Source organism: Podarcis melisellensis (assembly GCF_964234715.1).
Source record: "Podarcis melisellensis genome assembly, chromosome: Z".
In the NCBI taxonomy this organism is placed as follows: Eukaryota; Metazoa; Chordata; class Lepidosauria; order Squamata; family Lacertidae; genus Podarcis; species Podarcis melisellensis.
In genome coordinates, this window is record NC_138547.1 from 19,070,818 (window position 1) to 19,203,142 (window position 132,325).

A 132,325-nucleotide genomic window follows, 5' to 3' on the forward strand; every position below is an offset into this window, starting at 1 on the left:
GAGCACTTAGGGGGGAAGACTGATGAAGGGCTGTAGCTCAGGAGTAGTGCTCCTGTGTACATCCAAAGGGCAGAGCTGAACTAAGTTCTCTGAAGCTTTTTAATTAATTTTTAATTAATTTTTATAATGAAATATTTTTAGAATGTGTGATTATTTGACTGTTTGATTATTTGATTGTTGTTAGCCGCCCTGAGCCCGGCTTCGGCTGGGGAGGGCGGGATATAAATAAAATTTATTATTATTATTATTTAAGCTGGTTTTATTTCATCTAAGTAGAAAATAAAGCAGTTTGAAGCCTGGAATGTGTTTCTCTCCCCCTTTCTCTGTATCTATATTTATACGCTCATACTTTGATGTGCAGGTCGTGCCAGTCGACAACAATGGCCAGCCGGGCGACCCTTATGCCAACTGTGAATATGCCTTGGACATCTTTATGTACATGCGGGAACGTGAGGTAGTGTGGGGATGAGCTCTAGGGTGCTGGGTGTGCTTTCCTTATTCCACAGCTCAGCCCCTGGAGCAAAGGAAGCTGACCAGGGGGTGCGTGAGTTGAAACTGCCAATATTGGGGGGTTATACTGTCGAAGGCAGTGTGCCTCTGTGTAATTCCAGTTTCCGCGAATCCAAAGAGAAGCCATAGTCTGTGCAAATTCTGGCCCCACCCATGTGCCAGTTGCTTTGACCTTTTGCTTGGTCCTAGAACAAGGGCTGTTCACCCGTAGTCCTCTTCCCTGTGGAAGTTTTGGGTGGCTGCTGGGGGGGTGGGCAGGGGCACCTTGCTGGCACAGCTCCTTCTCACCTATTCCCTCCTTTGCAGGAGAGGTACTTGCTCACAGACTACATGAAGGATCAGCCTGACATCACCACAGAAATGCGGGCCATCTTGGTGGACTGGATGGTGGAAGTGCAGGTGGGTGTCAGAATGGTAGAGTTGGAAGGGTTCTCCAAGAGCCCTCTAGTCATCGTTTAGGGAAGTTTTTAATATTTAATGCCGTATTGTTTTTAACACTCGATTGGGAGCCGCCCAGAATAGCTGGGGAAACTGAGCCAGAAGGGCGGGGTGTAAATAACAAATTATTAGTCCAACCCCCTGCAATGCTGCCTATGTAGGTGGCATCCATCCGCCCATCCAAGCGACACAGTTCATGTCCCCCTGCTTGTGACTGAGCCTAGTTGGGCAAGGAAGAAAGGACATAGCAAAAGGTCTGTTTGGGACTCAGTGATTCATTTTCCATGGAGGGAGTTGTCTGCAGCTGCAGTGTAGGATGGGAGCTAGTCCATCCTTTGGCACTCTTCCTGCAACATTGTCCGTTGACCCTGAAGTTCTTGGTCAATGGACTGGAGCACTGCAATGTGGAACAGAAGGTGGGAGCAAGTTCAAATCCTGTTCCTGGTGGGAAATACTATACAGGGGGTGGCAGCTCAGGGGCAGAGCTGCTGCTGCTGCTACAGCATACAGGGGGCCCAAACTGAAAAAAACCTTTTTCTGCCCAAGAGCCATGCTGGGTATAGACCAGCTGCCTGCTTTTGTTTTTTGCCTCTTAACATCCTGGCAGGACCAGCTTGCCTTTAAAAATAACACAGCCCTGAAGTTTCTATCCTTTAGGACTTTAGTTAGGGCTAGGAAGTCTTTGAGCAATGTGTAACCTGGCTTATTTTGCCTCCCTCTTCAGGAGAACTTCGAGCTCAATCATGAGACACTTTACTTGGCGGTCAAGCTGTTGGACCACTTTTTGGCGAAAGAGACCACCATGCGTGACAGACTGCAGCTCATTGGCTCCACAGCCATCCTCATTGCCTCCAAGTTTGAGGTTAGCCCAAGCAGCAAGCCACCATGATGCATGCCTTAGTCACCTCCCTTCTGAACTACTGTAGCATGCCCACTGTAGGGCTGCCTTTGAAAAGTGCTTGGAAACATCAGCTAGCCCATGTTGGGGATGCGGGATGGGGCCTTCTTGGTGGTGGCTCCTCTTAGACAACTTAGAAACTCTCCCTGGAGAAGCCAGACTGGCTCCTTCCTTGCTGTCCTTCCACAGGCAGGTGAAGACCTTCTTGTTCCAACAAGCTTTGGGGAACTGGCTGCTTTTAAGGAAAGGACTGGCACTGTGTTGGTTTTTTGTAGAGTTTTAATAGTTTTGTATTCCCCACCCAATCCTTCCCCTCTCTCCCTGCAGGAGCGCTGCCCACCCTGCGTGGATGACTTTCTGTACATCTGTGATGATGCATACGATAGAAAGGTGCTCCTCTGCACTGAAAAGAGTATCCTGATAACGCTCAAGTATGACATCAACATCCCCATCGCTTACCGCTTCCTCCGGCAATATGCCAAGGTCAGTAGCAACCCTCGGGTTTGGCCCCGTGTTTGTGAAACATTACCTGGGCCTTTTCTTGTCGGCTAGGCCATCATCAGAAGATCCTAGGTTCAATCCCCAGTGGCATCATACCCCTGGTAGGGGTATGAATGTCCCCTGCCTGAAGCCCAGGAGAGCTGCTGCCATTCAGTGCAGGTAGTACTGAGCTAGATAGACCGATGGTCTGGCTCGTAAGGCAGCTTCCTATATGAGGCTCATAACAGCGACTGACACAAAAGGCGTATTTGCTGTTAGGATCCCATTTGGATTTGAATGATCTGAGTCCTCCTTTGAGATAGATAGATAGATAGATAGATAGATAGATAGATAGATAGATGATAGATAGTTTTCTCAGTGTATTTTTATTTAAAGAATTATTGGTTACAAAAGTATGAGCAGTGTCTTTCATTTGTTGAGACATTAGTGTTACATTAGGAAGAAAAGAGAAAGAGGTGGAGGGGGGAAAGGAGAGTTGGGGTGGGGTCGGGTGGCGATGTTTCTATTTTACTTAATGTATGTGTGTGGGTTTGTGTCAGCTTCGCTTGTGCAGGTTCTCTGCTATTCGCTTGTGTTCCTTTGGTTGTGAGAGAAGTTGGGGTTGGCCTAGGGAGCAGTTGTTCATTTGTGATTGGCTGTGGTGATCTTCATTTTCATATGTGAGTGGGTGGGTGTTTTGGATCGGGTTAGCCATATTGATTTGTATGCTGTTGGTGGATTTTTGTCATTGTCTTGTTGGGCTGTGTATGTGATAAAGCGGAGTCATACCGGGGTGAAGGCGTCGTCTTCTATTTGTCCCCGTGTCAGTTTCAGTTTATTGCTTAATTTTTCTAATAGGGCTGTTTCCCATACTATTTGGTACCATTGGTCCATGCTTACTCCTGACAGGTCTCTCCAGTGTCTGGTTATGGTGTTTTTGGCTGCTGAAAGTAGGTGGGTTATGAGTTTTTTGTGGTGTAAATGGGCATTATTGTCTTGGAAGATGTTTAGTAGGGCCAATTCTGGGGTGATTTCTAATACTTGCTTAGCTATCTTACATATGTCTCATATGGCTGTTGTCCAGAATAGTTGAATTTGGGGGCATTCCCACCACATGTAGAGGTATGTGCCTGTGGAGGTGCACCCTCTCCAGCACTTAGGTGATGTTCTTGGGCATATTAGCACTAGTTTTCTTGGTGTTAGGCACCATCTGTAGGTGAGTTTCAGAGTGAGTTCTTTCCTTTTTGTTGATATGGATTTAAAGGGGGGGTTAGACCACATTCTACTCCACTGAGTGGGGTTAATTTCATAGCCTATGTCGTCCTCCCATTGTTTTTTAATTGTGTCTGAGGATTCATGGGATTTTGGAGTGGTATTTTGTATATTGCAGATACCATCCCTTTGCCGTGTCCCTTTGTTGTTAGGGGAGGAGGTTTCCGAAGGTTGTCAGGGGCCTAGTTGCTGCTGATTTTACTACTGGATTGTTTAAGAGGGCATGTACGGTAATTGGTGGTGTGTTAGCCAGTGCATCTGGGTGTCTTCAAGTTTGTCTTGTATTTCTGGTGTTGACAAAGGTTTGTTATTTTTATAGAAGTTTATTAAGTGATCTAAGCCTTTGATTTGCCAGGTTTTTATCTGGAGGTTTTGTCCTGCGTGGTCGAATAATGGGTGGTGTGCAAGGGGAATTAGTTAAGATGGGGTTGGGGATAGTTTGCCTATTTCTTCTTTCCATGCTTTGAGCATGATCTGTGTGCACCTGTTGAATGTTGTGGGAACTTCCCTTAGTTTATTTGGGAGGAGTGGGTATGCTGTGGTGCAGGTATTTTCAACTGTGTCCCTCTCTAGGTGTATCCATTGTTTTGTGTCATCTTCTTGTATATATGGGATTATATAGCGTACTTGGTTCAGAGTGTAATATGCTTCTATGTTGGGGATTCTCCATCCTTCTGAGGAGGGGAGGTGCAGGTACTTGGGGCTTATTCTTGGTTTTTTATGTGATAATATAAATGAGTGTCATTTTTGTCTGCCATTTGCAGAGTTGGGTTGGGGGGATCCAGATTGGGAGGGTTTGGAATAGGTAGGTTAGTTTTGGGAGGGTGATCATTTTGATCATGGCTATTTTGTCTGAGAGAGTGAAGTTGATATTGTTCCATCTCTTTAGCTCTTTGTTAATTGTCGCCACAGGGGCTTGTAGTGGTGGAGGTATATTTATTGAGGTTTCAGGTTATTTGTACCCCAAGGTACAAACTTGGAGTAGTTTTATCTTGGTGGCGTTGGTGAGTTCTTTTTGGGTTCTGAGGAGGGGTATTGAAGCACATAGCTTCTGACTTTGCAAAATTTACCTGTAGGCTAGCCCAATACTGTTGCAAATGTGTTGAGTTCCTGATTAGGGATGTTGCTGTGCTTATGGCGTCTGGTGTTATGACCATTAGGTCATCTGCGAAGAGCCCTAATTTATAGATTCTGCCTTTTATTTCCACTCCCTTGATGTCTGCGGCTGCTCAGATTCGGATTACTAAAGGTTCCAGGGCCAGGATAAATAAGAAGGGAGACCATGGGCATCCTTGTTTTGTGCCTTTTTGGATTGCTATACAGTGGTACCTCGGGTTACATACACTTCAGGTTACATATGCTTCAGGTTACAGACTCCGCTAACCCAGAAATACTACCTCGGGTTAAGAACTTTGCTTCAGGGTGAGAACAGAAATTGTGTGGTGGCGGCGCGGTGACAGCAGGAGGCCCCATTAACTAAAGTGGTGCTTCAGGTTAAGAACAGTTTCAGGTTAAGAACAGACCTCCGGAACAAATTAAGTACTTAACCCGAGATACCACTGTAGTATTATAGTCCATATTGTAGTCCTGCATTTTGCTGAGGCTTGGGAGTATATCTGTTTGAGGATTTGTAGGAAGTTGGGGCCAAACTTCATGTTAGTTAAGTTAGGTAAGCCTAAGCAACCAAAAGCTTTGAGGATGTCAAGGGACATAACTGTCAGTGGGAGTTTAGTTGCTTTGCTGTGTTCAATCAGGTTCAGTAATTTCTTGATGGGGTCTGTTATATTGCAACCAGGGACAAAGCCAGTCTGGTCTGGGGCTATTAACTTGTGTAGGAAGATTTTTAGGCGGTTGGCCAAGATTGATGTGAATATCTTGTAGTCTTAGTTTATTAATGAGATTGGGCGATATAATTCTACTTTGAGGCTGTCTTTCAGAGGTTTTGGGATGGAGGCTATTTTGGATTATGTCCAGGTTTAAAAACTAAAAGGGACGAAAAAAATCTGTACCCCTTTCTTTTCAAAAAATAGAAATGAGGGTAGAAAATAGAAAATGAGATAAAAATAAAAACGAAATGCAGAAAATAGGGAAAAATAAATTAGAGGGGCAGATTGGGTTGGAGTGGCAATCCCACTCCAACCTGCAGTGGATCAAGGCTCTTTTCTGGGCACCACCATTTTTATTTTTAAAGGAAGGGTTTGAGGTAGAAATAAAAATAAAGATAAAGTTGTTTTTTTAAATAAATGTAAAAATAAAAATTGAGGGGTGGAAAAAGTGGGGAAGAAAAAGGGAGTTGTCTTTAAAAGGAGAGAGAGAGAGAATACTAGGGGGGAATTAAAAATATTTCAAAATAGATTAAAAATAGTGATGATAGTATTTTTTTAAGAAAGGGTATTTTTTTCCTTTCTCAGTGGGAGGGTGGTGACCATGCAGCACTCTCTTTGTGTGGTTTCCCTCTGGCTCCCTGCCTGTTCTCAGTGCGCCAGCCGCCTGGGAGGTAGGCTTCAGTCGGGCCTGGGTTCAGCTGCGTGTTCCTTCATGGCCTCCCTTGCCTTCCTGGCTCTCTCCTCCCTCTCCTGTTCTTCTTCCGTGGTGGCGGTAGTGGTAGCGAGGTCGGGGCTCCTCTCTCTTTCTCCTTTTTTCCTCCCTTTGTCGCTTTGGTTCCGAGGTCCCTCCGGCCTTGGAGCTCCGCTGGGTTGTTGGGGAGGAGGGAGGCTGTGGCTCCCTCAGTAGGCGTGCCCTCGGCTTCCACACTTATGTCGGTGGAGGCAGAAGTGGTGGGGCCTGGGCTCCTTTCTCTCCTTCCCCTCCTGTTTCCGCGCTGGCTCCAAGGTCCATGTGACCTTGGAGCTCCAGATGGCCAGGTACTCTTGGTCCTGGCTCAGTCAAGGTTGCTGGGGGGGTGGGCTGCAGTTTTCTCTGGGTACCCCCAGTTCCTCTCTGGTATCGGCACTGACAGCGCTGGCAGCGGCAGTTCCAGCAGCCCAGGAGCCAGCCAGGTAGTGTTGTAGGTTCTGGCTGGCTTCAGGAGCTGCCTGCTGCCATGGCGTCTGCCATGCTGCCTTCTGAGTCCTCCTTTGGTGAATCACCCCTCCTTCCATGGGTGGGATGTTTTAGTCCCTCCTTTTAAAGAATATTAGTGGGTTTTAGGTTTTGTTGGCTTCACGCTGGTTTTAAGGTAAGTCACTTTTAGTTACTTTTCTTTAAAAAGTAAAAATAAAGTGACAAGTTTAAATAATAATAATGGCCTTAGTTTGTCTTGGGTGGTTTCTTTCTGTCTTTGATCAGGGTGCTAGAATCTGCAAGGGAAAGGAATTGGGCTTCTGTGGCTGCTAGAGCTGGCAGGTCTTGTTCCTCCGATGCACAGGCTGGAGAGATCCACCTCAGGCAGCCTCCTAGTTGGGGGCACATGAAGGGTTGGCTAAGCCCCACAGGTTGCTGTGAATCTAGGCTATACAGGCCATAGCTCAGTGGTGGAGTGTCTGCTTTGCATGCAGAGGTTCCCAGGTTCAATCCCCGCTAGCATCTGGTAGGGTAAGTGTAAGCAGTACTGTGTTAGATTGACTGAGGGTCGGCATAAGGCAGTTTCCTGTTCCATGGCTCATAACAGTGACAGCTACCAAAGGCACATTTGACAGTCCCTTCTGACCGCTGCAGACTCTGCGTCAGACCTCTTCTCACAATGGCTTCCTCCTTCTCACTCTCCATCTCTGCAGTGCGCACAGGTCAATATGGAGACTCTGACGCTGGCTCGCTACATCTGCGAACTCACCCTACAGGATTACGACTTCGTACAGGAAAGCGCCTCTCAGCTGGCTTCTGCCTGCCTCTTTTTGGCACTCAGGATGAAAGAGCTCGGGGGCTGGGTGAGTGGGTGGCCTTGGAGCAGTGGCAGGGAGGGCGGGGCCTTGCAGCTGGTGGCTCCTGAACCTGGCAAAGAGGCTGAGGCCCTCGAAGCAGGGCTCCCTTTGGGTGGGACAGCCAGAACCAAGTCAGAAAGCTGCTAGAGGAGCCTCCGGCAGATCAGGGTAGGGCAAAGAGGCCCCTTACTCACTCACTCTCTCCCAACAGGGTCCCACACTAGAACGTTACAGTGGCTACAAAGATAAAGAGCTTTATCCTCTGGTGAAGAAACTCAACTTCATGCTGACCTACAAGCACGATGAACGACTCAATACTGTGCACAGCAAGTACTCCCACCGGTAGGGCTTTTTCTTTCTGTCCCCTGAGCTGCAAAAAAAAATCTGTGCTTAAGCAGAATCCTTACTTGGCTACTCTCAGTGCTGGCAACCAGGGCCATTATCCCACTTTTGCCTTGTCTCCAAGGAAGGAGAACTGTTGGAGGAAGGAGGATGGGCTTGGAAAAGGCAGGTTGTAGAAATATTGTTATTGTACATGTCACCTTTTATGATAGGGCCTCAAGGCAGCTTACAGATTTTTTAAAAAAGCTAAAAACATGGAGGTGTGTTTGGGGGCAGTTGTTAGAAAACAACTAAACAATAATAGGATTAAAACTATATAGATGTATAAAATATGCACACCCTTTCCTTAAAAGCAGTGAGTTCCCCAAAGCCTGTTGGAACAAAGAAGTCTTCACCTGCCAGTGGAAGGAGAGCAAGGAGGGAACCAGTCTGGCTTCTCTAGGGAGGGAGTGTCACAAAACTGTGGTGACTTTGTTCTTTTAAAATTTGGAGAGACAAGTGATATTCCGTGTTCTATAGGACTTTCAGTAAGACACGTTGGAGACCAGGTCTGGGTTTACACACCTTTCATGTAACATTTATTTCATATAATCAAGCATACATGAATATCTTGGTACCAAGAGGGGGTACCTTCATGTAGGTTGTAGGTTTTGGGTTGTAGCAATTGTCCCAGCAACACTGAGGGCATTTAAATGGGTCTTTTTTATAGTCTTCTTTCCCATTGCCGTCCATGGGTTGTCTGCAGAAGGGCTGTCTCCACCGTTCTTCTCCTGTTCTCCTCCTGGACTATCATCAAAAAAACCCTTCTCAGTCATACTTCAGAGCAGGCAGGCAGTATGTTCCGGACCTTTATCTCATGTCTGTGGCCCACTGCCAGTTCCTCCCTGTTTTTGTTTGAGGCTTTTTGCTTTCAGTAAACAACACCACTGTCATACATTCTTCTTTGATAAAACTAGTTTCTCGCTTCGCTTGCCGGCATATCATGCTCTGCGAATTCTCCATTTTATTTGGGGCCTAACATTCATACTACATACTCATGACAGGAGACAGCTCCCTGAGGTGTCTGGGAGCAGCCACCACCAAGAAGGCCCTCTCCCACACCAAGCGTGCCTGAGCGGGTTGTGGGATGGAGAGAAGGGCCTCTCCCGAATATCTCAAAGCCCAGGCAGGTTCATATGAGGGAATACAGTCTTTCAAATAGCCTGTGAGCTAAGCTGTGGAGTTGGCTCAGTAACATACTCAAAAATGTGGCTGTAAAAAAAAAAGACTTGGAAGGTGAAGTTCCTTCTCAATTCTAAAGCTGAAACTTCCAAGTTTTGAGTGTTGAAACTGGTGCTGTGAGGTGGAGCCTCCTAACAGTTCTCTCTCTCTCTCTCTCTCTCTCTCTCTCTCTCTCTCTCTCTCTCCCTCTCTCCCTCTCTCCCTCTCTCCCTCCCTCCCTCCCTCCCTCCCTCCCTCCCTCCCTCCCTTACAGAGTCTTCTTTGAGGTGGCCAAGATACCCCCCATCAACATGCGGAAGCTGGAGGAAGCCTTGCAGAGCTAGCTCTTCCTTGGCAGGACCCAAGGAGGTGCCTTGGACGTTCTTGTGCTGAGGTGCTGCAATGCTGTTTCACTGTAGATGACCTGTAAATAGACATGTACTATTAGCCCTAGAGAACCCCTCCTCTTTTTGTAACATAAATTGCAATTTAAAAAAATATATTTAAAAAATGTATGGTGGGTAGTGGGGGAAAATAAAACATATCACTTTTGCTAAAGATCGGATTTTGTAGGAAAAGACAGAAGTTAATAAAGTGTATTCAAGTGCACCTTGTTAGCAGCCTTCTTGGGCTTGTGGCACCCCTTTTCTCAGCAGAGACCAATGGGTGGTCCCATATTTGGGGTGAGGGTACACGCATGCAGAGTGTCAGTTGAATGGGACCAGGTCCTGGAAAATAGATTTTCTCCCTTCTCTTCTGGCCAGGCCGCTTGGACCTGTAGAGAGTTGGGAGTCTAAAGGGCTACAGGTTTCCCGATGAGTCTCTCAGCACAAGACACTTCCTGCTATTTTGCCTGTCTGCCTTCTGGGCTACTGTGCAGCTCCATCAACAAGAGCCTGTGGCCTGTCCTGCTTCTCCCTGCAAGTGATGGGGCCTGGCTTCACCTGCCCACCCAGGGCAGCATGTCCCTCATCACCTGCATAGCCTGGTGGGATTGCAGAGAGACTATTGACTGGGGATCTTGCTGTCTTCTAGCTGCTGTGAAACTGCAGCCCCCTTCAGCCTCAGTAGCCATGCTCTCACACATCTCCAGTCAAACACTGCAATGTTTTGAGGCCTGGGACAATTTAGCAACAGAGCCAATTATTTGGAAGCAGGCTGGTCTCTCCTTGACTACAGGTATCCAAGTACAGGCTAGGCCAGGGGTAGGCAACCTAAGACCCAGAGGCTGGATGCGGCCCAATCACCTTCTAAATCTGGCCCACGGACGGTCCGGGAATCAGCTTGTTTTTACATGAGTAGAATGTGTGCTTTTATTTAAAATGCATCTCTGGGTTATTGGTGGGGCATAGAAATTCGTTCATTTTTCCCCCTTCAAAATATAGTCCAGCCCACCATATGGTCTGAGGGACAGTGGACCGGCCCACAGCTGAAAAGATTGCTGGCAGTCAATTGTCGGGGCTGTTCCAGCGCCTTCCTTTCCCAATGTCAGCAGCCAGGGGTGGAGATTTGCCATCTCTCACAGAGCCCTTTTTTAGTTCTCCTTACACGTCACCAGAGAGTTTCAACCTTTTGGAGTCCACGGCTCCCTTGGACAACTATATTCTTTCCGCAGCACAGCTGTGAGGCTCAGCAGCCATTATGTCACCCCTTGCCTGCAGACCCGGCGGCCCCTCATCCACCCTTGTGGAGTGTTCCCTCGGCCTCCTCTCCTTGGGAGTCCTCTGGGCAGCCGCAGCTGCTGCCCCTGGTCTCTGAGCTGTGCCCCCTACCCCAAAGAGAGGTGCCTCCCCACAGGGACCTGGGAAGCACCCCTGGCCAGCCCCAGAGGCACCATTCTCCTGGGGAGCGTGTAGCCAGGGCTGCTGCAACAAAACAGCTGTGCAAGCCTTTGGGAGGTAGAGACATGGAAATAGGGACAGAGACCAGTGTTGCCTGCGGCACCCCTGACCATCATTCAAGGTACCCCATGGTGCCATGGCACACTGGCTGAAAACCACTGGCATAGGTCATCACCCTTGCCAGGAAGCTGATCTGGTATGATTAAATTTTAGCACTTGATGGACCCAGGGATTAAAGAAGGTCTGGCACCCACAAACTAGGCTCATGTTACATTCCAGGGGCAAAAAAAGCCAGCAAGCCTGCCTGGATCACCATCTCTGTTGTAGTCTAGGGAAATATGCTTCTGCAAGTTACCCAGCTCCTCTTAAGAACTGATGACTGGTGCCATCTAGTGGACATTTGAGAGCTTTTGCAATCCTTAGCTGACAGGGCTCGTGATGTGCTGAAGGCCTTTCTCTTTACCCAGGGAGTCCAGCAGTTGTTGTGGAGAGCAAGGAAGCATTTGCAACCCTGCCCCTCCAGGGCCTGGGTGTTGGTACTGACCTTTAAAGCCCTAAATGGCCTCTACCCAGTATACCTGCAGGAACCTCTCCACCTCCATCGTTCAGCCCAGACACTGAGGTCCTCTGAGGGTCTCCTGCTGGTTCACTCAGCATGAGAAGCAAAATTACAGGAAACCAGGCATAGGGCCTTCTCAGTAGTGGCCTTCTTCCCTGTGTAACTCCCTCCCTTCAGATGTCAAGGAGATAAAGAATTACATCTGAAGGCAGTCCTGTATTGGGAGGTTTTTAATGCTTGATGCTTTTATTATGTTTTTTTATTATGTGTTTAGATATGCTGTAAGCTGCCTAGAATGGTTGAAGAAACCTAGCCAGATGGGTGGGGTATAAATAATAAAATTCTTCTGCTTATTATTATTGTTGTTGTTGTTGTTGGCTGAGGGGGATACAGAATTATGGGGCAGCATTTGCTGGATGAATCCTTTTAAGAAGGGCCTCTGCAGCTCAGTGGCAGAGTCCCTTCTTGGCATGCAAAAGGTCCTGGGTTCAAACTCCCATGGCATCTCCAGTTTAAAAGATCTCAGATGGTGAGAGAGCACCTGCAGAGATCTAACATAAAACATGCAGCAAGGAAAAACATGGAAATACAGCATGTCCCCTTTTAAAAGCTCTTTCCAGCCTTTTCTACTACTCTAGCAGACAAGAGGCCACACATTTGGCAAGTCATAAAATGGTTTACTTTGCCAAGAGTCAGATGCAGGTGCTTTTCCATACAGTAGTCAGAAAAAGCTGCACAGGCAGTTAAAATGTTGCTTAGTTACAAAATGGTAAAAGTTCCTGAACTATTGATATAGTAGAGAAAAAACTCCATTGTGGACTGAAACAAAAGAGGCTGGTTAAAGCCATGAATTGCAGGACATTGGACTAGATTATTCTTAGAGCTCACTTCCAACCCTACAGTCCTTTGACTCTATGTCCTTGGGAGGTTGTGGACTCCCTTTCGTTGCAGGTTTTTAAGCAGAGGTTGGATGGCCCTAGGTCAGATATTTTTTTCACTGTGATTCCTCCAGTGCAGGGGGTTGGATTGGATGACCCTTGGGGACCCTTCCAACTCTACAGTTTCTATGAATTCTAGGGGGAGGGCCAAATGTCTTGATACTTTACATGTGCTTTAGAATTTGTTTCCTTAAAAGAAATCATGTGGGTACCAGGATAAAGTGTTAAATGTTTTCGTGGTTGTGATTTGTGAAGGATTGACTTAGTCAAAAATCAGGCACCACTGCAATCTCAACCCATGTGTCTCAGTCCTGCTCTCTAGACAACAAAGAAACATGTCCACACACATGGTTATTTATTTATTTATTTATTTATTTATTTATTTATTTATTTATTTATGTGTTTATTTTAATTTCACAAAATTTATACACTGCTTGATTGTTTAAAAAAAACAAACAAAGAGAACAAATAGTTGCAATGGGTAAACCGGGAACCTCCATCCTTCAAGTGCAGTCTGAGGGCTTGGCCACACTTTCACTTGACCTGCATTCTGATTGTAGAATCATAGGCTCGGAGAATTGTGGAGCTAAAAGGGACCTCCAGGAGTCATCTACTCCAAAGCCATGCAATGTAGGAATCCTTTAATTGTGTAAAAGTTAATTATGGATCTGAGAGATTTTCTAGTTAGTTGCCTTTGCAAAAACCCAATTGTCACTGAATTAAGCAAAGCCTCTCTTCAGCTTGTCTACAGAAGATCTGGTTCAGCAGGTCAGCTTGGGGTTTTGAAAGGCCCAGAATGATGTAAAAAGCTCTTGGATCTGAGAGAATAAACTGGTACATGATATCATCAGAAGAATATCAGAAGAGCCTGCTAGATCAGGCCAATGGCCGACCTAGTCCACTATCCTGTCCTCACAGTGGCCAACCAGATTCCCCAATGGGAAAGCAGCAGGCAGGATCCAAGCACAAGAGCCCTGTGGTTTCCAGCAACTGGTATTCAGAACCATATCTGCTTCCGGCTGTGGAGGCAGAGCATAGTCGTCATGGCTAGTAGCTATCAACAGCCATATTCTCCCCCAATGAATTTGTTCAATCCTCTTTTGAAGCCATCCCAGTTAGTGGCTATCGCTGCCTTCTGTGGAAGAGAGTTCCACAGGTTAACTATGCCCTGCATAAAGAAGGATTTCAAGTACACGACATGATCAAAATGCAGGTCAAGCGAAAGTGTGGATGAGCAGCAAGACTGAGGACTCAGTGCCACAGCAGTTTGGGGTTTTTGTTTTGAAAGGTGAGAGCAGCAAGCTCAGCAAAAACTACCACATCACAAATGCAAATACATACTCTAGAGAGAAAACATGTTTCTGCGGGGATGGTGGGGAAGACACGTGGGAAGGCTGTCTAAGGTTTCTTGCACTGGTCTGGTGGGTCGTGCCCTTAGCTCTCTTTGTCTTCTTCTTCCTTCTCTTCCTCGTCATCCTTCTCCCCTTTGAGCTTTTGGCGAGCAAATTCCTCGATCACAATATCTTCCTCACTGGAAGAAATGAGAGAATGAAGCAATGTAGGAAGAGCCTTCCTGAATAATCAGGCCAATGACCCATCTTAGTCCACTCAACCTGTTCTCAAAGTAGCCAACCAGATAACTCTTTGGTGGAATCCACCAAGCAGGATCTCAGCACACACACACACACACACACACACACACACACACACACACGCCACACCCCCCCCCCCCCGTGGCTTCCAGCAACTGAGATGCAGAAGCATTGCTGCCTCCAGAAAAAGGTGAAGCTTCCAATGGGAGCAGAGGTTGGGGCCCTTGTCTCCCCCCCCCATTGCCTTTGAGGATATAGAATTGTAGCTTGGAAGGTACCTCCAAGGGCCATCTAGTCCACCCCACCCCCTGCAATTGTGGTGATCTGTTATTCCAACTATGGTCCTCAGCCCCCATCTAATGTTCCCCAGAGGCTCTCTCAATCAGCTTCCTGGATGCTATTGTTGTTATTAATTTATATTACTTTATTATATATTATTAATAATATATTATTGTATTTAGTAATATAAATAAAATAGTATTGTTAAGAATATCAATTAATATTGATAATAAATGATAGATATTAATATTTTTATTTTATTGCCCATCCTTTACCCTAAGATCCTAAAATCAAACACATCATCGAAAAGTGTTTAAAGCAACTTCCAATAACAATATAAGGAGTGTCCTAAAAATATGCAGCTTGAGTGTCAAGAGCTAAGGCAAAGAGGTGCATCTCTAGCATCCTCTGGAAACTGTGCAATGAAGATGCCAGATGCGCCTCTCCAGGGAGGGAGTTCCTCACTTAGGGGCCGCCACAGAGAAGGCCCTCCACCTGACAGGCCACTCCCCCATCTCTGATGGAGGAGGGGACTATCAAGAAGGCCCCCTCTGCTGATTTCAGCACCCAAGAGGGACTTTAGGGAAGAAGGTGACATTTCAGGTGGATCTGTCTTTAAGTGACCCCACAAAGAAGTAAAGAAGAACAGCTAGTTACCTCCTTGGAAGAGCAGAACACGTAAGTGCAGATATCCAGGATGAGCCATTTGCAGGGTAGAAGAGGGAGGGGAAAGAAGGAAAAGGCAAACCGTCAGTTTTCAGATCCTCCACATGCAAAGCCTAAGAAAGTGTCTTGGGGTATCTTCAGAGGCATCAAATTTACAGTGAACAGTCCAGTGGCAGTGAAATGCAGTTTGTGCAATCAGTTGAGGTTCAATGCATGCAGAAGGACAGCAACTATTCACGCCAGTGGTAGAATCATAGAATCATGGCATTGGAAGGGCCCCCCAAGGATCATCTATTCCAACCCACTGCAATGCAGAAATCACAGCCAAAATACATTGAGCAGTAGTCAAGAACTGCAGGCGCACATATATGAGAACTCGTGGATATTTCATATCTCTTGAACAGGCACTCCCTGGAATGTTTAATTTTTCCTTACCTTGGTGTAGCTGTTGACGATTTGCACATCAGAGGGAGGGAAGAAAAAAAGAGAGGGGTACACTGATTAGTCACATTGATAATTATTATTATTGTTCCTAAAGAACCTGAAATAGAAATGGGTGCAAAATGTGTGGCTGTGCATACACTTGCATATACTCAGCAACCAGTGTGCTGGGCTGGGAATCATAGAATCATAGAACTGTAGAGTTGGAAGGGACCCCAAATGTTCACACGCACCAGTAGCCATCCAGTGGTTTCATAAAAAATAATGCATTTTAATGCAGTTGCCTCCAAAGCCACCTTCAATCTGGATTAAGAAAAAGGACAACCCAGCTGTGTTTCGAGATAGTCATGTGTACACAGCCTGCCCAAGAGAATTCTAGGGAGAAGGAGGAAGGTCAGGGAATAGGTCCTTAGTGCTTCCATTCAGAAAGACTCTTAGAGAAGTATTTCTGAATGGTGACAAAGCCTTTTACTCACAATCATCAGGTTTGGGATGCATCAGGACCACAGGCATCTCCACACCAACATCGCTGAAAAAGAGAGGAGGACAGAGGACTGAATGGGAGACGCCTGAGAGAGCAAACAGAAGCTTAGAAGCAGAGAATTCTAGGGGCATCCAAGGACATTCAGTGCAATGCCCGGCAGTGCAGGAATCACAGCTATTTGTTCACACTGTGATTATTTCAAATTGTTCATAATACGTTTCCCTCCCTTAAATCGTTATAATTATTGTTGTTCGTTTTGTATGCTGTGAGACGCTTTGAGCACAGTGCGGAAAAGTGGCACACAGATGAGGTGATGCCGATGGTCAATAAATTGGGGCTTACCTTGATGTGAGATCTCCCAGGATGCTGCAAAGAGAAGAGGAGATTCAAGGTGGAGGACTGCACAAAGGTGGAAACATTCATTGGGAAGGCTATCCCTCCCGTCCCAGTGTGAGGGCACCCAGGCCAATTCAGAGGGTCTGTTGGGAGCCCCTTGGGCTTCCAGTTTTCCACCACTTAGGGCTTCATGTGAACTCACAGGCCAAAGGCAGAGCCTGGACCTATCGTTTGGACCTATATAGACTTCAAGAGACACAGAAGAGCATCCTCTTCTCACAGTGGTCAACCAGATGCCCAAATGAGCAACCTGCAAACAGGATCTGAACACAAGGGCCTTCTTTCCTCCTGTGGTTTCCAGCAACTCTCATTCAGAAGCATTGCTGCAGAGGCAGATTTAAGGGAATGTGACTGGTTAGGTTGCACTGGGCGCAGAGCCTCAGGAGTCCTGCACCTATTATTTATAATGGAGTGTGAAAAGGGGAGGGGTACTGAATTTTGGCGTTGTACAGGGTGCTGCTGAAATTTGAGACCCCAAGATCTGCCACTGCATTGCTGTTTCCAGCTGTGAAGCAAGAGCATAGCCATTATGACCAGTAGCCATCAATAGCCCTTTTCTTCTGCCATGAATTTGTCTAATCCTATTTTAAAGCCATCCAAGTTGGTGGCCAGAATTGCCTCCTATGGGAGTTTAGCTAAGAAGAACTTTATTTTGTCTGTCCTGAATCTTGCAGCATTTGGCTTCACTGGATGTCCACAAGTTCTGGTGCTTTGAGAGCAGGATAAAAACCTTTCTCTCTCTGCTTTCTCCATGCCAGACATATTTCTGTAAACTTACATCATATTGCCTCTCACTCACATTATCTATAAACTAGTAAGCCCCCAATGCCGCAGCCTTTCCTTACAGGGTTGAGCCAATAAAATGTGTCCTTTATAGGGTGCATCCTCATATCTCTTCAAAAATGCAACATTCTCAAAGGAAGAGAGGAAATCAAATAATTTTTTTAAAAAATTCACCCTGAAAAGGCTAGGCCAAGACTGAGCAGGACAGAATAACAAGGCAACATAACCCAGAAATGATAGTTCCTCCCATAGAAAACATCCTCACCCTCCTCTGGATACCATCAGGTTGACTTTCACTGTGTAGGAAACCAGGATCCCGAGAACCTCCTTGTCCATCCCAGGTCTCAGACTAAGGGAGAAAAAACAGGAGACATTCAAACAAGAGTCACCATAGACAAGAATATCAGAACATAAGAAGAGCCTGGAGGATCAGGCCAGTGGCCCATCTAATCCAGCATTGTCTTCTCACAGTGGGGAACAGATGTCCACTATGGGAAACCCACAAGCAGGATCCGGGCACAAGAGCAATTCTCCCCTCCTGTGGCTTCCCACAACTCGAATCCAGGAAAAGTTCTTCCTCCAACTATAGAGGTAGAACATAGCCATTGTGGCTAGTAACATCAGTAGCCCTTTCCCCATGAATTTGTACACTCCTCTTTTGAAGCCGCCCAGGTTAGTGGTCGTCAAGAGCATGGTTTGTCAATGTGGCACCCACGGGTGCATCTGCAGAGGCCTTTCAAGGTGCTCTCAGGGCCCTGCCACTCTGCTAAAATGTGGCTTGGAAGAAGCCTTTTTTGACCAATATTTTGTATTTATTTATTTATCTGTTGCATTTCTATTCTTCCTTTTTCTCTAAGGAACTCAAGGTGGCAACCATAGTTCTCCCCGTTTTCATTTACTTCCCCCTCCAACGACCCTGTGAGGGAAGCTAGGTTTAGAGGCAGTGACTGCCCCTCCCTAAGGATGCACAGTGAGCTGCATGGCCAAGTGAGGATTTGAACTCTGGTCTCCCAGGCCCTTGTCAGGCACTCTAACCACCACACAAGTGTTTCTCTGGGCCCCAAAAGGTTGGTGACAGCCTCACACTGCAGAGACTGGGCAACACAGAAAAGGAATCAGTTTCTCTCTCAGTTCCCTGCCCCTCTCTGGCTTCCAGTATGCTCCTCAGGGTCCAGACTTACACGGTGGTGGAGGCCAGGTTGGTGTCCTCATGCTTGAGCTTCCCATCCAGGGCCAGACCCCGCTTCTCCCGGTTGTTGTTCAAGCTGGGGGTGATGCTGTATTTTTTGGAGAAGGTGGAGTTGGCAGCCACGTTCTCCCTGCAGAAGGACAGCAATAGAGGAGGTTAAAGGAGCCTACCTTTCCTCAATTTAAAACCACACACCAAACCTCAAAAATCTTAGAATCATGGAATCATAGAACTGTATGGTTGGAAAGGATCCCTAAGGCTCATCTAGTCCAATGGAGGAATCACATCTAAGGAATTTTTGTTGTTACGGTGGTTTACAAACTTAATCCTTTCCAGAAGTCCGTTCTTAATCTGAATCCATTCTTAAACAGAGGCGCGCTTTCCCTAATGAGGCCTCCCACCGCCAGCGCCCTTCCACCATTCGGATTCCATTCTTAGACCGAGGTAAAGTTCGCAAACCGCTACGCTACTTTCGGTTTTGCGGAGTTCGTAAACTGAATACGGTAGTTCGTAAACAGGACTGTTCTTAAACTGAGGTACCACTGTATTTAAATACAGAAAGTCAGATTTCAGATTGGAAAAGATGAGAGTTGGGGAAAATTGAAATTGGTGTGTCCTTCCATCCCACATTCTGAACAATGAGACCCATTCCCAAGAAGTTGTAGAATAATTTTTCTCTCCCCCCACCCACCCCACAGAAATAATAAGAATTAGGGTGGAGAATTTCAAGAGCTCATTTTGCAAACAGCTCTAGTACAACCCTCTTGCAAGGTAGGCTCATCTGTCTTTCCAAACCCCCCCCCCCTCTCTCCAGCAAAAAGGAATGTCCTTATGTGGAGTGAAGTGTTAAACTCATATCCATGTGTAAGTACACAAATTAAACACAGGAAAAGTTGTATTCCTCAGACATTTCTGAGAGAAGTTAGCATTTTCACAATGGGTGTGAAAATGGTCCTGGGACAGAATTAAAACAAAAGAAGAGACTGACTTCCTCTGTGCCTCATCATCAATTCTTTTTTTTGGGGGGGCACTGATCCAGATTTTTCTCACGAAGACCCAAGACCTTGCACAGGTTGAAGACATCTGTGCAAAGACACACTGGTCTGGTTAGAGATCTGTGTGCTTACACAAACTCCTCTGAACAGACAGCCTTGGTGTATTTGTCCAGCGAATATAGAACCACATCTGTGACTTGCTCAACTAAACGGAGAGAGAGAGAAAGAAATTATTGAGGTGATAACAGAATCATAGAATTGTAGAGTTGGAATATGACCCTTCCAACCCCCTGCAAAGCAGGGTTCTATTGGTGCCCTTACCTGTTATTTTGATCTTCTTCACAATCTTGTTGGTGGTGTTGTTGATGTTGACATTAACGCCAATTGGATCTCCATGGTAATAAATCTGAAACGACAGGGGGTTGTGGCTGAAGATAGAGGGGGGAAAGGGAAGGAAATCCCAATCTTCTCCTGGACCCACAACTATTTCCACAACTATCTCCTGTGTCATTTTGTGTATTACATCTTGCGATGACTGGATTATTGCTAAAGTCATTGCGGAATGATGCAATACAATTGCTTATGAGAGCAAGACCTTGTCGGAATATAACCCCTGTGCTCAGAGATCTGCACTGGCTGCTCATTTGCTATGGGGCCATGTTCAAGGTGTTGCTATTAATGTGCAAAACCCTTAACAGCATGGAACCAGTTTACCTGCAATATCACTTTACCTCATGCATCCCCAACCTGTGGCCCTCCAGATGTTTTGGCCTACAACTCCCATGATCCGTAGCTAACAGGACCAGTGGTCCGGGATTATGGGAACTGTAGTCCAAAACATCTGCAGGGCCAAAGGTTGGGAATGCCTACTTTACCTCATGTATATGGCCACTCAACTGCTTCTGTCTGCATAATTGGCACTGTTAGAGTTGCCACCTAATCCCTGTTCTTCATTTGTAAGACATTGGTCTTTTAGTGTGGCAGCACTTTAACTCTGAAACTTCCTGCCTATTGACACCATGAAAGCACCTTCACTGTACCCTTTTCAGCACCTGCTAAAAACCGTTTTGCTTAGGCAAGCCTGTCCACATGTTTAGAATGTTGATGTCTGCTTTAATCTGTTTTTTACTTAATTGCTGGTTTTATCTTCTGAATGTTTTATAGAGTTGCTTTTACTGATTAAAATTTATTGTTTTATCTTTTTCATGAACTGCTCTGAAGGGTGTGCTGTTGTTGTTTTTTAAAAAAAAACATCCCAGAGGTGTATAATTTTTTTTGAAATAAATAAATAAATGACGAAATTGAGCAGAAAGGCCACACATTTGGCCAAATTAACTGACTGCAAATCAAGGTGTGGTTAAGCAACGGACTTGTAGAAGTGGAAGGTACTATGACTTCCCTTGGTTTAGACTTCTGTTGATGCAGCTTAGAACTGCATTAGGTTTTGTTTTTGTTTTGTTTTTGCAGCTGCTTCACATTTTTGGCTCACTTAAAGGGTCAATAATGTCTCACTAAGCGTGGGGCCCCCCCGAAGCAGAGAGACTTGGTGGAGGGGAGAGAATGCCTCAAAAGACCAACACGCAACACACACCTCCTTATCCAGAGAGGCCTCCAGGTGCAAAGGCTTATCCGACATCATGAACTGCCTGGTCGTCTCCGACTTTGGGGCTGGGCCTGTCTGGGCAGGTGCAAACTGGACCTTCCGAATCACAAGCCTCACCGAATTTCTGCACAGAGAAGACGTGTGTTATTTGAGAGAGGCATTTACCTCTTCCATAGAACTGCAGAGCTGGAAGAGACTCCAAGGGTCATCTAAGCCAACTCTCTGCAATGCAGAAATTGCATCCAGCTCTTCCAAGAAGCAGCTAGTGGGAGGCAGGTGCTTTCATCAATTCCAGAAATCCTCCCTCCAAGTTCAGTAGAAATTAAGAAGAGGCCAAAGATCAGGCCAAAAGGGGCCCAGTATCCTGTCATCACAGGGGTTGACCAGATGCCCCTGTGGGAAACCTACAAACAGGATCCAAGCACAAGAGCAATTCTCCCTTCCTGTGGCTTCCAGCAAGGGTTCCTAACATATGTAAAAGGTAAAGGGACCCCTGACCATTAGGTCCAGTCGTGACCGACTCTGGGGTTGCGGCGCTCATCTCGCTTTATTGGCCAAGAGAGCCAGCGTACAGCTTCCAGGTCATGTGGCAAGCTTCCAGGTCATGTGGCAAGCATGACTAAGCCGCTTCTGGTGAACCAGAGCAGCGCACGGAAACGCCTTTTACCTTCCCGCCAGAGTGGTACCTATTTATCTACTTGCACTTTGACTTGCTTTTGAACTGCTAGGCTGGCAGGAGCAGGGACCGAACAACGGGAGCTCACCCCGTTGCGGGGATTCGAACCGCCGACCTTCTGATCAGCAAGTCCTAGGCTCTGCGGTTTAACCCACAGCTTCACCCGCGTCCCTGCCCATAAAACATATAAATATATATAATCTATATTGCTAGAGAATCAGTGTGGTGGAGTGGTTAGTGTGTTGGATAAGGACCTGGGAGAGCCTGGTTCAAATTCCCCACCACTTGGCCAGGAAGCTCACTGGGTGACCTTGGGAGTCAGCCACTGTCTTTCAGCTTCATCTACCTCATAGGGCTGTTGTGAGCAAAAAAATGGGGAGGAGAGGGATGGGGAGGAGAACTATGGACACAACCTTGAGCTCCCTGGATAAAAAGTTGGGATATAAATGCAGTGAATAATAATAATAGATTACAATAATAGATTGCAAACTGTCTTATTTTCCTTGTTGGTTTTACATAAGTGGATCTCAGAGCCTTTTCCTAGAATCATAGAACTGCAATGTTGGAAGGGACACCAAGGGTCCTCTGATCCAGCCCCCTGCAATGCAGGAACCCCCAGCTAAATGGCCCTCCAGCCAGTCATTCTGTTCTTTGCATCATTTATTTTCAGCTGAAGAGCAAACTAAAAATGCTTTGAATAAATGAGTAACTGTTGAAACTTATGCTGGGGTTACCTCTTGTGAATTTTCTCCTCCAGGTTTTCAGCACAGAATCCTTTGACCTCAAAGTCGACCCCACAAGACTGAGGAAAATGCAGAAGAAAGTTGGTTAGAGATTAAGGGTGGGTCATTCCTCTGGACTACTAATTGCAATTCTTGATACAAACACAACCAAGTCCTGAAGTGCCTTAAAAGGCTCATGGTTTTGAGGACAGAAAGCCATCCCATCGGGGCTCATAGAAAAGGGTTCGTAGAACCATAGGATCGTACAGTTGGAAGGGATCCCTGAGGGTCATCTAGTCCAACCCCCTGAAGTGCAGGTATCACAGCTAAATTGAGATATGCTTTAATTTCCATTTGCTTTCCAGGTTTCTTGGATGCTTTCACACACAGCTCACCTTTCCAGCATCATCTGGTCCTGGCTGGAGGGTGACAGAACAGGGGAGGTTGGTTGCCATCTAGAGAGAAAATAAATAATATTTTATTCCCTTTTAATGTCTACACTTTTCTAAAAAGCAGTTTTTCTTCTGGAGCTGCTTGTCCCAAATGACATGTTGGGCTGGCTGGGGTAGGAGGCAGTACGAGGATTACCGTCCACATTTGGAATATTCCACATTTGGAATATATTGTGTACAACCCTGGTTGCCTCTCCTCAAAAAGGAGGCCGTAGAGTTGGAAAAAGTGCAAAAGAGGGTACCTCAGCTGATCAAGGGGGTGGAGCGACTCCCCTATGAGGGAAGGTTGCAGTGTTTGGGACCTTTCAGTTTGGAGAAAAGGCAAGTAAGAGGGGACATAATTGAAGTTTATAAACTGGTACATGACATGGAGAAAGTGGATAGAGAAAAGTTCTTCTCCCTCTCTCATAACGCTAGAAATCGTGAGCATCCAATGAAGCTGAATGTTGGAAGTTTCAGGACAGATTAAAGGAAGGAATTTCCTCCTGCAGGTGACAGCAATGGCCACCAACCTGGATTGGACAAATTCATGGAGCGCTACTGATGGCAATTAGCCACGATGGCTATGCTCTGCCACCACAGTTGGAGGCAGCAATGCTTCTGAATGCCAGTTGCTGGAAACCCTCGGAGGGGAGAGGGCTCTTGTGCTCAAATCCTGCTTGAGGTATTCCCTTTGGGGCACCTGGTTGGCCACTGTGAGAAGAGGAGGCTGGAGTCTAGGTGGGCCCCTGGCCTGACCCAGCAGGGCTTTTCCCACATTCACCTTTCCTCCCAAGGAACCCATGTTGGCATATATGGTTCTCCGCCATTCTCACAACAACCCTGTGAGGTGAAGTTTGTTAGCCTAAGAGGCAGTGCTGGTTTCCCAAAAGAGGCCAATGTGACAACAGGTTGATAGACCAGGTGGGCCCCTTTTGGCCTGATCCAGCAGTGCTCTTCTTATGTATTTATGTATACATATAATCATGTTTTTAGGATATAAAAACAATGACTCCATTGAGGGGGGGAAAGATGGGGGTCTTGCACAGGGAAGAGGAAGATGCATCAAAGGTGTACCTCAAAGGTGAAGGGGTAAGCATGTTCCCCCAGCTTTTTCATCAGCTTTTCCTGCAAAGGAGTAAGTGTCTTGGGGGCCTGGTCAGGCACAGGTGGGTACATCTGGGCAGTGAGGACATAGATGTCCTTCCGGAAGGTGAGCCCAATAACATCCAGGTCGTCGCGGCCATAGCGGAATGCACAGGTCAGTGTCACGTACACTGTGGGGGAGGGGCAGCAGGATGGGGAGAGGAAAAGAGAAGGAAGACATGGGGAGATGGGAGTTGAGAAAGGACAGCAGGGGCAGGAGGAAGAGAGATGATGGTCAGTTTGGAGAACGTTTCTGAATTCAGATTGTAAATTAAATCTAGAACAGGATTCGTAAGGAGCAGGTCTAATGTGCTATGTGCGTGTGCGTGTTTTCGTTTGAAGATTAACCATCCATTCTAAGAGAGGAAGAACCACAGAATTGTAGAGTTGGAAGGAACCCCGAGAGTCATCTAGTCCAACCTCATGCAATGCGGGAATCAGAGCTACAAGAATCCCTGGCATCCAATGGGCATCCAACCTCAGTTTAAAACCTCCAATGAAGGGAGAGTCCACCACCATACAGGGGAGTCTGTTCCACTGTCAAATGGCTCTTATTGTCAGAAAGCTTTTCCTGATGTTTAGTTGGAATCTCCTTTCCTGGCACTTGAAGCTATTGATTTGGGTCCTTCCTACTGGAGCAGCAGACAAGCCTGATATTTGTATCATTTTGCCCACTTTAAGCTTCTAAATAGCAGCAGAGGCAATAAGCGTGGGAGGGAGGAAGAGGTGGTTTCATGGCTGAGCAGAGTTGCCTTGAACTAAGCCAGCGATTTCTGGAATAAAGTCTTTCCCAAATATTCATTTGTTTGCAATGAAAATTATTACATATTTTTTGTCTCCATCCCCAAAAAATAAAACTGGAAAAACAAGACAATGAGAAAATTACCTTTCCGGTCTTTCAGGTACTCTGGGTCCACCAAGACAATTCCATCTGCAAATACATGTAAAAGAGAATCGGATCAACAAGGAGGGAGAGGTAGATTGTAGACATAGAATCATAGAATTGTAGAGTTGGAAGGGACCCCAGGGGTTGTCTAGCCCAACCTTGTAAAGGTAAAGGGCCCCCTGACCATTAGGTCCAGTCATGGCCAACTCTGGGGTTGCAGCGCTCATCTTGCTTTATTGGCCAAGGGAGCCGCTTCTGGAGAACCAGAGCAGCACACGGAAACGCCGTTTACCTTCCCGCCGGACCGGTACCTATTTATCTACTTGCACTTTGACGTGCTTTCTTTTTTTTCCCAAGTGAATTTTTATTGTTTTCCTTGCATATTCTTTTCCAACAAATTGTAATAACACCATACATTCCCTTTGACTCTGCCGAGTCACGACCCCCCTCCCTCCCCACAACTGGTATATTTATCCTCTTTCACTTTGACGTGCTTTCGAACTGCTAGATTGGCAGGAGCAGGGACCAAGCAATGGGAGCTCACCCCGTCGTGGGGATTTGAACCGTCGACCTTCTGATCGACAAGTCCTAGGCTCTGTGGTTTAACCCACAGCGCCACCCGCGTCCCTTAGCCCAACCTTGTACAAGGCAAGAAATCTATGATCTACAGGCAATAGAATTGTAGATTGGGAAGGGAACCAAGGGCCATGTACATGCCTGCAATGCAGGAATCACAGCTAAAAAAGCCCTGACAGATGGGTACTCAAGTTGGAGCTTAATGCCCCCCCCCCAGTCATCAGGTAGACAGGCAATGTCATCAACCCCCACCATCTTTCCAGTTGAAATCCAGATGACTCAAGGGGATAGAAAGAAAACCACTCACCGACAGGTTCCACAGAATCCACATGGTCCACAAAATCTCTTTTCCCCAGGTAGATGGATAGCTAGATGGGCAGGAGGAGGGGGGAAAGTGTTTGATCTGCTAGCAAATTTAGTCTTATGGCATCTTACAGCCATCAAAATAAGGCAGGTCCTAGAAACATACACGCCAACGGCAAAGAAGTGTGTCTTTAGCATCCTCCAGAAGCTGTGCAATGAAGATGCCTGATGTACCCTTGGGGGGAGTGGGACTCAGGGGCCACACAGGGAAGCCCCCCCCCAGCCTCTGAGAGTGGAGATGCTACCAAGAGGGCCCCTACCAAGACTTCCAAAGCTCAAATATTTGTTTATGACACATTGATTTCAGAATCAGTGAATCAGAGAGTTGGAAGCATAGGAGCCAACTCCTAGGGGCCATTCGGGTGTCAGCCCCCACTATAAAATATTTGAGAGGGCCAGGCTCCCGCAAAGTTCCCATTCAAATGGTGTGTGGGCACTGTGTCATGTGATTGATTATCACCTGGGTGGGGTGGGGCTCACCTGGGCCCCCATAATATTTTATTCAAGTTGGCACCCCTGGTTGGAAGAGACCCAACCCCCTGCAATGCAAGAATAAAATAATACATATTTTCATGGTGGTCTTACCTTTCCATTGGGGCAGGTCTTCTTGTACACTCTGCCAACAAAAGTATAGGGAAGGGAATGAACTCAAACCATTTTTAAAAAATAAAGTATTCCATTAAGTACTGTGCTGCATATATTTCTCTAATCAAGATATTCGGGCTAAGGCTAATGAACAGAAAGGAGACAGCAGAAGACCAACTTCCTTGGTAGAACAACAGTTCTAGAAGTCCTAGAAGTATAGAGTTCGAAGGGGTCATCTAGCTCAACCCCCCCACCCCTGCAACACCATTTTTGTCTGCCTGATTTTAAATGAAACCTAGCAAACAGAGGTTGGACTAGATGGCCCTCTGGAGTCCTTGCAACCCTAAGGTTCTGTGGCCAGAAGAATGTGAGCAAGTGCAATAGGGTGCTTTTGTTTGGAGGCTGCCGAAATACATACTCTGAGTGTGTATGCGTGTGTATGTTTGCATGGGATTTCTTGAGAAATGTCTGCTCAAGATGAATAGCATAAATTAATTAATGGTTGTTGTTGTTTTTTGTTTGGAAAAAGAACATAGGGCGCTGCCTTACACCATTGGTCCATCTAGCTCACTATTGTCTACACTGACCGGCAGCTCCTCTCCAGGGTTTCAGGCAGGGCTCTATTCCAACCCTCCCTGGAGATGCCTTCAGGGATTGAACCTCAGGCCTTCTGCATGCAAGGGCCCCTGGGAAGCCGGCTTATAGTGATTCAGACTATTGCTCCACCCGGTTCAGTATTGTCTGCACTGACTGGCAGCAGTGGCTCTCCAAAGTTTCAGGCCAAGGATTTTCCTAGGCCTGCCTGGGGTTTCTCTTTCCCACTGAGCGACAGTCCTCTCCTTCAAAGTGTCATAGGATTCCAGGCCTTGTGGCTCTGTGTAAAAGGCCTGACTGAAAGAGCAACATCAGAAGCTGCTTTCTTTCTGTGAGTAACACCCATCACTACATGTACCTTAGTGTTGTCTACGTTGACTGGCAGGAGCAATTCAGGGCTTCAGGGGGGGTAGTCCCACCTGGAAATGCCTAGCCCCACCTGGAAATGCCGGTAGGGACTGAGCCTGGGATCTTCTCCTGAGTGAAAAGCTAAACATAGGTGAGATCCAAGTTGGGGCACCCCCTCCACCATCCTACTGGGTCCAAGGTGAGTCTGATGGGGTGAAAATGAGCCCAAATGAGCTTGGTCTTTTCACATCTAGCAGGCAAAAGTTGACTTACTTTGACCCATCAGCCATATCCAATTAGTGTAGCAGAAGCAGCAGAAGCAGAACTGTGGAAGAAATTGAAAGGCTAAGTTAGCTGTATGGCAAAGGAAGGATTGCCCTTAGCCTTTTTAGTGCCACAGGACAAAAAATGGGATTTGCCTCCTCCACTTGCATCCTGCTTCCCTGTCCGCAAAGTCCTATGTTATAGAATCATAGAAATGTAGAGTTGGAAGGGACCCCAAGGGTCATCTAGTTCAACCCACTGCAATGCAGGAATCACAGCTCAATAATCCCTTAGAGATGGCCATCCAACCTCTGCTTTAAAATCTCCAGTGAAGAAGAGTCCGCCACCTTCAGAGGTTGTTCATTCCACTGTTGAAAAGTTCTTACCACCAGAAAGTTCTTCCTAAGTTTTAGCCGGAATCACTTTTCTTGTCCTTCGAAGCCATTGGTTTGGGTCCTTCCCTCTGGACCAAAAGGAAACAAGCTTGCTCCATCTTCCATGTGAAATCCCTTCAGATATTTGAAGGTGAGTATCATATCTCCTCTCCGTCTTCTCTTCTCCAGGCCAAACATACTCAATTCCCTCCACCGTTCCTCACAAGGTTTGGTTTCCAGACCCTTGATCATCTTGGTCACCCTCCTTTGCACACCCTCTAGCTGGCCAATATCCTTCTTAAATTGTGGTGCCCAAAACTGGACACAGGTCTTCATTTGAGGTCTGACCAAGGCAAAGCAGGTCTATTACTTCCCTTGATTTGGACACTCAACTTTTCTTGATGCTGCCTAGAATGGCATTAGCTTTTTATGCTGCTGCACTGCACTGTTGCCTCAAGCTAAGCTTGCTGCCTACTCAGACCCCTAGATCCTTTACTCATTTCTTCCTATGGGGTGCCCCTTAACATTTGGCTGCGCATTTGGTTATTCCTGCCAAAGTGTAGAATGTTCTGCTGATGTAGCCTTGAACTGCATTAGCACGGTTACATCACATGGTTGGCTCATGCTAAGTTTGTAGTCTGATAAGACCCTGAGATCCTTTTCACATGGACTGTTGTGTCTGTATTTGAGGTGCCCAACTTTAACCTGGGAATTAAAGAGTAAGTATATATCTTTAATCAGTAGAGTTTCTGCAAGATTAACAGGGATGAGCCCAGCTCTTTAAGCAGGTCAATCCTAACAAGCTGGGAGCCTACTAGCAGGTGTCACAACGAGGGGCCCATTTATGCAGCTACAACAAAGACATCCCTCAACACTGGCAAAGCAGCTGTGCATTGCCATTGACCATTTCAATGTAGTCTGCGCTGAAATTCCGAACTCTGAAAAAACGAATAGCTTACAGTGCGGTTATTGATGGTATAGTGAGCATTATTTTATAGAAGGCAGTCCTACCCTCTCACAAGGGGCTTGGATACTATCAACCTTAAAACTCTAAAGTAATAATGATTAAAAAAAATATTTCTAACTTTAATATAGACCAAAGTATGTCAGCGACTTGGAGGTGCAAATGAACTTTCATTTTCTTTTCACAAAGAAACTTTCATAAGCCTTTGTCTGGCTGTCTGGCTGGCTGTCGGTCTGTCGGTCTGCCAATCAATCCTCTGTCAGTCTATCTATCTATCATCTATCTATCTATCATCTATCATCTATCTATCATCTATCTATCTATCTATCTATCTATCTATCTATCTATCTATCTCTATCTATCTATCTATCTATCTATCTATCTATCTATCTATCTATCATCTATCATCTATCTATCTATATCTATCATCTATCTATCTATCTATCTATCTATCTATCTATCTATCATCTATCTATCATCTATCATCTATCTATCTATCATCTATCTCTCTCTCTCTATCTATCTATCTATCATTTATCTATCTATCATCTATCTATCTATCATCTATCATCTATCTATCTATCATCTATCTATCATCTATCTACATCTATCTATCATCTATCATCTTCCTCTATCTATCATCTATTTATCTATCATCTATCTATCTATCTATCTATCTATCTATCTATCTATCTATCTGTCAAGGAATCAATCAATCACCTTCTGGTGCCTATATGCCTGAAAAGCGAGATGAGCACCGCACCCCATGGTCGCCTTTGACTGGACTTAACTGTCCAGGGGTCTTTTACCTTTCTCAACTTTTACCATTTAATATTTTATTTGTCATCTATCATTACAATTATTCTCTCTGTTTATAGACATTTTAAAATGAAACAATCAAATTAAAAAAAAAATCTGGTGCCAGATATATTCATCTAGTTTAGCTTTTAGAACTCAGAGAGAGGCACCCCCTAAATTCCTCTGAGCGCTGCTGGTCACTGGAGTAAAAGAAAAAGAAGGTCCATCCAAGATGCCTTACCTGAAATCAGGAGAGTCTCTCGAGGTCCACACACCTCTTTGCACCAATCCTGGAAGGCTTCTGACTATTGCACCGGGGCTTTTTATAACCACATTGTGGTCCCTCCTCCATTCATTGGGGGTGTAAAGTGTGTGCTTATTTTTGAGGCCAGAATCCTATTAGACTATTAGTTAAGGGGACTCTGATTGAGTAACAGAGTGGGCTATAAATACGTTTTCTTTGGGAAGACGATTACAGGGATTGAGGAAGCAGGCTCAAGCACCAAGATTAGCCAGGCACAACGGTGCCTGAGATCAAGCCATCGATGTGGGTGTTCTTACTATACAGATGGCATCACCCTTCTTTGAAAATGTCCAAAATGTTCTCTTCTATATCACTTAATTGCCAGAGGGGATGCAATAAACTTGGTGGGTATTCTAATTTATGGTGGGGACGTACACGTGTGCAAGATTTTGGGGATTTAATATTGATGGGAATGATAAATATTCCTGAACTATAGTTGTCCAAAATTAATGTAACCGAATATTAGTTATGGTGCCTGTGTCAAAAGAACAGGTCTTATCTGACGTCTGGGTACCTCAAAGAGCCATTGCAACAATGGGGAATATTACACTGGACACTTGGTACCAATTGCTCTAGAACAGAGCTGTGGTGGGGGAAAATGACACATAATTTGAGATTTCAGTGAGGACTAAAACCTCCAGACACTTTTCATATGATTTGGCATTCCTTTTTGGCATATAATGCAGCCGAACATCATTTTCAAGACAACCCTTGTTACAAACCTGGCAAATCTGGAATAATCAGATAATGCTGATCATATTTGCTTGGATTTTGTTGCTTCCTCTCATATGTAACTGTACAGTGCAGCAAAGTGGTTAGAATGTCAAAACAGGGTTTGGATCCCCATTTGGACACAAAGTTCATTGGGTGTGACAATGGGGGCCAGTCATTGCCTTTCAGCCTAGGGTTATTGTGGAGATTAAATGTGAAGGGGGAGAACAATGGACTTGTCACTTTGAGCTCCTTGGAGGGAAAGGTGGAATATAAAAGCATCACAATTAATAATAATTAATATTAATAAACTGTATTCATTCTATGTGCCTATTTTATAGTTTTGTATTTCATCTTTTCGCTTTCACCTGTTGTATAAGGTCTACCAGACTTGCGTGTTGAGCCCCCTGGTTTAGGGAACTGGGTTATGGGCAGCTTACAACTGCCAGGAGCAATGCCTCAACTCCTTCCACATGTGCTACGTCAGGAACATTTTGGGCATCACATGGCAGGAGGAAGAAGAAGAAGAGTTTGGATTAGATATCCTGCTTTATCACTACCCAAAGGCATCTCAAAGAGGCTAACATTCTCCTTTCCCTTCCTCCCCCACAACAAAGACTCTGTGAGGTGAGTGGGGCTGAGAGACTTCAAAGAAGTGTGACTGGCCCAAGGTCACCCAGCAGCTGCATGTCGAGGAGTGGAGATGCGAACCCTGTTCACCAGATTACGAGTCTACCACTCTTAACCGCTTCACCACACTGGACAGAGTTTGAAAAAATTATTTGCCCTTCCAAGCCCACATTCCTAGCATGTTCGCACTCTTGTCTCAGTGACATCTACACTGGCTTGGTCTACGTCCACAGAATGGAAGATGGCAGGATCCCCAAGGGCTCCTGCAAATGTGACACAAAGGCTGGCAACATCAACTCTGCCATGTGGGAATTCCTTGTAGACAACCACAAGTCCTGGAGACAGACAGTTGGGTCCTGTATCCACAGCATTGACCAAAGAAGGAAATACCACTGGGAGGAGTGCAGAGAGAAGAAACATCATGGTGCATCTCTAACAGTGAAACCAGACACCTTCATCTGCCCCAGACATAGCTGTCAACGTTTCCCCTTTTTAAAGGGAAATTCCCTTATTCCAAATAGGGAAAAGAAAAGGGAAAAGTTATGGCCCCAGATGCAACAAAATATGTCTCTCCCGTATCGGCCTCTACAGCCACATAAGGCCATAACCTTCCAACAGTTTGACTTCACTCCCAAAGATGCATTCCTCCTTTGTCTCCTGAGACAGATGGATGCCAACAACAGTAAGTTATAATGTTTCTTTCTTTTTTGTATACATTTTTTCAAGAGAGTTCTGTGTGGATTTCCAAATTGCTGTGGTTTTGAGAAACTCAATGCAGAAACTTTTTCTAGTGGGTTAAATGGTCTTTGTCATTAAGAATATAAGAAGAGCCTTGTGGGATCAGGCCAATGGCCCATCCAGTCTATCATCTTGTTCTCAAAGTGGCCAACCAGATGCCCCTTGTGGGAAACAGGATTCAAGGGCAAAAGCTTTCTATGGTTTCCAGCAACTGGCATTCAGAAACATTGCTGCCTCCAACTGGGGCTGCCCCAGATCTCTCCAGTCATTGTAAAGGGAGGGAGAGCGAATGCAGTACCTGCCAGCACCAGCAGCATGTGTTTGGAGAGATTTGAGGTGGCAGATTGGGGGCATCCTAAAAACTATGACCCATGTTGAGCCCACTCCAGCAGGAATGTCCCCAAATGTCTAGGTGCGTTGGGCAATGTGTTCAACCACAGGAATTCCCTGTGACACAGAAGCTTTTTTTCTTCTACTCCAGAGAGGAGGATTCAAATTACAAGGAGATTCTGACAAAACATTAGGAAGAACTTTCTGATGGCAAGAGTATTTAAAGAGTAGAACAGATTCCCCCAGAAGGTGGTGGACTATCCTTCATTGGAGATTTTAAGTCAGGGGTAGTCAACCTTTTTATACCTACCGCCCACTAATGCATCTTTCTTGATGGTAAAATTTCCCTACCGCCCACCAGTGCTCGATGAGAGGAGGATTCAGCTTGTGCCATAGAACCCCCTACTGCCCACCTAGAATCCTGAAACTCCCACTAGTGGGTGGTAGGGACCAGGTTGACAATATCTGTTTTAAGCAGAGGTTGGATGACCACCTGTCAGGGACTCCTAAGCAGTGGCGTAGCGTGGGGGGTGCCAGGGGTGCCGGCCGCCCCGGGCGCAACATGGGCGGGGGGCGCACTCGCACTAGCAGCTCTCTGCCCCTACTAAAATCCACGGGTTAGGGAGCCCGCGCTCGTTTGGCTTGGCGAGGAGGTCGCGGAAGGGGGAGAGTGAAGCCTTCTGCCGCGGGCAAAAAAAGGAGAGGAAGCCGGGCAGGCTGGCTGGCGGGGGTCTGGCTGCGCCTGCTGCTGCCGTTGCCGCTGCTGCTGGGCTTTGACAGCTTGGCGAAGCGGAGGGAGAGGAGCTTTATGGTAATTGCGGCTCTCTCTCCACTGGCCACCTGGGTAGTGAGCCGAGCTGAGCAGGGAGTCTGGCGTGGGGCGGGAAGAGACTTCCCCCCCTTTTTTCCACCTCGCCTGGTCAAAAAGGAGAGCGGAGTCTCCTCAGGGCGCCCTCAGGCAGGGCAGGGCAAGGCAAGCAGAGCGAGGAGGAGAGAGAGGGGAAGGGGGGGGGAGCAGCCAGGAAACGCCGCGGTGTGGAGGGGGAATCAATTAAGGAGAGAAAGCGAAAAGCCTTGGAGAAAGGGAAAAAAGGAAAGAAAGGAGGCAGCTCCGGGAGAGCGCGGGGGAAAGAGAAGCCTCGCTGCTGCTGCTTGGGAGAGTAAATTACTGTACTTGCCTTGCCCTGGGTTAGGGGGCGCAAATTACTTGCCTTGCCCCGGGTTAGGGGGCGCAAATTACTTGCCTTGCCCCGGGTGCTGATAACCCACGCTACGCCGCTGCTCCTAAGCTGTGATTCCTGCATTGCAGGGATTGGACAAGATGACCCTTGGGATCCCTGCGAATCCAATGATTCCTCCACTCTGTTATTCTATCCTGCTCTTCCTCCCAAAGGGCATCAAACAACAAGCAATAAACCATAAAAACACATATGGAAAACTGCTCAGATGCCTTCACGTTTTGCCAACGTTTTTGAAATGAGGGGAGAGTGAAAATGGGTTCCTTGAAAAGTATCTGCTCTAGCTTCTAGTAATAATACCCACTCTGCTGAGGATATATCCTGCCAAGTCTCTTATCTCTGTGTTTTGTGTCCCTCATGCCTCTGCGGGATTATCTCTGAGGCCACGGCGCAGCTGAGCATCAATGTGCAGTGTGTCAATGGGGTCAGCCTGCTTCCATCCATAATGAGACTGATCCCAGGCATCTCCATCTTCTGTGTGTGTGTGGGAGGGGGTCCTGTCCTTCACCCTGGCTTGTCTTCTTGAAGAATTTCTGCCCTTACCTTCTGCATTTGGTACTTTGAGTTAGGTGGACCAAGATGGCAAGTAGGCTCTATCTGCAAGTGTCATTCTGCAGTCAGAGTGTCAGACGAGGACATGCAAGATATCATGGTTTGAATCCCCACACAACTGTGAAGCTCACTTGGGTGACCTTGGAGGCTAGTCACTGTCTCTCAGCCCAACCTACGTTGCATACTTGATGAAATGTGGAGAGAACTATTTACGCCATTTCAAGCTCCTTGAAGAAAAAAGGCAGCGTAGAAATGGAATAAACAAATGCAGGAGTGGTATCTATTTCTTCATTCTGTTTATTTTATTTTTATTTCAAATGTATAAATTTTAACAAGGGGTGAATTTTTGCATACAAGCAAGAAAGCAACAACAAAACAACAAAAATGCACTAAAATCATATGGAATGTAGCATCTGGTGGGAGAAGACAAAATGACTGCAATGTTTTCCATGCAAAAATGCATTTCCTTAAAATAATCATGCAGAATCACACAATGCTCTTACACACAATAATAAGACTTTGCCTGAAGCCTTGTGCCAACGTACTTAGTGGTATGTCCGAGGCCAGATTTAGATTTGATGAGGCCCTAAGCTACTCAAGGTAATGGGGCCCTTTATATGTCCAGCTGTCCTTTGTCAACAACAAATTGTCCCTGTTGTTTTTATGTTGCTGAATATATTCTATATGCTAATTTATGAACCTAATAGGTATCTAAAGCCATTTGCACATAACAAAATATGTGTGTTATCAAAGTAATTGTTGAACTGAAATACAATTAAGAAGAAGTATATTCATAGTGAAATATTTTTTGTTGGGGGGCAAGCAAGTGTGTTTAACTTATACACTTATACACAAATCCGGCACTGGGTATGTCCCATTAAGCTCAATTGGATTTACTTCTGAGTAGACATAAAGAGGATCAGGCTATTAGGCTGCAGTCCTATGACACTTACTTGGGAGGAAGCATCAATGAATTCAGCAGGGTTGATTTAGAAGTAAATATAAGTAGGATCTGGGTAGGCTTATCTAAACAAGAGTGTTTTCAGCATGTGTCCATATCAGTAGGCAAGGAATTCTGAGGTGTAGGTGCTGCCACATTAATGATCGAGTTCTTACAAATGCAGAAGGTAGAAATGTAAACTGCAGTTCATCAGCCAAATGAATGAATGAATGAACAGGGAGTTAACACAACTGTTTTCCTTGCTTTCCAATTACTAGCAGTCCAGCAGAAATATGAAGAACATATAGAATCATAGAACTGCAGAGTTGGAAGGCACACCCAAGGGTCATCAAGTCCAACCCCCTGCAATGTGAATTACAATGCTGTTTTGGAGAAACATGGAGATCTCTGGAGGACGGACTCAGTTGGTCTGGGACACTTGCCTCTGCCTAAGCCACCATTATTCAGAGAGTTTCCTTGGCCAGCCCTCCCAGTGTGAGCCCATCATTGATGTGAAGAACTTCGTAAGCTGAACCGCTGGGCCCTTGAGCACGTTGCCCAGAGGTAGGACTCCTGATCCCATAATTGTTCACTCCAGAGCAGCTTAAGGTTGGCAGATTAGCCGCAGCTATTTCTGTCAAGGTTAAGGGATGCAACGAACTTGCTTGTTTCAAGAAACACGCTCACTCCAACCAGCCTTCAGTTAAACAGAAAGTTTGCTGTTCAGTTTTCTGCAAACTGCTCTGAAAGCCTTTTCTCAATAAAGGAATTCAGTTGTATTAATGACAACTGCAGCCGGCTAAAGAAAGAGCTTTGATTAAAGCAATTAAACAGAAGCTATGGATTAAATGAAAGGTAAGGAGAGCCATAGGTACTAAGATTTCTCGGAAGAAAAATGAGTGGTGGTTGCAAAAATGAGCCACCAGCAACTATGAAGTCTTCCTCTCTAAGAAATCATAGAATTGCAGAATTGGAAGGGACTCCAATTCAAGATGACCCTTGAGTCATCTAGTCCAATTCATGCAATGCAGAAAACACAACTAAAGAATCCCTTGCAAACAGCTATCCAACTTCTGTTTTAAACCCCCCAACAAAGGAGAGTCCACCACTTTTTGAGGGCATCCTCTTCACTGTCTAATGGCTGTTCTTCTGTCAGAAACTTCTTCCTAATGTTTAGTTGGAATCCTATTTCTTATCATTTCAATCCATTGGTTTGGGTCCTCCCCCCTGGAGCAGCAGAAAACAAGCTGGCTCTGTCTTCTCTATAACAGCCCTTCAGGAATTTGAAGATGGCTCTCATGTCACCTCTTGGTCTCCTCTTCTCAAAGCTGAACATCACAGACTCCCTAAACAATGTCTCTTGGTTTCTCAGTTGCACTCCAGGTGGGGCTTGACCAAGGCAGAATAATAGTGGCACTATTCTGTCCCTCGATCTGGGCACTTGATTTGGATGTAGCCTAGAATAGCATTTGCTTTATTTGCTGCTGCATCACACTGTTGCCTCAGTGTGAGCTTGGGGTCTTCTTAGAGCCCTGGATCCTTTTCATATCTCCTGCTGTTTGCAGAGCTTCTCTTTGGGGCATCTGGTTGGCCACTGTGAGAAGAGGATGCTGGGATAGATGGGCCACAGGCAGGTTCTTCTTACAGGGCCCTGTGTACAGAACGCCCCCTCCACTGGGTGAGAGAAGCCAAGGCGGGGTAGATTGTGGGATGTTGCAGCTTTGGTAAATTGTGCGCAGGACGTGGGTGGCGCTGTGGGTTAAACCACAGAGCCTAGGGCTTGCCAATCAGAAGGTCGGTGGTTCAAATCCCTGCGATGGGGTGGGCCAACCTCGCAGTTCGAAAGCACGTCAAAGTGCAAGTAGATAAATAGGTACCACTCCAGCGGGAAGGTAAACGGCGTTTCTGTGCGCTGCTCTGGTTTGCCAGAAGCGGCTTAGTCATGCTGGCCAAATGACCCAGAAGCTGTACACCGCCTCCCTTGGCCAATAAAGAGAGATGAGCGCCGCAACCCCAGAGTTGGTCACGACTGGACCTAATGGTCAGGGGTCCCTTTACTTTTTACATAGGAAGCTGCCTTATACCAAGTCAAACCCTCACTCTGTCTAGCTCAGTACTGCCAACACCGAATGGCAACAATCCCTTCCAGCTCTACGATTCTATGATTCAAAGCCTATTGTTAGTTTAAAACATTTGGATTTTTTTTTTAAGACTTTCCAGATAATGAATCATATTATTTTCGTTTCGACGGGTAGGGGGTGATTTTTGTTTATTTACTTTGGTTTTAATGTGGAGTCCGTTCAGGCAGGTCCCAACCTGGCTGCCCTTCCAATCTCCTGTGGTGACAGATGGTGGTCACTGCTCATCTGTAATTAATTGAACTCTCTTGACTGCAGTCTTCCTAATGCAGCTTGAATTATCTCCTGGGCAGGCCGGCTGCAAAGGCCTCGCCCCATCCAGCCCTTACATAAGGATTTCCCAACACCAGCTTAGTTCCACAGCTGATCTTTGTGTACCACTCGTCAACCTGGGAAGGAAGCCCATCTAGGAGAAGGAAAGCGCTAATCCTAAACCTTCGCTGCCTTGCGGGATATCTTCAGGTGAAGAAAAGGCTAAGGAGTAAACCCTACACAAGTCCAGAGTGGAGTCCCTAAACTGGCTGGATGACCCCTTGTATGCCTCCTTCCAGCAACTCGTGCAGCCAAGGTGGTGGCAAACATATAGTTCTGCTTTTCTTTGGACTACATCAGCGCAGCCAAGAGGGGAGGTCTTGTTGTTTCAGCAGCCTAGGACTGTTAATAGTGTTTTATAGACAGGAATTATTTTATTCATGATTTGTTGATTATATGATTGATGCTTACTTGTCATGTTCTGTTGGAGGCTTCCTCAAACTCGGCCCTCTAGATGTTTTGAGACTACAATTCCCATCATCCCTGACCACTGGTCCTGCTAGCTAGGGATCGTGGGAGTTGTAGGCCAAAAACATCTGGAATGCCGAGTTTGAGGAAGCCTGTTCTGTTCTGTTCCCATTATTGGTTGGTTGCAAAGCTGCTTTGGGATTCATAAAATAAAATCAATCAAAGCAAATCACTGAAATTTGGACATACATAATTTGGAAGAGCTTCCTCCCTTGAAGATGCTGTCAATAAGTGGCAGGGAGGGGGAAAGCTATTTGCATCCACCTGTCTCGAGAGACATTGGAGTGTGCCTCCCAGGGGTGAAGTTAAACCACTGCATTAGCAGCATTGAAGCCTGGGGCACAAGCCTGGACAGTGTGAATGGAGGTTCTGGGCTACCCAGATGACAAGAAATCTTCCGACAGTTTGACTTCACCCTCAAAGGTGCACTTTTCCATTGTCTCTCAAGACAGACAGATGCCAACCAACCTACCGAAAAGGAGGCAGGGATGACCACCAACTTGGATGGTTTTTAAAGAGGATTGGACAAATCCTGGGGAGGGTTATGCTCTGCCCCCCCCCCCCCAGTCAGAAACAGCAATGCCTCTGAATACCAGTTGCTGGAAACTGCAGCAGGGGAGAGGGTTCTTGAGGGTGGATGAGCATCCTTCAATTCCTTCATCCAAGTTGTTTATAAAGACATTGAACTACTACGGGCCCAGGACAGATCCCTGTGGTGGCACCCCACTTGTCCCTTTCTTCCAGGTGATGAGGAACCATTAGTGAGCACTCTTTGGCCTCAGTCAGTCAACCAGCTACAAATCCACCTAAAAGTTACCTCATCTAGCCCACGTTTTGCCAGTGTCTCTGCAAGAATATCTTGGGGGACTTTGTCAAAAGTCTTACTGAAATAAAAATGCACTACATCCACAGCATTCCCGATACACCAAGCTTGTAAACGTAAAGGTACCTCTGACCGTTGTGTCCTGACATGGATGACTCTGAGGTTGCGGCTCTCATCTTGCTTTACTGGCTGAGAGCCGGCATTTGTCCACACAGCTTCCGGGTCATGTGGCCAGCATGACTAAGCCGCTTCTGGCGAACCAGAGCAGCGCACGGAAATGCCGTTTACTGTCCCACCAGAGCAGTAGCTATTTATCTACTTGCACTTGATGTGCTTTCAAACTGGTAGGTGGGCAGGAGCTCACACCCATCGCAGGGATTCAAACCGACCTTCTGATCGGCAACCCCTAGGCTCTGTGGTTTAGACCACAACGCCACCCATGCCCACACCAAGCTTGTAACTCTTATCGAAACAAGAAATGAGATTTGTCTGCCATGACTTGTTTCTGAAAAACCCATGCTGGGTCTTAGGAATCACAGCATCCTTTTCACAAACTGATTGTTTTAATTATCTGTTCTAGAACCTTTCCTGGTATCAATGTCAAGCTCACCAGTCAGTAGTTACTTGGTCCTTCTCCCCACCCCCCTTTTTGAAGGGGTCATTTGCCCACCTCCAGTCTGTAGGGACCTCACCTGTTCTCCAAGAATTCTCGAAGGTTATAGACAGAGGCTCTGCGATTACATCTGCAAGCTCCTTTAGTACCCCCTAACTCATCAGGCCCTGGAGATTTGAATACATTTAATGTGTTTAGGTGTTTCCTTATCACCTCTATCCCCATCTTGGGCTATAGCTCCCTCCTTACATCATTTATTCTGTTATCACCAGGTTGGGCATTGCTTGCCTTTTGGAGAAAGGCAGAGGCAACGTAGGGGTTGAGCAATTCCACCTTCTCTGTCATCCGGTAGCATTTCTCCACCTTCTCCACACAGATGACCTACTACTTGCTTGTTCTTCCTCGTTTCAAACATAACCAAAGAAACTTTTATTATTTTTAACCTCTCTTGTAAGCCTGAGTTCATCCTGGGCTTTGCCCTGCCTGACTCTCTCCCTGAAACTACTCTTCATGAGTTCCCCATTCTTCAATTTCTTATATATGCCCTTCCTAAATCTCAGTGCATCTGTAATCTCCTTATGCAGCCACACCAGTCTCCTTAGATGCCTCCCACTTTTCTTTCTTGTTGGAATTGTCTGCCTTTGGGCCTCCAATATTTCGCCTTTAGGAAACTTCTCTGCATCTTGGACTCACTTCTCTTTGAGTATTTCTGACCATGGGATCTCACCCAGTAGCTCCTTAAGCTTAAACTCACCTGATCCTGCAGGTTCTTCTAATATTGTCATGTTCTTATCAAACACCAGAGGGATGGAGCTTTCTGACTAAACAACAGCTGTATGCCCAAAGCTCAATTAGGTTTCATGGAGATCGGGAACAATTAATCTGAATCCTCCTTCCAGCAACCAGGCAAGAGAACTGTGTGAACTTCAACACTCTTTAACTGGTTACAGAGTCAAATGGTAGTTATCCCCAAAAGCCAGCTAGTCCAACCTCCTGCAATTAAGTCTCTCCTATATATATATACCATTCTGCTCTTTTGCCTTTCTCTTATTTTTATTGTATCTGTTTGTTTGTTTGTTTGTTTGATTCACTTCAAGAACCTCCCCCCCTGCTTAAGTGAAAAACTGAGGAAGGCATTTCATGTTACTTTATTTAAATACAGAAAGAATAAGTTACAGCAACTACGAGTTAACTCCATAAGGCTTATCCACTCAGCTTGCTGAGGACTCCTTTAGGAAACAGGGATAACCAACTTCTCCATAGGGATCGTCCATCTGGGGGAAGATGCTTTCACTACTTCCAGATTCCTGGCCAGGGGAACCTGACACAAGCCCCCCCAACAAAAAAACCCTTCTCTTTTTGAAAACCTTCTCCTCTGGAGAGAGAGGGGTCCGCAGGGTGGGGGGCTCAATCCTCTGGTTCTTGTGGAGGGCGCTCGGGTCACAGGCTCCTCCTCTCGAGGAGGCACTTGGTCAGCCCATGTTCTTGCGGTTGCCGTAGCCCCTGGGGTGAAGTTCCTTCCACTCATCCCACTCCCGGGCTTTGCGCAAAGCTTCATCGTCATCCTTCTCCTCCGCTTCCTTCTCTTCTTCCTGCTGCTTTTCTGCAGCTGCTGCAGAACCGAAAAAGGGAAAAGCCAGACTGAGAGCACAGTAGGGAGGAAAACTCTGAATGCACTATGATTCCTGTATTGCAGGGTGTTGGGCTATATTACCCTTCTGGGTTCTTTTCAACCCAACAGTTCTGTGATTCCATGAACAACCACAATAGTTCTCTTACACTGTAGGATTTTAAACAGAGGGTGGGTGTGCAGGGATTCTTTCCTGCATCGCAGGGGGTTGGACTAGAGGACCCCATGGAGTTCCTTCCAATTCTACTATTCTAAATCCTCAGCCTACTGTTATCTGCTGCTGCTGGAAGGCAGCAGGGAGACATTGTGGGGGAGACATTGATCAGGGCTTTGGCTAATTAATGTTCTTCAGCCTTTTAAATGTGTTTGTGGGAAGGGGGGGCATTATTTTGTTGTTTCTGTTGTAACTATCTATATGTGCTTTTATCTTATATTTTTATCAAATCAAATCAATCAATAAACAAATGAAACAAAGCTATTCAGAGTGGGGGATTCCCAGTCTATGCTGCTCATAGACACAACTTATTTATCACAATTCTGTCCCACTTCTGTTCTTCCAGGATCTCAAGGTGGCATACACAGTTCTCTCTCCATCTGCATTTCATCCCTACAACAACCCTGCGAGGAAGGTGATACTGAGAGGCAGTGACTGGTCCCCATGGTCACACCCAGGGAGCTTCACAGCCAAGTGGGGATTTGAACCCTGTCTCTCCCGGGCCCTAGTCTCTCACCATTACAAGAGACATCCATCCCCAACACCCCTGACCCAGATAAATACCTGAGGCCGCTTGTGATATGCCCTGATCAGGAAGGGCTCCTTGCTTTCGATGCTGCTCATACCAGTCATCCACTGTCATTGTCGCCAGGCTTGGGTAGCCAGCGCCAAACACCCTATAAGAAAGGAATGAACATTTTTATCATTTAACCATTCAGCACAGTGGTGGAGCAGAGCTGTGCTCTAGTCCTAGCAAGATGGGAGTCTCTTTGGCTGCAGGGTTCCCATGTTCGGGAGACAGGTCTAGGATGGTACTCTGAAGGAACAAGTGTAGAGCTACAGGGTACTCCTGGATACATATTTGTCACTTACAGAATCACAGAACTGTAGAGCTGGAAGGTGTCCCTGAGAGTCAATGCATGAATCACAGTTCAAGAATACATGAAAGGCAGTCATCCAAGTTTCACTTAAAAATATTCAGTGAAGGAAGATTGTGGTTGTTTTTGTTATTGCCAACATCATCACCATTATTCATAGAATCAGTTGTTTATTATTATGTTTATTATTATTAAAATTTGTATACCGCCCTTCATCTGTAGAGTGCAGAGTGTTCACAACACAAACATACATAAAATTACAATATACACAAACACAAAGTACATAATTAAAACAATAACAAAAGCAAACCAATCCCCCCACCACAACAACACATTTAAAAGGGCATTGGATGTCACCTAGCACTTAAAGGTGTATAATGAAGACACCAGGCGAACCTCCACAAACGGGGAGCCACTGTAGAAAAGGCCTGTTTTCATGTTGCCACGTGAGGCACACAAGGAAGGGCCTCAGATGGTTACTGGAGGGTGCAAGTAGGTTCCTATGGAGAGAGATGGTCCTTGAAGTACTGTGGTCCCAAGGCATTTGAGGCTTTATAAGTCAAAACCAGCACTTTGAATTGGGCCCGGACGCTAATGGGCAGCCAGTGCAATCAGGCCAGGATCGGTGCATTATGCTCAAATCATCTTGCCCTGGGGCGTTAACAATGTTTTTGGATGGCATGCATACTTATGGTACGACAAGGTTAAAGCACATAAAGCATTTAAAAACCATATTGTCAGGAAAGCATTGTTTAATGTTTGGATAAGATATAAAGATTTATTGGAAAATAAAACCCCAAGGTGGTTGTCACCAATGGAAGCAAAAGCTCAGAAAAAGCTCAATATGGAGGCCAAATGGCCAAAATATTGGGAAATTTTGGAACAAGAAGGAGACAGATTGAAATTGCAGAGTTTTGAGAAATTAAAAAACAAAGTGCGAGATTATTATTATTCATTATTATCAGATAATGGAGGCATACAATTTGGACAAGAAAATTGGCTTCCAGGTGGAAAGATCAAAGTTAGAAACAGAGTTGTTAGAACCTAAAACTAAGATTTTGTCAAGGATGTATAACTTGCTGTTAAAGTGGAACACTCAGGATGAAACGGTGAAATCTGCTATGATTAAATGGGCACAAGATGTTGGACATAACATTATGTTTGCTGACTGGGAACAGTCATGGACCACAGGTATGAAGTTTACGGCATGTAATGCCTTAAGAGAATATTATGAAAATGATTTACAGGTGGTACATGACCCCAGTCAAGCTTGCAAAAATGTATCATTTGCCCGATAATAAATGTTGGAAATGTAAAGAAAATGAAGGTACATTCTTTCACCTTTGGTGGATGTGCCCAAGGATTAAGGCTTTCTGGGAAATGATATATAATGAAATGAAAAAGGTATTTAAATATACCTTCCTGAAGAAACCAGAGGCCTTTCTCCTGGGCATGGTCAGCCAATTGGTGTCAAAGAAGGATAGAACTTTCTTTATGTATGCTACAACAGCAGCAAGAATACTTATTGGGAAGTACTGGAAGACACAGGAACTACCCACTCTGGAAGAATGGCAGATGAAGGTGATAGACTATATGGGACTGGCAGAAATGACCGGCAGAATCCGAGACCAGGGAGAAGAGTCAGCGGAAGAAGATTGGAAGAAATTTAAAGACTATCTACAGAAATATTATAAAATTAATGAATGTTAGAATGATGTCGGATAGAAATTAAGTGGTTTTCAGCTGTAATGTTTTAAGAGAATACGGAAAAAAGGTTTAGAAGTAGATTAAAAATATATTGATAAGGATTTGCTGAACTAACAATTGAACTGGAATACAAAAAAGGGAGGTATGAGGAGGTCTGGGAAATAAGTTAATGAAAAATAAGTTATTGAAATTTTGTGTGTTTTTAAGTATTTTCTGTTTTGTATTTTTGTTATATTTTTCTTTTTTCTTTCTGATTTTCTTTTTATTGTATTAATATTGAAAACTTTAATAAATATCTTATTAAAAAACAACAAATCATCTTGCCCTGGTGAGCAACCTGGCTGCCAAGTTCTGCACCAGCTGAAGTTTCTGAACTGTCTTCAGAGGCAGCCCTATGTAGAACGCATTGCATCAATCCCCCAGAGCCATCTGGAAACCCATTGGGTCCATCAGCCTCTGAGAACAGACCATCCTCATAGGTTCCCCACCTCTGCAGAATCGTAGAGCTGGAGGGGGCCCCCAAGTGTCATCCAGTCCAACCCCCTGCGATGCAGGAATCGTAAGCAGCATCACACACCTGGAAGGAGCCAGCCCCCCCCAATGCCCCCCCTGAAAAGAGCAGAGCACCCATACTTTGCCTGGGCAGTATCCCGGGTCAGGATGAAGGGCTTCAACGGAGGCCCAAGAGGCCGTGGAGGCTGCGTCCCTGTACCCTAGAGAAGATAAAAAACACATTTCAGTGCACAATCCAAAAGACACATTCTACCCTCCACAGCCAGCTGACGGATTCTGCTGCTCACAGGTCACCTCAGATTCTCCCAAGTGGGGCAGGACCATAGGTCAGTGGTGGAGAATTTGCCTTGCAAGCAAAAGGTCCTGGGTTCAGTCCCATCGCCATCTGCAGGTAGGGCTGGAAGCCACTGCTGCCAGTCAGTGTTGGTGGTATTGAGTTGAACGGAGCAAGGGTCTGACTCAGTATAAGACAGCTTCCTATGTTCCTACATACAATTTACCAAAGCTGCAACATTCAACTATCTGCCCTGCCCTGCCTCTGACCGGATCTGGAAGAGGGGGCTGTTCTGTACACAGGGCCCTGTAAGAGGAGTTGGCCATCTCACCCAGCCAACCAGGTGCCAAAGGAAAGCCGGCAAGCAGGACACAAACATTACAGAACTCTCCCCTCCTGCAGCTTCCAGCAACTGGTATTCAGCGCAAAGTTAAACTGTGGAACTCGCTTCCATAGGAGGCAGTGATGGCCACCAATCTTTAGAACAGGATTAGGGAAATTCACGGAGGAGAGGGCTGTCGATGGCTAAGAGCCACAATGGCTCTGCCCTGCCTGCACATTCAGAGGCTGCAATGCTACTCTTGTGCTCTGAGTCTGTTTGCATGGGTTCCCTTTGGGGCACCTAGTTGGCCCCTGTGAGGAGGCTGGACTAGATGGACCATTGGCCTGATCCAGAAGGTTCTTCTTATCTTCTCTTGTGTGTGGGTCCTGCTTGCAGGCTTCCCGTAGCAGACATCTGGGTGGCCGCTGTGATGGGATGCCGGGCAAGATGGGCCCCTGGCCTGATCCAGCAGGGCTCTTCTTATGTCTTCATGGGTGTGGTCAAAGGACATCTGGGGAGCCCAGGCTGCTCCAGGGCCTCTGTAGCACCTCTGTGGGGTGGGGAGTGGCATTCTGATAGAGGGCTCCCCTGTTTTTCTCATGTAAGGGGTCACATCGCTACCACCACAACTACAGGGGACTACTCAGATGCTATCTCCCCATTGTAGAACCATATAATTGAAGAGCAGGAACAGATCCCAAGGGGCATCTAGTCCAACCCACTGCAATGCCTGAAGTGCTTTCAGGCCCCACAAAGGCAGAGAGGGCGGTCCCCTCCCCATGTCCCACCACCCTACCTGCTTCAAGGCATCCCGCCGAATGAGGATAGCAACTTCCTGATCAATGCTCTCAATTTCCTCCAGGCTTGTGCTAATCCACTTCTTGATCTGGAGCAAGTAGAACTCCCGGATCTGCTCCTCCTCTGCCTGGCCACCGTCGATGAAGGGCTTCAGTGTGGCCAGCTGGTTCTCGAGCTCCTTCTTCTGCTTATATCTGTTTGGGGAAAGGACATGGAGGGGTTGGCCTAGATGACTCTCAGGGGTCCCTTCTAACTCTAAAGATAGGTTGGATAGGCATTTGTCAAGGATTCCTGCTTTGCTGGGGGCTGGACTGGATGATCCCTGAGGTGTCTTCCAGGATTCAAGGGCTAAGGCTTTGAAAAACATTTATGTTCCTGTCTATTTTAAATTTGAGCACTTTGCTTTCCCTGTTTTACAAAACAGCTTCTTTGAGCCTGTTTTCTAAACTGCTGTCTTAAGTTTAGGTATTCAACCCACTGCATTATTTTATAATTATGGTTTTTCCAATGAAATTATTGTTTTATTTCTGGCTTAATTTAATTATTGTTTATTCTGAAACATACCAGAATTTAAATATTACCAAAAAGGTATCATAGTAACTGAAAATATTTAAAATCAAAATGACTTGAAACTGACATTTGCCACCCATTATCCAGGAAGCCCTCCCCACTCACCTTTCGATCTTCGCCTGCCTGTTGGATGCCATGGCAAGGATAGCCGTTTGCTGATCAGTCCCCAGAACGGAGTTGATGTTGCTACCGGAGGACTCACTTTCATCCCCGCTCTCCACCTCCACCTCCCGTGGGAGTTGGAAGCGCCCAATCCCATAGTCTTTGCAGACCTTCAGGAAGTCCATGAAGCCAGCACGGGCCCTCTGTACATGCTCCAGACGCTTGCTGGGGTTGACCTGCTTCAAGACGAGGGCTGCCAACAGAGCAGGGACCAGCATGAACTTCAGATCGGCTGAGGAGATCTCCTCCAGCTCTTCGTTGTGGCTGAAAGGAGAGAACAGAGTAAAAATCATAGAGTTGGAAGAGATGCCCCAAGGGCCATCTAGTTCAGCCCCGCTGCAATGCTGGAATTAGAGCTAGAGAATCTGGCCAAGCTCTGCAGAAAAAAACCTCCAATGGAGGGGAGTCCACCACCAGTTTCCCTCCCTCTCTCATAATAATAATAATAACAATAATAATAATAATAATAATAATAATAATTTATTTATACCCCACCCATCTGACTGAGTTTCCCCAGCCACTCTGGGCGGCTCCCAATCAAGTGTTAAAAACAGTACAGCATTAAATATTAAAAACTTCCCTAAACAGGGCTGCCCTCTGATGTATTTTAAAGATAGGATAGCTGCTTATTTCCTTCACATCTGAAAGGAGGGTGTTCCACAGGGTGGGCGCCACTACCGAGAAGGCCCTCTCTCTGGTTCCCTGTAACCTCACTTCTCTCATAATACTAGAATGCATGGACAATTTTTTCAAAGTCCTTCTTCACACAGCACATAGCTAATTCGTGGAGTTCCCTACCACAGCGGAACACAGATGGCTTTACAAGAGGACAGGTTCATGGAAGAGGAGAGGGCTATGAATGGCTACTTGTCACAATGGCTTAGGTAGCCCTCAGTGAAGCCTACACAGGGTGGCCATTGAGGCTCCCAGCCTCTGTGTGTGTGTACACAAATGCATGTGGAGGTGCCAAACTGGGTCTTTGACCTGGGCAAAATAAATCCTAGTTTTGCCCCTGTGGGCCACTGTGAGAACAAGATGCAGAACTAGATGGGCGATTGGCCTGATCCAGCAGCCAGGCTCTTAGAATTATATAACTGTAGAGTTGGAAGGGACCATGAGGGTCAACTTGTCCAACCCAGGGCAACATAGGAGTCTTTTGCCCAATGCTAAGAATCTCATGCACTAGAAGAACCAAATCAAACAGCTTTTATTCCATAAATTGGGAAAAACTGCCTATGAAATGTCAGGATCTGAGCAGAGAATGCATGGTGGGAGTGGACACCTCCCTCTTCTATTGTGAAGGGGTGAGATCCAGCCCAGGCAAAAGCTTGTGGCGGCGAGGAGCTGAAGGTGCCTCTGGGCAGATGCAGAGTGCCTCTGGAGCCACAAGCTGAAGATCGGACTGCAGCACTGCCGGTTTCTAAAGGTCATCGGGCAGGCGCTGCCATCCCGAGGTAGACTGTGAGCCATAGACAGCCCCCCCCATGGGGTGTACATGTGGCGCCCTCTGCACATGCTCTACGGCACCTGAAGAGCTGGAGCTCGGCGACGGCGCTGGCGGCGCGTTCCAGGAGGCCGATCCCGCGCTGCACCTTCCGCTGCACTGTGGGCGCCCCCGACGAAGGTTCCGCGGCGCTGCCATCCTCCACCTCCTCCAGCAGTCGCCAGCCGGACTCCAGCAGCTCCGACAGCCGAAGCGGCTCCTCCGTAGTTGTGCTCGCCGCCATCATGGGAGAGGCGGATGTGGAGGGAAAGGAGCGGACGGAAGTGGTACCGTCTTGCGGCTGAAGGAGGTGCCGCCATCTTTAACGAGGGCCTGCAGAGTGGGCGCCGTGACGCCCACGGGTTCCACCGGCGGAAGGAGGAAGAGAGGGTTCGGGCGGAAGCGGCGACACCGTACCGCTGAAGACGGCGGCGCCATGCTGAAAGAGGGCAGCAGAAGTGACAGCCGGCGCCATCTTGGTTTGGGGCTATTTCCCCGCCCCCTGGAGCGGCGCCGCCTCCTCGCTTTGCAGGCCCCGCCTTCCCCTCAGCAAACGGAGGAGCCAATGGCGGGGTGGGAGAGGGTAGGGACTACCCTGCAGGGCTGTTGTGTCAGCTGATAGGAGGGTTCCAGAGAAAGGGGGGCTGGGGGCGGGGTCTTGGCACTTGTTCCGCTCCCGGTTCATCATTACTTATCATTATTGATGACGATGTTATGGGGGAAATTGGGGTTACGCTTTTACTGCCCTCCATCAAGGCAATGATAACACAATGAGACAACAAAAGAAAGCAAGGCCAGCGTTTGATCTTTATTGACCTGTTGCAACAGAGACACCCCGCCCCCCGCGCAGCCCTTGCAAGAAGGTGAGGGAATCCAGAACAGAAGCATGTTACAATTTTTTAACCCTTGGGTGGTACCTTCCTCTGTCACAGAAAGACCACTCCAAAAACGCCACAGATGCATCGCAAAACGGGTTGTCCATGTAAATCCGATCATGCTCAGGGTTCATGTTTCTCCAACATATTTGCAAGTCTGCCAATCAAGATGACCAACAATACCTGATAATTGCCCTTCCTGGTCTGTCTGAGAGATCCTTTTGAAATGGGGAATACTGCACCTTGACTCCAGAATCTGTTATCAATGACCTGTTTCATTCATGCAGATAGATATCTGCTCCTTTGACAAGTCTGCTTGGACAGTTATCAATACTTGTTAAACCAGTTTCACAGAGGGGAGGCTCAGGAAGAATTTCCTGCTATGTGACTGGAGGAGTCTTGAGGTTGGCTTGGGGTTAAGCATGGCTCCTGTATTGCCCTCCGTTCTTTTTCAGCTCAGGTTTTACTGTTAAAAGTGATATCTCATTAATTTTTCTATAACAATAATGATGGACATTATTACGGTATTAATCACTGTGCTTGTTCACAGTGCTGTTGTTCATTTTTATTATTCATTGTTGCTGGTATTAATCATTTTTTATTATTTTTATATTTTATTGGATTTTAGGAGTTTAGAAAGATAGAAATGAAAATATTAAGTTGCTGGTGTTCTTGGCTGCATCTGCATCCCCACCACAATCTCAATTAACCCTCACAGCAACCCTGTGATGTAGGACATATTGAGAGGCAGCAATTGGCCAAAGGTCACCCAGTAGGCTCCATGGCCAAGTGGGAATTTAACGTCTATTTGCCCACATGGTATTTAGGCTTTAATATACCCCCAAATCTAAAACAAATCGAGCCAATTTTATATCCCTTAAAAAGTTGTTGTTGTTTTTAAGAAAAATGTATTAAAACTGCCCAAAACCTAACATATCAAACTTGGAGAAAACAGCAGAAGTTAAAATGCATTCTTTCTTGAAAATGATGCATTTTTTCCAGGTGCCAGCTGTGCCCTCTGCCAGTTGATGAGGATGCACCTTCATCTAAGCCAAGGGAGTTGGACTTGATGACCCTTGGGGGTCCCTTCCAACTCTACAGTTCTGGAATTCTGAAAGATGTGGAAAAACTCATAAGCCATTTTTTAAAAATCAGTTTTCTGATTGAAAGATACATTTGACAAATCGCACCAGTGAAATCTCCTAAACCAGTAAGCTGATTGACAAGAGAGAAGGTCAGTCTGGTGAGATTTTAGCCTTGGCAAACCCAGTCTGCTTCAGCTAATTGTTTGTAAGAAGCTTGCAGATGATAAATGAGTCAGATCTGATCAAGAACCTCCTCTTGACTGCCCAAATTCAGAGAATTGTAGAGTTGGAAGGGACACCAATGGTCACCTAGTCCAACTCTCCCCCTGAAGTGCGGAAATGGCAGCAAAAGGAATCCCTGACTGACTGACAGCCGACCTCTGTTGAAAAGCCTCTGAAAATTCATCGCATTGTAGGGTGGGAAGGGACTCCAAGGGCCATCTAGTCCAACCGCCTGCAACGCAGAGGGCTGTTAACAGTGGTAATAAAGGCCATTTTTTAAAAAGATAAATTATTATTTATTGTTTGCTTTGCTTGCTCCTGCACTTTTGGGTTGTTTAAAATTGTAATAAATGGCTAGATATTTGTTCATCTGGAGTTCTCTGCATTACTCCAGAAGAGCAAATAAAGATTTTGAAACAGGCTTAAATGGACAGAAGATTTGTCACGCTGGTATTGTTAATATTATGAGCTCACAAGACAAGATGAAAAACATAGTGAAAATATTTTTGGAGCATCAAAGCTGTTATATTGGGGGTCACAAGCTTGACCTAAAGTCAATTGTTTTGTTTTCAAACTTATCAGAATCTCATTGTTTGATAAATGCTGATACTTCATTACTTAAAAGAGTGATGAGCCACAGCATTCTTAAAATTAGATATTATTTCTGTAAAAACTGTAATAATTTTGGTATATATACTTTGACACAACTTTGATAATATAATCAGAAACATTTATCTGAGTGTTGGTTGTAGTTCTACTTTTATTTTTATGTAATTGTCACGTGTCATATGCTGTAATAAGGTATATCTCAATGCCACCATGTTAAACAGTTGAAAAATGAAAATGAATTTTAAAAAATTATGAAAAGAAATAAAATTAGATGCTATTGCTGAAAAAAGTAAATGAAATACTGCCATTTATAAAAAGTTGCGGTAACTGTGTTTTTAAATCTAAAAGAAATTTGAAAAATAAAATAAAATTAAATTACTATTTTTAAAATATATATAATTATATATAAAATTATATATATAAATATATCTGTTTCTCTCTCTGTATATGAACCCTCTCGGTGGAAAGGGGTATAGCTTAACTCGGGGGCCCAGCCTCTGGTCACTTGCAGACGTGTTTTTCAACCACCTGCTGGCACTTCTTGCAGGTCACGTAGCAGCACCAATGGTACCTGCAGCGGCACTTCTCCTCCACCCTCTCTACATATGTGTTGTAGCCCCGGCCGCAGCAGAGGAGGCGGCACCCGCCACTGCCCGCTGAAGTCTTGTTGCAAGGCCTGTTGGGGGGTGAGAGAACATAAGAATCTGAGAAGAGAGCCTGGCTGCCGGATCAGGCCAAAAGGGACTAATCCCACCCAACATTCTCTTTTCACAGTAGCCAAACACCCCTAAGACCCTAGGAATCTAGGCAGACTGCCTCTGGGCCCGTTGGTTCCATAAGAACATGAGAAAAGCCCTGTCAGATTTGGACGACAGCCCAACAAAAACAAAGCAAAATCAAAGAATCGTAGAGATGAAAGGGATCTCCAACTAATCCAATCTCCTGCGCTGGCAGTGGGATGACAGAGGTTCTGGGTTCGGGAATCAAGGCTTCTGTATCTATCATGCAAGGATTTACTCACCTATCCTGAGTCCCCAAGGAGCCCAGCTTGGGGTTCTTCAGACAATAAGTGGGGGAATGTACAAGGTAGGCCAGTTCATCTGCCTTCAGGGGCCGGATTCTGCCTCCTCTGGGTGCCAGCTGCCTTCTGCTGCCCACAAGCCAAGGCATCACCTGCGTGGCCTCCAGGTACTTGGATTTGAGCTCTGAGCCAATAGTGGCTAAATCCCGCAAGCCTTTCCAGCAGGTCTTGACAGTGCAAGATCCAGACACCCCATGGCACTTGCACGTAGTCTCTAGGGAGTCTGACAGGACCTGGGAGGGGAGGAGGAGGAAAGATAAGGAGAAGGACTGTCAGGCACCCGAGTGGGGAGAATTGAACCTCCTGCACCCACAATTCTCTCACCTGGATTCTCCAGTACCAGATAATAAAATCAGGGACCCACAGTGCAGGAATGACCCTACTCACCTGCCGGCCCACTGCATTGTTATGGAGGTTTAGGACCCTGGAGATCTGCGTCCCCGCCTTGCTGAACTTCATGGGGCCGTCAACAAAGGCAGAGCCCAGCTGGAGTCCGAAGGGGAGATTGTCCCCACAGCCACCCCACTGAAAGCTGGGGTCGGGTGCCTCAGAAGGAGTGGAGCCACAGAAGCAGAAAGGGACCTGCCCAGAAGCGCAGGCCCGGGCAATGGAGTGGCTGGCGGCGGAAGATGCCAGGGCGTAAACAAAGGCGGACTCCCTGGTGCCTGCAAGAAAAAGAGTCAATGAAATTTGTTTTATAAAGCAATGCACAGCATGGAGAAAGTGGAAAGAGGCAAGTATTATTTATTATCTTAATTAAATTGCTAGGAGGCAGCAAAGGCTACCAAAGAGGAGATGTAGTAGAAGTTTTAAAAATTAGGCATGACATGGAGGAAGTGGACAAAGGAATGTTTTCCTCCCTCTCTCAAACTTGTGGACCTCCAATGAAGCTGAAGTGGTGCATGATTGAGGACAGATAAAAGGAAGGACATATTAGTTAAAACTATGGAACTCACTCCTGCAGGAAGCAGTAAGGTAAAGGTAAAGGAGACCCCTGACCATTAGGTCCAGTCGTGACCGACTCTGGGGTTGCGGCCCTCATCTCGCGTTATTGGCCAAGGGAGCCAGCGTACAGCTTCCGGGTCATGTGGCCAGCATGACCAAGCCGCTTCTGGCAAACCAGAGCGGCGCACGGAAACGCCGTTTACCTTCCCGCCAGAGCGGTACCTATTTATCCACTTGCAGGAGCTGGGACCGAGCAACGGGAGCTCACCCCGTCGCGGGGATTCGAACCACCGACCTTCTGATCAGCAAGCCCTAGGCTCTGTGGTTTAACCCACAGTGCCACCCGCAGCAGGAAGCAGTAATGACCACTAAACTGGATGGCTGTAAAAGAGGATTGGTCAAATTCAGGAAGAGGGTTATCAAGGCAGCTAGCCACAATGGCTATGTTCTGATACCACAGAAATGGTTCTGAACCCCTGTTTCTGGAGGGGAAGAGTTTCGCTTGTGCTCAGGTTGTAGGCTTCCTATAATGGGCATCAGGTCAGTCAGTATGAGAACAGAATGTGGGACTAGGGGGCCCTTGACCTGATTCAGTAGGGCTCTTATGGAACCTTGAAGGGGGTTGAATTAGATGACCCCTGGGGTCCCTTCCAACCAATTCTATGATTCTAACTGGGGAGGGGGAACTGTCTAAGTGGCCCACGTTCCCACCTGGGCAAAGGAGGCTGGATCCAGCCATGGGGGCTTAGGGATGAAGATGGAACAAAGGTTGATCATTACCCCTCTGTAGGTCTGGGGTTAAGTGAGGCGCCCCCTCGACGGACGAGCAGTTCCACCGCGAGCTGGCAAAGGTCTGTTGGCAGACAGCCTTGGTCTGGCGTGCTGCCTCCACCAGGCTGGGCATCGCCTCCAGGTGCCTCCGGCATAGCCGGGCGAGGGCGTCCGATGCTAGAAGGCGGCAGTCCTGGGGGTTATCCCAGGCCACTTGCGTCCCATTGGCTGCCAGGCTCCTGAAGTGGGGGTGGGAGAGAAAAAGAATGAAAGCTGTCATGACACCTGTAGAAGACACCTGGTTTCCACTGCCCGCAACGGACCCACAAGTGGTCACGCTACCCATCTGTGGGTGGCGTCAGGGAACCTCCCCAGTCCCTGGGGGTAGGATGGTGAGGGAAGCTCCCTGCAGATGGCGCTGCCGCCTTTAGAAACCTAGGTGGGGGGCATAAAGGAGGCATCAGAGAGGCTTTGTGTTGATCCTGCAAGGCTGGCTGGCATTGGAGGGGCTGTGCTATCTGCCAGGGGTTCTTTAGCCCTGGTTGCTGCCTTGTGCTGGATTGGGCTACACCCTTCCATCTCTGCAATTCTGCGCTTCTATGGCCTCGGAGTGCAGCGGCCTCTCCCCTTCCTTGGAGGTTTTGAAGCAGAGGTTGGACGGCAATCTGCCAGGGCGATTTCAGCTGTGATTCTCGCATTGCGGGCATGCGATAGGCGGGGGGGGGGGGAGGGGGTAGAGGGTTTGGACTGGATGACCCATTGGGTCCTGAACTGTGTTTGCAAGGCGGGCTGGTGTGGAGGGAAATGCCCGGGAGCTGGCGTCGTCGTCGGGGCTTCCCTGAACCCTGCAGAGCGGGCTGGTGAGGCAGTCCTTCGTCCCCCGCTGGGCTTGGGAACAGAGAAGACGCACCCCTGCCAGGACCCCCCTCACCCCAACCCACCTACCCACCCACCCCAACGGGACTCACAACCACTGGATGGCGGCGCAGAGGCCAAGGCTGGGAAGCAGCAGGGCAAGCCCCATCCAGGAGCAGCGCATGGCTGGAGGAAAGAAAGGCCGGGGAAGGGCGCAGAGGCCTCTTAAAAGGGCTGCTCCCCGACGCAATGGGCGGTCACCAGGCCCAGGTGGCGACTGGGAGGGTCGCCAGCCTTGCCGTAGGCAACTTTTGCCGTCGGGCCACTTTGGCGACGCTACTGCAGTTCTTCCTTGGCCCACTAGATGGGGTGCGTCTCCGCTTCCTCCCGCGAGCGTGGCGCTCCCGGGAAAAGTGTACGAAGGATTGGAACGCAGCCCAGGCGGGGTGTGGATTGAAGTGACCTGGGAGGGGAGTGAAACGGGGTGGGGGCACCCTCTTGGAAAATGAAGATCCTAGAAATGTAGAGGTTATGTATTTGTATTTGCATTTATACTCCATCCTTTTTTTTTTCTTTCAAGGAGCCTAAGGTTGTTGGTGTCCGTCTGGAGAGACAATGGAGTGCACCTCCAGGGGTGAAGTCAAACTGCTCTCCAGGGAGCAAGCCTGGGCAGTGGGTATGGATTGTGACTACCGAGAAGGCCCTCTGCCTGGTTCCCTGTAACTTCACTTCTTGCAGTGAGGGAACCACCAGCAGACCCTCGGAGGAGGATCTCAGTGTCCAGGCTGAGCAATGGGGGTAGAGACGCTGCTTCAGGTATACTGGGCCGAGGCCGTTTAAGGCTTTAAAGGTCAGCACCAACACTTTGAATTGTGCTCGGAAACGTACTGGGAGCCAGTGAAGATCCTTTGGACTAATGTTACATCGCCCCAGCAGCCACTCCCAGTCTCTCAGCTACATTTTGGATCAGTTGTAGTTTACGGGTCACCTTCAAAGGTAGCCATTGCAGTAGTCCAAGAGGGAGATAACTAGAGCATGCGCCACTCTGGCGAGACAGTCCGTGGGCAGGTAGGGTCTCAGCCTGCGTACCAGATGGAGCTGGTAAACAGCTGCCCTGAACACAGAATTGGCCAGCGCCTCCATGGACAGCTGTGAGTCCAAAATGGCCCCCAGGTATCACACCTGGTCCTTCAGGGGCACAGTTACCCCATTCAGAACCAAGGAATATGCCCCCCACCTGCCCCCTGTCCCCAGACAAAGTACTTCTGTACTGTCAGGATTCAGTCTGTTGACTGCCACCACCACCACTCTAGACACTTGCACAGGACGTTTATCACCTTCCCTGGTTCTTCCACTGTGCCCTCAGTATGCAACGATTGGAAAGTTGTAAGACTACACTGAATATTTACGCATTCCAGGGACCTTTTAAAACAAATAGCCATTGAAATGCATCAAAATGGGCTCTGGTTCTGCTCCCCGGCCTGAAAACAGTCAGGATCTGGTCCATTAAGTTAAAGGAAGGATGAAGTATACAGAGGTTGGTGGGTCATCAGTCAGAGATGGTTTAGCTGTGGTTCCAGCATTGCAGGGGGTTGTGCTAGATGCTCTCAGAGCTTCCTTCCAACCCTAAAATCCTATGATTTTCACAGATGGACATTCAGCCCTGAGGGAATCATCTGCGCTTCAACATGTAAAGAAAAGCTGGATTTTGGGATCGGTAGGAACTCCCATCCCTCTGTGTGCTTCTAGGTGCTCTACCAGTGATGCAAAATCGCCCCTGGAAGCCAGTGGGTTTTCCAGCTGGGGGATTACCTGAGAAATCCCTTGGGCTCCCTTCCCTCAAATAGCCGATTTCCCTTGCGGGCTAAGAGGCTCTTCCAGGTCCTCTGAGGTTCCTCCTTGGTTTTGCTTTCCCTTCTGGACTCTTCCCCCACTCCCCATTAAGCCTCCCAGTGCCTAGTCTGTGGCTTCTGTGGTCCTGAGCCCTTATCATCTCCCTGCAGACACCCAGGTCTATTTATACACCAAACCTCCTTCCTTTGGGACAGTGGAAGAGGCACTGCAGGGTGGCTTTTAGAAGCTGCAATGGGCTTCCTCCAGGTACACCTCCTGTTTTGGGTGCTGCTGCCTGTTTTTCTGAGAGCATGGCCTCACCAAAAGGAGACCCCCAAACTTCTGCCCTGCTGGAAGGTAAGACACCTAGAATCACAGAATTGTAGAGTTGGAAGGGGACAGTCATCCAGTCCAACCACTCATCGGAGTTTTTTTATACAGAGGTTGTGTCTGTATATATTAGAATCTTTCAAGAGGGCTGGGGATATCTATGGCCCTCCATATGTCCTTGGACTCCAGCCAGCATGGCCAATGGTCAAGACTGATGGGATTTGTAGTCACGGGTTCCCTAGGCTTGCTCTAACCTATTGGACACACAGCCCTCTCAAGGGTGAGCTTTCACCTCTGTCAAAATTAAATCCCAAAAATATTGTACCAAATTAGATTTTGCCATCAATATGTACTGAGTTTATTGCAACCCGTCTGACAATTAGCTGATATGGAAGAAAACATATTTTGAAAAATGTATGGATTAACCGTATAAATAATGAATCTCAATAAAGAATAATTTAAAACAAAAAACACCATTATTATTTTTTACATTTACAAAGGGGTCTGATGCCATCTGTGAATCAAGTTCATTGAGCTTTCCCTAAGAAAGCTGGAAACAGATTTTTGGCAGTTCCCAAATTTTATTCCAATCCTCAGGGAATAATTTTTGTGCCGATATCCAGCTCCCGTATCTTTTTATGGGGTTCCATAGATCTGTAAGGGGACGCAGGTGGCGCTGTGGGTTAAAGCCTCAGCGCCTAGGACTTGCCGATCGAAAGGTCGGCGGTTCGAATCCCTGCGGCGGGGTGCGCTCCCGCTGCTCGGTCCCAGCGCCTGCCAACCTAGTAGTTCGAAAGCACCTCCGGGTGCAAGTAGATAAATAGGGACCGCTTACCAGCGGGAAGGTAAACGGTGTTTCCGTGTGCGGCTCTGGCTCGCCAGAGCAGCGATGTCACGCTGGCCACGTGACCCGGAAGTGTCTCCGGACAGCGCTGGCCCCTGGCCTCTTAAGTGAGATGGGCGCACAACCCCAGAGTCTGTCAAGACTGGCCCGTACGGGCAGGGGTACCTTTACCTTTTTATAGATCTGTAAGTTAAATTAAGCAATATGGAATACAATTTAGAAACTAATCTTCCTCCACCCATTGTGTTTAATAAATTTATAAATTGTGTTAAGGGCCTCAGAGTTTGCGTTTTTATGTTCTTTTGTAATAAAATTATGAATTTGATTAAAAGAAGCCATTTTGACTCTCCCAAAGGAACCTCAAATATTTATCTGCAGTGGGAATTACATTGTCCTAGTAGCAGGGCCATTCCTTTGAAATGGTAAATAGATTAGTTCCTAAATCTCTTATTTACTAGTTTACACCTATTGACAGTTTGCTCAGCTTAACAGAAACTTGCCAGACTGGATTTGCAGGAAGGGGGTAAGCCCCATAGATTCCAGACAGTTTTGTTAATGGGATTTGCAAGTGAAAAGACAATTGGAAGGCTTTTCCCATCCTCCTACTACAGATAAATATTTGAGGTCCCTTTGGGAGAGTCCAAATGGCTTCAAGGATTGCTCTCCTGTACTATTTCAGACATGTGGTTTATATACTTATGTATGTGTGTTTACCTTGTGCATTTATGAACATTTATTCTATATTCGAGACCTTAGAATTCTTATAACATTGGCTACTAGCCCTGATGGCTATGCTCTGCTTCTACAATCAGAGGCATCAGTGCTTCTGAACATCAGTTGCTAGAAACCAGAGGAAGGGAGAAGACTGAAATGTTGCTTTTTATGTGTTATTATATTTGTTATTGTGTGGTTTTTCTATGTTATTATGAAAATGCTCTTTGCACTGTTTGATTTTGAAGCACTTTCCTATTAGCTTTGTTATAAGTCACTTTGAGTTTGATTTTTTGGGGGGGTGGAAAAGGGGCATAAAAATGAAATGAAATGAATGAATGAATGAATGAATGAATGAGAGAGCTCTTGTGCTTGGGTTCTGCTTACTGGTTTGCCTTTGGGACGTCTGATTGGTTCTTGTAACTACAGGACTTGTAACTAGTTGGACTGTTGGCCTGATTCAGAAGACTCTTCTGATGCTCTTCTGGAACTTCCAGGTCCAGAGGTATTTGACCACTGTGAAAACAGGATGCTGGACTAGATGGATGACTGGCCTGATCCAGCAGGGCTCTTCTTATGTTCTCATGTTTGTCTGACTTCCTTCTTCTTTTTACTCCTCCTCTCTCCAGACCTGGATTTCTGTCTCTTGCAGAGGCAGAGGCTTGACCACGTTTCCACAAGGACTCAGCTATGAAATCAAGCGGATTGACCTCTCCCACAATGCCATCTCAAACCTGACAGACCATGACACATCTGCTTTGGAACAGCTGGAGCAGCTGGACCTGTCATACAACCACCTGCGCTCACTGTCCAGGGGAGCCCTGGGGCACCTTGCCCATCTTCGCTCCCTGATTCTGGCCGGGAACCAACTCCACCAAGACCATTTCTCTAATGGAAACGCCTTCCTGTCACTGGTGAGCCTGGCAGCCCTTGATGTCTCAGCCAACGGCTTAGACAACCAGATGGTGGCCTCATACCTCCACCACCTCCCAGCTCTGGAGTTGCTAGACCTGTCGGTGAACCACTTGACCTGTCTGGCAAATGGCATCTTCCAGGGGGTGCCCAGGCTGAGGGAACTGCACTTGAGGCGCAACTCCCTTGTTGAGATCGAGGAAGGGGCCTTGTCCCAGCTCAGGGCCCTGGAGGTCCTCGACTTGTCCATGAATTCCCTCCACTGCATCACAGGCTTCGGCCTAGCCCAGCTGCGAGTCCTGAACCTTAGCTACAACGCACTGGAGTCCTTTGACGGGGCAGGAGAAGAGGCCTCCTGCCACCTCCATGTCTTGGACCTGAGCCACAACCGGCTGAATGCCCTCCCACTGCTCCCCAGGAGGAACCGGCTTCGGTACCTCAACCTCTCCCACAACGCCATCACCACAGGGGCTAACAAGAGCCAGAATGTCACGCCTCAGAATGTCTCTCAGAGCTTTGCAAAACTGATGGACCTGAATCTCAGCAGCAACCGCCTGGGATCATTCCCAGTTGCACTTCTTCGTGGTTTGGCTTCCCTTCGGACTCTAAGCCTGGCGAGGAATTGCCTCAGTGACATTGCCATGGAGCTGCCCACGAATCACAGTTCACCAGGTCCCATTGCCGATAGGCCATGGCAAAAACAAACCTCACTGTCTGTACGGATGCTGGACCTCCAAGGGAACTCCATCAGCCACTTGCCGCCACATTTTTTCGACCTGCTTCCTGACCTGGAGGTGATGGACCTTGGCCTCAACCGCGTCCAGCTCTGTCGAGCAAGGAACTCCTCCAAAGGAGAGTGCCTCCATGCCAAAACAGAGGACTGTACTGCCTTCCACTGCCTTCCACAGCTCAGACACCTCAGCTTACGCGGGAACAACCTCGGGCTGGTGCATGGATGCCTGTTCCACCAAACGCCCTTGGCCTCCCTGGATCTGTCAGAGAACCAGGGCCTGGTCCTGCCCAGTTATGCTTTGGAGGGTCTGGAAGCATCTTTGCAGGAGCTCTCTTTGAGAGGGAACCGAATGAAGACCGCCAGCCTGAATTTCCCTTGCCTGGTGTCCCTGAGCATCCTGGACATGTCAGGGAATGACCTGAGTGCCATCCCTTCCAGCTTGCTTTGCTCCCCACTGGAGAAGCTGGACATCCAAGGAAACCAGCTGGAGAGCATAGAAGAAGCCGCAGCAAAGCAGCTAAGAAGGAGCCTCCGGGCTTTGTCTGTGGCTGGAAACCCCTTCAGCTGCTGCGAGCGAAAGTGGCTGCAAATCCTGGGCACTTCTGTGCTGGACTTGGGTGAGACGCTGTGTTATTACCGCAATGGGGAGGAAAGCTTCACAACTCAAATCAGTGGTGAACAGGCTGGGCGGCTTTGCCCTCGCAATGCGTACAAGGTCTATCTGGCTGTAACAGCATTTTTGGTGTGCACTGTGGGCCTCCTTTGCGCCAGTGTGCGCTGGTTCCTGAAAAGGGCTAAGACCTGCATGCTACTCTGTCTGGGCTCCCTAAGAAACAAAGTGGAGCCTGCTCCATCTCCAAGCAAGGAAGCCGACTCTACAATTTTATAATCTTTAAATATTCATCCTGCCCTTGTAAATGGCCTGTAGGATTTCTGCCTCTGCTTTCCCCTCTGGAGTGAGCAGTTGCTGTTTATTACACAACCAACTTTACATCTTTGCAAGCAGCAAAATTAATTTTTTAAAATTAAATTAAAAATTAAATTAAAAATACTTCATGCTTCTGAAAACATTTACAGAATATCAAATATGCTCATGGCCATAATTTCAAAGTAGCCAAGGATGGTACATTTCAGCCATAAAATACCTGGTTAAGATGTAATGAGCTGTGAGGTAGAGAAGGTTTCTGGTAAGAGGGGATAAAAGAAAAAGAGGGGAAAGGCAAATCTGAATTGAGGCAGGTAAGTGTGAAGTGATGCACACTGGGACAATCTCCTCCCTCTCCTTATTTGCAACTCCTGCATTACAGGGGATTGGACTAAAAATGACTCTTGTGGGTTCCTTACATCTCTTTATGCATTATCCATCAGCAATAGCCTTCTGCAAACACCCCTGAGTTTGCAGTTCTGTTGTTGGCATGGTGAGAGTGGGGGATCCCAAACTTTTCCTCTACTCCCGCAACTCCAGGAAAAGGCTGCTGGCTGCCTCTATTTATAGCACTGTTTATGTAGCTTCTAGATAGGAGATACAGAGGAAGTTGTAGTGCAGGTTCTCAGAGGGTGTTTCCTGCATAGCAAAGAGAAGCAGAATCCTGGGTGCCCCAATAAAGAAGGGGGAAAGGGAACAATGCTCAGGGAAGTCCAATGGAGCCCTGTTTAGAAAGGGCTTCCAGGCGGAGGGAGGGGGCGGTCCTTCCTGGACTTGGCATCCCATCTTTGCCCACCACTGGACCCAACGTAGCAGCAGCAGCACAAAGGAAGGAGGCCAGGTGGCCACCCAGTCAGACCTTGGCCCAAGTCATGCCACCACCCCGTTTTATTCTGTTTTGAGGCAAGTAAAGAAATGTACACTTACTCCCTGGGAGGAGCTAACTGTAGGAAGATCCAAGGCAGGTAAAATAAAGCACTTCTTAGCAAATCTATGGAAATCCCTCACGCAGGAGGTAGTGAAAGCCACCAAAATAGGATTGGACACATTCATGGAGGAGACAGTTATTGATGGCTACTAGCCATGATGACTGTGTTCTGCCTCCACAGTTGAAGGTATTCATGCTTCTGAATACCAGTTTCTGGAAACTGCGGGTGGGGTGTGTGTGCTCTTGCGCTCTGGGCCTGCTTGCGGGTTTCCCATTTCGGCATCTAGTTGGCCACTGTGAGGACAGGATGCTGGACTCAGTAGGCCAGTGGCTTGATCCAGCAGGCTCTTCTTACACTCCTAAGGAACATCCATGTCCAGGGGCAATCTGTCTAGCTTCCTAGTCTCGTAGGGGCATTTGGTCCCTGTGAGAACAGGATGCTGGACTCGGATGGGCCATTGGCATGATCAAGCAAAGCTCTTCTCATGCTCTTTAGGCCTTTGGCATCCCCCAGCCCACCCAGATTGAGCAGACTATTGTTTCCTCTCTGAAGTCACACTGGTAGTCCTTGGGCAACAAAGGGTAGCCCTTCTTCTCACACTGGTAGCCCTTGGGCAACAAAACTGTGGGTGGCCCAGTGGGATGGTCTGGGCCAGTCCTGACCCACTCCCGACCTCAGGAACATACAATGGGCTCCCAGGATCTCATCTAAACGATCCAAGGTCCCTGGGGTCCTTGAGGGCCAGCCACTGCCTCTCAGCATAATCTTATCTCACAGGGTTGTTGCTATTGTGGGGATTTATTTATCACATGCATATCCCACCTTTTCTTTCAAGCTCAAGCTGGCTTACATGCCTTGAGGAAGGTTAGGTTGAGATGCATAGACAGACCCCCCCCCCCAGTCTCCCAGTGAGTTTCATGGCTGAGCAAGGACTTGAACCCCGGCATCCCAAGGCCCAACTTCTCATTTAATCCACACAACCACCCTGTCTAGTTGATTAGGCAGAGTCAGTGACTGATCCCAAAGGTCACCTGGTGAGCTTTATGGCTGAGTGGGGATTCAAACCCTGGTCTCTTCACTCTTTAACCATTACACCACCCTGGCTCTCAGTGAGGAGGGAGAGAAGAAAGGATTCTTGGGAGGAAAATGCTGGGATACAAATGCAATCAGCAGATGTGCCATCCTAGAGCAAAGGTAGCCACTGGTGGAAGATCTGTCTGTCTGGCCGAAGTCCAAAGATGTTCTTCTAGAGCTGAAGGTTGTGGTGGTGGTAGTGGGGGAAGCTGCACCCCTCTGAATTGAATTACTTTTTATTATCTTTTAGGTGTTTTTAGTTTTCTGTATTTTAACTTTGCCATTTTCTCTATGCCACCTTGAGTCCCAGTCTGGGAAAAGGCAAGATATAAATAAATGTAGTAATAATCGTAATTGGCAGCTGAAGCAACAACAGCAGGTATGTTCCAATGTCTAAGACAATATTCCCCTGTTAATTATGCTTCTAAATACATATTCTACATTGGACCCCCTTTAGAACGGCTCTATTTTGAAATGTTTGCTTTTTTTGTTAATTTTGCTGTGTTAAATGTGCATTCTATACGTGACCTTTGTGTGTTATGTCCTACAGTGGTATCTCGGGTTAAGTACATACAGTAATTCATTCTGGAGATCCGTTCTTAACCTGAAGCACCACTTTAGCTAATGGGGGCCTCCTGCTACCGCTGCGCCGCTGGAGCACGATTTGTTCTCATCCTGAAGCAAAATTCTTAACCCGAGGTACTATTTCTGGGTTAGCGGAGTCTGTAACCCGAGGTACCACTGTATTTTGAAACCTTTAACCTAAGATTACATTTTCCTCTTAGTTTTGAATGTATATTTTATCTTTTTCTGTGATGTTTTATTTTGGAATATTTTATTGTATGTTTGAATATAGCTTGCAAACCACTATGAGATTATTTTGCTTAAAATCATAAAGCAGTACAGGAAATAAAAAATAATAATGTAGGGATGGTTTTTGTTGCGATTTCTTCATTGCAGACTAAGTGTTCCTTGGAGCTCCCTTCCAAATCCACAGTTCTAGGATTCTAATGAATCCAATGGCTCTACAAACCTGATGAGCTGACTGAAAAGTTTTACATTGAAAAATGCTTCTTCCGCTAGGCATTTAAGGATAAAATTATTTGTAGGAGTTGTCATGAAGGGTCTGGTGCTTCCTGAAATTCATTTCATGAAGAGGAATAGAATAAAATGGTGTGAGGATGGACTGAAAAGACTCAGAAAGCCTGTGAGGAAAATTCTGTCGCCACAGACAACAAATTTGCAAATTGTACCATAGATCAAGAGTCTTACACCAAGGTGGTGCATGGAAGGAACACAGGTTTATGTCATGCTTGGAAAGGAGGATATCTACACTGCAGCTCAGGGGGTGGGTGGGCTCCAAACCAATGGATTCAAAACTGCTTTTAAAGATAGGTCAGATAGCCATCTGTCAGGGCTTCTTCAGCTGTGGTTCCTGCATTGAAGGGTGTTGGGACTATATGAATCTTGGGGACGGGCCCTTTCAACTCTTATTTCTCTATGGGATCAGTGAAGGCAAGTCAGTATGGATCCCACTGGTCTGCCATCTGTTTCAAGGTTTTAGGATTATAGAAGCGTTAACTCCATACAAGTGATGGGCAGATTCTCTAGCTGGGATTCCTGCATCGCAGTGGGGTTAGACTAAATGAATTTTGGGGGTTACATCCAACCCTACAATTCTGATCTTTGACTCACTGGAGGTTTGTCAACAGATGATGGATGGCCACCCGTCAAAGATTATTGAACTGTGGTTCTTGCCTTGCCGGGAGTTCGAACATCTAAAGGGCTGTCACATGGAAGATAAACCAATGGCTTCAAGTGACAAGAAAGGAGACAAAACCTTAGGATGAACTTTCTGATGGTAAGAGCTGCTCGACCATGGAACGGACTCCATCGAAAGGAGGTGAACTCTCCTAATAATAATAATAATAATAATAATAATTTATTATTTATACCCCGCCCATCTGGCTGAGTATCCCCAGCCACTCTGGGCGGCTCCCAATCAGTGTTAAAAACAGTACAGCATTACATATTAAAAACTTCCCTGAACAGGGCTGCCTTAAGATGTCTTCTGAATGTCAGGTAATTCTTTATCTCTTTGACATCTGATGGGAGGGCGTTCCATAGGGCGGGCGCCACTACTGAGAAGGCCCTCTGTCTGGTTCCCTGTAGCCTCACTTCTCGCAATGATCTCAGTGTCCGGGCTGAACGATGGGGGTGGAGACGCTCCTTCAGGTATACAGGACCGAGGCCGTTTAGGGCTTTAAAGGTCAGCACCAACACTTTGAATCCTTCATTGGAGGTTTTTAAACTGAGATTGGATGATTGCTTCCACTGCTACAATCTAGTTGTTTCCGCGTTGTAGTGGGCTGGATGAGATACCTTCCAACTCTACGTTTCTATGATTTCCCCACACTCCGACTGAAGGCCTGACCATTCCAAACACAGCATCCAAAATCAGGTTGGAAAAAGTTTTATTTGCAATGGAAAATATCGACAATTCACGTAAACTTACATCCCTGTCTATGTACATTATGTATATTCTATATACAGACCATACAGTGGAGAACATGCCCGCCTGGCCGTTTCCCCTGTGCCCGTGGACCCTTTTGGCCACCCTAAGCTGCAGTGGGGAGCTGAACCACCACTCTACCAGCATGGTCAAAACCCGAGGAATTTGCAGGGGAGGAACAATTTTTCGTTAATCTATGGAATTCCCTCCCACAGGAGCCAGTGATGGCCAACAACTTGGATGGCATTTACAAGAGGACTGGACAAATTTGTAGAGCAGGAGGGGGCTATCAACGGCTACTAACAACTGTGGTTATGTTCCACCTCCACATCTGGAGGCAGCAGTGTTTCTTAATGTCACTTGCTGGGATGGTGGAGGTCCTTCTGAGTAGGTGACAACTTTTGAGTACCAGAGTTAGATTAAAAATATTTCCCCACAAATTGGGTAAAAGGTAAGCATCAAATCCATGTGCAATGTCCTCGAACACCATTTTTTTTCTGGGATCCTTACCAATTGCAGTCTGTTCAATATCTGACTACATCTGAACATGAAAAAGGTGTTCAGCAACCTCCTATTGAAGTACTGGCTTCTCTGTTTGTTCCCCCAGCTTAGGGTTGGTGATGCTGACACAAGTCTGCCTGCTTTGCCTGCAAAGGTCTGCATTCCCTCTTAAACTGAACTCAGGGGGGCAGTGAATGGACTTAGAGGGCAGTGAACTGACTTAGGGACAAGTTACTGGGCACAGGTCACCTGAATATTCCACGACAATTGGCACAGACGGGCCATGGATCACATGGCTCTATATCCAGGAGTCTCATTTTAAGATCCAACGTTTGCTTGTCAAAGAGAACCGAGTGATATGATCCCACCCCAGCCTCAGTTTTCCCTAGTGTATGCTAGGGGACCTCCTTTTCCCTAATGCAAAACCCAGAGGGGACCCCCTTTTTATGCCCTTCCTTCCTGCTGCCGCACCAATGAATAAATATCCCTTGTCCGTTCTCCCTGTCCAAGTCCCCTCTAGGACGCTGGAGCATCTCCCAGCCGTATGGCCCCAAAGAAGGTGGTGTGCTTGCTCATGTTGATGGAGATGTCTGCGTGGACCATCTTCACGGCGATTTTCTGCCGGGCTTTCAGGAGGCAAACCCCAGCTGTGTAGCAGGTGTTGAAGTTGGTCTTGCCCGTCTCGAGGCTCCGTGTGCACTGCAGGAAGGGCCTCTCGTCCACCACCACCTCGTAGCTGGCAAAGTCCGTGAAGTTGATGTAATATACCTAGACAGGGGGGAAAGGGCATTATTTTAAGAAGGCAAGGGGGCCAGGCTATATGACCCCTGGTGTGCCTTCCAACTCTACCTCTGTTTCTAAGGGTAACTGAAATGCCCAAGTGACCTTCAATCAGCACATTTCTTGTTCAAATAAATGAAGAGCCCTAGAGTATTTCATAAGAACATTAAGATTAGCCTGCTGAATCAGACCCATGGCTCATCTAGCCTAACATCCAGTTTTCAAAGAGGCTGAACAGTTCCTTGTGGGAAGCAGGACAAGAACACAAGAGCAATACTGCCCCTTCTGTGGTTTCCAGCAACTGGTGCTCAGAAGCACTGCAACAGCATAGCCCAGCAGTTATGGGTTGTAGGCATCAAAAGTCCTCCATGCTTCCATTAATCTGCCTAATCCTCTTTTAAAGCCAAGTTGGTGGCCATCAACTGCCTCCTGTGGGGTGTGAATGTCACAGTTTAACTATAAACTGCCAAAAAGGTACTTTTAAAAACCTGTTCTAAACCTTCCAACATTCAGATTCATTGGATGTCCATGAGTTTCCAGTGTTACGAGAGAGGGAGAAAAGATTTTCTCCCTGCACTTTCTCCATGCCAGGCATCATTTATAAACTCCTATAATGGTTGCCTCTTACTCACTGTTTCTCCAAACTAATAAGCCGCAAACACTGCAACTTTTCCTCACAAGGGAGTTGCCCCACCCTCTTGATCATTTCCTTTGTATTGCCCTACATCGTGGCAAGAGGAACAAGAATGGCTGGGAGTCTTGCATCGTTGTGATAAAGCACGAAAACGTTTAGAAAGCCTGCCATTAAAAAAAAACGCAGAAGGGAAGCAACTGTTTTAAAACTCTAGGAAGGATGCAAGAACATGACAGGCAGAACCTAGCAGATGTTGGAGAGTAATGCCTGATAGCAGTCTTCCAACATCCGATGTGCTGTCCCCTGGAAGGTGGAGCCAGCTGTTTTCCTGCTGCTCCAGAGGAGAAGACCCAAACCAATGGAGTCAAATAACAAAACCTTATGAAGAACTTTCTGAAGGTAAGAGCTGTTCGAGAGTGGAATAAATGACCTTGGAAGGTGCTGGACTCTCCCTCATGGGAGGCTTTTTAAACAAAGGTTGGATTGCCATTGGTGATTCCTGCACTTCAGGGGGTTGGACTAGATGTCCTCTGGGGGTTCCTTCCAACCCTACAATGCTTTGAGACCTGTCTTTGTACGGAAGCAACTGGATTGAAAACAAAGCACCTCCTTCTGTCACGGTGTTCTCTCTCTGCCACCCTATTTTGGGAATAGGAACAGAAGGCCTTTTCCAGCGGGATAGCAGCATGGAAGCAAATGTCCCAGACTGGGAGGAAAAGGATTTGGTTAATTGGCCAAAAACCTTTTTGAAAAGTATCTCATAATCTAAAAGCATCTAAAGGGCAGAGCTTGAATGACCATTAAAAGAACTGTACTCCCCAGGGTCCTCTAATTCACCCCCTGTAAAGAGGAAACAACAGCTAAGGTACTGCATAGTGTCTATGCAAATGTCTGGCTCATCCAAGACTACACAGAGTCTTTATTCTTGCTAGTGATGGAACTCAGAGATGGAGAATACTTTTTATGTTTTAGAAAGCTTTATTACTTGTAAATTGGATCTTTGCATGAGTGATACTTTACTATCCCTTCAGAGCTGTGTTGGATACTTCTGTCCTTCCAGGCTGTGATGCTTTAAAATGTTCCATTCTTGTTTTAAGAAAACAAAAATGTTCCATTCTTGTTTTAATTCTTTTTGTTATGTTTGCACCTTTTTTTGTTAACAAGCCAACAAAGTATTATTTTAATTTTTTTAAAAAAGGATGTTAACATTTCTTTATCTATCAAATTTATATCCTATCTTTTTCTCCAAGGAGATCAAAGTGGCATACACAGTGTATTCTTCATTAAATCCCCCACAACAACCCTGAGAGGTAGGTGAGGCTGAGACTGGCCCCGCAAGGTCACCACTGAGTGAGCACCTTCGACTGCATGGGTAAAGTGCACTAGGACCCAGGAGAGACAAGGGTTCATATCCCCCACTTGCCTATTAAGTTCACTGGGTACAACGTTGGGTGCCAGTCACTCTCAGCCCAACCTGCCTTTGCAGGGTTGTTGTGAGGATAAAATGGGGAAATATATGCATGCCACCTTGAGACCCCTGGAGGAAAGGTAGAATAGAAATAGATTTAAAAAGTAAGTAATAAAGACACATTCTGCTTGCTCCAAAGCCGCCCCCGCCCCGGACGACCCAGGCGGTTTGCATTTCAGAGGTACCATACTCAGACCGTACTCACTTCTACCTGACTATAGACGAAGTAGGTGCCGTCCACCAGCACCTCCAGCTCCCCGCTACGGGCATGCAGCTTGAAGACACGGGGGTTCAGGGCGAGGCGGGACCAGTCGTTGAGGACTCCCCCTGAAAGATCTCAGTATGAGAAAATGGCAGTCACTCAGTACCCGTTGGGATGAGGAGAGACAAAATACCAGAGCAACGTGAACACAGGCAACAGCCGCTTGGCAGGCAAGCGGATGGGGGCTTGGAAGGAAGAGGCTTTTAACCGGGGTCGGGGGGGCCACCTGTTAGGAATACTTTAGATGCATTGCAGGGGGTTGGACTGGAAGACCCTTGGGGCTCCTTCCAACATCACAATTCTATGCTTCGTTGGAGGTTTTTAAATAGGTTGGGTGGCCATCTGTCGGGTTTTCTTGAGCTGTGACTCCTGAACTTGCAGAGAGTTGGACTAGATGACCCTGTGGGTCCCTTCCAACTCTACAATTCTGATTCATTGGAGGCTTTTAAGCAGAAGGTGGTTAATGACCTGTCTGGAGATTCTCTAGCTGGGATACCTACGTTTGCAGTGGGTTGGACTGGATGACCCTTGATGGTTCCTTCCAACTCTATGATTCCATCATTCACATGATGTTTTTAAGGGATTTTTTCAGCTGTGAGGCCTGCCTTGCAGGGGGTGAAACTAGATGACCCCTGGGATCCCTTCCAACTCTACAATACTAGGATGCTATGGCCACGTGGGATGGGCCTTTTCTCCCCACACCCACCTTGTTAGAAGATATGGAACCAAAGAAGGAAGAAGGGGTGCAGTTTCCAAAGTCCAGTTCCTCAGGATTCTTACCATTCTTGACTTGAATCGCTGATCCCTGCCCTTGAAGGTGAACAACAGCCGGCTGCAAATTAAAAGAGGACCCCTTGAAATTACTTTTGCTAGGCACACATAAAGCTGCTGTGCCAAAGATTCCTGTGTTGCTTGTGATTCCTGCATTTGAGAACTAGACGACTCTTTGGGTCCCTTCCATCTCAGCAACTCTAGGATTATATTAGAGGTTCTGGGTGACCAAGGAAAAGGTTCTTTGGGATTCAGATAGGCAAAGAGTACCACCATAGTTGCTCTTCAACAATTTTTAGTTACAGGAAGAGTCTGTGTGCTTGTAACCTTCAGGAGAGGCAGCTGTTTCAGATCAGTGGGGCCCTACCTAGTCTAGTATGCTGTTCTTGCAGCAGCCAAATACCCTGAAGAGCCTAGGAATTGAGATAGACTGCCGCTGGACTTGGAAGTTCCATAAGAGCACCGGAAGGGCCTAGCTGGATCAGGCTCCCAGCCCACTTAGTCCAGCATCCTGTTCTCATAGTGGCTGACAAGATGCCCTAAAGGGAAATCAGCAAACAGAATTCAAGCATAAAAGCCCCCTCCCCTCCTGTGGTTTTCAACAACTAGCATTCAGAAGTACTGCTGCCTCCAACTGTGGAGAGAGAACACAGCCATCATGGCTAGTGTCCATCAATAACTCTCTCCTCCTCCGCTAATTTGTCTGATCCTCTTTTACAGTTATCCAGGTTGGTAGCCATCATTGCCTCCTGTGCTTAACTAAGAAGGGCTTTTTTGTTGTTGTTCAATAAAGGCTAGCTTTCCATGTTAAGAAGGGAGAGTTTTTCTAGATGAGGATTCATTGTCATTCTTCCCTCAGGATAGATATCTCACCTGGACATCTCTAGGTCCTGCTTTATCCATGGCACCTGCAAAACAGAATGTGTATTAATATCGGGTGGTGCTGTGGATTAAACCACAGGTCCTAGGACTTGTCAATCAGAAGGTTGGCGGTTTGAATCCCCGCAACGGGGTGAGCTCCCATTGCTCGGTCCCTGCTCCTGCCAACCTAGCAGTTCGAAAGCATGTCAACGTGCAAGTAGATAAATAGGTACCGCTCCAGTGGGAAGGTAAACGGTGTTTCCGTGCGCTGCTCTGGTTCACCAGAAGCGGCTTAGTCATGCTGGCCACATGACCCAGAGGCTGTACGCTGGCTCCCTCGGCCAATAAAGCGAGGTGAGCACCGCAACCCCAGCGTCAGCCATGACTGGACCTAATGGTCAGGGGTTTCCTTTACCATTATATTATCATATCATATCATATCATATCATATTACAGCCAGGTAGTTCAGCATTTGAACCACCATGACTGGCATTTCCCCTTTGCCCAAATGTTCAATATCGACCCACCAGAAGCTCCAGTTTTGCCTGTGAGGCCATCTCCCCCCATTTGTGGTATCAGCTGATGGATGGAAAGATGGAGTTAATCCTGCCCTGGCTACACAGGCCTGTTTTGCTCTTATGATCGCCCTTTGCTGAAGCAGCACTTACCAGTGGGGCCTTGCAGGCCAGGGGGGCCTTGGGGGCCAGGAGGTCCTGGAGGGCCAGGAGGTCCCATCACGGCGGTGCCAGGAATCCCAGGGATCCCTGGGATTCCGGGGGGGCCAGGAGGTCCATGTGGGCCAGGCGGTCCTGGGGGGCCATGTTTTTTGCCTGTGGAAACAGTGCGTGTTAATTTTCGCCTCTGAATAGGGCACCCACTTTTCTTCCAACACACAAAATGGAACTGATTGGCCACTACTCTCCCCTGCCACAGACTCTGGCCAACATAAGTTTTTTTCTTTGTTTTCTTTTTTTTTAAAAGGTTATATGAGATTCTGCAAAATACTATGTAATCAAGTAGCATCTAATGACAATATACATAGTCCATATACAATTATAGAGCACTGCCGAATAAAAATAGACATAAAATAAAACCAAAATAAATAAACCACAAGTACATGAATGCGTGGAATGTAGCGATTGGAACTATTTACAGCTTGGACATAATGGTTAAACAAGGCACCGTTACAAAACATGGGCCCTATCATGCCACGGAAAAGGAATTCAAGTATTCAATGCCCTGAGCCACTGTTTCAGCCATATTCATTTGTGGGCCAAGCAGGGTCTTTTGCTACGTTCCTCCTGGCTTACAAATAAGATGAAGACTGACAAAACAGGTACAAAATCATCTGTTTTCTTTAGCCTCTGAGGACTCTCAGCTTATTAGTTAGTTTTTCCAGCAGGGCAATATCCATCAGTTTAGTGCACTAAGGTGTACGATCAGCCCCCTCTAAATTTTTCGACACAGCTCTTAAAAGCTTAGAATCTTAGAATCATAGAGTTGGAAGGACCCTGAGGGTCATCTAGTCCAACCCCTTGCAATGCAGGAGTTTCATCTAGATCATATAGGACAGATGGCCATCCAACCTCTGCTTCAAAACCTCCAATGAAGGAGAGTCCACTACCTCTCGTGGGAGTTTATTCTACTGCTGAACAGCTCTTACTTTCAGGAAGTTCTTCCTGATATTTATAGTCATAATCTCATTTCCTGTAACTGGAATCCATTGCTTTGGGTCCTCGATCTGGACACTATACTTATGTTGATGCAGCCGAGAATAACATTAGGGGGTTTTTTGCTGCTGCATCACACTGTTGACTTATGTTAAGCTTGTGGTCCACAAAGACCCCTAGATCCTTTTCACATATACAACTGGCAAACCAGATGTCCCTTATCTTATATTTGAGCAGCTGGTTATTCCTGCCTAAGTGCACAACCTGACATTTGTCCCTATTGAAATTCATTTTGTTGGTTTGGGCCCAGTTTTCCCATCTGTTAAGGTCTACTGTGGCATTGGCTAGCTCTTCCAGTTTGGTGTCATCTGCAAATTGGGTGAGCATCCCCTCAATACCTTCATCGAAGTTATTTATAAAGATGTTGAATAACAACAACTGGCCCAGGACAGAATCCTGCGGTACCCCACTTGCCCTTTCCCCCCAGGATGACAGGGAATCATTAATAAACCTTCTTTGGGTTCCGTCAGCCAGCCAGCTACAAATGCACCTAACAGTTACCGTACTTTGTCCAGCCTACAGTTTACCAGCTTCTCCACAATAATACCAAGGAGGCCTTTGTAAAAAAAAACTAAAAACCTTTGAAGAGAAGCGGTAATAGCAATAGAGCTCTTGATTGGGCCTAGCATGAGTTTGAAAGGTTTCAACATTTGTGCTTCCTACAATTCTATGGAGGCCTTTGTAAAAACAACAACCCAAAAACCTTTGAAAAGAGGCGGAAATAGCAAGAGAGCTCTTGGTTGGACCTAGCATGAGTTTGAAAGCTTTCAACATTTGTGCTTCCTACAATTCTTCATTTGGCATGGAAAAATCCAGTCTGAGGGCCAATCTGGCTCCACCAGGAGATACAACTTTGCCTGTGAAGACATTTTTACCTCAAGCCATGCTAGTCTGTCAGGATGTTCTGCTCACTAGCCTCCCTCTTGAGGGAGAGGGAGAGGGGCAGAGAATGTGGAAGCAGTGGCCTGGCCAAGACCTTTGTATGCCTCTGGGTTTGACCTCAAGGGAGAGGGGCCCTGGTTTTGCCCTGCTTATTTCTCTCCAGTTCTCCTGGGGTAAGGCGAGCATGGAGCATAAAGCTCAGAGGCAGCTGTGGTTAGGGTTAAGGTCAAGGCAGAGGGGTTTCAGTCTGCAAAGGAGCTAAGCACAACCACCAGGAATCAACAGCTCTGGTTCATGCATTGTAGGGGGGGGCACTACGTGACCCTTGGGAGTTCCTTTCAAGCCTCCAATTCTAGGATTTTAGCAGCTATTTCTTCCTGCTGGATCAATCATAGGCTTTCTTTTCCTCCAGTGAGCTCAGGGAGTTCTCTCCCCTTCCTTATTTAATTCCCCACAACAACCCTGTGAGGTGGGTTAGAATGAGAGGCAGTGACTGGCCCCCAGCGTCACCCTGTGAGCTTCATGACTGAGTGAGAGGATTTAAACAGTGGTCTCTCCTAGGTCCTTGTCCAACACTCTATAACTGCAACACAGTGGCTTGTCTCCCCCTTCCCATTTAATCCCCACAAGACCGTGAGGTAGGCCAGGCTGAGAGGCAACAACCAGCCCAAGGTCGCCCATGGAGCTTCAAAGCTGAGTTGGGGATTCAAAGCCTGGTCTCCCAGCTCCTAGTCCTCATTTAATTCCTACAACAACCCTGTAAGGTAGGTTAGCCTGAGAGGCAGTGACTGACCCAAAGCATTGGCACAGGACAGAAGATGTCTGAATTTCTGCTTACCTTTTTTCTTTTTTGGTGGGCTTGCACCTGCAAAAGAACAAGAAGAGATATTTTAGTCACATGAAATTATGTATTGCATATACTGACATCAATGCCCACCTAAAGGAACCATGGGGAGACAGAATGCTGGAGTTGGAAGAGATCCCCAAAGTCATCAAGTCCAATCCCTACAATGAGAGAATCACAGCTGAAGAGTCCCTGACAGAAGGCCTTAAAAACCGCCAATGAATCCTAGAATGCTATTAATGTGACCAAGTCCTTTTGATGATATCAGTGTAGATGTACTGTCGAAAGAGCTGGTCTTATAAATCATCTTAGCAGCTCATTGGATCTCAATGGAAGACAGCCCCAAATCTTATACTAGGTACTTGGTACCACTCACTCTGGAACAGAGCTAGAATTGAGGAAATGACACATAACTTGAGATTTTGACAAGGGCTAGAGAACCTCCAGGTGCTTTTTATAGGATTTGGCATTACTTTATTATGCACCCAGTGGAAGAATAGTTTTGAAGATAAGTCTTCTCAGCCTGGCAAATCTGGAATAATCAGGCAACACTGATATTCTTTGCTTGTACTTTCTTATTTTCACCCATGTGCAACTGGACTCAGTTTTATAGTTTTGCTTTTCATCTCTTAATTTTCAACTACTGTAACATTGTCCCTGTGACAGCCCTTCAGGTATTTGAAGATGGCTGTCACGTCACCTCTCAGTCTCTTCTCCAGCCCAAGTAGGAATGAATGATGAGATTTTGGTGCATGCATGCAGACATCTATCTATCTTGTGGACATACTTTGTGTATCATCTATTAAGGATCACACTCTGGAAGGTTCCTGGTTTTCAAGCCAAATAAAGACCTCTGAGGGTGACTGATGCCTTCTGTTGTGTGAAAGAGAAAGGGGGCACCGTCCCCATCTCTCCCCGCCCCCCATCAGTTAAGAGCCGGCTCTGGTTTCCCCTTTGGCAAAAGTCATTCTAGTAAATGAAGCTTTTAGTGAAGCGTCTTGTGAAACGGCTTGACATCGCCTTCCAGGGAAAGGTGGCTTTAATTACCTGGCATTAAAGGAGCCCCTCTGACCTCCTTCACAAAACGAGAAGGATAGTTTTCCAATTTTCCAGACACCCGGCGCCAGGGGAGAAGCTCTTCCTATTGTAAGTCGCTGGGTGAAAACCTGGCATGTTGGTTCTTGTTTAGATTGGACTAGATGACCACTGGGGTTCATTCTGACTCTATGATTTTATGAAAGCAGATTCCTGCTAAATGTTAGGAAGGACTTTCTGGTGGCAAGAACTGTTTTGACAGTGGCATGTTCTCCCTCGGAAGGTGGTGGACTCTCCTTCCTTGAAGGTTTTCAGCAGAGGTTGGATGGCTATCTGCCAGGGCTTTTTTTAGTTGTGATTCCTGCATTACAAAGGGTCAGAGTAGATGACCCTTGGTGTCCCTTTACAATCATATGATTCCACAGAACTGGCAGTTCCCCAAGACCATATTGGCTATGAGTCCTGGGAGACCCACTCCCGTTTTTGCAGGCCTTTCCCACCTGGCCAGGGAGGGTGGAGCTTTGACTCATTCCAGCTACAAAAGCTGAGGCTGCTGAACAAAATCTTGGGCTGGAGTGTTGTTTAGAGGGTTCTGTTTTGGGTGGCAGCAGGGGGGCTTGTTGCTGGTTTGTTTGTTTGTTTGTTTGTTCTCTCTCTCTCTCTCTCTCTCTCTCTCTCTCTCTCTCCTTCTGTATCTTTATCTTAGATCCTGTTGTGATTCATGTGGACATTGTATAGTTTGTTGTGTATTTTCAAATGTTCTATTTATTGTTTAAGACTACTTTTGCTATGTTGTATTTATGTATGGTGTGTTAGGGAGGGGTAATACCATTGGTGGAGGACACTTCATGCTCCTTCTGGGGTACAGTAGTTTGTCCACCTTGGGGCCCCACCCTGCACTCAGCTCTCACCTATGGCTCCTAGAAGCTGTCAGCATAGGACAATGGCCACACACTGGAAAACAGCTCAAACTGTCTAGCTAAACCAGGTGAGGGTAGCCAATGGGTCTCAAACCCTCAATAAGTTAGGGATTTCCCCTGTGTGCGAAGATAGGCTCTGGAGGATTGAGCGGATGAGACCAATAATCAGTCCAAGGTCAAGAAGGCAGTTTCTGCATGTGCCATAAAGCGCAGCGAGGGCCAGATAGGGCTCATCAACCTGGGAATGTAGCCCATCTAGGAGAGGGAAAACTCCAATCCTAAACCTTCGCTGTCTTGCAGGACATCTTTGGAGGAATAAAATGCTAAGGAGTAAACCCTACACAAATCCAGTGTGGAGTCCCTAAGACAGTTGGGTGTTGCCTTTTTAGCTTCCTTCAGGCAACTCCTGCAGCTGAGTTGGTGGCAGACATATTCCTCTGTGGAAAGATGGCATACAAATGAATCTATGTGTGTATGCAATTCAGCCAGCTGTACAATATTCTGCATTTAGGCACTTCCTCATATTTCAAAGGCTACACTAAGACACAGCTATCAGTCCTTTATCTTTCACTGCATTTTTTGGTCTAGCACTCAGCAAAAACCCTTCAGACGGAGATTCTGGGGGACAAAAACAAAAAACCACAAAAAACACAACCCCCTTTTTCGGCCCACAAGCTTTGTTTTCCTAACTTCTAGTGAAGGAAGGGCACCCCTCTTCAATGATCCACAGGCTATTTCCTCTCACATGCTTTGCTGTGGCATGGCCAAGGATGCTCAGCCTCATAGGAAATTGATGGTAGGACTGAGTCCGCAAGAACAAAAGCAGTCAAATTTGGGTGCAAGAGTTCTTTAAGATACCCTGCTCACCCACCCAAACACCAATATCATGGGTAGTGAATTCCCAATGCAGGTCCTCAAGTCAACAAGGAGATGTGTCCCACTTAGAAAGGAGTTTCTCTTCTGGTGGACCCCTCATTCACATGAACAAGCTGACACTGGTAGGTCTGGATGGCCATGCATAAAGAAAAGCCACTGGGAAGATCCATTGGGCAAGATCTAATAGAAACATGGAATTGCATTGTTTGAAGAGACCCCAAGGGTCATCTAGGCCAATCCCATGCAATACAGGAATCACAGAATTGCAGGGTTTGATAGGGCCCTCTCGTCTAATCACCTGCAATACAGGAATCACACTGAAGAATCCCTGACAGACAGCCATCTGACCTGTTTAAAACCTCTGAGGAAGGATTGCCCACAAACCTTCTGAGGCAGTCCATTCCACTGATAAACAGTTCTTACTATCAGGAGGTTCTTCCTAATGTTTAGTTCTTGCCATTTGAATTCATTGGTTTAAGTCCTACCCTCCAGAAAAGTAGAAAACAAGCTTGTTCCATCTTTTCTGTGATAGCCCTTCAGATATTTGAATGTGGATAATATATCTCCTCTCTGTCTTCCCTTCTCCAGGCACCTCCAGGTAACATTTCAGCAATTTGTATCAGCCTCCAATTATGCCACCTGATTGCATAAGAACCTAAGAAGAAGAACTGCTGGATCAAGCAAAAGGGGGCTTGTCTTGTTCTCACACTGGCCGATAAGATGCCCCAAATGGTAATCCCACAATCAGAACTTGAGCACAAATGCACTCTCCAGTTGTGTGCCCCACCATCTGGTACACTGAGTTATCAGTAACTGGCAGGACCATAAGGAATGGTGGGAGGCTCCAGCTGGAGAATCCCTTAGGGAAGAAGAGGGCTCAGAGCCAGGGAAGGGGTGGGGGGACATGGAAGACAGGTCAGAGGATCAAGTCGGGGCAGAATGGTTGGGTGTTGAACAAGCAACAGGCTTGAGTGAGAGAGAGGAAGAAGAGGAAGAAAACACTACAGTTTTATGACAGACAGCTAAAGGGGAGGTGGGAGCTGAGGTTGCAACAGATTCATATGAGCCTGCTGGTTCTATTGTATTCAACTCCCCACCGCACTTGTTCAGTGCTAGAAACTCAGATATATAAGCTAGGCATTAAATGGCTCCTTTAACCAGCGTTACGGTCGCCAAAACAGAATGCCTAGTTGCCATTCTAGGGCCAGATGGCTCAAAAGTCGTATTTTTCAGTACGACTTTTTGGTTCCTGAGATTCATTCTGATTGCGCAGATAAAATATAATGGATATACCTCTACAGGATGTGTTGCTAGTATGTGAAAACAGTCAAGATCCAAGGATCCCCAGGCATGCATCTCCAGATGGTGGAGACGGTCAGGTGCCATCCAAGCACCCAGGCATCTTCACTTGGTCTCAAGTAGCTGATAGCCAGGTGCAAAATGTACCTGGCGAATTTCAAACACTGCCCTTGTAGCTAAGGACCTTTACATATAGCAGAACAATGAGGTTGCTGGGGCGGGAGGGGGCGCTCCCTGGTGGAATTTAAGACTGCAGAGAAAACAGCTGGACATGGAGGAGACTTAAGAGGAAAGAGGGAGGACCAGATTGTCAGTTCTGCAACTGCTTTACTTGGGCCAGTCTCGCTGTATGTTTCTGTTTGTATTCTGTTTCCTTGAATGAAGAATCAACTTTACCACTTGTCTCTTGAGTCTCTGTGCTGACATGCAGCTGAACCAGTCCTGGCACTGAGCTAGACTGCCCCTGGCATAAAAGTTTCTGCTTTCACAGTCAATGTCCAGCCAAATGGGCACCTGTCTAGTCCAGAATCCTGTTCTCACAGTGGCCAACCAGATGCCCGTTACAGGAAACCTGCAAACAGGATTCAAGCACAAGAACAACTCTTCCCCTCCTGCAATTTCCAGCAAATGTGATTCAGAAGCACTGGAGACAGAGCACAGCTGTCTTGGCTAATGGCCACCAATAGTCCTCTCCTCCTACATGAATTTGTCCAGTCCTCTTTTAAAGCCATTGAAGTTGGTGGCCACCGCTGACTCCTCCAACATTCAACTTCATTGGATGCCCATCACCATGAATTGGTCCGGACAGGTCCCCTTTGGGCCTGATCCTGTAGGATGTTCTTTAGATGTTCTTATGAACTTGAAGGCGGCAGGGGTTTCCCCAACCCAATAACCCGACATGGAAACAGAGTGCTGCAAACCTGTCCATTCAGCCTGTCAGTGTTATGAAATTATATATGTGTGTGTTTATGTGCATAGATCACATCACACCGCAAGAATTATAAACAGAAGGAAAGTAGAAATAACTGTGAGGCAAATGCATCTGAAACGGACGGAGCCAATTCGCTTCAAAGGCAAGCTGAGGGGGAATGAGAACCATATGGGGGGGACGTCTATTACAAGATGTGCATCTGTGCCAAGTGCGGTTGAGGGAAACTCTTGGACGGGGCAGGAGATTCTTCCCACAAACACATTTTTTAAACCCCAGAAGATGCAGGGAGCATGCCTGTGACAACCTCAGATGCCCGCGAGAGTTTGTGGAAATCCACAGAATTGTGGAACACAAGTCATCTCGTCCAACCCTCTGCAATGTAGGAACCATGGCTAAAGAATCACAGAATTGTAGGGTTAGAAGAGATGCCAGAGGGCCATCCAGTCCAACCCCATGAAATGGAGGAATCCCACTTAAATCTCCTCTCAGACAGGGGTGCTTCAACCTGTAACAGAGGAGCAACTGACTTAGCCCATTTCAAAAGGTGCTGCTGACCACATGTGAGCATCCCACCAGTTCCTTGATGAAGTGTTTCAAGATCAATGCAAAGGGAGCCTTAAAAACATGTGCTGCACCAATCCTACACAGAATCATAGAATTGGGGGACCGCAAGGGTCACCCAGTCCAACTCCCCACAATGCTTGGTAGAACTAGAAACTAAGAATTACAGAGTGAGCCTTTGAGGGGGGATTTTGAAGAGGTGAATAGGTTCTAGGTGACCATGATGAGAGAGATAGATAGATAGAGAGAGAGAGAGAGAGCAGAAAGATCCTGCCAGACTTTGACGAAACTGAACACTTTCCAAAGCCCTTGTTACACCTGTCCACTACCCCACTGGAAGCCAATTTCACCCCACTGGAAGCCCATTTCATAGCATCCCAAATATTGAAATCATATTTCACGGGCTACATTAATGTTCTGGGATATTATTTTAAAGCCCTTAACATAAAAGGGGAACAAATGGAAGGAGAGGCAGATTCAGGACAGAGAAAAGTAAGTCCTTCACACAGTGCAGCGTTAAACTGTGGAACTCATTCCCCTAGGAGTCAGTGATGGTCATCTACTTGGGATGGCTTTAAACGGGGCGTGCACATATTCTTGGAGGAGCAGAGGGCTACGAATGAATATTAGCTACAATGCCAATGAGTATGAATACCAGTTGCTGGAATCCCCAGGAAGGGAGAAGGCTGCTTTTGTGTTCAAATCCTGCCTGAGGTTTTCCCATGAGAGCATCTGGTCAGTCACTATGAGAACAGGATGCTGGACTAGATGGGCCACTGGCCTCATCCAGTAGCCAGACTCTTATGTTCTTCAATGGGCCACACCCTCACAAAGAACCAAGTTCGTTATATAATCAGAGCAATTAAAAAGAAGAAGAATTTAAGTTCCTAATTAAACTCAGATTCTCCCCCTTTCCCCTTCATTCTATGACTTTATTGCAAAAATTGGCACCCTTCTTAGCTGGGAACAAATTCATTGCAATGTTAAAATCATTTGCCTGGGTTTCCTTAGGAAGGTGGCCAAGCATTATGATCACATTCTTTTTAGAGTGGAGTAAGACCAGCTCTCTCTCCTCAACTCCCTAACAGACAAAAAAACTGAGGAGAGACTCTCTTCTGGTTCCAGGAAGTCATAGGATCATAGAACTGTAAGGTGTGGAGGTACCCCAAGGGTAATCTAGGCCCCCCATGCAAGAATCAGAAATAAAGAATCTCCTACAGATGGCCATCCAACCGCTGCTCAAAAACCTCCAATGTAGGGTGTAGATGACCCCTGGAGTCCCTTCCAGCTCTCTACAATTCTAATTCAGGAGCAGCAGAACGAGACAGCTGATAATGTGTGTCCCACAGATACGTTTTTTGGGTGTGTGTTGTGTAATAAGAGAACCTGTGGCACAGAAGACATAAGTCAAACCTCTTCTCATACTTCAGAGAATTAGCTGTAGCCTCCAGCTCATGAAGGCCTCGTCTCTCTTGGAAACATTCCCAGGGCGGAGAGGAGGGGGGGGGGAAACAGCTGATAATGCAAGATGGAGAGAATAATACATTTGTAGGCTTTTGGCCCTGCCATCCTATGATCACCTTGGATATATGTGTAAATAAAAACATATACAGTGTCCTGAAGTCTCCACTGACCATCCTTACAAATAAACCAAGCCTGGGTAAGCCTGGGAACTCCGGCCCAGAGTCTCCTATCACTTGGGAAACTGTGGCAGCTGCAACACTGGTGTTGGGTGTGGGGTCATGTTCACTGGAGGAGGAAGTGTAAGCCCTTTCAATCTATGGTCAGGTTGTCTATATGTGCAGATAAAACCACATATCTTAAAGACACCACTGTCTCTGCTGACCTTCGCCCCAACGAAACTCAACCTGGGAAATTGCTGGAACCCCTGGAGCCTCTCACGGTTTGGAGGTCAAGGAAGCATGTAACTATATATATGGGGCAGGGTGGGGGCACATAAATGAACTAAAGAAGCAAACTCAGGGTCCAACTCTGAGCATATTTTGTCTTACTGTGCCACTCACAATAAGGAGGGGCTATAGAATTCAGTGGGAAGAGCCGCAAGGAAGATGGGAAGTTGCTTTATGTAGAATTCAGCCCACTCTTTATTCGGGGTTCATCTAGCTCAGTGTTAACAGGGATTCTTTTGCTGCTATCCCTGCATTGTATGCAGCTGGACTACATGACCCCTGGGGTCCCTTCCAACTCTACAATTCTATGAATAACAATAATGACAATGAATTTTAGAGGATAAACTCTCTCCCAAGATTTGCCCAAACAGTTTCAGGAAAAAGCCAAGCTGTGGCACCTAACAGGAGGTGCTTTCCAGCCTGGGACCAGTTTACCTGTGAGATTTTGCCTTACCCTATAAATACCCACACAACCACTTCAATTAGCGGAAGAAGCACTGTTACAGGTGCCACAAAATTCCTGTTCCAAATTTGCAAGAACTCAAATCATTTAGTGTTGCTGAACTTACGCTTTGGCAATCCCTACCTACTGATATCAAGTAGGTGCCTTCGCTGTTCCCTTTTTGGTGCCTACAAAAAACATTCTTGTTTCATTAAGCCTGCCCAGATGCTTCGAAAGTTGATGTGAGTTTTGATCTGTTTTAATATTTTAACTTTTGTATGTTTTAAAGTCTTGTAACTCCTTTCCTGGATTTTTTTTTTTTTTGTAAACTACCATGAGGTTGTTTTACAATTAAGAGGTATAAAGTTTTTAGGAAACAAATTTTAAAAAATAAGCCTGTACGAAGCCAGAATTCTGGACAAGCAGCTGAGATTTGTTGGAAAGAGTCAGCCTCATCTTTTAATGCATATAGACTGAGAGAACCTCGTCAGCTCTCAAAACATGAAGAAATGTCAACTTAAAAAATAAAAAAGGTTAGGAAAACCTCAGACATGCAACTAATTACAAAATTACTCAAATACTTGTCCAATTCAGCCCAAACTTGTCAGCAAAAGTGTCTTGGCAGGAGTAAGGCAATTGTGCAATTGCAACCGCTTGAGCTCAGGGCTGAGGAGTTAAGACATCAAGATCAGGCTCATAACGGAAAAAGGAGCTGCAAAATCAGAAGGCTGAGCACGAAGCTGATCTTCATTCATCCACCAGTAAAATAAGAAGAAACTTGACGGTCTTGAGGATCACAAAGGAGTGGCACAGAGGAAGACAGACCAGGAAATATATGTCAGTGTTCTTAGAAGATGAAAACCCATTGCATGCAATGCTTCTGAATTGCAGTTGCTGGAAACAAGAGAAGAGAGTTGTTGTTGTGCTTGGATCCTGCTTTCAAGTTTCCTTTTGGGGCATTTGGTTGGCCACTGTGAGGACAGGATGCTGGACTACATAGGCTATTGGCCTGGTCCAGCTCATGTTCTTACGTTTTCATATTCTGCAGATTAAGCACTTTTTGGATTTGCTCAGGAAATAACATGAGTGCACAAAACCCTGCAGTGAATAAGGAGTGATGTGAATGAGGACCATAGATTCATAGAATTGTTGAGTTGGAAGGAATTCTAGGGTCGTCTAGCCCAGTGTTTCCCAACCAAGGGCCATATGGCCCCCTGGAGGAACCCAGGATATTCCCAGGGGGTGGGGGAGAGAGACAGGTGAAAATTGCACAAATGGAAGGCCACAGCATGAGGCTAAGGCACCACAGAGGGAAGTGAGAAGTGGGGGGTGGGAATCATTTTTTTAAAATCCCGACTGACTGGCTATCCGCTTGGCCAATCACAAGTGGGTAAGGGGACAGCCCACCAGGGCCTAGCACTCCTTTTTACCATGTGCATTTTCTTGGAGCAGTCCTGGTTTGTTTCCAGCAGGAGAGGGTGATTTCTGAGGCACCTGTTTTGAGAGGTAGAGCTCATGATCCAGAACCCCCAGGTCAGGTAAGTGCAGTGGTAGGGTGGCAATGGGAGAGCTAGAGCTGCTTGTTGCTGCCGCCAGTGCTGGGCCCAGCACTGCAAGGCACAGGGTGCAATCCACCTCAGCGCCTAGTGGATCAGGGCCTTCAGGTGTTGTCAAGCCAGGTGTCTCCCGTCCTATATGTGTGCATCTAGTTATTTCTACCCAAGTGGAGAACCTGATATTTACCTATATTGAAACCAGTTTGCTAATCAAAACACAAAAGATTGAAGTGTCTGAGGTCAGTGTGGGGAAACTCTGGGCCTCTGGACATTGCTGAATGGGAACTCCTATAAGAACATAAGAAGAATCTGCTGGATCAGGTTAATGGTCTATCTAATATAGCATTGTATTCTCACAGTAGCCAGTCAGGTGCCTGTGGGAAGACAGGAAGCACAATTGAGCACAACAGTCCTAACCGCTCCTGTGATTTCCAGCAACTGGTATTCAGAAGCATTGCTGCCTCTGGCCTTTAAGGCAGAGCATAGTTATAGTGGTTAGTAGCCATCAATAGCTCTCTCCTCCTCCATGAATTTGTCTGATCCTCTTTTAAAGCCATCCAAGTTGGTGACCATCACAGCCTCCTATGGGATCAAGTTCCACAGCTTAACAACTATTTATCAAATAGAAGTCCTTTCTTTTGTCTGCCCTTTTCTTTTCCAACTCTACAGTATCCCTTTTGAGGTTCAGTGACCAGTATGGATGACGGTATATTCCAAATGCAGCCACACCATAGATTTGTATAATAGCATTATGATACTGTCCTCTGGCCATGCTGCCAACCCTACTAGGATTGTTCCAGGGAACCATTCCTGAACCTCAGTTCCAGCACCAGTCATTGCTCTACTGACTCTCAGCACGACTGCAAACCCTGAAAATCTCCTGCCCTTTTGCAGCAGGTTGCAGCTTGCAAGGATAGAGGTTTATTTCTCCAGCTCTCTCTTCACCTGTGAGCCACAAACAAAATATGAAGCAAAAAACCTGCTGACAGAAGGATTAGTCATCCCAGCCAGTGTTCAACTATGCTAGAAGTAGCCAGAAGTCTTTTTTAAAAAGTCTGAGACATGAAGAAAAATCTTCCCTTCCTATAAATCTGTTTTCTCTGCAATGTCGAATTAATGTCACATATTTTCTTCTTTAATTACGTGTTCATTCTTCCACGGTATCTTGCAGAGAATTGCTGCTCTGCTTGGCGCAATCCTTTGGCACAGATTAACATCTAAGTCTGGAGATGGCTGGGCGCCCCTTTTTGAATCAAGATGCTGGGCTTAGCCTTTTGAAACAGCACTGGTTTTAACAAATTTCAAAACCGCACCTATGAAATACTCTGGGATAGCCTCTGGACAAAGAACATGAAAACCTAAGTAGAGCCTGATGGATCAGGTCAATGGCCCTTCCACTCCCTCTATAGCAGACACTCACAGTAAGGTCACTGTTGTTTCTCCTTACATCATTTACACTGGTATCAACTGGTTGGGCACTGCTTTTGTTTGGGTGAAGACAAAGGCAAAGTAGGGGGGCAGAACATTTCCGCCTTCTCTGTCACCCAATAGCATTTCTCTTTCCCTGCTAAAAACAAGATTATAATACACCTCAACTTCATAAACATCTGGACAGGCTTGTCTAAACAAGAATGTTTTTAGCAGGCACCAAAAACAATACAGTGAATGTACCTGCCTGCTGTCAATAGGCAGGGAGTTCCAAAGTCTAGGCGCTGGCAGACTAAACAAATGTGGGATGGGCTATGTGGTGCCTGTAACAGCACTAATTCTGCCCTTTTTTGGCTCTTCTCTCTTTAGAGAATGATGCCAACCCCTCCATCACAAATAGAAATCCAGTCTAGTTACTAGTGGACACCAGGTTATTTATTGCCCTTTATTGGAAATTTCATGGTGCTTTACGATGTGAAGTACGTTCTGATAATGTCTGGGACATCGCTTCATCAGAAGGCTTGACCAGACACAGATATAGGGTGGTCTGGGGAAGAGGCTAAAACTGACCTTTTTGATGCAGATTGCTTTCCGTTCTTAGAATATATCTGCAGGGAAGGATCTTCCCATATCCGTCCAGCTTCCCTCTCTCTCGTAACACTAGAGCTTGAATGTTTGGAGATTCAGGACAGATAAAATGAAGGACTTCTTTAGTTAAACTATGGAACATCCTCCTGCAGGAGGAAGTGATGGCACTAAATTGGATGGCTTGAAAAGAGGATTAGACAAATTCATGGAGGAGAGTGCTACTAGCTATGAGGGGCATTGGCCTGATCCACAAGGCTCTTCCGCTTGCTGGTTTCCTGCAACGGGAATCTGGCTGGCTACTGTGAGAACAGGTTGCTGGACTAGATGAGCCACTGGCCTGATCCAGCAGACTATTCTTATGTTCTTAAGTGTTCTGAATTAAGTATTAGAAAATGGAACAGAAACACAGCTGTTGAACTGCAGCTTAGATTGTTGAATTTTAATAGTGTGGCATTGAGGTTTTTTTTTTTTTAAAAAAAAGAGTGCTGTGGTATATAAAAATAAACTCTTAATTCTAGCCAAGAGCCCTCTGGGTATTTTGTTGAAACACATGAGTCTGCATATGTTAGAACTGTGGCAATATCTGTCAGCTGCGTAACAGACAGAGCTCTGTTTGGATTCCCACCTCAACGCCTGCAGGGGAAGGCAGAACCGTGCGCGATAGATAGTTGTGGTGCAGCCTTTAACGCAAGCCGAAAAGAAGGATCCCGTTAAGCATGCTTCACCCCGCCTATGAACTATGAGCTGCAGGTTGCTTGCAACTTGAGCGCCTTTTAGTTTGCATGATTTCAACTTTACGTGTTTGATGGACAGCCAGTTGAAATAGCACAAATTAAGTGTGCAGAAAGCTTAGGAGCTCTTTTTGCGCAGGGTTTTCCAGGTGTGGAAAGAGCTTAGAAGCTCTCCACCTTGCTTGGTGGACTCTGGGAGGATCTCACAGAGCTGTCTTGAGTTTCTTGCCAGAACCTCCAACAAAGAAGAGACCGCCACCTGAAAGCCATCTAGATTAGTGGCCATCATAGCTTCCTGTGGGAGTGAGTTCCATAGTTTAACGATGTACTGTGTAAAGAAGGATTTTCTTTTATGTGTTCTGATGCACTCTTAAGAGCTTAAGCTGAAGCCCACAAAAAGATGAATGCTGTTAATTCTGAAAGGCAACAGAGGCTGTGCCCTAAGGGCTCTTGCATTCCTTCCCTGAGGAGCAGCTTTCAGAGAGGTGCCTGGCCTCAGATGCCTGGGTCAAAGGCAGGTGGGATGGAGCACATGATCTTAGGACATCTCCCTGTTTAGGGAAAGAGAGAAGAGCCGAGGCGGCTCCTTTTTCTTCGTATAGTGGCTCAGAAGAATCATAGAGTTGTAAGGGAACCCAACCCCCTGCGATGCCTGACTGCTGGATATGAAGTGTGTTGAAATGCAACATCAAAACAGAAAAGGTAAAGATTGTCTCTCACCCTCTGATCCTTCGCTGTTCTTGCTCCGCTTATTCCTCCGGACACGGCGACTTCCTTCCCCGAAAAAAGGCCTTTCTTCAGGCGAGAAGAACTTCAGCAATGCCACCTGGAAGACAAGGGGTCATAAGTTCCACCTTTGGGGCTGAAACACACATAAAAAAGGAGCTGGCAAAAGGGACAATGCCACACAGTAAACACTGCCTATGGCCATCTTTATATGAATGTAAGACGAGCCATGCTGGATGAGGCCAATAGGCCAACAGGTCCTGTATCCTGTCCTCACAGGGGTAGTTCTGATGCTCCAATGGAAAATCCATAAGCAGGATTCAAGCACAAAAGCATTTCCACCATAAACTGGGGTGCCGGGCAGACGCTGTCCAAGGCTAAATAGAACAGTACTACCACTTCCCTTTATCTGGACACTCAACTTCTGCTGATTCAGTCTAGAATTGCATAATAGCCTTTTTTGCTGCTGCATCACACCGTTGGCTCACATTAAGCTTGGTGTTTCCTAAGACCCCCCCCCCCCAGATCCTTTTTATATTGTCAAGCCAGGCGTCCTCAGTCCTATATGTGTGTGTCTGGTTATCCCTGCCTAAGTGGAGAACCTGATATTTACCCATATTGAAATTAATACATCTTTAACCGGTTTGCTAATCAAAATACAATGGTGCCCCGCAAGACGAACACCTCGCAAGACGAAAAACCCGCTAGACGAAAGGGCTTTCCGTTTTGGAGGCACTTCACAAAACGAATTTCCCTATGGGGTTGCGTCACAAGACGAAAAAATCTTGCGTCCCAGGCGGTTTTTTTTTTTTGCTTTTTTTGCCCTTTTCCTAAGCCGATAAGCCGCTTAACAGCTGATCGCTGGAAGCCGCTTGACAGCTCTAGCACTAATCCGCTAAGCTGTCAATGGGCTTGCTTCGCAAGACGAAAAAACCGCTAGACGAAGAGAATCGCGGAACGGATTAATTTCGTCTAGCGAGGCACCACTGTACAAAAGACGGATCTGTCCATCCAAAGATAGGCCTGGAGGTATTCTGCACTGTCTGACAATGTGGGGAACCTATGGGCCTCTGGATGTTGCTTATGTTCTTATAAGAACATGACCCTGCTGAATCAGGCCAAAGTTGCCCCATGTAGTCTAGTCCCTGGTCTCACAGGGGCCAACCAGATGCCTATGGGAAGCCAGCAAGCAGGACTTGAGCACAAGAACCCTCTCCCCTTGTGCATTTTCCAGTACCTGGCACTGAGAAGCATTGCTGTCTCAGACTGTAGAGGCAGAGCATAGCCATTGTGGCTACTAGCCCTTGATACCCCTCTCCTCCATGAATTTGATGACACCTGCAAATCTGACGAGTATCTCATAATCATATATATATATATATCAGAGCACTCTGGATTCTTTGGCAGACACGTTCTTTGCAACAGCACAGATTACAATTTAGTGCATTGGAGGCTGTAAACTCATTACCCAGGTGCTGAGGCCGGTATAAAGTTTCAAAAAGGCGAGGATACCTCAATGCCGAGGAATGTGGGATCCCCTAAGGGAGGTCACTACACCCCAGATTTTACTTCTCATCCTACACCTGTCTTGAGTTGCAATACCGAAGGGACTTTACAGGTGGAGAAACAGCTTTTCTCTAAAAGAAAGTCAATATTCTAGAAATCTGTTCAGGCTAACACCTCTAATGTGTTAGGATATCGTATGCCCATGTAACCTAAAATATTTCTGCTTTGTTATCTAAAATATGTTATTCCAGAGAATGACCAAGAAACAGTGTTTATCCTCATAACTGCTGATGAGATTATAATAGCTTAAAAAATGAAAAAGCAAGTGTACCTCCTACTGTATCTGAATGGATTGAGAAAAGTTGGTCAATAGTAACTATAATTAAGCTAAATTCCTACAAAAATACATATAAGCTAGGTTTACGGGGAAGAACGTATTTTTCAAAAATGTTTTGAATCATAAGTTCAATGGTAATGTGCAACCTTATGCTGTAATAAGTAACAAAAGAATAGCAGCTTTCAAGGTCACCATGATCCAGAATTTGTCTTTCACTTTACATAACAGAGAACAGATTGGATGGTTGTTGCAGCATTATTATTGTGGCAGAGGACAGGGTAGCAATCATACACAAGGAAGCAATTACACCCAGAAAACTTTGACGAGTAAGTGGTGTGATAGCTGTTTGCAATGCGCAGCAATCACAACTCCACCATCCCAGTGGAATGAAGAAGTTGCCAGGGGAAACCCTTTCACTGGACTCTCGGAAGATTTGCAAGAAGAGAGCCCAGATCTCTTCCCGAGAGACACAGTCGATGCACCCCAGGGGAGCCCCTGAGTAGCAAACCTCCCTGCCCCTGAAATTGTGGCTTCTGCTCTGCAGCGAGATGGGTCCCACCAGCGTCAACATCAGGACCAGACAATGCTGCTTTGGAAGATCAGCATGAAGATAAGAAGAACCTGCTGGATCGGCCAGTGGCCCATCTTGTCCAGCATCCTGTTGTCACAGTGACCAACCAGGTGTCTGTGGGAAGTCAGCAAGGAGGATCTGAGCACAAGAGCCCTCTTCCCCTCCTGTCAACAGAACACTGTATAAAACAATAAAAATAAGCTAACATAAGAAGAACCTTATTGATCAGGCCAGTGACCCATATAATTCAGCATCCTATTATCACAACTGGCCAGGCACAGTGGTGAGGGGAGAGCAGGTAATGGCTCTTTCCACCTGCATTACCCAGGAGTCTTCTTAAGGGAGCTGATTCCAGAGGAAGAACTGTGAGGGGAGAAAGACTCTGTTTGCCACCTGTGCTGCCCTACCTCCAGCCCAAGGAAGGAACCTTCAGAAGGAAGTTGCTGCCCCGAGCAGTCTGTTTGTGTGTGTGTGTGTTTTAAGAAGCTGAACAGAGTAACGGATTATGAGTCAAGGGTGTGTGGAGTATGTGTGTGTGTGAACTTAACAAGTACATTTTTTGGTGGCTACTTTGCTGATGTTAATATTGTTTTATAGATTATAAATGCTGTACTGATTTTTAGTCATATGACTTTTGCTTCAATTGTGATGTTTAACTTATTTTTTAAAAATTGTTACTTTGCTAACAGTGTTTTACAGACTGTAATTGTTTCCATTGATTGTTTAATTATTCTTTATGGTTTAGGCTGTATTTAGGCTATTATATCATTGTTATTTATTGTTTGTAAGCCGCTTTGGAATTCATTTGAATGAAAAACGGCACAGAAATATAATAAATCAAATCAAATTAACCCGTCGCATGTTATGAATATCAGAAGATAAGAACCACCTGCTGCATCAGGCTGGTGACCCATCTAGCCCAGCCTCCTGTTCTCAAAGTGGCCACTCAGATGCCCCAGTGGGAAACACTCAAGCAGTATCTGAGTACAAGAGCAGAATAACATTAGAAGAGCCTCCTGGATCAGGCCATTGGCTCAGCCAGTCCCATAACCTCTTCTCACAGTGGCCAACCAGAGTCCCAGATGTCCTGCAACTAGCAAAGTTTAGGGACTTTTTCAGTTCAGGGTGTGGAGGGGAGTAACATAAAGGCTGACTCACACCTACTACCAAGTGGGTCAAGTCTTTGTTACCAGAAAATAACAAAAGGAACAGCCCTGCAATGACAAGCAAGAGTCCTCTATGGAGCACCTGATCTGTTAATATTATGAGATGGTGGACAAACAAAACAGGAACTCTTTGGAAACCATAGCCTGAGGTCACCCAAACACAGACCAGCTTCATGGAGAACTCTTATGGAATAAAACACCTGGCAAATTTTGTTAACCCGCCCCCATAAAAAAAAAACCCTGCAGCACAAAGTATAAAGCTATTAGGAACACAGAAAGCTACCTGCTCCCAAGTCTAGACCGTAGACCCATCTAACTCAGTGATGTTTACAATGACTGGCAGCAGCTCCTCTCCAGGGTTTCAGGCAAGGTTTTCTATCCCAGCCCTACCAGGAGATGCTGCCAGCAGGGATTGAACCTGGGACCTTCTGCATGCTGTGCAGATGCTGGTCCTTCTCCTACACATAAAATTCTGGTCCTCTTGGGGCCCTCTCACAGCACCTCTCAATCTCCTCTGCTGTTGCTGAATGTCTGGTCAGCTTGGAGTAAGACCTCCCTCATCGTTGATCTCATTGTGGAGGAGGCTGATCTGGTCTGTATCACTGAGGCCTGGGTGGGTGAGCAGGATGAAGCCGGTCTCACCCAGTTGTGCCCACCTGGGTACTCAGTTCAGCACCAGGGCAGACGATGGGGGGGGCAGAATTGCTATAGAAATTCCCTCTCTCTCCAGGCTCTCTGTCCCATTTTTTTTTGGGGGGGGGGGCCTGGATCTAGAATATGTGTTCCTGGCATTGGGCAATTGGAACAGATTAGGGATGCTTTACTGCCCAACTTGCTGCCCAGTCTCCCTGCCTTAACTAACTGAGCTGGTCTCAAAGGCAGTGTTGAGGACTTCCAGACTTCTGGTTCTGGGGCACTTCAACATCCATGCCAAGGTGACTGGCTCTGGGATGGCTCAGGACTTCATGGCTGGCATGATGCCCATGGGACTGTCCCAACATGTCACTGGCCCAACGCATGTGACAGGCCAAACTCTGGACTTTGTTTTCTTAGCGGAGCAGCACACCGAGATCAGCCTCTGAGGCCCTCCTTTGTGCGCATCCTCCACAAGAGGTCTGAGCGTTGGTAACATCAAAGTGGGCCTTTTCTGCAGTGGCTCCCTGTTTGTGAAATGGGGAGGTTCGGCTAGTGCCTTCATTATACACCTTTAAGCGCCAGGTTCCTCTTCAACCAGGCCTTTGGCTGATTGACATACAATGCCCTTTTAAATGTGTCATGGGAACGGGGATTATTGGTTTTGTTGTTCCTATTTTTAGTGGGGGGGTTTATATTGTAACTGTATGTTGTGAACCACCCTGAGATCTACAGATAGATCTACAGAGTTGTTGTTGCTACAAATGTTAGCAACAACAACTCCCTCCACCATTGTTCACAAGGCTTGGTTTCCAGATCCATCCTCTTGTCCTCCTCTGCTCACCTTCCAGCTTGTCAATATCCTTCTTAAACTGGAGTCCCCAGAACTGGGCCCAGGACTCCAAGTGGAGCCTAACCAATAAAGCAATATTATGACTTCTCTTGATGGGACACTCGACTTCTGTTGTTGCAGCCTAGAATCACATTGGCTTTTTCTGTTGCTGCATCACACTGTTGACCCCCAGATCCTTTTCATGTGGACAATTTTTTAAAAAAATCAAGCACACATGTAAACATACATCTTTCTTTAGATGCCAGGCAGGCCTGTGTGGGGAGTGGGAGGGGCGGCCTGCTCCAGGACTCAGACAAACTTTGCACAGGCCTGATGCCAGGTATCCATATCACCAGGCAGGGAGCTCCGCCCTTAACAGCAGTGGGAATCGGAGTTCATTCATGAGCTCTTTGCCTTGCAGGACAGATTGCTAAAGCTGTTCTAGGCTTTCTCTTTTTTACAATATTGTCCGCCCTCGAACATTGTTTTAATGCTTTCTTTTTACTGCCTTCTGAAGCTATCTATCCATGTATATATCAATTCATTTCCCACTACATTGGACCATAGGGTGGGGTGGTGCTTTGCCAGCACCAACAGGAGGCAACATAAACATGCCCAAGGGTAGTGGATTGTGTCCATTAAGCTTCTGCCCGTGGTGCGCCGGGTAGCCAAATCACTCCTGAGGCTGTTGACAACAACTGACTTAACAACACCTTTTCTTCCCAAACACGGCTGTTCCTTGTAGCGCATTAAAAAACGCAGATTACATCCTTCAGAGGTGGTAATTAAGGCATCAACTGAATTTATGCTGCCAGATCACATCACTGCTCCAAATATATATTATAATATGTGTTGTAAAAACAGAGGAGGAAAGAATGGCGTTTGCCCGAACATGAACAGGGCTCAACTAGGAGTAGCTTGTTTGTTCAGGCTGTTGCCTTCAGTGCAGGGCACAGCTGTGCCAAACACAGAGATTAAGACATAGAATCATAGAACAGTAGAGTTGGAAGTGACCTCAAGGGTCATCTAGTCTAACCCCCTGCAATGCAGGAATCGCAGCTAAAGCATCCCTGATAGGTGGCCACCTAAGCTGTTTAAAAAACTCTAATGAATCATAGAATTGAAGTGTTCGGAGGGACCCAAAGGGAGGCTGTGACGGCCACCAACTTGGATGGCTTTAAAACAGGATCAGATTTGTGAAGGAGAGAGCTACTGATAGCTACTAGCCATAATGGCTATGTTCTGCCTCAACAGGCAGAAGAAGCAATGCTTCTGAATGCCAGTTGCTGGAAACCAGAGGAGGGGAGACGGATCTTGTATTCAGATCCTGCTAGCAGGGGTTCCTGTTGGGGCATCTGGTTGGCCACTATGAGAAGAGGAAACGGGACTGGGTTGGCTCTTTGCTGGATCTAGAATGGCTCTTCTGACATTCTTAGAAGTTCACATTCTGGTCACCAGGATAAACGTGATAGGAGAGTGACAGGGTGTGTTGTTGTTGTTGTTGTTTTGGACATGCTTACTTTTATTGTCCAAGTGGTCCTCTGTACACTTACAGATATGGGACTCTTGTCTGCCCAGACCTCAGACAGAACCTTCTGGAGATGTCCAGTCACATGTCAGTTCTTTAAGATCTCTTAAGAACACAAAGCAATGGCCTATCTGCTGTAGTATCCTATTCTCAAAGTGGCCACCCAAATGCCCCAAAGGGAAATCAGTAAGTAGGACTCAAACACAAGAGCACTCTCCCCTATGGTTTCCAGCAAATTCTATTCAAAAGCATTACTGCCTCTAACAGTGGCAGTAGCCATCAACAGCCCTCCATGAATTTGTCAAATCCTCTTTTAAAGCCATCGAAGTTGGTAGCCATCACTGCCTCCTGAGGGAAGGAGTTCCACATTTTAAATATGCACTGTGCCAAGAAGTCCTTCCTTTTGTCTGTCCTGAATCTTCCAACATTCAGTTTCATGGGATGTCCAAGAGTTCTAGTGTTATTGAGAGGGGAGGAAATTGTTCTCTATTATCCTTCTCCAGGCCATGGATCATTTTGTAAATGTCTATCATGTTGCCTCTTGCTCACCTTTTCTCTTAGGCAGGGTGCTCAACAAACCCAGTGATTCATTCAATTAATCTCTTTTTAAAAAACTTTTTATCTATCCCACTCTTTTTTCCTTTACCGATCTCAGTGGGTAAACTTCCTTGACACAGATAACGCTTCCTGTGCCTTGGCAGAAAACAGGGCTCTGCTGATCTATATCAGCGACTGCTTTCAGATGCAGATGAAATATATGGCGGCCGCCAAACCCCCCTTTGTTGCATTGCCAGAAGGAAGGTTTTCACAGAGAGGCCTTAATTTCACATGCACACTCTGCAGCAGTTTGGCTTTACCCCCAGTGGTGCACTCCATTGTCTCTGGAGACAGACAAATGCCAACAACTCAGGAACACAGGACTCAACCACAAAGCTACTTCAACTTTACTAATTCATAGAATCACAGCCCTTCATATATTTGAAGATGGCTCTCATATCCCCTCTCAATCATCCCCAACTTCCTCAAACGTTCCTCTTCCAGCCTGGTTTCCAGGAACAATGCATACAATATGAGCATTAAGGAGGAAGAGCCACACTAACCAAGGAAGCAAAAGGCTTGCACACCGATCCCAAGCCAGCCCTGATGTCAGCTCAGTAGAACATTACCCCCACCAAGCACCCCCACCACTAGACTGGGACTCCAGTCCAAACTGTCTGCAGCGAGTTGAGAGTAGATAACCCTTTGGGTCCCTTCCAACTCTATGATTATATTATTCATTGGAGGTTTTTAAACAGAGATTGGATGGCCACCTGTCAGGGATTCTTAGGCTGTGATTTCTGAATTGCAGGATGTTGGGCTACATGAAACTTGGGGATTCCTTCCAACTCTACAGTTTAATCATTCATTTTACAGAAACTGGCATGCCTACTTAGGATCAGCATTTCAAGCTCCATTTGATCCAAGCTCTAACTGGAGAGTCCTTCTCATTCTCCACTTGCTTCTCCAGCCAGCCAGCCTACCCCTAAGGCAGGCTGGTGGCCAATGACATTCTTGACTCAACAGTCACTTTTTTAAAAAATCACCATTATTTTCTGTTAACCTAATAAGCAAAAGTTTTTGAGACCTGAAGATAATAACTTGCTAACATGGAATGTAAGAATATACAAAGAGCCTGCTGCATCAGACCAATATCGCATCTAGTCCAGCATCCTGTTCTCACATTGGTCAAATACCCATAAGAACTTAGGAATCTACAAAGACTGCCTCTCGGCCTGGAGGTTCCATGAGAGCATCAAAAGAGTCCTCCTGGATCAGGCCAGTGTCCCACCTAGTCCAGCATCCTGTTCGCACAGTGGCCAACTGAACTTTTCTCCATCAACTTTCTCCATACGATGCATAATTTTATAAACTTGTTAGACATAGCCCACTCTTTAAAGTAGATGGAAAAAGGGAAGAGATAAAAGCTTTCCTCCCTCTGTCATAACACCAGAACTTGTGGACATTCAATGAAGCTGAATGTTGATATTTTCAGAGCAGATGAAAGGAAGTCCTTCTAAGTAAATGTATGGAACTCATTCCCACAAGAGGCAGTAATGGCCACAAACCAAGACGGCTTTAGATAAGGATTAGACAAATTCATGGAAGAAGACAGGGCTATAAATAACTTCTAGCCATGATAGGTCTGCTTTGCTTCCATGGCCAGAGGCAGCAATGCTTCTGAATCCCCATTGCTGGAGAGGAGAGTGCTGCTCTTGTGCTCAGGTCCTGCTTGTGGGTTCCCCATGACAGGCCTCTGGTTGTCCACTGAGAGAACAGGATGCTGAGCTGGATGAACCATTAGCCTGATCCAACAACCAGGGTCTTCCTGTTTTTGTATGGAACCTCCAAGTGCAGAGGAAGTCTGTCTCAATTCTCAGGCCACTGAGAGATGATGATGCTGGTCTAGGTGGACCACTGACCTGATCCAAGAGAACTCTTCTTATGTTCTTAGATGCATGAACCTCAATGTTTAGTTGAGCTCTTTGCTAGGGATACAGGCGTGTTGTTTGTTAAGCCCATTTGCCCGCGGCTATGTCTAAGACTCTTTCTGGCAAATCTAAGGGCTGCAATCCAGATCCAGTCCTGCATGCCAAGTCTGAGCTTGCTTCAGATCTCTCATCGAATTCACCCTGTTGTGGCACGGAGTCTCAGCCTGCTAGTGTCTGGAACAGCAAAAACAAGGCTTATGAGTGGGGCCCAATGATTGACTCAACGTCCCATTTGGAAAGGTCTAGTTGCCCTCGGGGTCCCCCAGCAGCTTCCAGATCTAAAACTGCTTCTGGACCTTGGAGGTTCCATAAGAAGAACCTGTCTGTTGGTTTAGGCCAACAATGGTCAATATAGCCCAGCATTCTTTTGTCACAGAGACAAACCAGACTATTGTAGGAAATCTGAAAGCAGTGTTTAAATGAGATAAGAAGGGAGGAAACAAGCCAATGTGTAGTGGTTAGTGTTTCTGTGTGACCAAGGGGCAATCAATGCCCTCCACCCCAATCCATCTCTGTGTTGTTGTGAGGATAACAGGGGGAGTTGGAGAACCATGTCCACCACTTCTGAGTTCCTCAAATGAAAAAAACATTTTTTAAAAATGTAATAAACAAGCAAGCTGCAGCAGACCAGAGGCCTGCCTGAGTTCAGCATCCTGTTCTTACAGTGGCCAGCTGGGTGCCACAGAGGGAAGCGCCCAAGCAAGAGCTGAGAGCCACAGTGACTTGCCCTGTCTGTAATTGCCAGCATCTGATATTCAGAGTATTGTTGTCTCCGGTAGAATATAATGGACTCTCCTTCATTAGAGGTATTAAAGCAGAGGTTGAATGGCCACTCCTCAGCGATTCCTTGGCTGTGAGCCCTGCATTGCAGGTAGTTGGTCTAGACGACCCTTGATGTCCCTTTCCAACTCTAAAATTCTATGATACTGTGATAAGCATGAGAAGCAGTCATGGATAGCCTTATTGACCACAAATGTATCTAACCTCCTTTCTTCACGCCATCCAAGTTGGACCTGGAAGACGCTGTAACTGAAACCCAACAGAAACCCCAGTTTCAATCAACTACATATGGAGAACTCAATTAAGCTGCAGTTCTCTTCAACTGATGCAAGGGGAAGGTCCCCACTCCTCACTTTGCAAGCTGTCATTGACGTTCCTTCCCTAAAGCTAGTCCACTGAGCTCTGGCATTGCAGGGGGTTGGACTGGATGACCCATTATAGACCTTCCAGGTATATAACTGAATGATGAATCTGTGATTCTTTGACTGTGATTCCTGCCTAGCAGGTGATTAGATCAGATGGCCCTTGGGAGATTGTTCCAACTCTACAATTCCATGATTCTATGTTAAAAGCTCTACTTCCTTCGTGTCAGACAAGCAAGCAGAGTGTTGGACAAGCTTTTGTGCCATAAGACACGGAGTATGAGCCAGTTAAGCACTACAGCATCGAACAGACTTAAAGCATCCAGATGTTTCCTCACTCTGCACTCCAGATGGCTCACAGCTGGGTGACAGCTGTCTGCATTAAAGAGCAACTCTGCATAATAAGTCGCTAGAGAAAAATTAATTTCCCGTAAAAACTTTGCTAGTGATAAAAGGAAAATCCCATTAAAGGTCTCTGACTCCGCAATTGAGTTCAGTTGCGGGGCTATAAAACGATTCCCTTTTGAAATCCCATGGCCCAAGAAAACCCAAAATAAAGATGTGGAGCAGTTTATCTGAGGAGGAGTGATTCCTCTGGATGCTTGCAAGAGCTTTTTCTCTTAACAAACCAAGACACAGAGAACATAAGAAAGTAAGAAGAACCCTGCTGGATGAGGCCAATGTTTCATCCAGTTCAGCATTCTGTTCACTCAGTGGCCAAATAACCCTAAGAGACTAGAAAATGAAATAGGCTGCTGCTGGACTTGGAGATTCCATAAGCATATCAGAAGAGCCCTGCTAGATCAGGTCAATGGCCTATCTAGTGCCAGTGTCCTGTCCTCACAGTGGCCAACCAGATGCCCCAATGGGAAGCTTGCAAGCAGAACTCTACCCTCCAGTGCCTTCCAGCAACAGGCATGCAGAAGCAATGCTGCCTCAGACTGTGGAGGTATAATCATAGAATTGTAGAATTGGAAAGGAGACACAGGGCCATCTAGTCAACCCCCTGCAATGCAGGGGGCTTTCCAACCTTGGCTTTAAAACCTCCAATGGTGGAGAGTCTGTTCCACTGTCGAGTAGCTCATAACCATCAGAAAGTTCTTCCTGATGTTTAGGTCAGAATCTTCTTTCTTGTAACTTGAAGCCTATTGGTTTGGGTCCTAAAATCCGGAGCAGGAGAAAGCAGGCTTGCTCCAACTTGCATGTGAAAGCCCTTTACACATTTGAAAATGGCTATCATATCTCCTCCCAGATTCCTCTTTCCCAGGCTAACCCTCAACTGTTCCTCATAAGGACTGATTTCCAGACCCTCGATCATCTTGGTTGCCCTCTTCTGTATACACTTCAGCTTGTCAATGCCATTCTTAAACTTTAGCGCTCAGAAATAGACACAGGACTCCAGGCGTTATCTGACCGGGGCAGAACAGAATGGGACTTTTACTTCCCTTGATGCAGCCTAGAATAGCATTCACTTTTTCTGCTGCATCACACTGTTGGCTCATGTTAAGCTTGTGGTCTACTAAGAACCCAGATCATTTTCTCATGTACTACTGGAAAGCAAGGTGTCCCCCAGCTTATCTTTGTGCAGATGGCTTTTCCTGACTAAGTGCAGAACCTGACATTTGTCCCTATTGAAATTCATTTTGTTAGTTGGAACCCAGTTCTCCAATTTGTTAAAGTCATATTGAATCCCAGTTCTGTTTTCTGAGGCATTAGCTACCCCTCTTATCTGCAAATTTGATGAGCATCTCTTCAATTTCTATATCCAAGTTGTTTATAATGATGTTGAACAACGACAGGGGCAGGACAGTACCCCACTTGTTTCTTTTTTCCAGGATGTTGAGGAACCATTGATGAGCATTTTTCTGGGTAGAGTATAACCATTGTGGCTAGAAGCCACTAATAACACTCTTTCTCAATGGATTTATCTAATCCAACCTTTTTGAGTCCACAGCTCCCTTGACCAACTACATTCTTTCTGTGGCTTCCCTGTGGGGCTCAGGAGCCCAGTTATGTCACCCCTTGTCTGTAGAGAGGGGCAGCCCCTCACCCCTTTTCGAATACCCTCCCATGTGGAGTGTCCCCTCAGCCTTGCCTCCCCTCTCATTGGGAGTCTTCTGGGCAGCAACCCACCCCACTCCAAAGAGAGGTGCCTCATAGGGGCCTGGAAAAAGGATGCCCCCAAACTTAGGAGCCTGATGGAGATGGCCAAAGGTGAACCTGAGGAAAACAGCCGCAAAAGCCTTTGGGAGGCAGAGACATGAGAGGGTATCAAAGGAGGGAGGGAAGGAAAGAAAGAGGGACAGAGGCCACTGTTGCCTGCAGCACCCCTGATTATCTTTCAAGAGAGGAAGAGAAACTTCCCTCTATCCACTTTCTCCATGCCATGCCTAATTTTATATCACATTGCCTCTTTCTCACCTTTTCTCAAAACTAAAAAGTCCTATAGGGTGTAGCCTTTCTTCATAGGGGTGTTGTTGGAAGAAAGGTTGCACCCTATAGGACTTTTATTTTTCAGAAAAGGTGACAAAGGCCTTTTTCTGAACCTTTTCCAATATGCTTTTGCAGCTGAGGCTACCAGAATTGCCCACAGTATATTTTAAGTGCAGTTGTGTCATAAATTTGTATAATGGGGCATTATGATACTGGCAGCTTTATTTTTCAATTCCTTTCCTAATGAGGATTGAAGTGGCCCGTTGGACAGAGCAGACAGAATCTGCAGTCCACATCAACCTCATTCCGCTCCTCCCCAGGATTCCAGCAAACATGAGACCAGAGCAGGCTCCACAACTTTTATTTTTTAGTTTCTAGGCTTTCCATCATAGGAAGACGGCGAAGCCAGAAACATGATATTATCTACATTAGCCATTCCTTGTACCGCTTACTAAAGAGGATGGTATTTGCAAATCTGAGAAAAATCTTAGATAAACAATTTAAGGGATTAGAGGAATGAAGAAGAAAACGATTCAGAGATGAAAAACAGCAAACCAAAAAGAAAAGCAACTTCACAGCCAAAGAACAAGTTGATGTGAATGGAATTCATTTAAGCAACAGCTTCTAAAATTTTGCCTCTCAGATGCTCAAGCAACCCAGCTAAGATAAATGTACAAAATACATTCTATTCCCCCTTCCAGACAGGAAACCCAATGTTTCACACTCTATAGCAGTTGTAAACACCTCATAGAATAGAATCCTAGGATTGTAGTGTTGGAAGGGACACCAGGGATTATCTAGTCTAACCCCTTGCAATGCAGGTACCACAGCTTAAGAATGCATGACATACATACATTCCTACGCCTGTTTAAAAAGCACCAATGAAGGACAGTCCAAGATGGATGGTAGTTTCTTGAAGCTGAAATACTGAATGCCCAAATGCAGGCAATTTCGACAAGAAAAGCGGGAGGCATCTAAAGAAACCAGTATAGCTGCATAAGGAGCTTAAAGATGAGCTGAGATTTAAGAGGGCATGTATAAAAAATGTAAGAAAGTGGAAATCACAAAGAAGGAGTATACACAAGGAGCCAAAAGTTGTAGGGTGAATATTAGGCGGGCTAAAGCTCAGAATGAGCTCAGGCTTCTTGCAAGAGAGGTTATTTGGCATCATTCAAGGCAAGAGGAAGAACAAGCAAGTAACAGGTCCTGTGCATGGAGAAGAGAAATGCTATTGGATGACACAGAAAAGATGGAACTGCTCAATCCCTACTTTGCCTCTGTCTTCACCCAAAAAGAAAGTGGTACCCAACCTAGTGATAACAGAATAAATGATCTAAGGAGGGAGCTGTAGCCCAAGATAGGAAAAGAGGTGAGCTACTTTAAATGAATTCAGATCTCCAGGCCCTGATGAGTTGTACCCAAGGGTACTAAAGGAGTTTGCGGATATCATATCAGAGCCTCTGTCTACAATCTTTGATAATTCATGGATAATAGGTGAGGTCCCTGCAGGCAAATGTTGTCTCCATCTTCAGAAAGAGGGGGAAAGAAGACCCAGGTGAGGTTGACACTGATTTCAGAAAAGGTCCTCAAACAGGTAATTAAGCAGTTGGTCTGTGAGCTCTTAGAAAAGGATGCTGTGATTACTTATCATCCTGGAAAAAAGTGACAAGAGGGGTGCTTTAAGGTTCTGTCCTGGGCCTGTTGTTGCTAAACGTCTTGATCTTGATGATGATGATGATGATGATGATAATTATTACTTTATTATTTATATGCCATTCATCTGACTGGGTTGCCTCAGTCAATCTGGGCAGGCTCCCAACAGAAAATTAAAAACACAATAATATCTCAAATGTTAAAACCTTCCCTGTACAGGGCTACCTTCAGATGTCTTCTAAAAGTCATATTATTGTTTGACATCTGATGAGAGGGCATTCCACGGAGAAGGCATGACTACTGAGAAGGCCTTCTGCCTGGTTCCCTGTAACTTCACTTCTTGCAGTTAGGGAACGACTTGGATGAATGAATTGAGGAGATGCTCATCCTGCAGAAGTCACTAACGTAACACAGGGCATTCTTCCAGCAGGATAGCAAGTATTTCATAAGATCCTAAGAACAGCCTGCAGGATCAGGTATGGGGAACCATCCAATCCAGTATCCTCTTCTCACAGTGACTGACCAGATGCCTATTAGGGAAAACCCAGAAACAGGATTCAAGGACAAGGGGAACTCTCTCCTCCTGCTGTTTCCAGCAAGTGGTATTCAGAAGCATTGCTGCTTCTGACCATGGAGGAGGAGCATAGCCACCAATAGCCATCAATAGCCGAGCCCTCCATGAATTTGTCCAGTCCTCTTTGAAAGCCCTCTAGGTTTGTGGCCATCACTGCCTCCTGCAGGAGATAGTTTCATAGTTTAACTAAGTGCTGATGGTAATGAAAACAGTTACTGAACACGTTATCAGTTTCTCGTGCAGATACAGCATAAATGAGACCTATGACTCCTGGCTGGGTCCACAAGCCGCAGTTACATTTCATTTATCTAAAGCCCAAGCTAATTCTGCACATCGACTCTCACCATCAACATCTGTGTCGTGAGAGATGTCTCAATACGCTTTGAACTGTGCCGCGTCACCAGCCCTGGCAACCTTGGGGCGCTAATTCGAAGCAGTTCTTTAGGGATTTTTGCTTGCCATTTGTTGATATTTTTAGACTACTCGCAGTCCTCCTGCAACTGAAGGAACAACGAGCCATGGATTGATTTACTGCTTGAAAGCAAGTTGCTGTACCCCCTCCCTTAATAACAGATTTAACAAATTTGTTCCACCTGCTCAATTATGCACCCTCGGCCTTTCTTGTGGTTTCACTGGAGTTTTTTGCAGCCTAAACCTCAAAGGGGCCTGAGCTCAGCAAACTTTGCACCGTGCCTGCCACTCATAATGAGCCCCACTGGAACGCTGCTTCAAATTACGGCTGAGGTTTCGCCTCTCGATTGATGCAAGCAGTCAGATTGCAAAGGCTGATAGGTGCGGCTGGCAAGTAGCATTCAGTTCTCCAGAACATGCATAAAATTTTAGGGCTGGAAGGGACCCCAAGAGGTCCATCTAGCCCAACCCAATTGCAATGCAGGACTCACAGGTAATGATTTTTCATAGAATCATGTTTTTAGCAGGCACCAAAAAGAATAGAGTGAAGGCTCCCTGCTTGATGTCAAACGCAGGGAGCTCCAAAGTGCAGGTGCTACCACACTAAATGACGGGTATTACGTGGCACCTATAACAATGTCACTGCTTCTGGTTGAAGTAGCTGAGTGGGCCTATATGGTATAAGGCAATCAGGCAGGTACACAGGTCCCTTTAAAAGCACAAGGTGGACCAGGGAGGAGCAAGGAGCCGTCTTGCTGCAAGGGAAGGAGGTGGGCATTAAATTGTACAGTAGACAGTTGCTGGAGTAAGAAGATGGGGCTACAGCAGGCAACTGTAAGGATGGGCTCCTGGATAAGAATTAGCATACATCAGTGGTGTATGGTGCACTCTGACCTGGTGGGCAGCTGGGAGGGAAAAGAGGGGGTAGACTGGGAGGAGAAGGTTCGGAAGCTGAAGAGGTAACAGGGTTTCGTGAGCAGGAAGAGGCTGTGGCAGAGAGCAGTCCAGAGGTATAGGAAGGAGAGAAGGGGAGCCAGGAGATAGAGATGAGGCAGGCTGCTGAAGAAGCCAGGGCGTCTCCCCCTCCTGCTGCAACGTGGTCCCCCTTCCTCCTGTTCTCCCAGAACATGCAGAGAAATGAAGAGGGTGGAGCAACAAGAGGCAAGAAGACAAAGCCTTGGGTTGCTGGGGGAGGAGCCTTAGACATCGTGGGAATGTGGGGCAGCCTTTGCAACTGCCTCATTGAGGCAAGACCTACTGGGAGGAGTTGCTGCGATCACTAGGCCTGCACTAATTTATTTGAATTAAGAGTTAACTTCACTGACACCGGGTATTTTATTACTGACCTACTCTTGACTGTGGCTCATGACAGCCAATTAGTAATATAAAGAAGGAATACAGAAGGAGGTTCACCATAACCATCAGAAACACACTTTCCCCTTCACCTAGTTTGTGGTGTTAGGTCATCCATTGGGGTTGCCAAGCCCATCTCCTTCCCATAACCTGAATGGACCACAGGACAGAGGCAGCAAAACCCTAGAATTGAGATGTGACCAAAATCTACTGAATGGAGAAAAAAATCCTATTCTGTCAAGTCTTGCACAAATGTTCCTTGCTAAAAGTTTAGTTTGCAATTCCTGCATGACAAGGGATTGGACAGGGTGGCCCTTGAGGTCCCTTCTAGCCCTACAATTCTATGATTCATTGGAAGTTTTTAAACATAGGTTGGATGACTACCTGTCAGGGAATCTTAGGCTGTGATTCCTGCATTGCAGGGGGTTGGACTAGATCAGCGTTTCCCAACCTTGGGCCTCCAGCTGTTTTTGGACTACAACTCCCATCATCCTTAGCTAGCAAGACCAGTGGTCAGGGATGATGGGAATTGTAGTCCGAAAACAGCTGGAAGCCCAAGGTTGGGAAACACTGGACTAGATGAACGCTGTGGGTCCTTTCCAACCAGCCCTACAATCCTATGCCTGTATGAGCATTATGTCTGTTTCGAGCAAGTTGCCATCGGCACCAGATAAATACTCTTTTGTAATGGGGCTGAGACAAGGCTCCTTGAGTCACTTGTTATGGAAAAACATGCACTGGTGTTTGACAGGTTTAGCTCAGATATTTTTTTCTGAAAGAATAGTTTAGACTCTCCTTGGAAATAGTAATAGCTGGCAAGCTCTCAGCAGAGCCCCTTGAGTTGGAGACACTGTTGATTCCAGAATTCATCTCCTGGATTAGATCCATGAAGCCCAAAGGCAGGAGAGTTTGCCAAAAATCAGAATAACTTTTATACGTTTAGTAACTCAGTATGTGACGCCTCTACAGCACTTTCTGTTGGAAGAATTGTGTTGCATTTTGCACACAAACTAGGACTGCATCGATCTTGCAATGCGGGTCACTATTGTGCCTTTTGGGTTATGTCTCGAGGGGCTGTCAAAGCAAAGGTCCAGGGAGAATTGATGCAGAGGGACCGTAACCCAGGTCTGGATCATCCAATTCTTAGAAACAGTTTTCAGGTATCTCAAGCACATTTGCCATAATTCATAAACTACCAATATTCCCTGTGATTATCATTTATGGTGGGAATGTAAGTAGGTGCAAGATTTGGATGGGATTTAATTTTGACAGAAATGATAAATAATACTAAAGAAACCCTTGTTTCTTGTCCAAAATTAATGTTACTAAATATGTTTTATGTCAAAAGAATTGGTTGTATATTTGCTCTTGAGAGCACAAGTAGTCATTGCAACACAATGGAAAACATCACAAAACCTTACACTGGATGCATGGTACCACTCACTCTGAAATAAACTCTAGTGGAGAAAATTACATATAATTTGTTATTTTGACAAGGACTAGAACCTCCAGACATTTAGGGGAAGGCTCTGGACATAGTGTATCTTGATTTCAGTACCGTTTTTGACCAAGTTCCCCATGACATTCTTGCAGAGAAGCTGGTAACTGTTAGGTGGATTTGTAACTGGTTAATTGACCAAACCCAAAGAGTGCTTACTAATGGTTCCTCATTCTGGAAAAAAAGTCCCATGTAGGGTGTTGCAGGGTTCTGTCCTGGGCCCGATGTTGTTCAACATCGTCTTTATAATGTGTGCGGACTAGAGTAACCAAGATGATAAAGGAAACAAAGCCTGTTTTTATCTTTTGCTGGTCTGTCGTAACTGAGAGAATGAGTATGTGTACCCCTTACTTCTATAGTTGCCCTATTGCCTATTTAGCATGCTCACATCAAAGTGCAAGTCGATAAATAGGTACTGCTCCAGCGGGAAGGTAAATGGCGTTTCCGTGCGCTACTCTGGTTCGCCAGAAGCGGCTTAGTCATGCTGGCCACATGACCCGGAAGCTGTACGCCAGCTCCCTTGGCCAATAAAGTGAGATGAGTGCCGCAACCCCAGATTCAGGCATGACTGAACCTAATGGTCAGGGTTCCCTTTACCTTACTTATGTATGTAGGTGCTTTTACCTTATGCCGGCCTATGACCATGATACAGATTCTTCTTTTTCAAGCCTTAGGAGGAACAGTGGGGGGATTTGGGTATGCTTAGCCTGGGTAAGAGGATTCTGAGAGGAGATATTATACCTAAAGGGCTTTCAAACCGAAGACAGAGCAAGCTTGTTTTCTGCTGCTCCAGAAGGTAGGACCTGAAACAATGGCTTCCAGTTACAAGAAAGGAGATTCTGACTAAATGTCAGGAAGAGCTTTCTGATGGTAAGAACTGTGGGACAAACTCGGAAGATGGTAGACTCTCCCTCCTTGAAGGTTTTTAAGCATAGGTTGGATGGCCACCTGCCACATATGATCTAGTAGAGATTTCTGCATTGCAGAGGGTTGGACTAGACAACCCTTAGGGCCACTTCAACTCCTCTATGATTCTAAGAACTATGGAACTCACGATCAAAGGAGGCAGTGAGGGCAGCCAACCAAGACGGCTTTAAAAGAGAAATAGGCAAATTCATGGAGGGCTACCCATGGCTACCAGCTTTCACAGTTGGAGGTAGCTGTGCTTCTGAATACCAGCTGCAGAGAACCACAGGAGGGGAAAGTCCTGCTCTTGTGCTCAAATCCTGCCTGTGGGTTTCCATCTGAGGCATCTGGTTGGCCACTGTGAGAACATGATGATGTAGATGGTCCATTGGCCTGATCCAGCGGGTACATCTTATGTTATATACTCCTCCTGTCCCATCATTGGATGAGTGCCTTTCACCTGTGGTGGCTGGCAAGACAGTGGCAGCCACACCTGGATCAGGAGAGCTTGGCTGCGGTAGTCCAGCTACTGGAGACTATGAAGCTGGGAATTATTCCCTTCCACTTTGCCTAGAATGCTACAGACTGATACTGTCAACAGAGCATACCTTCTGCTTAGAGGCCTAACTGGCTGTGATTTGCCACCAAGCCAGATTTTATACAATTTAAAGTGCTTCCAAGTCCTATCCCAGAAAGGTGGCCCAGCACGATACTAGGGTTTTTGGTATTGAAAGCTACCAAGAGGTCCAGCAGAACCAACAGGGACACACTTCCCATGTCCAGTTCTCAAGATGACCAAAGCCATCTCTGTCCCATTACCAGGTCTGAAACCAAATTGAAATGGATCTAGATAATCCGTTTCCTCCAGAAACCCCCGGAGCTGAGATGATATGATCCAGTAAGTTGCCCAGAAGTGGGATATTGGAGACTGGCCAATATTTTTCCAATGCAGTGGGATTCAGGGAGGGCTTTTTCAATAGAGGTCTTATAGCTGCCTCCTTTAGGAACACTGCAACCTTGCCTAGTTGTAAGGAGGCTGTGACCACTCCACTCACCCACTTTTGATGGGCCAGGAAAGGCAAGGCTGACACAGATGTGTTTGCTCTCATGCTTCCAGGATCCTGCCCACATCCACAAATCGAAAAGTATCTATTAACACTGGACAAGCAGGGGCCAAGGTTACATGCATATCTACTCTAGCATCCATGTCAGAACAGAGCCAAGCAATCTTCTCAGTGAACTGCTGAGCAAATTGTTCACAGCGAGCCATCGAGTGGTCTAAATTCTCCTCATGTGGGCCAGAGTGTAAAATACCCCTGACCATCCAAAACAGTTTTACTGGATGACTCCTCGCTGATGCAATGGTGGCAGAGAAAAAGATTTATTTGCTGCCACAATGCCATACAAAATAGGCCTTCAAATTGCCTGTGTTTGTTCGGACTCATTCAGGGTTCCTGCCAAAATCACTCTAGTCCCCATCTCACATACTGCATGATCACCAGCTCCCTAGAGAACCATGGGCCTGGTTGCCACCCAGGTCATTTCTCCATCCCAAAGGTCTACCAGAGCTTGAAATAGGGTGAGCATATGTCTGGATTTTCCCCAGATACGTCCTTTTTTCAAACTTTAAAATTTCTGCCCAGGTGGATTTTTAAAATAATGCAAAATGCCCAGATTTTTTTTCCTGCTGCCCAAGTACATCTGGTCTATGCTGTCCAGGAGGCGGCTGATGGCGGCTGCTCTAGGACGAAGAATGGGCGTGCAGCGCCCAGTGGTGGCGGTGCTACTGCTGCTTTGGAGAGCTCTGCAGCTTTATCATAGGCAGGGGCCGAAGTGGCAGAAGAAACTCTGGCAGCCGAGGGAGCGGCTTGCAAGCAGCAGCAACAGTAGAGAGCAAGCAAGCATGGTGGGATGGGGTTTTCAAAATTGAGCGTGAGACATCCAAGGCCTTGCTTGCTGGGAAAGACGCCCGCGCTGGGCATGGGTGGAACTACCTTTATTGAAGGAAAAGAAGGGAGGGGAGGGTGCCACCACCGTATGCCCCCACTTTCCCGTGGGTGTGCTCAGCAAATTGGGTTTTTCCAGCAGAGCTGAAGTGAGTAAGTCTTGCTAACCTCGCTGCACCGAATGCCACACACGGGCACGAAAAGCACCCCTGCCGTTACAACACTGATTGGATTGTGAATGTTAATCAGTGGTTTCCCCACGCTGCTTGCTTTCCCCAAATAGTCTCGCTTTTGAAATGGTGTGGTGGTTGGCTGGAAGACTAAGGTGGGGAGGTTTAGATGTAACCCCAGTCGAAAGTCGGCAGGAAAGCCCGGCATATTTGGAGTGCGTGGCAGGGTGTGTGTACCAAAACAAAGATATACCTTTCAAATTGGCCAAAGAGGATTTAAAATGTAGGTTGGCTGCTGTTGGGTAAAACTGTCTAATGTTTATTTGTCTGGGGGGGGGGAGGCAAGGAGAGAATGGAAGGTGGCTGGGCGACAGCGGGGGGGGGCTGAGGAGAGCATGGTGTATGCAAATAGGCGGAAAGATAAGGCCCCAAATGCCTGCCTTGGCCAGGTGGTGCATCATGCAGCCGTGCTGTGATGGGGGAGGGAGGTGGTGCGTTTCAGAAGAGTCCTTGCCCCACTCTAGGCCCCAGTGCAAATGTGCCTTTGTTGTAATCAGACTGTTGCCAAATTTTGTTTTCCTTTCTTTTTTTAAAAAAAAATCACTTCTTCTCTCCCCCCACCCACCCTGCCTAACCTAGCCAAATGTGGCATGTGAGACAAGTCCGCCACTCATCCTCTCCTGCAGCGGCTCCAGGTTTCCTTGGCTCTGTTCTCCTCAAGTGCCTCTCTCCTTGCGCAGTGGCTTAATGGCAGGCACGCCCTGCTTCCCCCCACCTGCATCTGCAAACCTGACAACCGCCTGTAAACATGGGGATCGGAAACTGTGTCCCACCAATGTCAGCTTGTGGCTGCTGTCCCCTCTGCCCTGCCTGCCCTTCTCTTCTGTTCGCCAGCCCCCTACCCCTTACCCCACAAGCTCATGTTATTTCTTTTGCTACCTGCTAGCTGCAGGAGGAAGAGGTCTCGATCTCATCGGAAGAATGGTTGAGCTGAGTTTTATGAGCAAAATGTTTGCGATTTTAAGGCACATTTAATGTACACATCCCCCTTAATGAGCTTTCGGCTTTAAAAATATTTGTCATGTAATTTGTTTGTAATGCTTTTTCCTGTTTCTGGGAATTGATTAAAACCTGCCTGAACATTATTTTTTATAGGCAGACTTAACATATTAATGGCTGCCACTGAACTAAGTGGGCTATATTAGTGATTCTTAATCACTGCAGTGCTTGTTTTGCGGGCTGGTTGGCCTGGCAGGGGTTATTAATATGTTGAGAGCTTATTCCCCAGTAAAGGTAAACAACCCCTAGACGGTCTAAGGCAGACATGTCCAAAGTCTGTTTCGGGGACCTAATCTAGTTTAAGCCGGCCCCTGTGGCAGTTTATTTCCTGGGGTAAAATCCTAAAAAAAAACTTAACAACTTTTGGGTAAAAATAATAAAAAAAGCTCAACAGCTTCAATCCTAAAAAACTTGGGTTGGCCCTTTCGGCCCTTCACTTCACCAAATCTGGCTCTCTTTGATAAAAGTTTGGACACCACTGGTAAGCCGACCAAGGGGTGTGGTGCTCATCTCACTTTAGGCCAAGGGAGCCAGTGTGTGTCCACAGACAGCTTTCCAGGTACAGTAATGTGGCCAGTATGACTCAACTGCTTCTGGCGGAACAGGGCATCGTGATGTGTGCCTCTTTTTTTGCTTGTCAAAATATGGCAACCCTACTTCAAAAAAAAAAAAAAAAAAAAAAAAGCCTGCCAAAGAAATAGGAAACCCCCCAAGAGCCACTATCGTAGTTGGTCCCCCACCACTGCAGAGGTTCTGAGTTCCAGTGAGTCTACACTCCACCAGGTAGTGATCTGACCATGAGAGGTGGCACTATAGAAAGTTCCTCCACTCTTAAGGTTACCATCAACCAATTCAGGACAGAAAACCAAATCCAGACTGTGCCCTGCAGCATGGACCGGGCCACAAATTATTTGGGACAGACCCATGGTCGCCATGGCAGACATGGAGTCCTGAGCCACTCCTGATGCACCCAGTTATGTAAAGCAGACATGCTAATATAATTTTTAAAATAATATATATTTTAAACTGCTGCTTTTATTCACATTTTGATTTTTTTAGGAATACTTGCTTTTACTTCTTTTTTATTGATTATTTTATGCTTAGAGCTTTTTACAATTAGGTAGTGTACAATTCTGAAAGATGCACGGGGTGCTCTGCTCTCTGAAAAGATGCAAGAGGTGCTCTGGAAGAACTGTTTACAGATTTACTGTCAGTTTTAATAGACATGATATATGCAACTTAGCCTGTGGGTATTTCTTACAAAACTTGGCAATGATCCATATACTATAAGCAAACAGAGGAAAACACCAGGAGAAGCTCTTAAGTGGCAAATTGGATGGGTTTTATCCTTTTGCTTATGAAGGTGCTTAAGAACATTATATCCCTGCATGATAAACCCACAAGCTCTTATTAGCTTGAAATTTGCTTGGCGTTTATTTGTTTATTTATTTGCTTTTCTATTCCATCCTTTCATCTCCAAAGAGCCCAAGGTGGCATCCAGGGTTCTCTCTTCCTCCTCATTTGATCCCCACAACAACCATGCTGTGACAGGTGTTAGAAACTCAGATAGAGAAGCAAGGCGCCAAATGTCTCGTTAAACCAAGGTTGCAGTCGCCAAAACGGAATGTCTAGTTGCCATTTGTAGGGATGAAAGCTCTAAGGTCTTATTTTTCGAATAATGACTGTGATTGATTCTCAGTTAAATATCTGGCTAGTTCAGAAGAGCTAGGTGAAGAGCTTTGAGAACTTAAACAAGAAAAGTCATTTGAACCAGGGATAGTCCACATATACTTTGGAATTCATTCTGATTGTGCAGATGCAATATAACTGATAAGCGTTCTACAGGATGGGGTATTAGTGTGTGAAAACACAAGATCCAATGATTCCCAGTGGGTGAAGATGTCAGGCACCGTCCTGGCACCCAGGCAACTTCACGTGGTTGCAAATGGTTGGAAACCATCTGGTATAATGTGCCTGGCAAATTTCAAACACTGGCTGTGAGGTAGGTTAGGCTGAGAGGTAGTGACTACCCCCAAGCTCAACTAGTAGGCTTCATAGTTGAGCCTAACCTACCCCACAGGTTGGTTTTGAGGATTGGATGGGGAGGAGAGAATAATGCTCACTACCTTGAGCTCCTTAGAGAAAAAAGGTATGTAAATGCAAATAAATAAGATAATAGATTATGAGTGAAAGCCAAGGGAACACAGACACAGGGAGCTTCAGTTTCCAAAATAAAGCAGTGCTTATATATCCTTTGTCTACCTGCAGAGTGATATGCAGAATACAAACTTATTTCATGGATCAGGGCAGGACCAGGACAATTTGTCAAGGGCCGGTCAGCCTTACCATGAGACTCTTTGTCATTTCAGCTTCTATATGAATTGCTGAGCTTACGTCAAATTATGAACAAGGGGAAAGAGCTTTAGTCCCCAACACACCCCACAGGGGGGCAATTTAATTTTTAAGGCGGGTAATTTGATTTTTAAGGGGGGCAATTTGAGAATGAGTTATTAACAGTGAATGGCCTTTTAGGCTTCCTCTACATGACTAGGAGTTCATTTTTTGAATAATAAGTATTATATGTCACAGAGGGGAGACACCAGGATTTTAGTGATGCTTACATGGGGCATGGTCAAAAAAAGTTGGGAACCACTGGGTTAGAGCTAGTGTGGCATGATGGTTAGAGTGTCAGACAAGAACCTGAGGATGGTTAGAGTGTCAGACAAGAACCAAGGAAAGACCAGAGTTCAGATCCGCACGCAACCATGAAGCTCACTGGGAGTAACCTTGGGGGCCAGTCATTGACTCTCTCAGCATAACCTACCTCACAAAGTTGTTGTGGAGATTAAATGAGATGGGGAGAACCATGTTTGCCACCTTGAGCCCCTTGGAGAAAAATTCGTGATATAAATGCAACAAATAAATCTTGCCATTAAAAAAATACAGCTTCTTGTTATTCCAGAGCAGTGGTTTTCAACCAGTGTGTTGTAGCACCCTGAAGTTCCTTGAATGATGGTCAGGGGTGTCGTGGGCAACACTGGCCTCTGTCCCTCTTTCCCTCTAAGAAGCAAGTGGGTGAGGGAGCCCAGCCAACCAGTCTGTCAGCCCTGGCTGTTGGGAATGGGCGGACAAGTGGGAGGCCGGGCAGGCAGGCAAGCAAGCAGCGCACTGGCTTTCCTTGTGCTGGCTGTATGCAATGCCTGCCTCAGAGCTGAGTGCCCAGTGCTCAAAGGGAGTCCGTCCAGCATGCAGGCCCGGCAGCGATCCCTGTTGCCTCCCAAGGTGAGTAAGGTGCAAGTCTCATGTTCACCTTTGGCCAGTCTCTGTCAGGCTACTAAGTCTGGGGGCATCCTCTTTCCAGGGCCCTATGGGGCGACATGAGGATGCACATCTTTTTGGGGGGTGCTGCTGCCCAATGAGAGAGGAGTGGAGGCTGAGGGAATGCTCCGCAAGGGAGGATATTTTAAAGGGTATGAGGCTGCCCGCTCTACAGGCAAGGAGCACCCAGCACCCAAGGGGAGACCTTCTGCCATGCAGGCCCGGTGGCACCCAAGGTGAGGTGCAGGCCTCATGTTCACCTTTGGCCAGTCTCTGCTAGGCAGCTAAGTCTGGAGGCATCCTCTTCCCAGGCCCCTGGGGGACACAGTGTGAGCTCTCTTTGGGGCAGCTCAGAGATCAGGGGCAGCAGCAGTGGCTGCCCTGAGGACTCCCAAGGAAAGAAGAGAGGAGAGGAGAGGAGGCTAAGAGAACACTCCACAAGGGAGGGTGTTCAAAAAAGGGTGAGAGGTTGCTAGCTCTGCAGGCAAAGGGTGACATAACTGGGCTTCTGAGCCCCACAAGGGAGCTGCAGAAAGAATGCAGTTGGTCAAGGGAGCCATGAACTCAAAAAGGTTGAAAACTTTTGTTCTAAAGCATCGGTCTTCAGCTGAGAGGTTAGGAGACACTTGCAGTTTGTGGCCTGATGCAAGATAATTCGCAACAGGAGCCCTACCACCTTGCAGACATAGAGTAAAAAGAAGGTCCAGAAATGCATGTTTGGATTAAAAGTGGGTCCTGGTTTTGAAAAGGTTGAAGATACTGCCAAATGACTGCATACAACTCTGCTGACCATAGTGGTAAATTTGTTCACCCATTTTTAAAAGATGGATAGCTCTTTTTAAGTATCAAATCATACCTACAGTTACAGTTTATTACAACAAACAAAGGAGCCCCCTTCAAATCTAGGCTAAAACGTGTTACTTTAAATGGGGGGCGATGAGAGATTAGATGGATAATACAGTGGTACCTCAGGTTACATACGCTTCAGGTTACAGACTCTGCTAACCCAGAAATACTACCTTGGGTTAAGAACTTTGCTTCAGGATGAGAACAGAAATCGTGCTCTGGCGGTGCAGCGGCAGGCCCCATTAACTAAAGTGGTGCTTCAAGTTAAGAACAGTTTCAGGTTAAGAACGGACCTCCGGAACAAATTAAGCACGTAACCCGAGGTACCACTGCATAAGAGCATTAGAAGAATCTGGCTGTTTGATTAGGCCAGTGGCCCATCTAGTACAGCATCCTGTTCTCACAGTGGCAAAATGCCCATAAGAACCTAGGGATCTAAAGAGACTGTCTCTGAGCCTGACGTTTCCATAAAAGCATTAGCAGAGCCCTCCTGGATGAGACCGAAGGGGACCCATCCGGTCCAGCATCCTGTTCTCACTGTGTCCAAACAGACACCTCAATGGGAAATCCACAAGCAGGATTCCAGAACAGGAACAATGATCCTTTTACAAATAAGTGTTAGATGGGGCTGCTTGTCTTGAAATGCAACAACTTCTCCAGATCAGATCAGAGGAAATCAGAGCAACAGCCTGAAATAACAGCAGCTGCCCATAACTATTCATTTGGTCTTTACCAGGAACCCAAAATTACTGCTCAACATTTGGGCAGACTTAAGGCATTTTTAAAGAACAACAACGAAAAGTTCATGGAGTACAGAAGAAAGAAACTGACCCAGTCAGTTCATTTGGGCATACAGAGCAGGATCCTCCTCAAAAGCTGAAAATAGGCATCTATTTTATGGCCAGTCTTTGCCAAGCACACAATTAATTAGCACAGCCTGGAAGTTGGTGGTGTTTTGCAACTGGAAACCATAAATTGCAATGTCTTATGTTGGTATAATTATTGGGGGTGGTGTGGAGAGAACACCTCACCACCACCATCACAATGTTCACATTCACATGGGTGACACAATTACTTGTAGAACCTCAGAATTGTAGAGTTGGAAGTGACCAAAAGGGTCATCTAGTCCAATCCACTACAGTGCAGGAATCTCAAGTGAAGCATCCATGACCTATGACCTATGTCCATCTGACTTCTGCTTAAAAACCTCCAGCAAAAGAGTCTGCCAACTTCTTCAGAGGGAGTCTCTGTTCCACTATTGATGGTTCTTACTATCAGATGGCAGGGGTGCCAATTTGAATAAAATCTGGGCGACAGATAAGCCCCTTCCCAAATAATTGATCACATCATTTGAATGGCAGTGCCCTACAACTTGGGGGCAAAGGGCTAGACCCCCTCAAATATTTTATGGGGGGAGCAAATTGACCCTCGCCCCTAGGAGTTGGCTCCTTTGTCAGAAAGTAGTGTTTAGTCGGAATTTCCTTTCTTGTAATCTCAATGCAATGAATCACAGACACTCACTTGCTTATGTGCTAAACTCAGTAAACGAGCGCTCTCCTCGGGAGAAGGTGGCATCGTCTTCTCCTTCACTGGAGGCTTTTAAACAGAGATCGGACAGCGTCTGTCCGGGATCTTTTAGTTGTGAGTCCTGCATTGCAAGGGTGCTGGACTAGATGATCCTGCGGGGCTCCCTGCAACTCCACAAAAGTTACTGCCTGCTCTACGAAGCCGCCGCCCCGCCGCTGCCGCCGCCACAAGGCGGGCTGCCAAACCACGATCTCCCTGAGGGTTGTTGGGGCCAACAGCGGCCTCCCGCTTCCCCATCCCTCTTCAGCTCTGGACCTGCGACCCTCCCGCCCTCGGACTCCAACTCCCGTCAGTCCCCGCCGTGGCGGCCAGGGCCCAGGGACGCTGGGAGCTGGAGTCTGGCAGCCCATTTGCAGCGGGCGAGAGCGCGCCGCAGGGCCCCCGTGCAGCCCCTCCAGCGCCACCTGCGCCCCACCGACCAACCGCCGGACCCACCTGCTGCTGCTGCTGCCGCTGCCTGCCGGACTCTTGAGCGAAGCGGTGCTTGGGCCGGCCGGGACCGGAGACCTCGCCCGCCGCCCCCCCGTCCTCGTCGTCTGCGGTCCGCGCGGCGCTGCTCTGCCTTGGCGGCCAGGCGGCCTCCGCCTCCCGGCGGCGCAGCTCGGAGCGCAGCTCAAGATAACAGCCGAGCGTGAGGAGGTGCAGCGCCAGCGAGAGCGCGAAGAAGCCCGACAGCGCCCGCCCCACGCCCCTCCGGGCCCCGCCGCAGGAGCCGCAGCCGCTCCCGCCGCCACCTCGGCCTCCTCCTCCTCCGGCTTGCGGCTCTGAGCCCATGGCGCCGGCCCCTGGGGGCGCTACTGCGGCCTGCCCATCCCGGCTGCGGCCCTCCTGCTCCTCCGTTGCTGGGTGCCTGGCTGAGCGGCCGGCCGGGGCTGAGCGCGGCTGTCTCCGCCTCCCTCGACGGCCGCTCGGGGCGTCCGGGCTCCGGAGGCGGGGGCGGGGGCGGAGCCGGGGGTGGAGCCTCCTCTGCGCCGGAGGGGGGCCCGAGGGGCCGCTTTGTGAGGGGCCCAGGGGTCGCAGCTCCCGCTGGGCTCCCCTTCGCCGGAGCCTTCTGAGCGGGCAGTCTGCTGGGGGCGCTGCAGCCAGATGGCCCTGCCTACTGCTGCCTACACTGGCTGGCAGCAGCGGCGCTCCGGCTATCCAGGCGAGAGGACTCCTCCAGCCCTTGCCTGCAGCTGCTTTCGCGTACTAAGCCCTAGTGAAACCTCCTTACGAGGCGGCTGCTCAGCCGCAAGGGCCGCCCCCTCAGCGGTTGGAGGGCTGCCGCCAGACCGCCCCCGAACCGGAGTCTGCCCGCGACCCCCTTCGCTCCCGCACCTCTTGCTGCTAGGCGTGCGGGGAAGTTGCGATGCTGCGCCTTTTGAGGGACGGCAGCGCCTCCTTGGGGCTCATCCCCTCCTCCCTTACGTTAAGGGGAAAGTCGACTCCTCTGATCCGATGCCCTCTTCAGGAGTGAGACAGAGACGAACTCTTCCAACAATGGGAGAGCAGAATAGAATCATCTCCTCGGGCAGAATAAGAGCGGAGGTGCAGCCTCTCCCGTTTTTCCGGCTTAGGAACATAAGTAGAGCCTGCTGCATCAGGCCAAAGGCTAGCCCAGCATCCTTGTCCTCCCAGTGCCCTTTATGGGAAACCAGCAAGCACAATTCCAGCACGTGAGCACTTTAACCTCCTCGTGCAGTTTCCAGCAATTGGGATTCAGAGCATTGTTGCATCTGACCATGTAGGCAAAGCATAGCGTTATAGATTTGGGTTTAAAATAATAAATGGTAGGATTTTGATGATTTGGGATGTGGAGGAAGAAATGCAAACGGCAAAGGAATTCCTGGGCTAATCTACGCAAAATGACCTGGCCAAGCTAGGGCCATTAAGAAACAATAGAGGGCCTTTGAGGGCCATTGGCAATGCTAGAGTATTGTCCTTACCCCCTGCCCTGAGGTGTGAACAGAGACAGGGATTTGGAAGGTTGCCAGGGTAACTGTGTCTTTGAAAAGGGAGTCTGGAAGCAAGGGGTTCTGGGAAAAAGAAGAAGGAAGAGAGACTGAGATCAATCTTTGGGCAGCCTGGCTGCAGAACTGACTGGGATAGATGCCTTGGGCTCCATAGTTTCACTGCTGTGGGGGACAAGCCCCCTCTGCAATGACCGTGCCGTAAGATCTGGACTCCCTCCCTGCAGACTGAAGGTGTAAATAGGTGGATAAAATATATTTCTTACACTGACGACAGTATCCACTGTTTCTTCAATTATCCAAAGGACCAAAGACCCTGGGTGGGTGCCTGGAACATCACAGGCTTTTGCCACCACTTGGCAGAGAGGCGAGGGGAGGCACCCAACTTTTGTAACAATAGCAATTGTGGGGAGCAGCCATTGATGGCCTTCTCCTCTTCCACAAACTTGTCTCATCCTCTGTTAAAGTCATCTAAGTTGGTGGCCATCATTGCCTCCTGTGGTAGGGAGTTCCATAGGTTAACTTTGCACTGTGTCAGGAAGGATTTCCTTTTTTGCGCCCTGAATCTCCCAACATACAACTTCACAGGATGCCCATAGATTCTTCTGTTATGAGATATCTATCATATCATCTATTACTGTACTTGCTTTTTCTCTGAACTAGGTAAAGGTTAAAGACCCCTGACCATTAGGTCCAGTCGTGACCAACTCTGGGGGCGCTAATCTCGCTTTATTGGCCAAGGGAGCCGGTGTTTGTCCGCAGACAGCTTCCGGGTCATGTGGCCAGCATGACTAAGCCGCTTCTGGTGAACCAGAGCAGCACATGGAAATGCTGTTTACCTTCCTGCTGGAGCGGTACCTATTTATCTACTTGCACTTTGATGTGCTTTCGAACTGCTAGGTTGGCAGGAGCAGGGACTGAGCAATGGAAGCTCACCCCGTCGCTGGGATTCGAACCGCCGACCTTCTGATCAGCAAGTCCTGATTTTCCCTTATTTTCTCCGAACTAAACTAAAAAGTCCCAAATGCTGCAGCCTTTCTTCATAGGGGAGCCATTCCACCCTCTGGATTATTGTAGCTGCCCTTTTTTTAATTATTTCCAACCCTGTACAGTGGTACCTCTGGTTGCTGACAGGATCTGTTCTGGAGTTCCGGTCGGATCCTGAGGTTTCTGCAACAGGAGTGATGGCTTCTGCGCATGTGCACGGCGAAACACTTCCAGGTTTGCCGCTTTCGCAAACCAAGGGTAACGTAAGCCGAGGTGCTGCTGTAATGTGCTTTTTGAGATGACCAGAACTGTCCACAGAATTCCAAACACAATCACACCATATGTTGGTATAACGGCATTATGATACTTTATTTTCAATCCCTTTCCTAATCCCTAGTATGGAATTTTCCTTTTCCCTCTCTCTTTTTTCTTTGATAGTAATGTAGCCTCAGAAGAGCACTCAGACTGTCGTGATCCAGATATCAAAAAATCTGATCACTCATTCAAATGCACATCCATGCACGTGGTAGGAGAATGAGAGGATTCACCTCCAACATAATCCCAGAGTCAAATTCGGTACAGGGTTTTCAAGCAAAAAAAATTAAACTCGAGGGAAGAAGGTTTCATAAATATTACAATTACTCAGCCGACTTTCAGCACCTAATTAAAATGCAATTTGGCACCTGCCACAGCTGGGCTTGCCAACTCCCACATTTGAGGGATTGCAGCTCTGTCCTTCTCCGAAGCCAAGAAACTCCACGTCAACACCTGTTGAGTCATACGCCTGAAATTCCAGCCGCCTGCTTGCCACATGATTCCTCTTCTTGCATTCTCTTGCATCTCTGAGCGGGACACTGCTGGCTTCTTCAACGAGAAAATCAATTTAAGATGGTCTCTCTACGCTCTTTGAAGGCATCTCTGATGGAGATTATCATCATTCATCCACTGCCAATTGCTGGCTTGCCCCGACAGTTTGGCTAGTTCTGTTTCTTGCTGGCCACCAGTGCTTAGATTTCTAATCTGGAGGAGCTCAGGCTTAGGCCTTTTGGGGAGGCCTTTCTGCCTGGTTCCAGGCTAAGGATGTCGCATAATCAAAGTGGAAAGGCTTTGACAACATAGTGCTGCACTGAGGCAGATAGCTGTAGGTGGAAAGGAAGAATACTGCAGAAGAATAGAATCTTATAATTGTGTTGGAAGGGACCCAAATAGTCATCTAGTTCTATCCCCTGCAATGCAGGAATTGTGGCTAAAGAATCCCTGGTGGATGGAGAACCAACCTCTGCTTAAAAGCTCCAATAAAGGAAAGTCCACCACCTTCCCAACCACTTGAAGAAAATTGGGATCATTTAACAAATAACCCACACACCTAAACCTCCCCCTACCTTTAAAAATGCAGGGAATGTTATATATCCTGGAAATTGAGATCTGTTTTGCAGAGACCCCTGAATTGAACTGGTCCCAACACCAACCGAAACAAGGTCTTCATTGGAATTACACCAGGCACCTGCAGGCAAAGGTTTCATAGAACTAGGGTGGAAGAGAACACCAAGGGCCATCTAGTTCAAACACCTGAAATGCAGGAATTTTGATGTATAGACAACCAATTTGTTTAGCAGTTGCCTCGGAGTTCCATTGGCCTTCCATTATTTTCAATGTCTGCATGAAACTGCTGAGAGAGGTCACCTGGGTCCTTGGGCTGAGTTGTCACCAGTACACACAGGTCTTCCTCTCGTCTTCTGCTACTCAGGGAGGCAGTGGAAGTCTTAAAGAGGCAACCCGAAGGAGTTCTAAAATGGATCAGGGTGAAGACCTGTTGTTTGGCCAGAGCTCTAACCTACTTAGAGATTTGCAGCCTAACACATCAGGTCCACCATTTGGGGAGTCCACCTGTGATTAACATCATTCAGAGGTAGGGATGAATTTAGCAGCTGTGACAGCTTCCCCAACTGCAACCCAAAAAGGAGAAAGCAGATCTGCACTCATTTACTATCATGTTTAGGGTATGTGGGACGCGGGTAGCGCTGTGGTCTAAACCACTGAACCTAGGGCTTGCCAATCAGAAGGTAGGCAGCTCGAATCCCCATGACAGCGTGAGCTCCTGTTGTTCGGTTCCTGCTCCTGCCAACCTAGCAGTTCGAAAGCACGTCAAATTGCAAGTAGATAAATAGGTACCGCTCCAGCGGGAAGGTAAACAGCGTTTCCAGCGGCTGCTCTGGTTCACCAGAAGTGGCTTAGTTATGCTGGCCACATGACCTGGAAGCTGTACACCAGCTCCCTCGGCCTATAGAGAGAGATGAGCACGCAACCCCAGAGTCGTCCGCAACTGGACCTAACAGTCAGGGGGTACCTTTACCTTTAGGGTATGTTTAGCCTGGAAAGGAGGAGACTGAGAGGAGATAGGATAGCCATCTTCAAATATCTAAAGGGCTGCCATATGGAAGATGGAGCAAGCTTGTTCTCTCCTGCTCTGAAGGGGAGAATGCAAACCAATGGATTCAAATGACAAGGCGCTTCCAATGAAGCATTAGGAAGAATTTTCTATTGGTAAGAGCTGTTTGACTGTGGAACAGACCCCCTTGGAAGGTGGTGGGCTCTTATTCACTGGAAGTTTTTAAGTAGAGGTCAGATAGTCATCTGTCAAGGATTCTTGAGTTGCAATTCTTACATTGCAAGGGGGTTGGACTAGATGATCCTTCCAATGCTACACATCCATGATTCTGTCAATACCAGACAGCACTGGTGTCTGTCTATATCAGGCTGCCTTTAAAGGCAGACCAGAAATTTCAGCTGTTGCAACATTCAGCTTCCTGAATGCAGTGGGGTGGGGTAGATGCTTTGATACATACCACACTGGCTTTGTGTCAGTTGAACTGGTTACCCATTCTTGTCTGGACTCAACTTAATGTGTTGGTACTGACACTTAAAGTGCCGCATGGATTGGGACTACCTACAACGATGCAAACCTGTATAGGCCCCTGGGAATTCTGTTCTGTGGCCCACCGCTGAGGCCAATCAGGCTGGGGGACAGGGCCTTTTAAGGAATGGCTCCACAGTTGTGGAATTCTGTTTCCTGAGAACCGCCCTTAACGCTTCTCTTCTGCCTTTTACATGGGGACTTATTTATTCCTCTAGCCTTCTTTATTTCTAGCCTTCTTTATTCCTTCTTCACTTTTTGTCCATCTTTTTGTGGTCCTGTTTTAAATCTTTGGTTGCTTATTAGCATGTTTGTTCAGCTGTTTTAACATTTATGTTGCATGTGGTTTTACAAGGCAGCAATGCTGCTTAATACCAATTGCTGGAAACTGCAGGAAGGGAAAGTGTTCTTATTTTGTTTTAAAAGTAGGAAGTGTAAATGTAAAAGTTAATAAATAGCAAAACAAGGTGGGAAACAATTGTGGTTTTTTTCTTGCTTTTTCATGATTTTTTTTTTAAAAAAAACATTTATATGATAGACTGGGTCTTGCAGAGCCAGGCAGAGGCCCGGGCCAGGTAGATAATGTGCCCCTGCTTTTTTTTTTACCCTGGGGATAACTGAAGTCTTATAAATCAGTATAAATTCACAAAAGATATGCTGACAAATAATTTTATTTCAAGGCTTGAACCATATCTGCATATAAAGACAAAATGGAAAATACAGATATACAATATGCGAGACCGAGGCCCTCTTTGGAATCGGAGGCCCGGGCCAAGTGGCCCATATGGCCCCCCTCTGTCTGGGCCTGATGATAGATGATACAGTGGTAACTCGGGATAAGTACTTAATTTGTTACGGAGGTCCGTTCTTAACCTGAAGCACCACTTTAGCTAATAGGGCCTTCCACTGCTGCTGCGCCGCCGGAGCACGATTTCTGTTCTCATCCTAAAGCAAAGTTCTTAACCCGAGGTACTATTTTTGGGTTAGCGGAGTCTGTAACCTGAAGCGTAAGAGTGTATGTCTCTTTTTAGAAATACCAGTTCTCATGATTCACTTGTTCCCCCATAGTGCATAGTGCACCTATGGAACTCGCTGCTGCAGAAGGCAGTGATGGCCACTAACTTGAATGAAGATTCAACAAATTAATGGAGGAGGGAAGACTTCAGTGGCTACTAGCCCCTTGGTATGTCTCATTGAGTCTGTGGGTATAGGATTGCAGGCTATTTAGCATTCAGGTATTCCATGCATCCACTTTCCCTTTTAATTTTTGAATCAGCTCAGAACCTTCTAGAACTACTGTCATTGCCTCCTTTTTTTTTTAGAGCACAGGAGTAGAATAAAATGCTTCCAATAGATCCCATTCTGCTTGCCCCTCCTTTGCTCACACCCTGCCCTTACTCAGTCTCGTACACCTGTTTTGACTTGCCCCACCTGTGACTTGTATTGACACATGTTCCTGGGGTTAGGCAGCCTGGAGGCATACTGTCTGGTAGCTGCTTCTGCGCCCCAAGCCCCCAGTTACATAAATAGCCCAGATGTTGCAATGGAAACCCACAGGCTTTCTAACCCTTGCTTTTGGGCAAATAAAAAAACAAAGAACAAAAAATCAGTTTGTTCAGAATTAAATCACTCCTCTACGAAAAGTCAAACTCTGCAAACCCTTCCTAACAAGGCCTGCCAATTCCTCCCCCCCCCCCCCAGAAAGCATGCAAAATGCTGTGGGGAATGAAGTATGCATTTGAGAGCACCTCACAGAAAACTAGTAATTGAGCCAGTGGTATGTGTTGGTTTTTTTTTTTTTTTTAAAAAAAGAAGATTCTAGGGGGTTTACTAGATTGCGAGCAAAACATGAATCAGCAACGCTAAAAAGACAAATGTGGTTCTAGGTTGCATCAACAGCAGTATAGTGTCCAGGCTGTGAAAAGTAGACTCATAGACCTGTGGAGTTGGTAGGGACTGGTCCAAATCTCTGCAGTGCAGGAATTTGTTGTGTTGTTGTTGTTGTTCAGTCGTTTAGTCGTGTCCTACTCTTCGTGACCCCGTGGACCGGAGCACGCCAGGCACTCCTATCTTCCACTGCCTCCCGCAGTTTAGTCAAACTCATGCTGGTAGCTTCGAGAACACTGTCCAACCATCTCATCCTCTGTCGTCCCCTTCTCCTTGGGCCCTCCATCTTTCCCAACATCAGGGTCTTTTCCAGGGAGTCTTTTCTTCTTCTGAGGTGGCCAAAGTATTGGAGTCTCAGCTTCAGGATCTGTCCTTCCAGTGAGCACTCAGGGCTGATTTCCTTCAGAATGGATAGGTTTGATCTTCTTGCAGTCCATGGGACTCTCAAGAGTCTCCTCCAGCACCATAATTCAAAAGCATCAATTCTTTGGTGATCTGCCTTCTTTATGGTCCAGCTCTCACTTCCATACATCACTACTGGGAAAACCATAGCTTTAACTATACGGACCTTTGTTGGCAAGGTGATGTCTCTATGGACAGCCAGTTCGTTTGCCTGTTACCTCACGGTTTTATTCATCTCCCATTCTTTTCAACATGTGCATGAAACTGCTGGGAGAGGTATCCTGCAATCTTGGGCTGAGTACATGCAGGTGCTCTGTTAGTCTCCTGCTACTGATCTCAAGGATGCCGGACTAGATGGGCCATTGGCCTGGTCTTATGTTCTTAGAAAAGCCTTTGGTCTGATCCTGTTGCTGCAGGCCTCTTCCTCTGTTCTTATGGCCACCAAAATTATTCACAAGTCTGGGAACCCAGCCTTTATTTTAAGTATGCTTTTAAAACAGAAAAAACCCTCTTATTTTACCTTTACAATAAAACAGCAATTGAAAAGAAAGCAGCACCTGTCCAAGGACCAATGAAATGTTGCCAAATGTCTTGTGGAATTGCTTGGAATTTACTGCCCTCCGTAAAGCTATAAAGGGACATCATCAAAGGCATTTTCTGGGGATCCCACAGTTTCTGGGAACATGTCCTTTGTTATGCCCTTGTAGATTTATTTTTGTAAAGTTTTTGTTGTTGTTTTAAATTCATTTTACAATGTATGTAAAACAGAGGAAACAGTTCTAACAACAGATGAAAATCAAAAGATGAAAAACCTATAAAAGAGACACATAGAATGAGTTCACTTGCACAGGGGTTAAAATAACCAAGTCTGAGTAAAGAACATCAGCATTATCTATCAAATGTAGTTCTAGATTTGCCAGGATTGTGATTAGGCTTGTCATGAAAATGATGGTTCTGTTGTAATAAGGGAATGCCAAATCATATAAAAAACATCTGGAGGTTCTAGTCCTTTTTGAAATCTCAAAATATGTGCAAATTTTCTCCTTTATAGCTCTGTTCCAGAGTGAGTGGTACCATCCAGTGTAAGATTTTGGGCTGTTTTCCATACTGTTGCAATAACTATTTGAGTCGCCAGGATTATATAAGACCAATTCTTTTTATCATATATATTTACTGGTATCATCAAAAATATTCAGTAACATTAATCTTGAACAACAAAAAAGGTTTTTTAGTAATGTTTGTCATTTCTGACAAAATTTAAACCCCAAAACCTTAAATCAATTTACATTGCCACAACAAATGATATGTGCCCTTGTGCATTTTACCTGTACGGCTGAGGGAGCATTAAACAGGGCCCCTCACATAATGTATTTGTGCTATGAAATAACAATAGAATCACAGAATTGTAGGGCTGGAAGGGACCACAAGAGTTATCTAATTCAACCCCCTGCAAAAAGAGCAATCTTCCAATTTGGGAGCTAATTCAGGTGGAGGGGCATGAGCCATGTCACTACCATGTGGCAGAGGGCTTCCTTCACCTTTAAAGAGCACCAGCGTGGCTTGAAAAAGCAATACCCTACAGGCAGCAAACATATCATCTCATAATTTCATTTTCATATCTCACTGTGGATAATGAATAAATATCACATTCTTCTCCACTGGACCTATGCCAGTCTTCCAGTGATAAAGGCTTTTGGAAGGCCCCCAAAACCCATCTTTCTTCCACTGGCCTTTCAAGCATGAGGTTTATTACCTGGGCAATGGTCTGGTTGAGTTATGTCTCTTCTGGCTCAGCTTAAGAATATTGTGATGAGTTTGAGGGCCTCAGTTTGGTTGATACCCCTGGATCCCTTCCAAGCCTGTGATCATAGAAATCTAGAGTTGGAAGGGATCCCCAAGGGTCATCTAGTCCAAATCCCTGCAGTGCAGGAATCACAGCTAAAGAATTCATGACAGGTGACCACCTAAGAACGAAGGAGAGTCCGCCACTACTGATAGAGCCCATTCCACAGTTGAACAGGTCTTATTATCAGAAAATTCTTCCTAATGTTCAGTTGGAATCTCATTCCTTGTCATTTGAATCCATTGGTTTGGATTGTCCCCGCTGGAGCAGCAAAATACAAGTTTGTTCTATCTTCCATGTGACATGTGGTAGTCCTTTAGATATTTGAAGATTACTCTCATGACGCTTCTCAGTCTCCTCATATTCAGGCTGAGCATCACCAACTCCCACAATGCTTGGTTTCCAGATCCTTCGCCATCCTGGTTTTTCTCCTCTGCCCACTTTCCAGCTTGTCAATATCCTCCTTCAATTGAGGTGCCCAGAACTGGAGGCTAGATTCCCTGTCTCGGTGTGGTCTGACCAATGCAGAATAAGAGTGATACTATGACTTCCCCTTATCTGGACATTCCACTTCTCTTGATGCAGCCTAGAATTGCATTAGCTATTTTTGCTGCTGCATCACACTGTTGACTCATGATAAACTTGTGGTCTACTAAGACCTCCTAGATCCGTTTTCACATGTCCTGATGTCAAGCCAGGTATCCCCCATCCCAGAGTTGTGCATCTGATTTATTCCTGCCTTTGCAGAACTGACATTTGACCATATTGAAATTCCTCTGGCTAGTTTTGGCCCAATCTATTAAGGTCCTATTAAATCCTGGATGCAGAGCTCCAGGTGCAGCCTGACCAAGGCAGACCAACACAGTATGAGGCAGCCGGGTGAAGAAGAAGAAGAAGAAGAGTTTGGATTTGATATCCCGCCTTTCACTCCCTTTAAGGAGTCTCAAAGCAGCTAACATTCTCCTTTTTCTTCCTCCCCCACAACAAACACTCTGTGAGGTGAGTGGGGCTGAGAGACTTCAAAGAAGTGTGACTGGCCCAAGTCACCCAGCAGCTGCATGTGGAGGAGCGGAGACGCGAACCCGGTTCCCCAGATCACGAGACTACCGCTCCTAACCACTACACCACACTGGCTCTCTGGGTGCAAAGTGAAGATTTTGCATTTCACAGGATCTATGTAATGGGTAGGCAAACTAAGGCCCGGGGGCCAAATCCGGCCCAATTGCCTTCTCAATCCGCCCCGCGGACAGTCCAGGAATCTGCGTGTTTTTACATGAGTAGAATGTGTTCTTTTATTTAAAATGCATCTCTGGGTTGTTTGTGGGGCCTGCCTGGTGTTTTTACATGAGAAGAATGTGTGCTTTTATTTAAAATGCATCTCTGGGTTATTTGTGGGGCATAGGAATTCATTCTCCCCTCCCCCCCAAAAAAATATAGTCCGGCCTGCCACAAGGTTTGAGGGACAGTGGACTGGCCCCCTGCTGGAAAAGTTTGCTGACCCCTGATCTATGTGATGTGGAGATGCTAGTACTGTGAGGGCTACAGAGCAGGGCCCCTTTGATTGATCTGGAGCACTGGCAAATGATCAGTCTTGCCAGCCTCTGTAAGTGGACCAGCATAGCTGGAAATTAGCAGGGACTCCTAAGATAGACCTGGGCAGTGGTCAAATGTGAAAGAGTGAGAAGGAAAAACAGCCCGAAGGAAGACGGATGAATGAATGAGAATACAAGATCATTTACTTAAAGCTGAATCTGGCTGACACCACAAACCCTTATTTACCAGGCAGTTCCTGTTTATTTATCTGGAACTACCTTCCAAGGAACTGTGTCTAGGCTTGCAAGCTGATTGCAGGATCCAAGGCACATTCCTTTGAAGCAAGTTCCGGTTTCGAAATCGGTTATTTGGAATATTTATAAACCGCTAAAACATTACAAAACCCCATAGCAGCCGTTCTCAAAAGCATCAGATATATCCATCCTCCTGGTGAAAGCTTGGGGAACGAATCATAGAACTGTTGGGTTAGAAATGACCCCAAGGATCATCTAGTCCAACCCCCTGCAATGCAGGGACACAGGTAAAGAATCCCTGACAGCTGGCCATCCAACCGCTATTCAAAAGGAGGTTTCAGTGAAACTGAAAGAAAATTTTAAAGTGCCATCAAGGAAGTCTCATTGTAGATAACCATTTGCCCTTTCTGATATGATCAGGGCTCATCAGTGTTTTTTGCAATGTGTGCCTTCAAGCCATATGACAGTTTCAAGCACAAATGGCTCAAGTCTGGCCTCATCCAGCACGCCACTCTTCTGAAGCAGGCCCCAGGCAGGAATGCTCTGGGAACATTTTGCAAAAGAAAACAACCCTCTTGGATCTCATTGCTTTTATTCATGGACACAAACTTGACATTTCTGCTTTAATCAAATCAGTTCTGTGGCGCTAACGTATTGTGAAAGCAAACAAGATTCCCTTCCCAAGCTCTTCCTTGCCAGGGTGAGTCAGTGCAATATAATGTCATCACTTTTCCTTGATTAGGGGGGGTTTGAAAAAAAGCTTTACTGGAAAGGAGGCTGTGATTCCAGCCTGGCCCTTTCTCAGTTACCAAACAGTTTATTATACTGTTTCGGGAGGGGCAGGCTAAGGGAGTGCAACTGGCTGGCTTGAGCCATTAACAGCTCAGAGTAAGTTCTAGGCTAGAACAGAACCAGGATTCAATATGGCCTTAATGAATTGGAGAATTGGGCCCAAATTAAAAACATGAATTACAGTAGAGACAAAATTCAGTTTCTGCACTTAGACAGGAATAACTAGATGCACAAGTATAGGATCTGGGACACCTGGCTTGCCAGTAGTACATGTGAAAAAGAACTGTGAGTCTTTGTAGGCCACAAACTTAATGTGAGTTAAAAGTGTGATGTGTCTGCAAAAAAGGCTAATGCAATTCCAGATTGCATCAAAGGACGTCAAGTGTTGAGCTCAAGGGAAGTCAAGTCTGCCTTGGTCAGGCTCTACCTGGAGTGATGTGTCCAGTTCTGGACACCCCAATGGCATAGTCTCCAGCGGCCCTGAAAATGTCAGGGCTGTCATGGAAACCCTTAAGGTGTCATGGCTTCTCACTGTGTCATGTAGAGACCTGAATTCTGCAAGCAGGGAAAGGGAGTGGGGAAGAGCGTGGTCGGTGGGGGAGGAGGAGGCCCGGCCTCTCATGGTGGCACAGTGAGACCCACTGGGAGGGGAAGGTGATGAGCAGCTGCCACTGTGCTCCTTCACCAGCCAGTACCACTCGATGCATCTGACTGCAGTGATGGTGGCGGCAGGAGCAGCCTCATATAAAGGGTTGTCACATGGAGGAAGGAGGAAGGTTGTTTTCTGCCGCTCCAAAGGGAGTACCTAAACCAATGGCCCACCTGGCAGGTATTCTTGAGCTGTGATTCCAGCACAGGGTTGTCTAGTTCAGCCCCCTGCAAGAGTCACAGCTGAAGAATCCCTGACATATGGTTATCCCACCTGTTTTAAAACCTCCAAGGAAGGAGAGTCCACCACCTTCTGAAGTCTTCTGTTCCACTGTAAAACAGCTCTTATTCTCAGAAAGTTCTTCCTAATGTTTAGCTGGAATCCGATTTCCTGGAATCTGATGGTTCAAGCCCTCCACTCTGGAGCGGCAGAAAACGAGCTTGCTCCATCTTCCATATGAGCAGATATTTGGCAATGGGTCTGATACTCCCTCTCCATATTCTTTTCTTAAGTCTAAACACCCCCAACTTAATTGATAAGAATATGTGTTACTAAACACTGATAATTTATGATTTACATGATTTATGGTGCATTAGATGACTTGTCATAGTTTAATTTTAAAATGAAAATTTTCCCCATCCAAGAATGAGATTCTCAGTCATTTTCTTAACTGCAGGAGATCAGAACAGTTTCACATATTCAGCATGACTAGGGTTCTTAACAGCTGTGGAGTGAAATGTTTGCTTGGTTAAATGTGTTTCTCAAAAGAATGGGAGAGACATCAGTGCCACCCAGTGGATTGTGGTGAGACCAACAACTAGGGAGGCTTCCAGATGGAAGAAGTTTAAATGTCAAGTATTGGCCCAACCTGTGTTTCACCTTGGCAGAATATCCAGGTAAAGTCCCAATGATCCCTGACAGCCAGGAACTCCTCCTCTCCATGGAAGAGGGGGCTATCAATGGCTACTAGCCAGGATGGCTGTGTTCTGTCACCACAGTTGGAGGTAGCAATGCTTTTGAATACCAGTTGTTGGAAACTGCAGGAGGGGAGAAGGCTCTTGTGCCCAAATCCTGCTTGCTGGTTTCACACAGGCAACTGATCGGCAGTCACTATGGATGTTGGACTAGACGGGCCATTGGCCTGATCTAGCAGGCTTTTCTGATGCTCTTTGGATTGCATTGCAAGGAGTTGGGCTAGATGACTCTTGGGATCCCTTCAGACTCTTTAAATATATGATTCAATGACTTCTTACTTTGGCCTGAAGTGAGCACAAGCCCCTTTTCTGCAAATGAAGGAAGTTGGGCCTTAGCATGATCAAGGTCACAGACCCTGTCCATTGCCTACCTGTGGCAGTCTCAGAAGCCGACGAGATGACAATAGCTTTTACCTGCGAATCCTTCATTGCAGGGGGTTGGGTTACATAGCCCTTTGGGTCCCTTCCAATCCTACCATTCTGTGATTCTATTAAATCCTACAAAACATTTCACCTTTACTGTGAGAAGAAGTGGCAGGCGCAAAGAGAATCAGAAGGGGTCCCATTCCTGTCCCTCTGAGGGTGTGTGTAGGGGGGACTTGGGACTCATAGCTGGAAGGACAGCAAGGGAACCCTAGGACATATTTCAATTTCTTTTTTCCTCTTTGAGGCAGCTCTCAGATCACACCGTTTTCTCTTTGACAGAAGCCTACTTCATTTGTGAGCCTTACAAGAAAAGTCTTAACTCAGTGGCAAATTGAGTTTTTCCACGGAAAGTTGGAGAGCTCTAAATGAGCCCTCTTTTGATTTGTATCAAATCCATAAGATTTGCCTGGAGACCAAAAGAAGCCTAGAAATGGACTGAGATATTTTTAGGTGAGGTGGAGAGGACTATTGGGGGCTACTAGCTATTATGGCTATGCTCTGCCTCTGCAAGAAATCTTCTGAAGAGCAGTCACTGGAGACCACAGGAGGGCAGAGGGCTCTTCTGCTCAAATCCTGCATGCCAGTTTCACATTGAGGCATCAGGGTGGCCACAGTGAAAAGAGGATGCCGGACTAGATCGAGCACCTTCTGATGCTCTTATGGAACCTCCAGGCCCAAATGCAGTCTATCTAGTTTCCTAGGCTCTTGGGAGCATTTGGCTACCGTGAGAACAGAATGCTGGGCTAGGTGAGCCCCCTTCGGCCTGATCCAGGAGTCATGAATTCTGTCTTCTGTTCTAGAGGCCTTCTGTTATACAGGCAACACACCATTTACGTGGGGGTTGTGTTCCAAGGCATCACACATTTAAGTGAAATTGCGTCTATTGGGAACACCACTGAAAAAGCTTGCAAACACCCTCTAAACTTTTGGAAACCATGGAAAAACCCTTTAAAAAACCAAAAATCCACCAAACTCCACCACAATTGTTTCCAATTCCTTGCTCAAATTTCAACTCTCCAAAGAACTGAAAGGTCTGTGCAAAGGCTCCTGGGATTACACTAGCAAAGGCTTGTGATGGTATTGCCAGCTGGTATTTTCGCACTCTTTTAGGGCTGTTTTTGCCCCTTTTGTGCCACATCCGGGTTTGCAGCAGTACACAGTCATATGTGCCTTGAAAGTGCGTAAATTGGGAGTTGCCGGTACAAATCTAATGTGAAACAAAATGGAGGTGCTTAGCACCACTACCAGACCAGTTTTTTTGCTAAGAGAGAAAGAGAGAGACAGAGGCAGGCCAGATTTCATCAGCATCCTTTTGCTGAGCTCTTTCCACCCATCTCCTCCTGCTGCTGCTCCTCACCAGGATGTACCTGTTCCCAGTGAAATTCCAAAAAGGTCCTGCCTGGTCTTGCTCAGGTGCTCTTCCTTTCTTAACAAGCTCCATGAAAGGCTACACAATTAAGGCTCCAGTCAGACTGGGCGCAGCTCCTTCCATCATCCTCCCTAATTAATTAAGTAATTAGGATTTTACAATGTTCCTCCGGGCTCATTCAGAGGGAAAACATAAACAGAAGCCTCAAACAAAACAAAACATTGCTAATTTATTGTTCTTTTCCATAAAGGGGCATTGTTGCCAGGGATTCTTGAGCCACAAATCTTGCATTGCAGGGGATTGACGTAGAGGACCCTTCCAACCCTGTAATTCTAGGATACTCTGCACTGGTCATAGACTTTTCTCATTAGTCCACAACAAGATTCCTAAATTGGAACTAGAACTTATTATTATGGCCAGATTCTACCTGGCCCTTGTCTAGAAACTTATTTTCTCCTCTCTTTTGGGGGGAAATTTTAATCCCACAGCATAGCCTTTTTCAATGGAAACTTATTTTATTGATTTATTCATTGCTTTTGCAGCAATAAATCTTTTCCTCCAAGAATCTCCAGGTGGCTTGCATGGTTCTCTACCTCCACATTTAATCCCCACAACAACCCTGTGAGGTAGGTCAGGTTGAGAGGCAGCTCCCAAGGTCACTAACTGTGAGCTTTATGGCTCAGTGGGGATTTGAACCGTGGACTGACCACTACACCGCACTGGCTCTCAATTTGGGACTGGTCGTTTTAAGTGTCATTTGGGTATCTTGCTCCCCAAAACCGAAGTATTTTTTACGTGCTTCTGATGTGATTTCGGAGGTGCAGTAAACTGCTGATCTGGTGGCTCATCTCCAATCAGAACTGACATCAAGTGTCACTCAAGAGGGTTGTTGTGGAGATTATCATGTGAGGAAGGAGAGAATCTCATGCTACCTTGAGGTCTTTGGATAAAAAGGCAGACTATAAATACAATAAATAAATGAACCAAAGCTGAATGGTGGTTGGAAGGTGGCGGACTCTCCTGGAGAAGTCTTAACAAAGGTCAGATGGCCATATGCCAAGGGCTCTTTAGCTGATATTCCTGCATTGCAGAGTGGGATGGGCTAGATGACCCCTGGGGTGCCCTCCAACTCTGCCTTTTTATGATCAGCCCTTACAGCCCCCATTTCTCCGAGACAACTTGGCCTTGTGTAAACCTCAACAGGTGGCAATTAAAGCATAACACAGCCTGCCTCTCCATGTGCCCCCCCTCGACTCTTCATGCTTCTGCAAAGGAGGTGCACCCAGACAGCTGATATTAAGACAAATTGGCTTCTTTTGAAAGAAGGTGGTGTGTGTGTGAGCATGCATCAGCGGCAAAGCAGCGGAGGACGTCCCCCCAGGGGACAAAACATCGAGCAGGTGACAGATGATATGGATCAGGTGAGGGCGGGTGCATGTCTGTGTATGGAGTTGGCCAGGAGCCCACCAGGAGGCATGCTGGGGCCTTCCTCCGCAAACCCTGGCCCCATCCCTCGCCGGTAAAGC

General features: G+C 46.5%; 6 protein-coding genes across 12 annotated transcripts in view; 2 read left to right on the forward strand and 4 right to left on the reverse strand.

Annotated features, from left to right (window-relative positions):
• CCNB3 (cyclin B3) overlaps window positions 1-9,609 on the forward strand; it is a 15,156-nt gene extending 5,547 nt beyond the window's left edge. Inside the window, 7 exon segments of the mRNA XM_081897887.1 lie at window positions 362-454; window positions 817-909; window positions 1,673-1,810; window positions 2,174-2,329; window positions 7,315-7,464; window positions 7,670-7,800; window positions 9,275-9,609. Coding sequence (XP_081754013.1) covers window positions 362-454; window positions 817-909; window positions 1,673-1,810; window positions 2,174-2,329; window positions 7,315-7,464; window positions 7,670-7,800; window positions 9,275-9,344 — 831 coding nt within the window. The 3' untranslated portion in view covers window positions 9,345-9,609.
• A 3,136-nt stretch (window positions 9,610-12,745) lies between these two features.
• Window positions 12,746-30,348, reverse strand: ARR3 (arrestin 3). 2 transcript variants are annotated; one of them, XM_081897918.1, is made up of 16 exons: window positions 29,735-30,348; window positions 27,367-27,418; window positions 26,152-26,182; window positions 25,511-25,571; window positions 24,628-24,672; window positions 23,673-23,872; window positions 22,560-22,619; window positions 22,177-22,244; window positions 20,755-20,890; window positions 19,485-19,569; window positions 19,296-19,368; window positions 18,161-18,298; window positions 17,245-17,328; window positions 16,143-16,166; window positions 15,789-15,845; window positions 12,746-13,869 (listed from the first exon to the last, which is right to left on the reverse strand). In XM_081897918.1, exons 2-16 carry the CDS (start codon window positions 27,381-27,383, stop codon window positions 13,773-13,775), a joined length of 1,176 nt encoding a protein of 391 aa, XP_081754044.1. In that variant the 5' UTR covers window positions 27,384-27,418; window positions 29,735-30,348; the 3' UTR covers window positions 12,746-13,772. The 2 variants fall into 2 exon arrangements, with proteins under 2 accessions (XP_081754044.1, XP_081754043.1); XM_081897917.1 differs by lacking the exon at window positions 12,746-13,869 and having other exon boundaries at window positions 15,781-15,845.
• A 10,074-nt stretch (window positions 30,349-40,422) lies between these two features.
• On the reverse strand, window positions 40,423-48,114 carry IGBP1 (immunoglobulin binding protein 1). The gene is made up of 6 exons (XM_081897919.1): window positions 47,886-48,114; window positions 46,302-46,622; window positions 45,625-45,820; window positions 44,353-44,432; window positions 41,699-41,811; window positions 40,423-40,902 (listed from the first exon to the last, which is right to left on the reverse strand). Exons 1-6 carry the CDS (start codon window positions 48,086-48,088, stop codon window positions 40,763-40,765), a joined length of 1,053 nt encoding a protein of 350 aa, XP_081754045.1. The 5' UTR covers window positions 48,089-48,114; the 3' UTR covers window positions 40,423-40,762.
• Window positions 48,115-49,865: 1,751 nt separating this feature from the next.
• Window positions 49,866-54,767, reverse strand: LOC309362285 (protein Wnt-11b-like). Its single transcript, XM_081897924.1, has 5 exons — window positions 54,398-54,767; window positions 53,439-53,668; window positions 52,101-52,378; window positions 51,654-51,946; window positions 49,866-51,308 (listed from the first exon to the last, which is right to left on the reverse strand). Exons 1-5 carry the CDS (start codon window positions 54,466-54,468, stop codon window positions 51,134-51,136), a joined length of 1,047 nt encoding a protein of 348 aa, XP_081754050.1. The 5' UTR covers window positions 54,469-54,767; the 3' UTR covers window positions 49,866-51,133.
• A 1,506-nt stretch (window positions 54,768-56,273) lies between these two features.
• Window positions 56,274-93,055, forward strand: LOC309362246 (transforming growth factor beta activator LRRC32-like). Of its 2 annotated transcripts, XR_014164886.1 has the most exons (3): window positions 56,274-56,474; window positions 58,632-61,587; window positions 93,018-93,055. XR_014164886.1 is itself a non-coding variant. In XM_081897824.1 (2 exons), exons 1-2 carry the CDS (start codon window positions 56,370-56,372, stop codon window positions 60,534-60,536), a joined length of 2,010 nt encoding a protein of 669 aa, XP_081753950.1. In that variant the 5' UTR covers window positions 56,274-56,369; the 3' UTR covers window positions 60,537-62,045. The 2 variants fall into 2 exon arrangements, 1 of the variants encoding a protein (XP_081753950.1); XM_081897824.1 differs by lacking the exon at window positions 93,018-93,055 and having other exon boundaries at window positions 58,632-62,045.
• On the reverse strand, window positions 65,967-116,100 carry EDA (ectodysplasin A). 5 transcript variants are annotated; one of them, XM_081897915.1, is made up of 8 exons: window positions 115,256-116,100; window positions 86,818-86,923; window positions 73,815-73,841; window positions 71,033-71,194; window positions 70,377-70,411; window positions 69,513-69,564; window positions 68,682-68,797; window positions 65,967-66,356 (listed from the first exon to the last, which is right to left on the reverse strand). In XM_081897915.1, the coding sequence occupies exons 1-8, from the start codon at window positions 115,592-115,594 to the stop codon at window positions 66,105-66,107; spliced, it is 1,089 nt and encodes a 362-aa protein (XP_081754041.1). In that variant the 5' UTR covers window positions 115,595-116,100; the 3' UTR covers window positions 65,967-66,104. The 5 variants fall into 5 exon arrangements, with proteins under 5 accessions (XP_081754041.1, XP_081754038.1, XP_081754039.1 ...); XM_081897912.1 differs by having other exon boundaries at window positions 68,676-68,806; window positions 115,259-116,099; XM_081897913.1 differs by having other exon boundaries at window positions 68,682-68,806; window positions 115,256-116,099.
• Between the last annotated feature and the right edge of the window lie 16,225 nt (window positions 116,101-132,325).

Bases quoted from the DNA above. Each gene is read 5' to 3' on its own strand.
- EDA (XM_081897911.1), bottom strand. From the start codon at position 115,594: ATGGGCTCAGAGCCGCAAGCCGGAGGAGGAGGAGGCCGAGGTGGCGGC. The intron at 70,412-71,032 runs GTAAGTGCTGCT...TCTGTTTTGCAG, and splicing joins TGGCCTGCAAGGCCCCACTG to GTGCCATGGATAAAGCAGGA. The intron at 68,807-69,512 runs GTAAGAATCCTG...TCTCATACTGAG, and splicing joins AGCGATTCAAGTCAAGAATG to ATCTTTCAGGGGGAGTCCTC.
- LOC309362246 (XM_081897824.1), top strand. From the start codon at position 56,370: ATGGGCTTCCTCCAGGTACACCTCCTGTTTTGGGTGCTGCTGCCTGTT. The intron at 56,475-58,631 runs GTAAGACACCTA...TCCTCTCTCCAG, and splicing joins AACTTCTGCCCTGCTGGAAG to ACCTGGATTTCTGTCTCTTG.
- LOC309362285 (XM_081897924.1), bottom strand. From the start codon at position 54,468: ATGCGCTGCTCCTGGATGGGGCTTGCCCTGCTGCTTCCCAGCCTTGGC. The intron at 52,379-53,438 runs GTAATGATCAAC...TTTTTCTTGCAG, and splicing joins AACCCCAGACCTACAGAGGG to GCACCAGGGAGTCCGCCTTT. The intron at 51,309-51,653 runs GTGAGTAAATCC...ACCCCCCAACAG, and splicing joins TCCTTGGGGACTCAGGATAG to GCCTTGCAACAAGACTTCAG.
- ARR3 (XM_081897918.1), bottom strand. The intron at 20,891-22,176 runs GTAACCCCAGCA...TTCTCTGTGCAG, and splicing joins GAGGAGAAAATTCACAAGAG to AAATTCGGTGAGGCTTGTGA. The intron at 17,329-18,160 runs GTAAGTCTGGAC...TTTCTCCCTTAG, and splicing joins AACCTGGCCTCCACCACCGT to TCTGAGACCTGGGATGGACA.
- IGBP1 (XM_081897919.1), bottom strand. From the start codon at position 48,088: ATGATGGCGGCGAGCACAACTACGGAGGAGCCGCTTCGGCTGTCGGAG. The intron at 44,433-45,624 runs GTAGGGTGGTGG...TATCTTCTCTAG, and splicing joins GGCGGGATGCCTTGAAGCAG to GGTACAGGGACGCAGCCTCC. The intron at 40,903-41,698 runs GTATTTATCTGG...TCGGTTCTGCAG, and splicing joins CATATCACAAGCGGCCTCAG to CAGCTGCAGAAAAGCAGCAG.